At 41.8% G+C, this 144179-nt stretch overlaps 1 protein-coding gene across 1 annotated transcript; it reads left to right on the top strand.

Annotated features, from left to right (window-relative positions):
• Positions 1-75721: 75721 nt before the first annotated feature.
• On the top strand, positions 75722-134802 carry LOC126262404 (nuclear receptor 2C2-associated protein). The gene is made up of 3 exons (XM_049959026.1): positions 75722-75885; positions 103852-103942; positions 133331-134802. Exons 1-3 carry the CDS (start codon positions 75824-75826, stop codon positions 133619-133621), a joined length of 444 nt encoding a protein of 147 aa, XP_049814983.1. The 5' UTR covers positions 75722-75823; the 3' UTR covers positions 133622-134802.
• Positions 134803-144179: the final 9377 nt, after the last annotated feature.

Here is a 144179-nt window from a genome sequence, read left to right as displayed (position 1 = left end):
ACGACATGGAAAAGGACCTAGCAGCCCTGGGAATTGAAGGCACCTGGAGGAACTGGGCACAAAACAGGAAGGAATCGAGGCAGTTCGTGGAAGCAGCGCGTGGTCTGCAGGGCCTGTGATCGCGGAATATCTATATAACTACTGATGCACATTTTCCCTGATCTATTAACATAAGTTTCTGTGCTGTCAGTATAGAATTTGTTGAAATTAAGTTATAAGCTTTCTCAAAATCTTATGAAGCTGAGACCTAATGGAAATTCACACTTGTGGCTTCACTCTATTCATATCTTGCAAAACTGACTCTTTCTCCCTCATCGACAAATTGTTTCTTTACTAGGTCAAGACCCACTGTTTTGTTTCTGTGCAATTAGTAACGATTTTAGTAAACATCTTGTACATCTTGCCATGGAGTGTGACACGTCTATAGTATTCTTATGTCCTGTCCATCTGCTTTCTTGTGCAGCAGAGCAAGAACAACCTTGCTCCAGTTTTGGCGAACTATTTTCATCGATATACACTCCTGGAAATGGAAAAAAGAACACATTGACACCGGTGTGTCAGACCCACCATACTTGCTCCGGACACTGCGAGAGGGCTGTACAAGCAATGATCACACGCACGGCACAGCGGACACACCAGGAACCGCGGTGTTGGCCGTCGAATGGCGCTAGCTGCGCAGCATTTGTGCACCGCCGCCGTCAGTGTCAGCCAGTTTGCCGTGGCATATGGAGCTCCATCGCAGTCTTTAACACTGGTAGCATGCCGCGACAGCGTGGACGTGAACCGTATGTGCAGTTGACGGACTTTGGGCGAGGGCGTATAGTGGGCATGCGGGAGGCCGGGTGGACGTACCGCCGAATTGCTCAACACGTGGGGCGTGAGGTCTCCACAGTACATCGATGTTGTCGCCAGTGGTCGGCGGAAGGTGCACGTGCCCGTCGACCTGGGACCGGACCGCAGCGACGCACGGATGCACGCCAAGACCGTAGGATCCTACGCAGTGCCGTAGGGGACCGCACCGCCACTTCCCAGCAAATTAGGGACACTGTTGCTCCTGGGGTATCGGCGAGGACAATTCGCAACCGTCTCCATGAAGCTGGGCTACGGTCCCGCACACCGTTAGGCCGTCTTCCGCTCACGCCCCAACATCGTGCAGCCCGCCTCCAGTGGTGTCGCGACAGGCGTGAATGGAGGGACGAATGGAGACGTGTCGTCTTCAGCGATGAGATTCGCTTCTGCCTTGGTGCCAATGATGGTCGTATGCGTGTTTGGCGCCGTGCAGGTGAGCGCCACAATCAGGACTGCATACGACCGAGGCACACAGGGCCAACACCCGGCATCATGGTGTGGGGAGCGATCTCCTACACTGGCCGTACACCACTGGTGATCGTCGAGGGGACACTGAATAGTGCACGGTACATCCAAACCGTCATCGAACCCATCGTTCTACCATTCCTAGACCGGCAAGGGAACTTGCTGTTCCAACAGGACAATGCACGTCCGCATGTATCCCGTGCCACGCAACGTGCTCTAGAAGGTGTAAGTCAACTACCCTGGCCAGCAAGATCTCCGGATCTGTCCCCCATTGAGCATGTTTGGGACTGGATGAAGCGTCGTCTCACGCGGTCTGCACGTCCAGCACGAACGCTGGTCCAACTGAGGCGCCAGGTGGAAATGGCATGGCAAGCCGTTCCACAGGACTACATCCAGCATCTCTACGATCGTCTCCATGGGAGAATAGCAGCCTGCATTGCTGCGAAAGGTGGATATACACTGTACTAGTGCCGACATTGTGCATGCTCTGTTGCCTGTGTCTATGTGCCTGTGGTTCTGTCAGTGTGATCATGTGATGTATCTGACCCCAGGAATGTGTCAATAAAGTTTCCCCTTCCTGGGACAATGAATTCACGGTGTTCTTATTTCAATTTCCAGGAGTGTACGTTCTGTAAGCAAGCTTCTAATTCTCTTTTTATGTTATTTTTCTTCTATTTCTACAGAAGTTCCGCAGTTTTCATATTCCTTTTCTTCATACTTCAAACGTCTATATACAACATGTTTGTTGTTACTTTCGGAATGTTTCCATTTTCATAATAATCAACTGACCATGTCTCTAAATCAGCTCTTCAACAATACTAAAATTTAAAGAATTTTTTCGACTGAATTTACAATTTCCTTTCGATCTTAACTGATTACATAAGATATCTACCTACCATAATTTAGCTACTTTATTTCGTGATACCCTGACTGTTTACAACTACTTCACTTATATCGTTTTCATTCTAATGTATGACATCCTCTCTAAAACAATTCAAAATAGTTTTGTTAACCTTCGCATTCTATGTCGTCTTTTTTAAGTTTCCAGCAACTAAACATCACTAGGTAATACCAAGCGTAAATTTTAAATTAAAATTTGTTGAGCTTACTTATTCTGGAACTGTACCAGAATCCTTCCATGTTTGACCTAATCTAATTACTCTCATATAATGTACAACAAGGCCTACGAAACGTAGCAGCTATTGACAAATTTTTTCTAATTATATAAAGTCTGTGAGATCATGATTAGTGCCTTTAGTTAATCGTCTCGCAAATCGTAACGCTCTACTGCTGAGTTCCAATTGGTCCACTCACTTTTAATAAATTAAAAATAGTTCCGATCCTCCAGAACCTAACCAAGGTTTTCAGAGGTTTTGCTTTGTTACTATGCAAATGGCATAATAAGAAATCCCCTCACATATATTCACGAACAGCCCCGAACTCAGCTGCTATGAACTGTATGGAGATAGTGTAATTATGAAGCAGGTCGCCCTGCTCTCACGAGTAGGTAATGAAAGACGAAAAAGATACACCTCTGTACTTGGGTTCAGCGCAAAACGCTGACAGTTGATGAGACAGGTACAATTACTCACATACTGAGTAAATCATCGACTTTACACTTTTAGGCATACAGACAGCTGCAAACACAGAAACATATTTCTGAGTGGAATAGTGTTATCCTAGTAGTAAATTAAAAATAGTTACAAGTCTCCTGTTCCACTCAAGCTTATCAGAAGGCATCTCTTGCTTGTAAGATATGTGCCAGAACTGTAAATATCCTGCCAAATGTTCCCAATTGGAAACCCCTTATCCCAGTGCAAGTTGGCCTACATCTGGCTGAAGAGGTCGTACTCTAAAATGTTGTACGAGATCTCAAACAGCTAATCGTCTCTGTTAGAGCAAGGAATGGAAATCGTACAGTGTACAGATGTCCAAAGAGTTGTCCTGAACACCGTATTGCCCTATTAGGCCTGATGTATTGAGGTGTGCTGTGCCCGCACTTTTCTCAATCTTTGAAATGAGTTAAATGGCCAGTTATTTTGAAATCTGAAGTTGAAAATGGATTCTGAATCAGGTTGCTACTTGGTGAGTGGTGCATCTCACCCTAACGATAGAAGTTCTCCCTTTATCCTATCTTTTACTTCGCCACCTAGCAACGTGTGCCTGGATGACCTTCGTCGACGACCATGGTGGACACGTGGGAAGAGATCCTATCCTTCCAAAGTTTTGGCGATGTACAACGGTGTTTCCCCTGACGTCATGGCGTGAGAAAACGTCAAGTATGACTTCAGGTGGCGGCTGATAGTGACTGAGGGGACTCTGACGGCACGAACCACTTGTCGAACATCCCGCGTCCTCGTGTGTTGCCTCTTGTACGTCAGTACATCAGGAAAATGCTCGTCCACCCGAGGCACGTGTTTCTATGAACTGTCTGCATGATGTTGAGGTACTATGGCCAGCAAGTTCTGTAGGCCTGCACCCGACAGAATATGTGAGGGACAAGCTAGGACATCAACTTCGTACCATTACCAGCATCCATTACATCAAGAACCAGTTCCAACCCGTCTGGGCCAGCTTACCTCAAGGCAGGATACAAAGGCGTTATAGCACCCTTCCCTAGCGAACCATCAGGTATATCAAGGCCAGAAGGGATGCAGCGTCGTACTGCTAAGTGGGCTCACACTGCCAAGTTGTTTGTAGATTTCGCTGGATTTTGTGATCACTGAAATAACGTCGCATATCCTCTCAACCACTGAAGTTCCATGTCTTTTCCTCCTCGCATTTTTTGTCTCAGTTTATACACTACTGGCTATTAAAATTGCTACACCACGAAGATGACGTGCTACAGACGCGAAATTTAACCGACAGGAAGAAGATGCTGTGATATGCAAATGATTAGCTTTTCAGAGCATTCACACAAGGTTGGCGCCGGTGGCGACACCTACAACATGCTAACATGTGGAAAGTTTCCAACCGAAAACAGCAGTTGACCGGCGTTGCCTGGTGTAAGGGGGAGAAATGCGTACCATCACGTTTCCGACTTCGACAAAGGCCGGATTGCAGCCTATCGCGATTGCAGTTTATCGCATCGCGACATTGCTGTTCGCAATGGTTGAGATCGAATGACTGTTAGCGGAATATGGAATCGGTGGGTTCAGGAGGGTAATACGGAACGCCGTGCTGAATCCCAACGGCCTCGTATCACCAGCAGTCGAGATGACAGGCATCTTATCCGCATGGCTGTAACGGATTCTGCAGCCACGTCTCGATCCCAGAGTCAACAGACGGGGACGTTTGCAAGACAACAACCATCTGCACGAACAGTTCGACGACGTTTGCAGCAGCATGGACTATCAGCTCGGAGACCATGGCTGCGGTTACCCTTGACGCTGCATCACAGACAAGAGCGCCTGCGATGGTGTACTCGACGACGAACGTGGGTGCACGAATGGCAAAACGTCATTTTTTCGGATGAATCCAGGTTTTGTTTACAGCATCATGATGGTCGCATCCGTGTTCGGCGACATCGCGGTGAACGCACATTGGAAGCGTGTATTCGTCATCGCCATACTGACGTATCACCCAGCGAGATGGTATGGGGTGACACTGGTTACACGTCTCGGCCACCTCTTGTTCGCATTGACGGTTCTTTGAACGGTGGACGTTACATTTGAGATGTGTTACGCCCCGTGGCTCTACCCTTCATTCGATCCCTGCGAAACCCAACATTTCAGCAGGATAATGCACGACCGCATGTTGCAGGTCCTGCAGGACATTTCTGGATACATAAAATGTTCGGCTGCTGCCCTGGCCAGCACGTTCTCCAGATCTGTCATCAATTGAAAACATCTGGTCAATGGTGGCCGGGCAACTTGCTCGTCACAATACGCGAGGCAGTACTCTTGATGAACTGTGGTATCGTGTTGAAGCTGAATTGGCAGCTGTACCTGTACACGCCATCCAAGCTCTGTTTGACTCAATGTCCAGGCGTATCAAGGCCGTTATTACTGCCAGAGGTGGTTGTTCTGGGTACTGATTTCTCAGGATCTATGCACCCAAATTGCGTGAAGATGTAATCACATGTCAGTTCTAGTATAATATATTTGTCCAATGAATACCCGTTTATCATGTGCATTTCTTCTTGGTGTTGCAATTTTAATGGCCAGTAGTGTAGACAGATAGAGAGTGTGAAAGCTGAAGGAGTGGAGTGTAACCGTCTGTAGTAGCCCCTGCCACTTTGATGATTTGATGATGGTGGTGATTCTTCAGGAAATAGATATTTCAGGACACTCCATATATTTGGTCACCCTGTGAACTCAGCAACTATTCACGTCTCACGGGAGAGAGGGAAAGGGAGATCTGAGGCGTTATACTCCTGTAGTTATCATCCCAGTTATGATGAATTAAGATGAGTGTGAGAGCTATAGATGTATGCGTAAGTTCACGACTGTTCATTGAGGCATTTTGTGCAATTTGGCAATGACGGAGAGGTGTGCAGTCTTGTTGAACGTACAAATACACACTGCTGCTCTCTAAGTGGATGTGTTCTAACAAATGACAAGCAGGCTGGTCCATATGTCATCTGCCGTTAAGGTGTGATCACAGACGTACAATAGCAACACTTAATCCCCTGTGGATATTCTTCATACAAGATTAGCTAACGGCGCCCCTCTCTGCTATTCGAGAGGAATAGTCAGTGTACCGCCAGCGGCCGCCATCCTCTCTTTCCCCTCATCGTCATGCTGCTACACAAACGTAACACCGCAGTAATCACGTACTTACTACACTCCCCTACACTCTACAAATAAGCACGCGACGCAACACTCACATATCGTCAAGGAAAGGAGCCATCGTGCATGGAGGCAGAACACGCTTTCGGACAGGCAGCAGAAACCACCCCTTCAGATTTCCCAGCTAACTATGACGTACGACATTTACATTAACGTTAGTAAACACAAAAGTGTACGGAAAGTTTACGGCACCCTTCAACAGTCACTCTTTATTAATGATCAGCTGTAATTTTCACTCTCCAAAAACTTGATAATTACAGAGTCACTGACTCACCAATTTACGTTTACGATTCATGTCAAGAAACAGTGGAGACAAATAAAGCCTAGAAGCCGCGCGAGGTAGCCGCGTGGTCTGGGGGGGGGGGGGAGTTTGTCACGGTTCGTGCGGTTCCCTCGGTCGGAGGTTCGAGTCCTCCCACGGGCTTGGGTGTGTGTTTTCCTTAGCATAAGTAAGTTAGTTTAACTTAGACTGAGAAGTGTGTAAACCTATGGACTAATGACCTCAACAGTTTGGTCCCATAGGAACTTACCACAAATAACCAATTTCCAAAAGCCAAGAAGGAACTTTCGGATTAGTCAGACTGTGCAGTAAATGCTGGTCATTCTAAACAAAAACATTTTACTATATTTCTTACGGTGCAACAACTATTTTCTCATACTCTTAGCAAATAACATCGCTTCCAGCCGCTTGGTTGGCTCCTTCTTTCATCTGCTACACGTCTGCTTCAGATGTTACATTTGTCCTACAGAAGAGCTCCGTAAGAGACCTGGGGAAGTGTCAGCAGCTGCTGGCCACGTATTATGCGAGCTGTTTCGTTTCCTTATACTGACTTCCTCTGTGCGTGGCTGATTGTCACAACTAAAATCAAAACATGAACAGTTATGGTACACCACTGACTCTACGGCGTTAGCTAGAATCGAATAGAGGCAGTATCATTGTACAGCAACAGTGATGATGGTTAAAAAATAGAAATATTTAGTCTTGTGCCTGTAAAAGTTTTATTCTTTTTGTTGATTCCAGTAACTTTGTCTTTTATCACTGGCTTCACGACTCTGGATATTCGACATGCAGGTTTGACATAATTAGAACTGAATCGTTTGTATGTATCTTCCTTGAGAGGTAGTCACAGATACATTTCACGAGACTATCACAGCTACGGAGATTCGATAGACGAATTCCACGAAATTACAGAACTACCTCAGTTTAATTAGACTGAAAAAATTAAGAGGTGGTACGTATTCTCATATTCACATTTCTGGACACGGATAGGCAGTAGCTGAATTGAACTCCTGCCATTTTAATGAAATAATGTCCGCCCCTGGTAGCTGAGTGGTCAGCGCCACAGGATGTCATACCTGGCGGCCCGGGTTCGATTCCCGGCGGGGTCGGAGATTATCTCCGCTCAAGGACAGGGTGTTGTGTTGTCCTTATCATCATCATTTCATCACAATCGACACGCAAGTCGCCGAAGAGGCGTCAACTCGAAAGAATTGCACCAGGCGACCGGTCTACCCGACGGGAGGCCCTAGCCACACGGTATTTCCATTTAATGAAATAATTACACGTAGGCCGTATGTACTACAGATATTTTGGCGATATCGGGAGGAAAGTAGACACGACCCACAACGGGAGATGTCCACTTGCTATTAAAAGTCGCAGTGCAGACAGTAAAAAATTCAAAAAAAATTGACGGGGCGAAAAAGAATGTGTAACAGTAGATCCCAGACGCTTTCAGAGTCGATGTTTATTCCCTTCTTTCAATAGACATATCGCTTTTCCGCAACGAAGAGCAAACGCTCTCAAAGATAAGACTGCCGGCAAACTTTTGAGAGCGGCACTGTCAGACTGCCAAAGTCCGACGGCGGACTGCAGTTATGGACTTCGTGGAGTTTTGTTTATCGTTTTCCCGGTGACAAACAGTTCTGGAGTTTTGCAGTTCCAGACGATCACGCATAAGAGCTTTGTGGAAGCGCTCTTCGGAGATGCAACAGAATTTCACTCTCAGTTCAGGCGCTCTAAATGTAAAGAAACTATGTTGCTACTCACCAGACAATAACCCTCGCGTCCTTAGGAACAAATGTGATTCTACAAAAAATTGTGTCATAGTGAAGTTGAAGAAAGGCCTACAATTTTTAAATCTTCACACATAATCAAGTTGAAATTGCGGAAACCATCGAAGCGGTGCATACACGCAGAAGATATATGCGACTGGGCAGAAACTACTTCCATTTGTAAAACATTGATCGTTTCTGATAACAATAAGGAAACATTATAAAGTCTCAAAGTGAGTACGTGTCTGTGAGGTGAGTGCTATTATCATTTTATTGACGCAATAAGTTAATTGATTCTCATTTGTCATCCTGTTTCTGACCATGTCGTTACATTTGCACACATATCTTTTAAGCTCTTACTGCAGTGTACTTCTCCACGCCTGCTCTGCGCTGTTATTCTTACCTTTTTATATAGAACATTATTGTAGTGGTCCGTGGGGGAGTCGAAACCACGACCTTCGCATAATTAGCACGACGCTCTATTGACCTACTGTAGTAACGGCCCTCGGCAGACGCTTCGTTTCTACGCTACGGTAGAATTACGTTGCATATTACCATAGAGCATTTCTGTGGTAGCAGTCCAAAGGAGGAACAGCTTTTCTTATCTCTTTGTTCCAGTCCTGACACTAATTTCACCGTGCGCCTGTTCGTCTCGACTATATTCCGTTAACGTTTGGATACTAGAGAGGAGAACGAGAAAAGTAGTTCGAATAATGGGCAAAACTGGGCGCGGTATGCCTGGAAAGAATTCCATTCCCGTACCGGTAATAGAAACCGGACGTCCTGGGTAGAAATCAGGTTTCCTAGTCACGAGGCCACAATTGTTACGCCCACTTATCTCAAGGTTTAGAAGCCGTCTATGCACATTAAGTGCCACATCTGGAATCTGCACCATTCTCTGCTTGCGAACATATTTACACACACTGAATGCCAAGTCACAGAGCTCAACAATTCTCAGACAGTCGCTTTGGCATCAAGTGCCATTAGGGGAGGTGTTGAAACCTTGTGGACGTTAAGCTCTTTCCCTAGAAATAGCTAAGCCTGAATTCAGCCACCATCGAGAGCAAATTAAATTCATGGGATGAGGATTGTAAGACATACGCTCTGCCTACTGTGCTTCTTTCATTACGATCTGTTTCTTCGTCGTTACGCCGTCAATGGTTCTCTGGAGATGTCGCATGACACCTTTAAAATTCTATCGATGAGAACTTGACTCAATTATACACTACTGGCCATTAAAATTGCTACACCAAGAAGAAATGCAGATGATAAACAGGTATTCATTGGACAAATATATTATACTACGACTGACATGTGATTACATTTTCACGCAATTTGGGTGCATTGATCCTGAGAAATCAGTACCCAGAACAACCACCTCTGGCCGTAATAACGGCCTTGATAAGCCTGGGCATTGAGTCAAACAGAGCTTGGATGGCGTGTACAGGTACAGCTGCCCATTCAGCTTCAACACGATACCACAGTTCATCAAGAGTAGTGACTGGCGTATTGTGACGCGCCAGTTGTTCGGCCACCATTGACCAGACGTTTTCAATTGGTGAGAGATCTGGAGAATGTGCTGGCGAGGGCAGCAGTCTAACATTTTCTGTGTCCAGAAAGGCCCGTACAGGACTTGCAACATGCGGTCGTGCACTATCCTGCTGAAATGTAGGGTTTCGCTGGGATCGAATGACGGGTAGAGCCTCGGGTCGTAACACACCTGATATGTAACGTCCACCGTTCAAAGAACCGTCAATGCGAACAAGAGGTGACCGAGACGTGTAACCAGTGGCACCCCATAGCATCACGCCGGGTGATACGCCAGTATGGCGATGACGAATACACGCTACACCACGAAGATGACGTGCTACAGACGCGAAATTTAACCGACAGGAAGAAGATGCTGTGATATGCAAATGATTAGCTTTTCAGAGCATTCACACAAGGTTGGCGCCGGTGGCGACACCTCCAACGTGCTGACATGAGGTAACTTTCCAGCCGATTTCTCATACACAAGCAGCAGTTGACCAACGTTGCCTGGTGAAACGTTGTTGTGATTCCTCGTGTAAGGAGGAGAAATGCGTACTATCACGTTTCCAACTTCGATAAAGGTCGGATTGCAGCCTATCGCGATTGCGGTTTATCGTATCGCGACACTGCTGCTCGCGTTGGCCGAGATCCAATGACTTTTAGCAGAATATGGAATCGGTGGATTCAGGAGGGTAATACGGAACGCCGGGCTGGATCCCAACGGCTTCGTATCACTATCAGTTGAGATGACAGGCATCTTATCCGCATCGCTGAAACGGATCGTGCAGCCACGTCTCGATCCCTGAGTCAACAGATGGGGACGTTTGCATCACAACAACCATTTGCACGAACAGTTCGACGACGTTTGCAGCAGCATGGACTATCAGCTCGGAGACTATGGCTGCCGTTACCCTTGACGCTGCATCACAGACAGGAGTGCCTGCGATGGAGTACTCAACGACGAACCTGGGTGCACGAATGGCAAAACGTCATTTTTTGGATGAATCTTCTGTTTACAACATCATGATGATCGCATCCGTGTGTGGCGACATCGCGGTGAACGCACATTGGAAGCGTGTATTCGTCATCGCCATACTGGCGTATCACCCTGCGTGATGGTATGGGGTGCCATTGGTTACACGTCTCGGTCACCTCTTGTTCGCATTGACGGTACTTTGAACAGTGAACGTTACATTTCAGATGTGTTACGACCCGTGACTCTACCCTTCATTCGATCCCTGCGAAACCCAACATTTCAGCAGGATAATGCACGACCGCATGTTGCAGGTCCTGTACGGGCCTTTCTGGATAGAGAAAATGTTCGACTGCTGTCCTGGCCAGCACATTCTCCAGATCTCTCACCAACTGAAAACGTCTGCTCAATGGTGGCCGAGCAACTGGCGCGTCACAATACGCCAGTCACTACTCTTGATGAACTGTGGTATCGTGTTGAAGCTGCATGGGCAGCTGTACCTGTACACGCCATCCAAGCTCTGTTTGACTCAATGCCCAGGCGTATCAAGGCCGTTATTACGGCCGGAGGTGGTTGTTCTGGGTACTGATTTCTCAGGATCTATACACCGAACTTGCGTGAAAATATAATCACATGTGAGTTCTAGTATAATATATTTGTCCAATGAATACCTGTTTATCATCTTCATTCTTCTTGGTGTAGCAATTTTAATGGCCAGTAGTGTATAATCAAATTCTTACTGACTTGATAATAAATTCAGTTGGGAGCAACATACTAACGAACTGCTAAAGCGCCTGATCAAGTTTGTGTTGCAATGCGAATGATGTCAGACATAGGAGATATAAATATAAAAAAACTGGCATATTTTGCTTATTTTCACTCCATTATGTCATATGGTATCATATTTTGGGGTAACTCCACAAACAGAGAAAGAACTTTTAGAGTTCAGAAGCGTATAATAAGACTAATGAGTAGTGTACATCCAAGAACATCATGTCGAAACCTATTCAAAGAATTGGGCATATTAACCACAGCTTCTCAGTATATTTATTCCTTAATGAAGTTTGTTGTAAATAATACATCTCTTTTTCCAACTAACTGCTTAGCACACAGTATTAATGCTAGGAATAATAACAATATACATAAAGATTTAAAATCACTTACTCTTGCCCAGAAAGGAGTCCAGTATTCAGCAACGCATATCTTCAATAAGTTACCAGCAACCATTAAGAGTTTAGTTTCAGACAAGGCACAATTTAAACATAATTTAAAAGAATTTTTGGTGGTCAACTCCTTCTATTCCATCCATGAGTTTCTCAACAGGTGCAGTAGACCATTTTAATGAGAATTAATTATATTTAATTTTTGACAATACTTGGATGTAACAGCCAAGTAACTACCTACTGTGTGAATGATGGATGTATGGAAAGCAGATTTAAGTCTTAAGTCTGTAAATTGTGGAAGTTTAATTTTAAATCTTGTGCATAATCGGACTGTTCTTAACTGAGGATCACTGAAATGAATAATTTACTTTAATTTTTGACAATACTTGGTTGTAATAGCCAAGAAACTAGCAAACGCCTGAATGATGGATTTCATGAAAGCAGATGTAAGTATTAAACCTGTAAATATTAGAAGTTTAAATTTAATTCATGTACATAATTTTACTGTTTATTGACTGAGGATCATTAAAATTAATGAAACTCAAGTTTTTCTAATTACCGTTTTGTAATGTGTTTATCTGACATGTTCCACACCCAGGAGGATTCCCTCTTTTATGTGTCTATGGAATGAATAATTAATCTAATCTAATCTAATCTAATCTAATAGATCGCCAGCATCAAAGCGAGATCTCGTGTGAGTGTGGCATGTTTGCTGCTTCTCACAAAGAATCCCGCTATCCATGCTTGTAGCTCTTTGAGGTCAAACACGTAATCCGCAGGGCAGCATTATCGCGAAAACTGCTAAACGATGCATCGGCTGGGAATCGAACCTAGGCCGCCCTGGTGGCAGGCGACCATTTCAGCAACGAACCACCTAAGCTCGGCTTCAACAGCGCTTCTCCATCCTTCCGGAGCAGCCGTCTGCAGGGAGAGTGGAACCGGCGTCCAGCACCGCCGGATAGTCTCGAAAAAAGTGCCACAGACGCGGAGTCCTGCGCCGCTATGCATACTCTCTTCGCCATCCCCGGATACCCTTGCGGCGCCGGCGACGACCCACGCCGAAAGACTCAGACGCTTCCCGAGTACGTTTGGAAGCGCTCGCCTACCTCGCAGTGAGCCTGCAGCTACCGCTGCCGGCGGGCAGAAAGTCGAGATAGCGCTGCGTGAACATCTGTGCTTTGACGGTGTACTGATCAGCATATTCAGTTGCCTTGCAAGCAGTCTATTCGGGTTCGATTCCCAGCCATCACAACATGCCACAACTTTTCCATATGAATATCTCTGCTACATTAATGTTCTTCACCTCCTTATCTCTTGCACACCAGCCTGTAGTGCATTCCTCTGCCTCACCTTTAAACTTTGCTCCTCTGACGCTTGTATTGGGTTGTCTCGTAAGTATGTTCTCTTTTCGTTACAGTGCAATCACAAAGAACGCCTTGTAATATGCTTCCCCGTAGCACAGTTACAACAGACTGGTTACCGGCCTGTCTGCTTACACACTCAACACAAAGTCGTGCAGAATACACAGTAACTAACTGAGGCAGATCAGTTTTGTAAACAAACTATTTATTTCCTGAAGTATACAACATTAACGTCGAAAATACACTCCTGGAAATTGAAATAAGAACACCGTGAATTCATTGTCCCAGGAAGGGGAAAGTTTATTGACACATTCCTGGGGTCAGATGCATCACATGATCACACTGACAGAACCACAGGCACATAGACACAGGCAACAGAGCATGCACAATGTCGGCACTAGTACAGTGTATATCCACCTTTCGCAGCAATGCAAGCTGCTATTCTCCCATGGAGACGATCGTAGAGATGCTGGATGTAGTCCTGTGGAACGGCTTGCCATGCCATTTCCACCTGGCGCCTCAGTTGGACCAGCGTTCGTGCTGGACGTGCAGACCGCGTGAGACGACGCTTCATCCAGTCCCAAACATGCTCAATGGGGGACAGATCCGGAGATCTTGCTGGCCAGGGTAGTTGACTTACACCTTCTAGAGCACGTTGGGTGGCACGGGATACATGCGGACGTGCATTGTCCTGTTGGAACAGCAAGTTCCCTTGCCGGTCTAGGAATGGTAGAACGATGGGTTCGATGACGGTTTGGATGTACCGTGCACTATTCAGTGTCCCCTCGACGATCACCAGTGTTGTACGGCCAGTGTAGGAGATCGCTCCCCACACCATGATGCCGGGTGTTGGCCCTGTGTGCCTCGGTCGTATGCAGTCCTGATTGTGGCGCTCACCTGCACGGCGCCAAACACGCATACGACCATCATTGGCACCAAGGCAGAAGCGACTCTCATCGATGAAGACGACACGTCTCCATTCGTCCCTCCATTCACGCCTGTCGCGACACCACTGGAGGCGGGCTGCACGATGTTGGGGCGTGAGCGGAAGACGGCCTAACGGTGTGCGGGACCGTAGCCCAGCTTCATGGAGACGGTTGCGAATGGTCCTCGCCGATACCCCAGGAGCAACAGTGTCCCTAATTTGCTGGGAAGTGGCGGTGCGGTCCCCTACGGCACTGCGTAGGATCCTACGGTCTTGGCGTGCATCCGTGCGTCGCTGCGGTCCGGTCCCAGGTCGACGGGCACGTGCACCTTCCGCCGACCACTGGCGACAACATCGATGTACTGTGGAGACCTCACGCCCCACGTGTTGAGCAATTCGGCGGTACGTCCACCCGGCCTCCCGCATGCCCACTATACGCCCTCGCTCAAAGTCCGTCAACTGCACATACGGTTCACGTCCACGCTGTCGCGGCATGCTACCAGTGTTAAAGACTGCGATGGAGCTCCGTATGCCACGGCAAACTGGCTGACACTGACGGCGGCGGTGCACAAATGCTGCGCAGCTAGCGCCATTTGACGGCCAACACCGCGGTTCCTGGTGTGTCCGCTGTGCCGTGCGTGTGATCATTGCTTGTACAGCCCTCTCGCAGTGTCCGGAGCAAGTATGGTGGGTCTGACACACCGGTGTCAATGTGTTCTTTTTTCCATTTCCAGGAGTGTATATTGCCATTTCTCTGGAAGGTTATAAATGCCATTCTTCCACAATGTGGTGGTTTTCAGGTTGATGAAACCTTCGAGGCTCAGTCTTCAGTCCTCCAAGGAGGTGTGGCTTTTGACGTTCAGGAAATTCCACAGGGAACGGAATATATTAAAGTCGGAAGGCGCAATGTCTGGCGAATACGGTTAGGGTAACACATCCCATTCAGCACAGCTTTTTCCGGGTCACCACAGAGATATGTGGTCTGGTTTTGTCGTGTTGAAAGACGACATCGTGTCCCAAAGCCAGTCGTTTCTCATCAATGGCTGCCTTGAGACGATCCAACTGCGAACAGTATGTCTCGGAAGTGATAGTCTCATAGTTCGTAATACAGGATCCCTTTGCAGTCCCGCCAGATGCATAGCAGATCCTTTCTTGGATGGAGCCCTGGTTTAGGAACCAATAGTGGTGGCTACCCTTTCTTGCACCACGATTTACTCCTCCGGGCGTTGTTGTACACGATCCACTTCTCTTATCCAGTTACCAGCCGTTCCCGAAAAGGAGCATTCTGACTGCGTATTAATAAGAAGTCACACTTGGACACGGGCTGAATAAAATTCGCTACACTCAGTTCATTTATGTAAGCTAGCTTCTTCAAGTTCCTGGCTACAGTAGTACGAGCGGCATGGAATTCCAACGCCAATGCCCGTCTTCTCATTCGTGAACCGTTGACTATCAAGCAATTAAGCCGTTCCACGTCCGTAACCGATTTCCGTCCAGATCGAGGTTAGTTTGTTATGGCGAAATTCCCAGTTCGAAATCGAGTAAAGCACTTTTGACATGCTCGAGCGGCCATTGCATCGTCCCCGTATACAGCACAAATCTTCTGCCAGCATTATGAGGCGGTTTTCCAGTTACGATACTAAAACGGCATGAGATGTCTGAATCTTTCTTCTTGCTATCCATAGCTTGTAAACACACGTTCACGCCGTTGCAGCCACCGCCAGGCACAAACACACAGTATCATATCCAATGACACGTCAGATTGTCGACCTCTACACCGTAGGGGCGGTTAGGCAACCGTCTTACACTGGTGGGCACGGCGGGTGCAAGGTTTGCAGGAGCTATAGACATAGCGCGCCTGCAAAACGAACGAACTTACGAGACAACTCCAATAGTTCGACCTATGTCAGAGGCCAAGCACCAGAAACGACTGAGAGAGGTAAGGAGCGGCGAACACACACGACGCACTCCAACATTTCACTACGCTCCCACTGTGAGACTTAACGTACTGAGAGGCAAACGTGGCTTTAGGGCCCACGACTGAACCACGAAGCAGCGTCGAAAACGAATGACAAAAAATACTAAAATTAATGCTGACAGCAGTACTCTGAGCTCCCACATGGTTTATTTAAAAAGAGGTCCTCCTGCCTCCCTTCAGAGCCCTTCCATTCCGCCCGCCATAAATTCCCCTTATGGCCTGGCTTCTATTCGCTATTATTGCGCTCTGTTTTTCCTGAAAGGGTGCTAACATCTTCAATATCAAACAAAAAAATTCTCGCAGAAATAAAAATAATCCTTGCTTTGCAAGTACCGTCCAAAGTAAATTAAAAGTTCATAGTACATCTTTGTGACAAGCAAAATGTGGCTTAATGAGACTGCAACTTCGCAGTTTCAAGTAAATTGTCGCAGGGATGGACGCATTTGCAATCAGTGAACGGACTCCCAAAGAAACTAAGAGTGTTAATAAAATTAGTAGATGTAAAGAAACGTTCCTCTTCATTCGTGGGTGTGGTGTCACCGCCAGACACCACACTTGCTAGGTGGTAGCCTTTAAATCGGCCGCGGTCCATTAGTATACGCCGGACCCGCGTGTCGCCACTGTCAGCAATTGCAGACCGAGCGCCTCCACACGGCAGGTCTAGAGAGACGTCCTGGCACTCGCCCCAGTTGTACAGCCGACTTTGCTAGCGAAGCCACACTGAAAAATACGCTCTCATTTGCCGAGACGATAGTTAGCATAGCCTTCAGCTAAGTCATTGGCTACGACCTAGCAAGGCGCCATAGCTTTGGTAATTAATATTGTGAAGCATGTATCATCAAGAGCGATGTTCTACAAATGTGGATTAAAGTTAAGTATTACAGCAACTGCGTCCATTTTCTAAGTTGTCATTTCCTTTTAACTGTTCCAGACCTCACGCCAATCTGCGTGAGCTTAACGCGTGCCTTTCGGCTTCCTCTCGTTGTGACTTGGCTGTCTTGCTAAGTCACAACAGTGGGCATGACGTTAATATCCCTGTCACTAACCTAAATTCACTGAAGAAGAGATCTCCTTCTTCGTAATGGCAAAAACAAATCATACATAAGTTTGCAGTGAAAATAAATATCTTCGTAAATGACATGGAGAAAACTTAAAAATGTAAATGTTTTGTCTCTTGAACCAAAAGCAGATTCCTTCTAAAGAGAACTCCTCTCTAGAAATAGACCCACCAGGGAAAAAGATACTGTTCTTTATAACAGTTAAAATCAGCATAATGAAAATAGTTATCTTCTTGTAGGAAATCATATCTCTCTCCAAGAAAATTTCTTCTGCAACCTTGTGAACTTTGCAGGGGCCTTGAATCAGGATTTTGAGATGCGAATTGTCAAGGATCAAAAGTTTTCTGTTTCTCTTGTACCTTTCCCCACACTTTTCAGTTGTAATTGACAGTTCTGCTGAAAACTGTTTAAAAACTGTTATTAAAAGCTTTTGCAAGGTCCCCTGTTATCGGATGTGCCCTATAGGATCCGGTGCTCCTCCCACTGGGCTATAACTGTTATTTCCAGACCAAAAATTGTGTGCGTTGAGTTAACCACCTTATACTAAGTGGCCTTCATATGTGGTGAGGGGTAACGGTTGGAAATGTTCAGCCACTCTTCCTTCCATTGACGTTGCGAGGTCTGGACTTCGTGATTGCTCCTCTTAGACCTGCCGCTAATAGTCTTATAGCGCCTCATTGCCGTTTCGGTGCGTGGCTCTATATATTCCTCGAGCGTGTAGCTCTTTTGCATGAAGAAATGTGGTACGAATTCGAATAGGGTAGGGGTCATCAACGGGTCAATTGCAGCTGCCTGTGAAGCCAATTGGTACTTCCTGAAAAGTGCGGCTGTGGGACTGTTTGGCTGCATTTCACACAAAGCCATTGTTCTGTCCACCAAGAGAACAGCGCATTTGGTCGACAGGTCGGTGAGTGCTAAATTTCGCCTTTCCTGTGACAGTATCCATGCAGCGCGGGACGTTTTAATTATCTCCAGCCTCCAAAACTATCCAATAAACACCTTGCACTAGGGCCCTGCTTAACTTCCTCGACACGTTCAAAATTTTTCTTGGAAACCACCCCTCTGACAGGACGTTGATCAGTGTTGCCAGAGCTCTGAGTTCAGAAGCAAACGCCAAATGCAGGCTGCCGTTTTCTACAAGTTTGCCTGAGAAGAGACACCTCAGGTTTTGTTTTGATCATTGATCTGGAACCACGGTCGTTCAGCGTGGCGGCTAGAGATTCGCAAGGGGATCATAACCGTCTTACGCCAATCGATGTACGACTCTGACGCTTGACTGTACTACTACGATATGGAGTATATCGCTTTGATATCCTCCCTGTTACTAACAAATGAGCCGAGGCCATCTGCTTACACAGTACTTACCTCCAGGGTGGTGCCAACCTGTACTCCCCGACACAGGGAACTGAGTTGGCGCAGCAGAGGATCGGAAGAAGCGCCTTGTAAATTGGACAACCCTTCTTTACTCAACTTTGGACCTTCACAAATTCCGACACTTTTCTGTTAATCATAATTCTTGACTCTGAGTTGGATAAAGGTTCATGACTGCCTTTGTAAACTTGGTACCAAAACTAAATTTCTACACAATCTTCTTCAAGTATTTTTTTCTTTTTTCAAAATGGTGGAGCACAGAAATCAGTCACCCTTTCCTTTCAGGTTCTATTAAAGCAAACCTAGACTTCAGATATCGCCTGGCTATTATCAGTGCACTATTTCATAGTTTCAGTACATGTCCTAGTACGTCAGTTCCGTGTCGTTCAGGCTTCTGTCACAGTTCATTCAATACTTCAGTCTTAAATGAACTGGAACGAAATCCGAACAACAGCGGACTGACGTACTAGGACATGTACTGAAACAATGAAATAGTGCACTGATAATGGCTATGCACTAGCCGAAATCTACATTTGCTTTAATGAAACCTGAAAGAATAGAACGACTGACGGCTGTGCTCCATCATTTTGAAAGTCGTATCACAGTCGCTGAGTGCATGCACATTGCTAATGGAAGTTAACTTGGCTTTCTTTTTTCGTTTTCATTCCCAATCTTTATTGGGTTGGGCAGGCCGCCACAGAGCATCTTGCTCTATTAGGCCTTATGCTACATAATTCTGTTTTGGCACTGTTTATTTTGGTTTGAGGGTAAGGGGGGGGCCTTATATCTCCCAATTGGGAATTTATTTGCAGGAAATTTGGGGACAGCTCCAGTACTCATCTTACGGCGTAATGAGAACCCGCAAAAGCCGGCCTGAGCTGCTGGTTGTTTACCATCCTTTTGGTTGTTCCCGACTTTTTTGCATTATCGTTGTCCGAAAAAGTTGTTTATCTGCGTCTTGTACATATTCTGCTCTTCTTGGATCGCCATGGAGACCCATTGGGTGGCCTCCTTAGGTAATCTTTTCGCTTCCAATACAGTTCCAAGAAGACAGCATGAGGCTGAAACTGCCCTGCCGCCTTTTCGTCTTCAAATTTTTTTCATCCTCCAGATTTAGTCTTCCAGCGTCAGAAGTCTACTGGAGAAGTCAAGGACGTCTTCAGTCATGCTGGTTTGGTCGGCCACTACCGGCTGCGATCGTCGTTTTTCGTCTTCTTTGGTCGTCTGGAGAGCTCGGTTGGTGACCATCCTTGGACGGAGTCTTGTTTCTGCCGTCTGGGTCACCTGCATTTTCTGTTGGTATGGCGTAGGTTCCTCTGGGAGGACCTCGCCGTGCTGGTGTGCACGTTGGTGGCTGCTCGCGATTCAAATTGAGGTTGCTGATGATAGGTCTCTCGCAGCAGGAAGTATGCAGCCTCCACTCCTGCGTGGAGCACCTCCCGGAAGCACGCTCCTCTTCCTCCAGTGCCATGTTGATCCGCCTGAGTTCTGTAGTTCTGCCACTGTGGTGTCTCGGTCTGCACTGCTGTGCGGTGCGGGCTGCCTACTGTTCAGCACCGTGCGGGCAGCCTCCCCTCCTACCACTCTAATTGGTGGCGGGGACGGGGAGCGGGCCGCACAGGAGTGGAGGCCGCTGCCGGCTCGCCTCAGGTCTGCTCAGGATGAGAAACCACGGACGAACCGCGCCTTCGTCTTCTTCGACGTCTCTTCTTTCCTTGATGAGTGTTCGTTGACTTCTTCCGGTTCAGCTCGTTGGTGGTGCCGCGGCCTGTAAAGGCTCTGCAATCGCGCAACCTTGCGACGTGGGCCCACCGTAGCTGGCGCACGTCGGTTGTACTTGGCAGCGCACTTGGCGCACTTCTATTTGTTGCAGTATTTAGCCATGTGTCCCTCCTCTTGACGCTTGAAGCATTGGGGCTTAGTGTTCAGCTCCGCTGGGAAAGACTGCAGCATAACATCAAACCCCATGAGTTTGGTAAGCTCACAGACTTCGTGAACTTAGCTGATTTTCGACTGTCTCTACTACCAAGATAAAGAGCAACAGTCTTTTCTTGTTTGTTCTGTTATGCAGGCTTACGACCAAATTGCCCAATCGAGCTCGTGATAGCCCTCTGCGGACTGTGTCTTCACTGCAGATCCACGGCAACCCTTCAAGGATTGCTTTGTTTTAGGCTCCTGCTTCTTTTGTGTCTTCCACTCCGGTGCTGGAACGATGTTGCATGTCAGTAGAGACTTTATGGCCTCGTAGTCAGCATTCCACCCTCACCTTCAGGAAACCGCCATTTTGTCGACGCGTTTCACGCTGATTTCTCTCGTTGTAGCGTCCTCGAGTGCGACCAGATAATCCAGTCATCTCCATCCGTGTACTGGAAGAAGACTGGTGCTATCGGCTTTCCAGCTCGCTCTCCTAATCCCGACGGGTCACAGTCGACGGATCGACGATCGTTTCTTCTGCCTCACTTTCACGTGGCTCAGAAGGCACAACCGCCGCTGAGCGTGTCACCGATTGCATCTCCTTTCCTTTTCCACCTCCGCACGCAGTGGTGTGGGCAGCGAATTGTGAGTTAACGAGCATTTCGCTTTCATTCAATTATATGGCCGGAAGAGTCAGCCTTCAGGAATTGTGAAACGAATGCTGTCATCCAGGACCGGATGCTATTAAAGGCGCAGATTCACCACGAGGTGGGGAAACTCCCAGGCGTCTATTGTCTACTGAGGCCTAAGCGCTGTAGTGTGCATGTGAGACAGACGAGAACCTCTGTTATAGGGAAACCCAGTAGAAGGCTTTTGTAGCCAAGGAGATGTAGCAGTGTTAAATATGGCGGACCTAAGATTTGTGATAAAGGGAAACATTTATGAAAACTGTTTAATTCTGTAGTAATGCAGGGAATCAAGCCACAGTAATTTTACTCTCCCATCCTCCATAAATTTTCATGGTGATCCCAATAAATCTTGAATATTGGTCATATCTACACTCCTGGAAATGGAAAAAAGAACACATTGACACCGGTGTGTCAGACCCACCATACTTGCTCCGGACACTGCGAGAGGGCTGTACAAGCAATGATCACACGCACGGCACAGCGGACACACCAGGAACCACGGTGTTGGCCGTCGAATGGCGCTAGCTGCGCAGCATTTGTGCACCGCCGCCGTCAGTGTCAGCCAGTTTGCCGTGGCATACGGAGCTCCATCGCAGTCTTTAACACTGGTAGCATGCCGCGACAGCGTGGACGTGAACCGTATGTGCAGTTGACGGACTTTGAGCGAGGGCGTATAGTGGGCATGCGGGAGGCCGGGTGGACGTACCGCCGAATTGCTCAACACGTGGGGCGTGAGGTCTCCACAGTACATCGATGTTGTCGCCAGTGGTCGGCGGAAGGTGCACGTGCCCGTCGACCTGGGACCAGACCGCAGCGACGCACGGATGCACGCCAAGACCGTAGGATCCTATGCAGTGCCGTAGGGGACCGCACCACCACTTCCCAGCAAATTAGGGACACTGTTGCTCCTGGGGTATCGGCGAGGACCATTCGCAACCGTCTCCATGAAGCTGGGCTACGGTCCCGCACACCGTTAGGCCGTCTTCCGCTCACGCCCCAACATCGTGCAGCCCGCCTCCAGTGGTGTCGCGACAGGCGTGAATGGAGGGACGAATGGAGACGTGTCGTCTTCAGCGATGAGAGTCGCTTCTGCCTTGGTGCCAATGATGGTCGTATGCGTGTTTGGCGCCGTGCAGGTGAGCGCCACAATCAGGACTGCATACGACCGAGGCACACAGGGCCAACACCCGGCATCATGGTGTGGGGAGCGATCTCCTACACTGGCCGTACACCACTGGTGATCGTCGAGGGGACACTGAATAGTGCACGGTACATCCAAACCGTCATCGAACCCATCGTTCTACCATTCCTAGACCGGCAAGGGAACTTGCTGTTCCAACAGGACAATGCACGTCCGCATGTATCCCGTGCCACCCAACGTGCTCTAGAAGGTGTAAGTCAACTACCCTGGCCAGCAAGATCTCCGGATCTGTCCCCCATTGAGCATGTTTGGGACTGGATGAAGCGTCGTCTCACGCGGTCTGCACGTCCAGCACGAACGCTGGTCCAACTGAGGCGCCAGGTGGAAATGGCATGGCAAGCCGTTCCACAGGACTACATCCAGCATCTCTACGATCGTCTCCATGGGAGAATAGCAGCCTGCATTGCTGCGAAAGGTGGATATACACTGTACTAGTGCCGACATTGTACATGCTCTGTTGCCTGTGTCTATGTGCCTGTGGTTCTGTCAGTGTGATCATGTGATGCATCTGACCCCAGGAATGTGTCAATAAAGTTTCCCCTTCCTGGGACAATGAATTCACGGTGTTCTTATTTCAATTTCCAGGAGTGTATATTAGTTTAGGATTTATTGTTAAAGTAAAATTAACAAGTTTTGTAACAAAGACCTGAATGCTAAAATGTGACAGCTTTAGTCGACCATAACGATCGGCATTTTATATACAAGCGCATCATTAAAATGACAAACGTTGTAAATATCAACTCTGCAACTCTATTTCTTTACAAGATATAGTGAATTTAAATGATCAGTGTTTTCAGTTAAGCATCAGATCATTTCCTCCACACAAAACACTTTGAACGACGCCAGCGTGACACCTCATTGAATCATTAGGTAATAGAATATTTCTTGTAAAGTTTAGTGCATAATAGTTACTTTCGTTCTTTGTTTATTTATCAGAAAGCACATTGGTGGAAGGCTAGTGGCCGTGGCATCCAAAGTTAAGAAGGAAACTGTATTGGTTTTATGTAAAAGAATTTAGCATTTATAGTGTAATGGATATTATTGTTATTTTATTTAGAACGTGAAAGTAGTCAAGCTGTGATTATTTAAATACGTTAAAATATAAAATAAACGGAGAATAAGCTGTAGCCAAACAGATGGACGGCTTCAGGAAAGGGAATTGCCCGAGTCAGTTGAGTGACCATGTTCGGCGCGCGGGAAAACGTGGCTGGAGACGGGCAGAGGGACAGTTCGGATTGAGACACCAAAGGGTACAGTTCGGATGGAGACACGAAAACGGACAGTCGACTGGAGACACCAAAGGGTACAGTTCGGATAGAGATGCGAAAGCGGACAGTCGGTCTTTAGGAAGCTAGGAAGTGAAAAGACTTAGAACATTTCGCATTGTGTGGTATAGCTGGACTTGGTCTCTGAGCGGTGAGCAGCTGCGCGCCTGGTGTGAACTCTAGGTTTTCGTGTAAATGTCGAGGTGGAGTATTGGACTTGTTTCGCAATGAGATTGTGAATGATCGAATTGTGTCAAAAGGATATGCGTTCGAGTGTAATAGTAATTCTAAATATGACCACTTTCGCTATTAGTTTCCTTTCTGAATAAACATTATTCTAACCAAATCGCAACTGTGTGGCCTACATCATTTATGGGTCGTTAATTCAGTTCCCGATATTATTATTATTACAAAATTGTTAAGGCTTTCGTGGCCACTTGTTGACAAACTGCCTATTGGCTTCTGTCTCGGGTTCTTCGGCCGACGTTCATCTAATGATTTTTCTGACGTTTCGCCAGCACGAGTGGCTGGCATTGTCAAAGCTTCACCCTCCATTGCCGGTGGTGAACTGGAGCCGAGCTCGCGGCCGCAGACTATATGTACCTGGCGCACCAACGTCCGAGGGCTTCTCCTCCGTCATTTCCGGTGCGGTTCTCCTCTTGCTACCTGCGACGGTCGTTCGCTGCAGTACGGGAAGCCAGAATCCGTTTACCTTAAGGCTTTCCTCTTTCTTGTTGAAACTGTTCGCGTGTTTTTGTATTTCTACAGCTTCTCTGAACAAGCGCGTCTGATAGTGCTTCTCTACAGCCAGAACTTCCGTGTCGGCGAATTTTATTACGTGGTCGGTCTCATTCAGTGCGTGCTCTGCCACGGCCGATTTCTCCACCTGCCCCAACCTGCAATGTCGCTTATGCTCTTTGATCCTGGTGTTAATTGATCGTCCAGTGATTGCGACATAAACTTTTCCGCATGTGCATGGTATACGGTATATTCCCGACATTGCAAGTGGGTCTCTTTTCTCCTTCGCCGATCTAAGACACTCTTTGATCTTCCTTGTCGGTTTGAAAATCGTCTTTAAGCAATGTTTGCGCAATATACGGCCGATTCTGTCCGTCACTCTGGGAATGTATGGCAGAAAGGCCGTACCCGACATTTCTTTTTCTGGTTCCTTACTTCGCCGAGTGTTTGGCTCTGTTACACTTCTAATGTAATTTGTGGAGTACCCATTGCTCCTCAGAACAGTTTCCAGGTGTTGCATTTCTCGTTTGAGGTGTTGCGGCTCACATATTCGTCCTGCTCTCGTTACGAGCGTACTAATCATGCATCTTTTCTGGCTCGGGTGGTGTTTTGACAGTTTGTGCAGGTATCGGTCCGTGTGTGTCGGTTTTCGATACACGCTGTGTCCCAGGTTTTCGCTCTTCCCTTGTGACCAGCACATCTAGAAATGGCAGTTTCTTGTCCTTTTCTACTTCCATGGTAAATGTTATGTTGGCATGGAGGCTGTTCAAGTGTCTTAGGAAGTCACCGAGCTGTTCTTCACCATGGCTCCACACCACGAAAGTATCATCGACGTACCTGTACCACACCTTAGGTTTGCAAGTCGCCGAGTCCAGTGCCTGTGCTTCGAATTGTTCCATGAAGGAGTTGGCCACCACTGGACTGAGAGGACTACCCATGGCGACGCCTTCCAGCTGTTCGTAGAAATCGCCATTCCACGTGAAATAGCTCGTGGTGAGACATGCATGGAAGAGCTTTTTGATGTCTTGCGGGAACATGGAACCGATGTGCTCCAGAGCGTCACTGAGTGGCACTTTCGTAAATAACGGAACAACATCAAAGCTGACCAGAATGTCGTTTGGTGCAAGTTTCAGTTTCTTCAGCTTCTCAATGAAATGTCCTGAGTCCTTAATGTATGTGTCGGTCTTCCCCACGTGTGGCTGGAGCAGAGAGGCCAAGTGTTTTGCCAATTTTTTTCCATTTCCGACCAATTACCATTAACATACGTGAGTATGTTGACCCTCAATCTTAAAGAATATAACACCAGATATAATTTTGTGCTTAGTTTTGTGTATGTAATTGATTTCCTTATGTATTTTGACTATTCCTAGTTAATATCTTTCATTATAGGGTGAAATCCTAAATTATTTCGTAACTTAAATTCTATTGTTGACTTATAAACAAATATAAAGTCCATAATAATTATAAACATTTGGAGGAACAATGAATAGTATTCATAAAGGCTCTATTTGGCTCTATTCGAAAATATGTTAGCAAAGCCAGCCCTTAATTAATTCCAAAGTAATTACCAGTTTTGTCAAAAGCATTGTTTGCTTAACTATATCTGTTAATTTCATCATTTAAACAAATAATCTGGCTTAACACTCGTGGTAGAAGGGACTGTTAATAAGAACCAGTTTTTCGAAGAATGCAGTTAGTTTAATGAGTTATATTTTAATTGTAATTTCTGTAACAACAATGTATAGTTTCAGTACCTATTATTGTGATGAAATATACAGGTCCGATTTTTGGGCTCGAGACAGTCAGTCCACGGCCGAGTTTCAGAAGAGATACTGGTATTGGTTACATCAACAACAATGCATAAACTTAATTGTGAAATAAGTGTAACACAAATAGACCGTGACTTGAAACAATGACAGTGTCTGTTCAGTACGTACCATATTTATTATTCGGCAAGAGTTGTGAACTGTGTGGTTAGGTTTTTACTGCTCATAGATGCTCAATGGTAAACTATTGTAGCAGTCGCTGACGTATGCCTGCAAACTATTAACGAGGCTTATCGAAAGTTAAATAATAGTGTACTGGCTATATTAGCTGTGTATATGGGAGGCTTGTGAACAGTAAAAGTAAAGAACTGTGTAACGCAACTGTGCATCTGTGCAACTGTCGGCTACATCATTTACAGCAGTCAGTGTTGAACTTCCACCCCCCCCCCCCATTTTTCAGTCAGTATAGTAACGCAGTACGTCGACACCGAGGACAATCAACGAGGAAATAAAGCAGGTGAACGTCACAAATATGCTTGAATTTCCAGATTCCGTAATTTTCCGATACTAGCCTTTCACGAATACTGTGGGTTGCTAACTTGAGAAGACACGAATACAAGGACGAATCTAGCAGCGTGCCTACTAATTCGTCTTTTGGCAGACTCAGAGTATCACGTACCCGTGTGTGGATTTTGAATCATTTAACCCACCGCGTGTTTGTATAAAAAGTGTGTTGCACCGTAAAATTTCAATATGCGTTTGCAGCCACTTCAGTCATCTAACTTCTGAAGAGTCACCAAATACTAACGAACGCAGCTGATGGTAGCGAAGTCGCCTCCATGAAGCCACAGCACTGCGGGCAGCGCAGACGTAAACACTGTCGTGCGGCCAGACTGCCAGACCTCGTAGCGCGGCCATGTAAGCAGGCGACTTTAGCCGGCCGGAGTGGCCGAGCGGTTCTAGGCGCTACAGTCTGGAACCGCGAGAACGCTACGATCGCAGGTTCGAATCCTGCCTCGGGCATGGATGTGTGTGATGTCCTTAGGTTAGTTAGGTTTAAGTAGTTCTAAGTTTTAGGGGACTGATGACCTCAGTAGTTAAGTCCCATAGTGCTCAGAGCCATTTGAACCAGGCGACTTTTTTTCTCCATTAAATCAGAAGGGTGATCACCCGGTCGGTTTGGTTCACCACAACCATCCGCCTTGTAACATACCCAACCTAGGTCTACTCGCACTCGGGAGGACGACGGTTCAATCCCGCGTCTGGCCGTCCTGATTTAGGTTTTCCGTGATTTCCCTAAATCGCTCCAGGCAGATGCCAGGATGGTTCCTTTGAAAGGGCACGGCCGACTTCCTTCCCCATCCTTCCCTAATCAGATGAGACCGATGACCTCGCTGTCTGGTCTCCTTCCCCAAACAACCCAACCCAACCCCCTAGGTCTACTGGTCTCTTAGCCATCGTGTGTAGTCGCAAGTTTGGTAGCTTCTGGCGGCCCCCGATGTTGCCCTTCCATGTACTTGTGGAGGCGGGCCAGTTTTGTTTGGATCTTGTCTTTTTTGCGGGGTGTTATTACGTCGTTTTGTCGAAACTGAATACATTTTGACTACGATTTGGTTACGATTAAATTACACAAGTTAAAATACCGAATAATGAAATTCAAGTTACATAATTATACATTAGAAGGTGTAAAAATAGATGATAGGAAAGGCAGAGAGCGAGAGAGATGGATACAGAGAGAGACTGCAGCTCTGAATCGCTACGATTTTTGTGTTAACTATCATACCATTGATACGGAGCTACCTAGTCTAGATTACTGCTACCTTGGTAAAATCCGATGTTTGAGTGTCTGCATTGTAATGAGGTTTAAGAAGTAATTAAACTCTACAACATATGTCTATAAGTACACTACTGGCCATTAAAATTGCTACACCACGAAGATGACGTGTTACAGACGCGAAATTTAACCGACAGGAAGAAGATCTACTACATCTACATCCATACTCCGCAAGCCACCTGACGGTGTGTGGCGGAGGGTAAGATGCTGTGATATGCAAATGATTAGCTTTTCAGAGCATTCACACAAGATTGGTGCCGGTGGCGACACCTACAACGTGCTGACATGAGGAAAGTTTCCAAGCGATTTCTCATACACAAACAGCAGTTGACCGGCGTTGTCTGGTGAAACGTTCTTGTGATGTCTTGTGTAAGGAGGAGAAATGAGTACCATCACATTTCCGACTTTGATAAAGGTCGGATTGTAGCCCATCGCGATTGCGGTTTATCGTATCGTGACATTGCTGCTCGCGTTGGTCGAGATCCAATGACTGTTAAAAGAATATGGAATCGGTGGGTTCAGGAGGGTAATACGGAACGCCGTGCTGGATCCCAACGGCCTCGTATCACTAGCAGTCGAGATGACAGGCATCTTATCCGCATGGCTGTAACGGATCGTGCAGCCACGTCTCGATCCCTGAGTCAACAGATGGGGGCGTTTGCAAGACAACAACCATCTGCACGAACAGTTCGACGACGTTTGCAGCAGCATGGACTATCAGCTCGGAGACCATGGCTGCGATTACCCTTGACGCTGCATCACAGACAGGAGCGCCTGCGATGGTGTACTCAACGGCGAACCTGGGTGCACGAATGGTAAAACGTCATTTTTTAGAATGAATCCAGGTTCTATTTACAGCATCATGATGGTCGCATCCGTGTTTGGCGACATCGCGGTGAACGCACATTGGAAGCGTGTATTAGTCATCGCCATACTGGCGTATCACCCAGCGTGATGGTATGGGGTGTCATTGGTTACAAGTCTCGGTCACCTCTTGTTCGTATTGACGGCACTTTGAACAGTGGACGTTACATTTCAGATGTGTTATGACCCGTGACTCTACCCTTCATTCGATCCCTGCGAGACCTTACATTTCAGCAGGATAATGCACGACCGCATGTTGTAGGTCTTGTACGGGCCTTTCTGCATACAAGGGGACTTACGACCACAGCAGTTGAGTCCCATAGTGCTCGGAGCCATTTGAACCATTTTCTGCATACAGAAAATGTTCGACTGATGCCCTGGTCAGCACGTTCTCCAGATCTCTCACCAATTGAAAACGTCTGGTCAATGGTGGCCGAGTAACTGGCTCTTCACAATACGCCAGTCACTACTCTTGAAGAACTGTGGTATAGTACAGAAGCTGCTTGGGCAGCTGTAGCTGTACACGCCATCCAAGCTCTGTCTGACTCAATGCCCAGGCGTATCAAGGCCGTTATTATGGCAAGAGGTGGTTGTTCTGGGTACTGATGTCTCAGGATTTATGCACCCAAATTGCGTTAAAATGTAATCACATGTCAGTTCTAGTATAATATATTTGTCCAATGAATGCCCGTTTATCTGCTGCATTTCTTCTTGGTGTAGCAATTTTAATGGCCATTAGTGTAGATATGCTCTACTACAGTGTGCAGTGTCCTTGTGGTATTTTAACTCGAGAATATTTTTGAGTATTATTTCTTCTTTTGTGTGACTGAATACGTTGGGGTTACTGGTAACAATATTGTTACAAATATAGTTTGTTAATAAATACTAATGTGCGAAATAAAATGCATGTGACACAATATTAAAAATTTGACAACGTATAAAATATATGAGAGGAAATTTTCAACAATGTATAAGAATATATGACAGGAAATACATAGAAAGGGAGAAATTTGAACTACTTTGAGGCTAGGTTATAGATGTAAAAAATGGTTAACATTGTCCTCCAAAGGTTCGTTCTCCTTTGTGTTATGTGGCTGCTGTTGTAAAGTGTAGTATGGTCGTGTCTTTTTGTATATGTTGTAGACTGTCTGTAAAACATCATCTGCGGCTCTGTTAAACGCCTCCCACTTGTCTTTGCCCTTGATCGCTAAAGTTAGGACTTTGTGTGACTGTAGCTGCACTGGTGTAGCTGTTCAGTTTTTGTGATGACAGAAAACTGTGTTCTCGGGAGCTATGTTCCCCACATGTACAAGTGGCATTTTGGCAAAATGTGACGCTCTTTTAAGTGGATCAGGTGAGAGTCGTGTTCTATCACGTATCCCATAACCCGCATGGGTTTAATATGCCTCATATTCAGTGTTCCCTGATGTCTGGGGAAAAAATTGGAGAATACGACAGCTTCATCACTTCCCTCTCACTCCTTTTGTCACATATACAACTACCATTTGATGAGTTGGCACTTCTCGGTGATGAACATTCCCCAAATGTCACTGAACAACGACTATTTCTATCCACATACCTACCAGTCTCTATTATATTGCTTTGTGTTTAATGTTATCCACTCATGTATTTTTTAATGAAACTTGTGTTACATTTCTTAGAAATTTAAGTCTTCCACTTTCATGATTCACCACCAGTTCCTTTTTTTAAATTACTGATTCCAGTATAATGTCAATTCACAAGGATATGGCAAGGTTCTGAACTTCTTAGCGAGAGTGTTATCGTAGAACTGAATTTATGCTAGTTAGTCATCAATCTACTGGAAGTATTATGAGTAATGATGTCTATTGGTTTCCCATTCTCACTTCTGACACCTCAACTGCGCAAAAGCATATGCAAGAGGTGACCGCTAGTCTGTTTGCTGGCCATGAACTCTTAATGGAGGGTTTCTGGAGTGTGGCTTTTAGTGCTCCACAAAATTTAAATTAAAAGTTTGGGAAACAGAGCAAAATTTGTTGGGACTCAGATGAAAGGCTCCCAATTAAGATTAGCAATTTAACTAGCCAATGTATCGTTAAACAGAAATCAGAAATTCTGTATCATACAGGATGACACGAGTTGGTGTTTATGATGGTGTCTGTTCATGTTGGTTTGCGGTTAATACTAAATATGTGTTTATGATCTTTCCTAACAGTGTTAATAGTCAATACTATTATTTTGCACCATTTCTAAAGTGAACTGTATCTTTTGATGCCCATTATTATAGGAATCAGTAAACTGTGGTAATTCTCTCTCACTACATTCAAACAGTACGAGCCATTCATCAGCGTATCTTTTGTAGCAAACAGTTTTTTGTTGCAGAATGCTGCATTTCTGGAAAAATTTGCTTTCTAAATCATTGATGAAAATGTTAGCTAGTGTTCCAGCAGAGCTATTACCCATAGCAAGGCCTTCTTCCTCATGACATATTTTTCTGCTGAATTCAGAGTGGTTGTGGTAACGGAAGTTCAAGAAGTTCAATTAACTCTCTAATTCCCCTGAACAGAGCTTTCTTGTTTTTATGAAATTTTGAGTAATTGTTTGCTGGCATTCAGGTATTGGAGTATTCATGTCTAAATTAGTTATGTCATGATGGCATTATCTATCTATATTCTGAAGTTGATTTGGTAATTCAGTTTTTTATGTTAAATGTAATGTTAAAGGAAAACACTTTTTTTAATTTTCTATTTAATTCATGACTGTATGATATGTTGTTCACTATAGGATGTACTCCTTTATTTTTCTCTGGACCTGAGATATGGCAAGGTACATTACATAATTTTTGCTGCCTATTTCTCTCTCTTGGTAAACAGAAAACGCATTTGATCTATCTTCTGTTTAAAAGAGTAGGTATGGAATTTCTTGATGAGATACTTATTTACTTTCATCATACCATTTTTCAAAAATAAACCTATCATTATATCTATAAATTCTTTATTGCATATGGTCATTACAGAGCTGCCCTTATCTGCCTTAGTGACAACTTCTTGATTGTCATCTAGTTTTTTATTTAATGTATGAAGTATTTTATTACATGTGGGTGGAGGTTTTTCCCAGCATATGTGTTGTTTCCAGGGCTCTCGGATGTCCAGCTGGATGCGATCGTTGAAGTCCCACAATATTTCCGCCATCATCAGGTGGTTCTGATGGAATGGTCTGTCTGCTGTGATTTCAACGATCGCATCCAGCTGGACACCTGAGAGCCCTGGAAACTATCTTATTAGTCATTGTGAGAGAACTATCTTTTGGAATTTTTGGTAAGTTGTTTTTTAGTATTTATGCTGTATTAAAAGTCTGATATTTATTGAGTTTAGTGAGTCCAATAGCTATTTTAGTTTCATCTATAATTTCTCTAAGTTCAATTTATGTTGAGGTTGAAAATTATAATTCCTTTTGTAGTAAAGTCAATTTATCTTTCGTGAAAGTGATGTTGGCGAGATTAACAACTCTTTAATAAAGTGGATAATTTATAATGGAATGATTATTTTTCAACGCCATAAATTCTTGAAGTATACTCATGATTTTACTATCCTTCCTAGCTCGAAATGGCATGACATGATTATTAACGTGATTTTCTAAGACACATTTCAATCTATCATACAAGTCTTGGGATAACATTGTCTTCAAGTTTGATTCAGTTTTCACTGTTCATCGTTAACAAATCCTTATTTTTATAAGCATCACGAATTTGGAGTTTTATCCACAATTTTTGGTTTACACTGTTTGTTCTAATTTTTATATATTGCCTATTTGTATTCTCGCATATTTCAGAGTCACTTTCAGGTCTAAAACGTTGTTGTTAAAATCTATCTGAAGCTTTCTGTTTCTTTCTGTATTACCTTAAATAGTTGTGTAAGGTCTCCAGTCGCCTGAGTTGGAAGATTTATCATGTTTGTTGACATTGTCATCGTTTGAGACAAGAGATCTGCCGTTATTTTTATATTAAGAGTTTATAATCCTTGCAGCCAAGATCGTAAATAAAGTATTAGTTTGATTACTAGTGTCAGCTATACACATGCCATCTTCAGGTCTAAGATAGAAAATTGCACATAAGGATGTAGTAAGGTATCACAGCTTATATGGATCAAAATTACAGATCCAAAGAAGAAAACTGCACACAAAATTATAGCAAGGTTCAAAAGCATATATAAAAAGTAATTACACAGTACATACCATAAAACACTCTTGATTGGCATGATTGTCACAATGGCTCAACACATCATTAAAATCTTTTCAAAAAATGACCATATACAGACAAAATGATAGGTAAAACAGGTTTACATCATAAATAACCAACCCAGTAACAGGTTTACATCATACATAACCAACCCAGTAGAACTAAGGTTATAAAACGAAAAATATGTATTATGATAAGGAAGACGCACAGAAAATGAGAAAACTTATTTACACAAGTCAAAACTATCCACTAGAATGAATATATATGTAAAAGGTATCGTCTTGTCCAAGACCTTAAATCATGTTATAATCAGCTAGAGTCCTCTTTCTTCAGTTATAAGATGAACTTTACTGATGCTAATAATTTAGTTATAAATAAACTTATGTTCTGTATTGGTTTTGGATTTTATTAGAATATTAGAATTTCATGTACATTACATAGTCAACTGCTAGCGCCATTTAGCGATAATTGTGTCCAACAGCTTATCGAACTAAGCGACCGTGAATCCTCTCTTCAGTAGAGTAATGGCTACATGTGTTGGCCTGACATGTATACACGATTTCAAATACTTTGTTTCTTGGTCGTTGTAATGGTCATCAATTGCGAAACTCTTCTCAGATACAACGTTGTAATATAATACCTATTATACACATACATTCATTCTAGTATATATTTTCTCATATTCACTTCCTTTTCCTTATCTTAATATACATTTTTCAGTTTTATGACCTTAGTTCTATTTGATTGGTTATGAACGATCTAAAGCTAATTTTCCTTTACATTCTGTATGGATGTTGTTATTTTCGAAAAAAAAAGATTTTAACGATATGTTGAGCCGTTACAGCATTTACGCTAATCAAGAAATTTTTTTGATATGCATCCGATATTTACATTTTATTATATAATTTTGAGCCTTGGTATAATTTTTGTGTTTAGGATGGGTAGTTTTGACCCGTATAAGCTGTTGTACTGTGCTACATTTTAATGTGGAATTTTATATCGTAGATCTGAATATGGCTTGCATGTCGCTTAAACTACTGATCAAAATAAATATTTATTTACGATCTTGTCTTCTAGGAGTTTTCATCCTTAATATAAGAATTGTTGAATTAGTTGTTTCTGTGTTTAGAAACCGTTTTATTGCTTTTGATTTTATTATCACGTCTTCAGCTCCATTTGTGGTACTTCAGTTGGTTGTTTGGTACGTTAAATAATGTTAGTACTGGATTCCTTGCAAGTTTCCCACGTTTCACATTCACTGATTAGACTGAAAGCGTGATGAGAAAAACTTCACGTTGTGAGTAGATATGCGACATTTTTCTGCAAGAGGTCAGGTGTTCTGATGTTTGTTTGCCGTTTTATGTTCATAAAAGAAAACGACGTTCTTCATTAATTGCCAGGTTGTAGGTTACAGAAAAATCGTAAATAAAGTCCGCTGTAATGTACCGTTTTATGCGTCTCAGTCTCCTCAGAAAGAAAGACAAATGTGGTGTAATTCTTTAGTTATTACCGATTTTGATTGCACTTCATACGCTCCCTACCGAAGAAAGTATCTTGCAAATCAGTGTAAACGATAATATTTACACTCATCCTATGTCGCATTCAGAAGTGTAGCTTTCTGTCCGCTTGGAGTGCTACTGTAGCAGTTCATAACAAGAACGAGTAAGAGTGTCGGTGCTGTGATTTCACAGTCAGTTGGCCTTTGATCTTTCCGACTGACGTAACTGTTAGATTGAGCCTGCGGCGTCTGTGCGCTGTCGTCAGGAACTGCAGCAGCTGCTGCCGGTTTTCCACTATTTCCGCTGTTTCCCTGGGCATCTATTTATGCGGAGGTGGAGATAGAGAACCCTAACGTACTCGTCCCAGATACTTCCCAGCGTGACATAGTCAGTGCCAACACCGGACCATGCTTTCTAATCTACAGTTGCTTCGTGATTTGTACGAGGGTGAGTCAAATGAAAACCTTAAATTTGTAATAACAAATCGAAATTTCGCGCCGTTATCCTGTAAGTTGATAAGCGTGCTACAAACAGCGTGCAGAATGGCCTGTAGTTGGCAGCATAGTACAGATGCACACACACCGTCGCAGTATCAATATAAAGATGGCCGCCCCACTCGCGGCTTGCACCAGAGAAGAACAGAGTTTTGTTATTCGGTTTTTGCGTAGTGAAGGCGTGAAACCTATTGAAATTCATCGACGAATGAAGGTTCAGTACGGTGATGCATGTTTGTCACAGCAGAAAGTCTACGAATGGAGTAAGAAGTTCGCAAGTGGTTGACTTCAGTGGAAGATGCTCCTCGTCCAGGTCAGGCACGAGTTGTGACTTCACAGAACATTGCCGTAGTTGAAGCCATAGTGAAGGAAAACCGCCGAGTGACACTGAATGACATTGCAGCATGTTTTCAGATTAGTCATGGGTCAGCACACCACATTGTGCATGATGTGCTCCAGTTTCACAAAGTGTCTGCGAGACGGGTGCCACGGCAGCTGACTCCTAAAATGAGAGAACGACGTGTTGATGCTTGTGAAGAACTTGGTTCAAAAAATGGTTCAAATGGCTCTGAGCACTATGGGACTTAACATCTATGCTCATCAGTCCCCTAGAACTTAGAACTACTTAAACCTAACTAACATAAGGACAGCACACAACACCCAGTCATCACGAGGCAGAGAAAATCCCTGACCCCGCCGGGAATCGAAGCCGGGAACCCGGGCGTGGGAAGCGAGAACGCTACCGCACGACCACGAGCTGCGGACTGTGAAGAACTTCTTGGGCGCTTTGAACGAGGAGGTGATGGCTTCCTTGCAAGAATTGTTACTGAGGACGAAACCTGGGTTCACTTCCACCAACCGGAAACGAAGAGAGAGAGCGAGGAAAGGCCTCGTTCCTCATCACCAAAACCAAAGAAGTTTCGAACAGAATCATCGGCAGGGAATGTTATGACGACTCTCGTTTGGGACGAAAAAGGCGTCATTTTGGAGCATTACATGCCTAGAGGGACCACTGTCACCAGTGCATCGTACACAGATCTCTTAAAAAAATCATCTGCGGCCTGCGATCAAATCAAAGCGACGTGGATTGCTGTCAGCAGGTGTCCTTTTGCAATATGACAATGCAAGGCCCCACACTGACCGTACAACAGTTGCAACAATCACAGACCTGCATTTTGAGTGTCTTCCTCATCCACCATACGCACCAGACCTTGCCCCAAGTGTTTTCCGTATGTTTGGACCACTCAAAGGCACAATGGAAGGAAAGGAGTTCCGTTCTGATGAACAGGTACGCCACGCGGTGCATGAGTGTTTGCTCGTACAGCTTTTGTACATGAATGCACTCCCTAAACAGTACAAAACTGACCCATCGACAATGTTTATCCCGCAGGCTAATCGTACAAACATAATGTCGTTTGACCATCGTACGGGCTCCCTTATGGAGGACATAGTAATAGGCACTCCTGGCGTAGAAAAATAAACGGAAAGAGTGCAGATGGAATGCTAGATGTGTTTTACAAAGAGAACTCTACAACAATTTCCCCTTATTAAATTTCCATTTATCGTGAACGTAGGATATAAGATGAACATCAACAAAAGCAAAACGAGGATAATGGAATGTAGTCAAATTAAATCGGGTGATGCTGAGGGGATTAGATTAGGAAATGAGACACTTAAAGTAGCAAAGGAGTTTTGCTATTTAGGGAGTAAAATAACTGATGATGGTCGAAGTAGAGAGGATATAAAATGTAGACTGGCAATGGCAAGGAAGAAGAGAAATTTGTTAACATCGACTATAGATTTAAGTGTCAGGAAGTCGTTTCTGAAAGTATTTGTATGGAGTGTAGCCATGTATGGAAGTGAAACATGGACGATAACCAGTTTGGACAAGAAGAGAATAGAAGCTTTCGAAATGTGGTGCTACAGAAGAATGCTGAAGATAAGGTGGGTAGATCACGTAACTAATGAGGAGGTATTGAATAGGATTGGGGAGAAGATAAGTTTGTGGCACAACTTGACTAGAAGAAGGGATCGGTTGGTAGGACATGTTTTGAGGCATCAAGGGATCACAAATTTAGCATTGGAGAGCAGCGTGGAGGGTAAAAATCGTAGAGGGAGACCAAGAGATCAATACACTAAGCAGATTCAGAAGGATGTAGGTTGCAGTAGGTACTGGGAGATGAAGAAGCTTGCACAGGATAGAGTAGCATGGAGAGCTGCATCAAACCAGTCTCAGGACTGAAGACCACAACAACAACAACGTGAACGTATCACCCAGCGCAAATTCCCAAGCGACTGGAAAGAAGCACATATGGCGCCACCAAACAGGTATAAGAAAGAATAAAAGAACGGACCCGCAAAATTACAGGCGACTACCCTTTGCTGCAGAATCATTCAACATATTCTCAGTAAGCTTCTGTGCATGAATCAGCATGGATCGCTCTTGCGAAACTCATCTTGCCCTTTCCTCGCATGATACTCTGCGAACTACGCATGAAGGGAAACAGGCAGATATTTCTACAGTTCCGAAAAGCATTTGACACGGTGCCCCATTGCAGACAGTTAACGAAGGAGCGAGGATATGGAATGGGTTTCTAGTTATGGGATTGGCTCAAAGACTTGTTAAATAATAGAGCCCAATACGTTTCGTCTACGGCGAGTATTCATCAAAGACAATGGCATCTTGAGGAGTGCCCCAGGGAAATGTGACAAGACCGTTGTTGTTCTCTCTGTATATAAATGATGTGACGGACAGGGTGGGGAGCAATCTGCAGTTGTATGCTGATGATGCTGTGGTTTACGGTAAGACACACAGTCACGTCGATTATATACCTAGTAACGCAGCAAAGCAGTATGAAATGGAATGAGCATGTAAGGATTGTAGTAGAGAAGGCATATAGTCGAATTTGGTTTATTGGGAGAATTTTAGGAAAGTCAAGTACATCTTTAAGGGACGCCGCGTTTTGGACACCAGTATCACCCATTCTTGAGTACTGCTCGTGTGTTTGGGATCTGTACCAGGTCGGAATAAAGGAAAACATCGAAGCAGTTCAGAGGCGGGCTGCTAAAGTTGTTACCGGTAGGTTCGAACAGCACGCAAGTGTTATAGAGACGGTTAGGGAACTCATATGGGAATCACTGGATGGAAAGCGACGTTTTCGAGGTACACTACTGAGAAAATTTGGGGAACCGACATCTGAAGCTGACTTTGAGAACGATTCTACTGCCGCCAACGTACACTCCGCATAAGGACCACGAGCTTATGATGATGCGACTCGTAGGAAGAAATACAGGCAGTCGTTTTATCCTCGCTCTATCTGCGACTAGAACAGAAAAGGAAATGGCAGGTAGTGGTACAGAGTACCCTCCGCCACACACAGTACAGTGGATCCGAAATATGTGAGTAAATGTAGTCACCTCATGCGGCGGTTAAAGCAATCGCTGTCGGTTCAGCGCTCGTCTGCAGGCGGTACACCGACTTCCCGCTTGGCAGCAGTGCCGCTGCGCCTGATTTGTGCTGTGCCCTGCGGCCAAAACCAGAACTACGACGTACGGTGCATGTTGGCGTTAGCTGTTCAGCCTCCCATGACTAGATGTCAGTATCGCTTTGCTTCATTGCTACGGCCACCATCTGCCTGTAGAGCGACTACCATACTCTCGCGAGAGCATGACAGTTTTCACAATCTACCAACTTCATTAACATTTAAACTCCCTGGCAGATTTAAACTGTGTGCCGGACCGAGACTCAAACTCGGGACCTTTGTCTTTCGTGGACAAGTGGTCGCAGACCTTCTGTGAGGTTTGGAAGGTAGGAGAGGAGGTACTGGCCGAATTAAGGCTATGCGGACGGATCGTGAGTCGTGCTTGGGTAGCTCAGATGGCGCAGCTGGGTTAACCATAGCTACAAACCTCAGGAAGAATACTCCGGTAGTTGCTTTTGACAAAGAATCCCATCCTGTTCAGCCGACATCCTTGGAAATAGGTGACTGGATTACACAGGTAACTGGTCTCAATTCTGAAACCATCCATATCTGGCAACTGGATCGGGAAAAATACTCTGTTTTTGTCAAGTTACTGCGACTGTTGCTAAAGTGTTATGGAAGTGGGACTATGAAGTAGATTTTGTGCATAGATATGATTATAAAAGTAAGGTTTCCATCTTTAGAGCTGACATTGATTACAAAACCGTTAGTGTCTTGAATCTTCCCATTGAAATTGAAAATGATAATATTAAGGAAGCTCTTTGAAACCACAGGGACTTTAAATTAATTGCAAATGAAAGATGGTAGTCTCATTTGAAACTGCAATGTTTCAATGGGGTCCGCTGTGTAGAGACGGACGTTAAGACAAATATTCCGTCTCACATAACTGTTTGTGGCTATAAGGCACAAATTGTTTATACAGGCCAGGAAGCTACATGACATGTGTAATAAAACCGGCCACTTCAGACAGGGATGTCCGCAGCGAACTGTTGTTCTTAGAAGTAATTTGATACAGCATCAAAAACTTACCTTAAATGATCTGTTACCAAAGAATAGCTCAGATCAACTGGTTGAGGATGTTAAAGCAGCGGACCAAGCTGATGTTCACCTTCACGATAACAGTCAATTTCCCCTGTTAACAACAAAGGGAAACCCTGTTACCACTTCTCATGAAACTGAAATGCGACCGAAAAACAACCTCTGGAGACAACTGATAGTTGTTCAGAGGACGATTTGTCCTGTACAACTCCCTCAGTTTGCAAGCTAAAACAGTACAATGAGGAGCAGAGGAACCGGAAGACAGAATGCGAGTGGAAACTGATGAACAGAAAGATAGTAAACATACTGTACCAGAAAATGAAGGTGGTGTAGTCAGTATCAACTTGAAAGAAACAACAGGTGAAGTAACTGATTGCAAAGATCAGCAGATATCTGTTAGTAAAAAAATTCAGGGAGAGGTTGCAAAACTGCGGTCTCTATTTATTTCCCTTAAGAAATTTTTGTACGAATACACAACTGCTGTTGCAAGAAGTTCTAATGTCGGATTTAGTAATTCCCAGTTACGTCAGTACATAAATGTGTCTAACGAAACAAGGGTTGGAATAGTTGTTTTGGTGAGGGAAGAGATTCCAGTAAGTGAGGTGGAACAACTGGAATCCGGAAGAGGAATAGGACTAAATATCTGTGATGTGATTATCATCAACTTGTATGCCTCTTCAGGAAGTTATCACCAAGCTGACAGGGCACGTTTCTTCAAAGATGAACTGATATACTTGTTAAGGAAATATCCAAGACAGTTATTACTTGGGGGTGACTTTAATTGTGTTTTAAATCAGAAAGATCAGTTACCTAATTTTAATTTCTCAAGTGAACTAAATCAACTAGTTACTGGTTCAGAATTAAAGGATGTATGGGAAATCAAATACCCCTCCATCGTTGAGTTCACTTATGTAACGGCAACATCTCGTAGCAGGATTGATAGATTATATATTTCTAAAAATCTTGAAACTTCCGTGACAAAAGTGGAAACCATTCCTATGTACTTTTCAGACCATTCAAGTGTTTTAGCTTGAACAAATCTAACAAGACAGCCAGTTCGCCTATACAAAAAAATAAAAAAAAATGTAATGTGACTAGGGCCTCCCATCGGGTAGACCATTCGCCGGGTGCAAATCTTTCGCTTTGACGTGACTACGGCGACTTGCGCTTCGATAGGGATGAAATAATGATGATTAGGACAACACAACACCCAGTCCCTGAGCGGAGAAAATCTCCGGCCCACCTGGGAATCGAACCCGGGCCCTTACGATTGACATTCTGTCACACTGACCATTCAGCTACTGGGGACGGACAGCCTACACAACAATCAGTGGAATTTGAACATTTCCTTGTTGGTAAATTATGATTTAGAAGACCTGATTAAAGAAGCATGGGCAATATGCCTGTGTGCTCGTAGTATGTATGCCACTGCCATCGACTGGTGGGTTAAAATGGAGAAGCCAAAGTGGAGGAAGGTTGTTATTCAATACAGTGCCCAGAGTGTAGGAGAAATGAAATGCACTATAGAATATTACTATTCCTTTTTGAGAGTTCAGTATGATCAAGTCTCAGCAGGTTCCTCACTTCGGATAGCAGATATCAAAAAAGTCAAAGCCAAGTTACTTAATATCAAGAGAAATCAAATGGAAGGGTTGAAAATAAAATCGAAGGCAAATTTGGTGTCAGAAGACGTAACGCAAAAAAGTTACGATTCTCAAAACCCAGCAAGATACCATGGACGAGTTTTATCCTAAATTCTGTAAATCAAAGTAGTGATGCATCCTTGAAAGAATTCCTTGACATCCAAGCTCCACAGCTGACAGAAGATGACAACAAAAATTTTCTCGAGGTAGTGAAGAGGATGTGTGTGAGACTGTGTGCCTCACCACCAAACAAATCCCCAGGACCAGATGGTCTGTCAGCAGAGTTTTACGTCTGTTACTGGCCAATAGTGGGTGCAAAAATCACAGACATTGTAAATGAGGTTATTCAAGATACATTGATTCCGGCTGAGTTTAAGGAGAGTAAAATTGTTCTTGTGCCAAAATATAATGGAAACAAATATTTAAATAATGTTGGTCCAATTTCACTGCTGAATTCTGATTCTAAATTAATAGCTAGAATGGCAAATAAGAGAATTTCATGCCTTACAGATAAAATTATTAGTAAACATCAGAACTACATGCAAGGTAGAACCATTTTTCGAAATCTAACAGAATTCAGGGGTATCATTGAAATAACTTTTGTAACAAACATAAAGTGTGCTTTATTTTCTTTAGATTTTTATAAAGCCTTTGATGTAGTAAATCATGAACATCTTCTACAGGCGTTGAAGAAAATAGGTTTCAATGATAGGGTCATACAGTTGCTAAAGAACATAGCAAATGGAATAAATGCAAAAATAACTGTGAATTGTCAACAATTCAGGCTGATAGAAATAAAACGAGGTGTTCCTCAAGGAAGTCCTCTGTCCATATCGCCATTTCACTGGAACCTTTCCTCTGACATGTCCATGCTAGATTAAATGGCTTGACATTATCAGGAAATAAAACAGTTGTCAGAGCCTATGCTTACGATATAGGTGTCATTATAAGGAATAATGAAGAGGTAGCCACACTAGCAACAGTGATTGATACATAGTGTAGAGCAGGGCTTAACAACTGGCCGGTTTTGAGCGCGAGTACTCGTGTCTGCTCAGGCACGTGCTCGCGAGCAGGTGCAAGGTCGCGGAGTAGGGAGGTTCAAATGGTTAAAATGGCTCTGAGCACTATGGAACTCAACTGTTGTGGTCATCAGTCCCCTAGAACTTAGAACTACTTAAACCTAACTAACCTAAGGACATCACACACATCCATGCCCGAGGCAGGATTCGAACCTGCGACCTTAGCAGTCGCACGGTTCCGGACTGCGCGCCTAGAACCGCGAGACCACCGCGGCCGGCGAGTAGGGAGGGAGGGGAAATGTGCGCGCACGTTTGAATAGGGCCGCAGCGTGCCTATTGAATTCGCGCCGACTGTGTAACGTTTAAAGGGCAGCTCTAACAGTCACTTCGCTGGTTAAGAATCATGTCAAGTCGCCGTTGTTGTAACCCCAGCCATGCTTTCGCAGTTCAACCCCCATTGGGAGGAATTGTATCTGTTTACAGAAAAAGATGGTCTTGCAAAATATTTAGTATGTCACAAAACGCTGAATTCTTTTAGGAAATTTAATTTGCAGCTACATTATATGTCGTACCACGCGAAAGACTACGGAAGTGGAAAATGTGATGGACCAGATCGTGCACAGGAAGTTATTAAACTTAAAAGGAAGCTATCCGAAGAAGATCTGGACGACGAAGAAAAATCAACTGAGGCAGCTCTCAGAGTGAGTTACAAAATTGCTTTGCTTTTAGCAAATTCCCTGCGTCCCTTCACTGATGGCAGTTTAATAAAAGAATGTTTGGTGGTTGCAGCAGAACATTTGTGTCCATCTCAAGTTGAGTAGTTTCGGATTGTGCCATTATCTAACATGACCATTATGCGTCGCATACAGGACATGGCAGACGACGTGCAGAGGCAGCTTGCAAATATCTGTAAAGATTTTATGGCGTATTCTCTAGCTCTGGACGAAAATGTTGATATCACTGGAACAGCGCAGCTTGCTATATTTATTAGAGGTGTTAAAAGAGATCTTCAGGTGAGGGAGGAGCTCCTCGATGTAGTAGCCATGAAGAACACTACGATCGGAGGTGATATTTTAAGTAGTGTTGAAGAAAGTGTTGAAAATATAGGATTGTCGTGGAATTCTTTAGTTTCAGCGTCTACAGACGGTGCACCAGCGATGACAGTGAAAAAATCAGGTTTCGTTGCGCTGTTGAAGGAGAAAATGCAAAAACTGACCGTGCCGAATGAAATATGGGACGTTCACTGTGTGATCCACCAGAAAAAAACTTACGTGCAAAGAGTATCACTCTAAAAAATGTGATGAGTGTTGTTGTTCGTACAACCAATCATGTAAGGAAGCATGGGCTACAACACAGACAATTTAAAAGCTTTGTTGAGGATGTAGAATGCCAGTATGGTAGCCTGCCTTATTACAGCGAGGTCCGCTGGGTTAGTCGTGGCAAATTATTAAATCGATTTTTTGCCTATTAGATGAGATAAATATGTTCATGGAAATAAATAACATGTGTTTTCCTGAATTGAAAGAGCCTTCATGGAAATGTGATCTCGCGTTCTTAGCAGATTTAACTAGCCATCTGAATGCTTTGAACATTTCACTACAAGGTAAAGATCTGCTAATTACTCATTTCATAGATCGAATACGAGCTTTTAAAATGAAATTGACACTTTGGGTGAGTCAGCTGGAAACAGGAAATCTAGCTCATTTTCCTAAATTATCATCCATGCAAGATGTTCACAAAGACTGAACGTTATTCACATAGTTTAGTTGCCCTTAAGGAAGAATTTGATCAATGCTTTCAAGATCTGACAGCACTAGACAGTGATTTTGATCTGTTCTCCTCTCCATATTCAGCGAATATTGAAGAGATTCGTCCTGAGCTGCAACTAGAAATTATTGACCTGCAGTGTGACAGAGAATACGGAGACAAATTTCAGAACAAGAAATCATTTTGGAATTCTACAGACACTTCCCTCAGGATAGATTTCCTCGTTTACACAAACTGGCGGCTACAATAACATCAATGTTCGGTTCCACGTATGTTTGTGAACAACTGTTCTCTGCAATGAAATGTAACAAGACGAGCCTGAGAAACGCATTGTCTGATCGAAATTTAAACAGCACGCTGGGCCTACAATGCACAAGAACAAATACTCCGAACATAGACGCAATTTTAAAGGGCAAAAAATACAAGATAACCGAGACTCCCACACTTGAGTCACACCTTTTATTGTGTAACAGTTCACAAATTAATACAAATAGAGGCATACACTAAGCTAATAAAATTATGTGGCATGTGTACATTCTCCATTATATGTTTCATTTGTCACAGTAATAATTCGTGAGTGATATCCCTGCAGGTGGCCGCAGATTTACATTGACTGGCGGCAGCTGTTGTGTGCCCCACATGACTCTCCCCACGCTCCACTCTGGTCCGGTAGTGGGGGTGGTAGTGGGGGTAGCGTGCTCGTGCTGCTCCGTGCTCACGCCTTGCTGCTCACAGCTTGCTCCGCGAGCACGTATGTTGTGAAGCCCTGGTGTAGAGCATCACAGAGTTCAAGGTACACATGCTGTGTGAAAACCACAAAATTAGAAGGTAGGTATTCGAATCAAAAGAAAAAGTTCGGTAATAAGTTAAAAACTACATTTGAAAGAATGGTCATTGATTAGTATAAAAAAATAAGACTGTATTGACAGTGATGTACTGTAATTACCTTAAGGATACTAATTAAATTTTTACTGTAAATTTTTGGTGTGTGCTTTCTCTACTTCAGAAAGTAGTTTTTGACATTTTATAAGCTACTGTACAGAACTTATGTGACAGTCAGATTGTGTCTGATAGTGTCAAAACATAAAACATTAAAGCTGCATTATTGGTTTATAGTATAAATATGAAAATTTACAGTTTTTATGGAAATGTCTTTATCGATTTGTTAAAACCATAAGATTGTATCTGTTATAATGTAATATTCAATGGCTGGCTAATTTCCCTGTTAATTTTTGCACTGTGATGTGTAAGTCAGATTTCCAGTGAAAGATCTATTATATAGGTCTCATCACTTCAGATGATTAACATTCCATTAATGTCCAGACAGTGTAGTTGGAAGGCTAGTCAACTTCATAACATCTCTTTTCCGCCATTCTCAGGTATTTAAGAGATTGTCTACTATGGTTATTAAATTGTTTTTATGTACAATGGGCATAAATCTTCCATATTCTGTATAATGTTTGGTGACTTCCATACAATTGTGTGAAATGCTCATAGCTAGTCTGACTGAGCTGAGAAGGTTAAAGATCGGTTTCTTCCCTTAACCTGTCTCTCATGGAGACGATTTCCTTGTGTACATCAATATATTACAAATTATCTCAAAAATTTGCTGATATCCTTCATAAAGTGCTATTTATACTTGTGTTAATACAAATTGCAGTTATTTATTTATTCATGTTTGAAGAAGCTTTAATGTCTTTAAGAAACTTTTCTTGATGTTTAAATTAATTCTTTCTGGTAATTTATTCACTAACACAGTTTTCTGTTGTATTTCCATAGTATCACCATAATTGTAATGATCAAACTATTTTTGTTTAAATCATTTCATGTATAACATGTGTGTATGGTTAATACATGTACTTGTTGTATATTTGGAATATGTAACATTGTTCCTTAAACAAATTTTTTTAATAAAAGATGGTGGGGCACTTGTCTACGAAAGGCTAAGATCCTGAGATCACGTCTCGCTCCGGCACACAGTTTAAACCTGCCAAGAAGTTTCATATCAGTGCACACTCCACTGCAGAGTGAAAATCTCATCCTTTATTAACATTGTTGGTTATAGATGATCACAGTGAGGGCCATTTGTGAGTTTTTCCCCGATTAAAATATATCAGCATATCTGAATATCTCCCTTGGACTAAAACCTTTTCCACATAATTGTTTTCAGTTGCATGGTATATTTGGTAATTTATGTATGTCATGTGCCCTCTGTAAAAAATGTACATTTGGGATATAGTGAAAGTCCACATGTTGTTCTGTAATCTTTATTTTTTTTGATTTTAAATCTTTTGCTACGTGAAAACCTTCAAGATAACACAGTCACATCAGTTAACAGCACACCATGTGGTGAAACACTCACATTTGTATCTAACACTGTCACGTCTTCCAACAGTAAGAGTTCACTTATACAGGATGATTCTTTCCTCTGTGCACAAACTCGAGGGATTTGTCAGTGATACGACATGGAACAAAAAAAGGCCTAATGAACTTATGTCCTAAAATGCGTGGTTTCCATCTAATACGTGCAGTTCCACACAGCCACAGTCAGCATGTGTTGAAAATGGTATCCATGTGGCTCAGCACATGCGTGTATGCACTGTAGCATGTTCTGTCTTTCATGTTCACAGCAGCCAGGCTGAATGGCAGCATGAATACACTGTTCCATTGTCTTCACAGCTGGAACTGGTGCTGCATACTTGATACTTTTGAGATGGCCCCATAATCAGAAATTGCATGGACAGATCCAGTGAACGAGCAGGCCATGCAACTGGACCTCCTTGTCTGATCCATCAACCAGGGAAGACTTGATCTAAAAGTGTCTGAACATTAACGACAAAGTGGGCTGGAGCACCATCATGTAGCAGCCACATAACCCTTCGTATCATCAGTGCCACTTCTTCCAGGCACTTCTTCCAGAAGGGGAGGCAAAATCACCTGCAAGAAACGCCGATAGTTTCAGCCTGTTAGGCGACCTGAAAGGAAGACTGGTCCCAAAATACAGTCGCCAATTATCCCGGCCCATACATCCTGACAGCACTGATGCTGATGGTTCACTGTCACCATACCATGGGCGCTATGCATACTATCCCACAGGTGACTGTTATGAAAGCTGAAGATACCACTCCACATAAAGGTAGTGTGGAGACACAAATCCTGGAATCATGGTTTCCTGGTGAAAAAACAAAGGACAAAACTGCTCCCGATGTGGAAACTCTGTCATTAGTAAGCCCTACACACGCTGTAAATGATAAGGGTTGTAACAATTGTCATGGAGAATGCTCCACACAGACGTCTGGCTTACCCTGTACTGATGGGCTAACTGCCTGGTACTGACACGATGGTGGCTTTCCACAGTGTAATCACTTTTTCCTCCAAGCCTGGTGTTTGAACTTTTTGGATACATCTTTTATTATTTCCTGCTTCGTGAAATGACCTTGTCTCAGACAAATGGCGATACACTGTTGAAAATATTGAATGCTGTAGTTTTTGTCAGTGGGGATAGGTCTCCTGATACACCCTTGCCTTTCGATAAGTAAACATCACGTTGGTAAGCTTTCCGTTCAAATATGGAACCACTGCGCACAATGCTGTATCACAACCACTACAAGGTGAGTCAGCAAGAGAAGTAAATCGGACACGTCACAAATTACTATGCCAGGAGAGGACACTAGGGCATGATGTATGAGGAACAGTACCACCTTCTAGGAGGAAACCACGCATGATGTAACTGTAGCTGTATGGTATAGCGTGTATTACATCACAGTCTCCGTAACATTGTATGATTGGATAAATGGCCTCTCGCATGGAAACCACGCGTTTCCGGACGTACGTTCATTAGGCTTTTTATATTCCGTATAGTCTCATCGATCAATCCCTAGAGTTTGTACATGATGGAAAAATCACTCTGTATATTCAACTGTAGTGGTACCAGCTACGTTTTGGATGATCTTACGTAGTTTGTGTACCAGGACAAACTACACTACACAACAGGGTGAAATCAACAGTTCTACGAAATGCTAGTTTCCATGGAGACTAGAATAAACGACAGGGCTCCCAACATGTAAGCGCATTAGCAAGCAGGGCCACTAACGTCACAGTGAACCCAACCAGCGGCCAGAAGCCCGCATTTGTCATAAAGTACTGTGTTTTAATTGCATTTTCGAGCGAAAACAGGGTGGTTAACGACAGTGTGAATTTTTATCAGTAATTAGCGATTGAGTACAGAGCTACGCCGTAATCATCAATGAATTGAGCGATTTTCAAAGAACATTTTTAAGTGGAAAATAAGTTTGTTACGCGATCGCCAGTTTTACTGACCACAACAGACAGGTACCGGTAACTATATTAGGAATTGCCTAAAAACAATTAGACTTAACGAAAATGATTCAATGCTTGTAAACGTGCAGATTCGTTTTCAGTTGAAAATGCTCTGTCTGCTCAATACTTTTTACTGATTCTAATTATGGAAGGGATTTGAAAACTGAACTGTTGATATTCCTTCGAAACACAAGTTGGAGACTAATGAAGAAATTGCTACTATACAAAATGGTAACCACAAAAAGAAACACTGCAGTGAATACAATATGTACTTACACCAACAGTTTAAATTAAACAGAAATAAAAGACATAAGGCAAAAGAATGCAGATTTACAGGATTGCTTCTCTTGATGTAGCGCTGAGCTACTGAAATTAAAATCTGTTCAAAACATGATTCAGGGCTCTTTCTGTAAACAATAAGTGGTTATGAAAGGACTGTGTACTTAATGTTCCCTATCTCGTAAAGCGTTGTGTTTTACTAGGAATTTGCTATAAAGTATTTCATGAGGACGCTCACTTTCATCAGAATGAAAGTTAACAACAAGGCAAAAAAATGCAAAGGTAGTTAGCGAACTGAGAGTGACCAAAGACAAAACAGAAAAAAAGTTTGTAGCACAGCTTTCCAGAATACAAAAGGAAAACCAGTTAATACAGTTAAAGAGTTTAAAATGACATTATAAGGGATTTCTCGGTACTACAGGTCTATGTGGTCTAAGCCTGTGTGAGTTGTGAGTGTCTTCTCCTAATAAAAAAAGGCAGTGCCATCTGAGAAAGTGAAAGAGGCTGATGTCATTTGGAGGCTTTGCAGTAGCATTAACCTATTGCAGAAAAAGTAAAGATTGATAATAATAACTGTATTTGCACTAAGACATCGGAATCTCGATTACGTTTATACCCACATAAGAGTTAATTACGTGTGCCAATAAGCTCCAATGCATTGCGGCGTGGCGAGAAGGTTCACTGTGACGTCACAGCTCACAGCAACACTGCGTGTGGCCCCTAACGCGTATTCTAGAATCCGTGATGGTTCCTGCAATTTATCAAGTAACGGGGCCGGATCGAGAACATTTTCCTGAACAAGCTACTTCCATTTTGAACCCCTCTTCCCTCTCCCCCCCCCTCAACACTTCCACCTCCCAACGCGTCTGACTCCCCCCTCCTCCCACTTCTTGACCTTCGTACAGACTTTCCCGCTCCAGTTTTCGTTGCTCACTGAGGGCCGATAAACAAACAAAACGCTCTGGTGCCACGGTTCCCCTCCCAGTTTGGTGGCGCAGGTGGCGGCGCGTGTCGCTTGAGCATTTATTTAACCGGCCCTGCTTTTTAATCTCTGTCAGTACAGCTTTCAGTGCTATAAAGCGTTAATAACTTGAAAAAAGGGGCACCATGTGGCGACGTACTTAACAAGTGTCACTGTGATACTAATTAACTTTGTGTACAGACAACGAGGCTGAGTGAAATTAAAGTCTACCTTTGTTGAGGACCAGCAAGTTCTGTGGCAATAGCGAGTATCATCATGTATGTATTCCGAGTGCGGGGCATGCTGCACAGTGCTCACACGCCATTTACTGGTACACCAATTTTATTAGCAGCACGATTACACTGTTTTTACATCTGTACAACATGGAAGTCTGTGCACAATAAAACAAAGACAAAGAGAAAAACACTTCCTCAAAGAAAAAAGATGTTTTGATCTCATGAATTTAACAATGATAAAAAGTCGGTAGTCAACTGCACAAGAATAACCTTTAGTTGGTTTATATTAGCGGTTTCGACAGTTTAACCTGTCATCCACAGAACTGAAATAGACTCAAATTGTTGGTAAGGCAACGTCAAAGTTAGAATCGGACGGTAATGTCCTACAAAGGATTGGCAAAAAATACGTATGTAAATCAAGTATGTTAAAACAAACGTGCAAAGATCTAACAACAGAAATAAAATAGGTTTGTTAAAAGAAATGTAAAGTGGTTAAGCTTAAGATCCACAGCATGCATTTGCTAAAGAATCAGTTAAACAGAGTGACATCACTAAAAATATATACGTGAAACGAGAAGCAAACAATTGAATATCAGATCTCACATCGTACATAGTATGCGGGATGAAATTCAACCAACAAACTGATGACATGAGGAGCATTGGACAAGCTCGTATACAAAGTGCTAGTGTACAGATAAACTGTAATAAATTCTGCAAAAGTTGAAGCACAAGTATGTATTAAACTTTATAAAACCATGTGAAATAATTAGCAAAAGAAAATGAACCAAGAGCCAAGCAAAAAAAAAATAATAATATAACATCATTCCTACGCAAAGGAAGACAAAAGTGTTCAGATTTAATCATCAGTTTATGGAGGCGCTGCGAGCTACTGGAACAGCGGCAATACGTGGACCTGTTCAGTATACTGGAGGCGAGACGGGCGTTAGCAGCAAACATCAGTTCTGTGAAGTGAGCTACAGTCGGACTTCGGTAGCAGGCAGCGGGCGCCACCGAGTCGAAGATGCGCGGTGGTCACTAGCAAGTGTCCTGCGGGATGTGTCTTACAAAATGTTACGAAAATGTGACCTCAGTGTGGCGTTTTCCATTAATAATCCCTCACTAAGTTGCTTTTTATGCATAACGAAAGATCTACAACCAACAGATATCTCAAATCAGGAGCACATAAAATTCAATGCAATGTGTGCCCGAGCTTTCATATAGGACAAACTGAGACGGTTTTTAAGACTTAAACTTTTGCAGAACATCTTAAAACTGAAACACACATATCGCCGCCATCTTCACTCGATATGAAAATTTTGCAGTTTTACAAGAAGCTGAAATTTAGAAACATTCTCGCCATACATCTAAGCATTTTCTGAATGATCAACTTGCACTGACAGAATAGCTTTTTTAATAATGTAAGTTCCTTTGTTCTACTTTCTGACGATATTTTCTTGGTGTAAACACGAACTACTATTTATTTTTAATGTGTAACTGTCACGTGCTAACTTTTTTAAAATGCCTACCAAGGTTTATTAGCTTCCACACTCTAAGTAGCACTTCGCACGTGTCCACCCCCAGGTGTCTAAGACCGACTGCGGCTCACTTCACAGAACTCGCGTGTCCTGCTGCTAACACGTGGCCAGCGGTCGGCCTTGTCTCCAGGATACTGAACAGGTCCACGTATCGCCGCTGTTCCAGTGGCTCATGTCGCCACCATAAACTGATGACAAGATCTTAAGAGTTTACCTTCCTTTTGCTCATCTCCATTTACATAGCAATGGCGTTATTTTTGTTTGTTTGTTTGCGTAACACTTGGTCCATGATTTATTGCCTTTTGCTAATCATTTCATCTGGTTTAATTAGTTTTAATGCATATTTGCCCGTCAACTGCCGCAGAATTTATTACGGTTTATCAGTACACTAGCACTTCCACTTTGTACATAAGCGTGTTCATTGCACTTCATGTCATCAGTATGTTGGTGACTTTCGTTACACATACTGTGTAGGATGTGAGATTTGATAGTTAATTGTTTGCTATATTTTTAGCGATGTACTCTGTTTTACTGATTGTGTAGCGTGTAGCAAAGGTATATTGTGGCTCTTGAGCTTAGCTATTTTACATTTCATTTACAAAATCTGTTTTCCTTCTCATGTTCATTCTTTATTCATTTGTTTTTAACGTAGTTGCTTTATACATGTATGTTTTGCCTATTCTTTGTAGGACACTACCGTCCCATTCTTATTTTGACGTTGGCTTACCAACGATTTGAGCCTATTTCACTGCTGTAGATGTCAGGTTAAACTGAAGGAACTGTTAAAGTGAACCAAATAAAGGTTTCTCTTGTGCAGTTTACGACTGACTTTTTATATTTGGTGAAACATGCTCCAGCTGCTGAACAACAGCTATGAACAAAATCATAATCTCAAGAATTGAAGTGTCTGATACATTCCGCGTCTGCGATGGGAAACGTGCACCACACAGCCACCCCACATAGTGCGGAACAGTGGGAGAGGAGGCGTCGCTGCTCCAACTGTACTCTGATTAAAATCACTTCTGATTGACAGACTGCAGTGGTGGAGGCCTCGTTTGTCAAGACGATGCACCTACCTATGAAACAGGCAACACAGCGAGCTCTTGGTGCTAGAGGAAGAGCTACGATTGTGTGGTGGCTGGTACCAAACGGTGCCCATACTACAATTTGTAAGGGGGACCAAATAGGAGTATTAACTATTTTTAATATTTTGGAAGACAAATGGCGACTTGTAAGTATCCATAACGAAGTTACATTTCCAATCCTGTTAAAAACCTGCATAATATCCACTTTTAAATTATTTTCTTGCTGACTACATTATATTTTTTCCTTGCCGTGAGAGCTGGGAGAGGGTGTGGGAATGTGCGTCCCTTGTCCCTGGGTACAGGCACCCTTCCTCTAGCCCCTTCCATTCGACTTGCTGAAATGTCAGTCACAAAGTGATATTTTAATTGGAGTGTAGTCAGCAATAGTGGGACAGTGGGAGAGCTAGACAGGCCCAACGAGAGGAGGTAGGGGCAGGAGGGGGGGGGGGGGGTCAAAATCCCCAGCGCCCAATCCTCATTGGGGGCCCAAGTCTCTCGTGGGTTCAGATATCCCAGGGTGGTAAGTTAGCAAATACCAAACTGCTGTTGTAAAATAAATTCTGCATCATACAAAAAATAAGAGAACATTACTCCGCACCAGCATAACTATCTAGCTTTTCCTTTACACTTCAGTTCGTTCAGTTTTATGAGCCATACCGGCCACTTGCATTCACTTATACTTCGTGTTTAATCCTGAATGCATAACATTTTCTTTAGACATAGTGCACAAAAACCATCTCCTGGTGGAGTCAAGAATACGCTTTCTTTCATTGTTGTTGGAAATCCTACTAAAACATTTCTCTTCTAAATGTGCGCGGTGATAGCTGTGAAACATCATTATACTTTGGTAGGTTTGCCACCAACAGTCAAAGATAAGGCACTTCTGGTTCCACCATAAGGTGGTTTTACAAGCAGAATGAGTATACAGAAAACATTTTGCATCCAACAGTAAACTCTACATAAAATATTGCCATTTCTATATAGCTGTCCTGGAAGAATGATAAAAGTGAAGAAATGAAATGACGTGAAGGAGGTGCATTAACCATCCTGGTGCTCGGAAGTATAAAGCGGAAATATAGAGGTAATGTTCATCTTTTGTTCGGTTGTAGAATAGCCAACTTACATCCATATTGTTACATGCCTTGATGCTGACGTTATTTCTTGGCCAAACAGGCTTTGCCTTTAGGGGTTCAGCTCAGAAAACTGGAGATCTAAATAATTGAAATTTCCTTGGCATATTAGGACTCTTGAGTCACTATGATCCAGATTTTGCAAAATACATTAGAAAGTTCAGAATTCGACAAGGAGCTGCAATGCGTTTACAAGTGCATTATTGGTCAAGTGACATTCAATATGAATTTATTTCTAGTTGTGTCCGTCGTGTCAAGGGTGACGTCTTGGGACTGAGAGAAAATCAGAAGCATTATTCAATTATTGTTGGTGCAACTTCTAATTTAAATCATATCGAACAAACAACATTCATCATCCATTTTATTTACTTCAAGAAGGAAGCTGATAAATATTAAATAAATGAATGGTTTTTGGAATTCGTAGATTTTAGTAAGAAAACAAAGAGTTACTATCGCAAATTTAATTTGATCAACTCTTGTGAAACACTCACTTGCTATCAGTAAACGCTGTGAACAAGGTTATGGTAATGGAAAAAATATTAGAGGATCTTATAAAGGAGCTCAGACACATTTTCTTCGGTGATGTGCTCTTGAACAATTTGTCTACGTGCTTTTCGTAGCTTACTGTGGAGTACATGGAGATGAGTGTTTTCATAAGTAGATACTTTTTTTGCGGTGATTCAACTTCTCTACAACATGTTCAGTAGCAGTCCACAACGACGGGCAAGTCTGAAACATTGTGTTGGAAATTCTTCATATTCTGTGTCTGAAATCCGTTGGTGTGCTCGAGTTGATGCTGAAAAACCAATTGGAAGTCATCTGAATAAGATAACCATTTCTGTTTAAACTCTGTGAGTTAATTTTTTCAGCTGACATACTTTCTGTGGTATGGGGTGTTCTTGATTATCTGAGCTCATTCAAGTGTTTAATTATGGCATCAGTTTGGCAAATATTGTTGGTACTAATTAACAACAGAAATAAATTACTATAATCTCGAAATACTACCATTGATGTTGAGATGAGATACTTTGAGAACTTACTACATGTCTTAAAATATCTTCACGAAAATTGGGCGCCTTTCTCCCTAATCTGAAGTTGTTGCCACTGAAATTAATATACACTGATTAGCCAAAACATTATAACCACGTGCTTAATAGCTTGTTTGTACGTCTTTGGAACGAAATACGAGGCTAAGTCAATCATTATCCTCAATTTAGTTATATTTTTGTTTATTTTGGTAGCACTGTCGTTTTACATTGCTGACACATGCTTTGTTTAATTGTTGTTATATCTTTGCAATTTTCAAGTTGCTAGGTTCGTAACGAAGGGGACAACTTCTTACAGAGGATCATTACTGGTGACGAAACATGGATCCATCTTTACGAGCCAGAGAGTAAACGGCAGAGTATAGAATGGAAACATCCTAATTCGGTGTGCAAGAAAAAGTTAAAGACCCAACCGTCCGCAGGAAAACAGATGCTTACGGTTTTTTGGGATGCACAAGGTCCAGTACTGGAGCATTATGGGGAAAAGGGCACAACAATAAAGGGTGTACGTTACAGTGAGATGCTTACTGCCAGTCTAAAGCCTGCAATTCGAAGCAAACACCGAGGATTGCTGTCAAAATGTGCTGTGTTGTTGTACTACAATGCCCGTCCGCATACTGCTGCTCACACAGCTGAAACACTCCAGAAACTCAAATTTGAAGTACTGGGTCATCCTCCACATAGTCCCGAACTTGCCCCTTCTGACTATCACTTGTTTGGCCCACTCAAACGGGCATTAATGGCCGTCGATTTGCCTCGGACGAAGCAGTGAAAGAAGCGGTGCATTCCTGGCTCGCAGCTCAACCGAGAACCTTCTTTTATGAGGGCATCAGGAAGCTTGTACAACGATGGACCAAGTGCGTTGAAATGCAAGGAGACTATGTCGAAAAATTATGTTCTTGTAAGTTTCCTATTTGATCACAATAAAATTTTATAACTACTTTGCGGATAATAACTGACTTATCCTCGTTCATCACTGTTTCTGCGTAACAGAGATCCGATAGCTTGTCGGTAGGTTTGTGGAGGTATGTGGCACTAGATATCTACGTAGACGTCATGTAATTCGCGTAAATAATGAGCTGCTGATTTGCGTACACGATCATGGCGCCCCATAGCAACCCAGATGGGTTCCACAGGATTCACACCAGGCGACGAGACATCAATGTTGAGTTCACTACAACGATCCTCAAAACACTGTAACACGGTTTTGGATCTGTAGTGGCGTAGCAAGACAGCCAAGCCACACGGAGGTAGCCGAAAGGCACGCGTTAAGCTCACGCAGATTGGCGTGAGGTCTGGAACAAGGTAAAGTAATTATCCTATAAAGAAAAAAACGTAGTTCTTGGAATACTTAACTTTAATCCACAATTGGAGAACATCGCTCTTGTTTAGACATTATTACACTGAATATAAACTGGTAATGGCGCCTTGCTAGGTCGTAGCAAATGACGTAGCTGAAGGCTATGCTAACTATCATCTCGGCAAATGAGAGCGTAATTGTCAGTGAACCTTTCCTAGCAAAGTCGGCTGTACAACTGGGGCGAGTGCTAGAACGTCTCTCTAGACCTGCCGTGTGGTGGCGCTCGGTCTGCAATCACTGACAGTGGCGACACGCGGGTCCGTCGTATACTAATGGACCGCGGCCGATTTAAAGGCTACCACCTAGCAAGTGTGGTGTCTGGCGGTGACACCACAGGACCCAAGACACGGACAATAATATTGCTGAAAGATGACATCGCCTTTGAGGAACGCATCAGGCTTCAAGGGATGCAGCTGGCTCGAAGCCGTCAGCGTGTCTTCGATTACTACCACAGGTATCATGCAAGTGCAGGAAAACGTCTCCCATAGCATAAGACTGCTCTCACCAGCCTCCGTGCGTGGCGCGCTGCACGTTTCGAGACGCCGTTCACCTCGATGACATTTGTGGAGACGACCATCGATTTAGTGTACCAAAAATATGATTCTCCCGAAGAGCCGAAACGTATCCATTGATCGACTGTCAAATCCTGATGGTCCCGTGCACACAGCAATCGTAACTGACGGTGTCATTGGGTCAACATGTGAACACATAAAGGTGGTCTGCTGCGGAGCTCTGTGTTCAACAATGTACGATTAACGGTGTATTCTGAAACACATGTGCCTGCACCAGCACCGTGCACTTTCGACAGAGATGCCACAGGTCACCATCTGTCCTACTGTACAGGGCAGACAAGCCTCCGAAACCCACGTTCTGTGAAGAGTCGTGTACGTCCAACCGTTTAGCGCCTAGTAGTAGTTTCACTGTCCTATCTCTATCCATAGATGCTCACGATGATAGCACGTGAACATTCGACCAGCTTCGCTGTTTTTCGAGGTACTCGTTCACAGGCTCTGCGTAATAATTATCTGTCATTTGTCAGAGTCGTTTATCTCAATGGATTTCCCCATTTGCAGCCCATATCTTCGCTAGGGTGATCAACCGTCGGTGTCTGCTCCGCTTACACACTTGTGTTACCGCGCCACTTGTCCGCAACGGCACCAAGCGGCATGTAACATAGCGGTGGGCAGTGGTAATAATGTTTTCGCTGATCAGTGTAGAGCCTGAATTTCCGGAGGTGCGCACTGAGAAGAGGAAAGCATTTCATGATGAAACCAAGAATGGAGTAAATGATTTGAACACAGAAGTTTTTTTGTCATCGTTTTCAATCTAGTATCTACGTGGAAAATCCAAAATGGAACAGTGAAGATTTTAGATGAAACATTTAGGTTTTATAGAAACACTCAAAGATCAGGTCGCTGAGGCGCATTCGCGTTATGTATCAGTGAATACCATAATGATGGCACAAGAGTTTAGAAGAAGAAATTAAATATTTGAAATCTATTCATACTTCAGAATTCGGATACATTAATTCGGACTATTGGACTATTGACTATTGGACTACTGAATAAGAAACACGAGCTTAAAATTTTGAGTGTGTTTCTGAATGTGCATCTTTTAGACTGTTCCATCGACTGTAGCTGACACGAAAAGATTATTCAGCACTCTGACCCATGTTAAAACTTGTCTTAGATTAGCTAAGCACCAACAATGTCTCACTGATTTGGGAACCTAGGCAACTAAATATAGTTTCGCAAGGTAACTAGAATTTGCTGCTGTAATCTAAACATTTCCTGAACAAAAGGCTCGCAAAGCGTCACTGACAGTTTAACATGCATGTAGGTTATAATACACTACCAGCTGCATGACTCATGGCAGTTTACGTTCGAGGACGCTGATGTCTGCTCATCAGGGGTAGAGCGGGGCAGAACACTCCATAATGCAGCGTTACAAGCACCATACATTTTGTCAATGTACAAAGCAGTATAACACTTAGCCTTTTGTTTTAAAGTGAAGCAAAAGAAAGTTAAACCGATTTAAATAAATAAAATTAAATGGAGCTTAAATACATTTTACAGTAATTAATTATCGAGTAGCATCTGAAGTTGAACTTGTAAATTTGTCAGTTGTATCAGTTTTCTCCCTTGCCATGTAGGTCATGGCTGAGCTGTCGTCCAGTTCCCTAGCTGTGGTGGTTTGGACTCCTGATCACTGTGTGATATCCACACCCACATTGTATTCAAAATAATATTCATGACAACATTGTATGTTGAATGTGACTGGACGTTGATCCTATTTTGGTAATACTAATAAAAAGGACTTCATCATTAATAACATAATAAATAATTATTGTCAATGACATAATTTAATATTTTGTGAAAAATTATATCTCAGACAATACCCATGTAAAAATATAATGAAACTCTCAGTCTTTTGTTATCTATGATTTTGTAGAAAAATGCTTCTTCTTGTTCGAACTGTAGTACTCACAGGATGTGATTGATGTCTCGTCGTAACACAGAGGTCTGTAAAAAGCTGTATTATGTTCTTAACCGATATTTGAAAACAGTGTTGATGTGTTACTGAGACGAATTCTCTTTGTTTGGAGTTTTATTTCATTGTAATTCTCGTCCTGTATAAACGTTAAGTTTTCTGCTCAGCTACCAAAGAGTGGGGCAATTAGCGCTATTGATCTACAGCGCAGTTTATTGGTAAATGGTGAATATTAATGTGCCCTGTAACATTGAGAAATATTTTCAATGTTAATGCATATAGTGAAGGTGATAAAAGATTTAATATATATTATTTATCATAAGTAAAACACAGTCTAAAGAGGAATCGGTAAGTTATTGTCTTAATGTAGCAGCTATCTTAGTGAAATGTTGCAGTGGCAGTTTTAAATTGATGTTCTGAACAGAAATAAATGTTGTTGGTTATTGTGTATTGGTGTTCGAGGATCCACTCTGAGGTAATAAATTCCAGTTAGACTGTGAATACACTGAACTTCTATGAATACAAACAGCATGTTATGTATAAATTCTTATCTGATGATGTATGATGCCCGGTAATTTCTTAACAACTTTTATGAAATATATTGACAGCAAAATACATTAGTGTTGTGTATGTGTGGTATTGTGTGACAGAACTATTCATTTTGTTTAAAGAAAAGTGTTACCACCTCGAATAACAGCAGTGTTAAATCTGATAAATGCTCTGCAACTAGCAAAGAGTCTTTTAAACAACACCATTGAAATTACTAAGAATCATTAATCTTGTTGGGTTCAGGTTACTTATCATACATTTAGCTTGTTTGGTGGTTATAAATGATTACTTTTCTGAATGAACGTAGTGACATTTACACTGCTTGACAGAAATCATTGCTACACATTCCCAGGTGGATATTTCTTTTAAAAAATTACGTTCATTAGATGGGCAAAGCAGTGATGAAATAAAACCTCATGTTACATTGATAATAAGTAACTAATTTTAATGTAATGTTGTTCAACTTGTACGACACAATGTACACACAACTGCACAACATGTCACAAATTTCTTCATCACTACATTTCAAACCAATTTATTGTCATTCTTTCACTCTGCTACTCCATAAAACATTATGGCACTAGCATTCTTTCTCGACATAATGAACCTTTACACACTCTTTCATCTGATTCATGTCTTAGTTTGACAAAGTGGTAAACTAGAAAGAGGGTTTAGGTCTACTTTTGTTTCATTACATTCCAGATTTCATTGTAATACAAGGTGTATCGTAATAGTTTCCTGGAATAACAGAGGGCACGAAATTAAACATTTTTCTTAATAAAACAGTGTCCAGAAATGAGTCGTTTTGAACTTGGACTGTGATGAAGGAAACTATGTATTGTAATAAAAGTGCTGGTAGGTCTTCATTGGAAAACGAGTGTGGAATTTAGAACATGACATTGGCAAGGGCACATCACACAGTTGTGCTATTAGTAGTTTTCTTTCTGTGGAGTTATTATAGTTAGATACAATGCAAACTGGAAACATATTTATGTTATCTAAAATTGTAACTGCCACAATGTACTCTAACCCTAATAGAAAATGTGTATGGAAATAAAAAATATGAAGTAGAAAATGTGATCGGAAAAAAATCACATACTGGCAGCAGCAAATTTAACTGTCACCGTCAGTTCTGTAATTAGAAAGCCTGTCTATGTTCACTTCCATAGAAAAACAATATTATGAAAGTGTGTATGGAAATCATAAGTGTGAATGTAGAAAATGTTGTCAGAAAAAATCACATATTGGTGGCAACAAATTCAACTGTCAGTGTCAGTTCTGTAATTAGGAAGCCTGTCTTTGCTCACTTCCATAGAGAACCAATGTTATGTATTTTAATACCTGAAACTAAGTAAACAAATTATGCAGAAGATACCCTGTGACCAATAGTAACAAACTAACTTTAGTAGTTCATCGTTTCTATGGTAAGAATAACAACTGAAGCAAAAGCAAATAACTCTGACTTATGAGCGTTTGCATAGCGTTTGTAAACGCTGTATTATTGATAAGTAATGTTTACATTCTTGTTCTCCACATTATTAGAAAATTAAAAACAGTTAATCTTATGCATCTGTATAGAAACCGTCCTCTCTGCATCAGAACTGTTCATGCTATTTCTTCAGGGCCTTCCCACTTTCTAAATACAATGCAATGAAGTGCCACAGTCCATATAATACTATGGAATGTTCACACGTTCTGTAATCAGGATGACCCTGCATCCGAAATGAAACCAAAATTAGTACTGTTAATAGTGGCTTTATGATACTAGTATACATACTACTATACACTCTAATTCAGCCTATTGAACCATGAACAACTGTTAAGCGTATCGAATTCTGCTGGTAATACCTTGTGCAATGTATAGTACCAAAGTATAATTTCAGCAGAAATTTGCTCCTGTCGGAGTGCAAAAAGGCGACTATGTTCTTCAAAAGACTCTGACAGAAAAGTGGGGAACACCACCCCAAGTCTAATTCTGCCTTCATCACCAAAAATTTTGTTATGCAAACACACTTGCGCTCCTTCGACACAGAACGTTTTTAAATCCTCTTACTCAGTCTCTCATTGTAGTGAGGCCTTCAGACAACAGCATCTCCCTCTCACTTCCACTGTCTGAGTCTCTCTCCCACTTTCTCTTTTTTCTCCCACTGCTTTGCAATATGTTCCAGAGCCACTGTCTCCTCTTCATTGTCTCCTTTTGTCTTTCTTTGGCACTACTATTGTCTCCTCCATACTTCAGCATGACAAAATTTCAGAGAGGGGGGATGGTCCAAACTACACCCTCCCTATATGTTAAAGTTCGTCAAACTGGGAGTCTCCAAACCCTTCTCAGTCCCAAACCTATATACAGCGTACACTCATCTCTTTTTCATTTCTGCTGTCTCCCCTCTCTTTTCCTCCACTGCTTCTACCTCCATGCACCTCTCTTTCTCTTCTAGTGCCATAGTCTCTCAGTGACAATAAATATCTCCTCTGTCGTTGGCTGCCATTTGTATTATCTTCGTCTATCTCTCATTCTCTTTCTCTGACACTTTCTCTCCCCCACAATCACTGCTTCCTCTCTCTTTCTTTCCCACTGGCTCTGTCTCTTCACTCTTCCACCTCCGCTGTCCCTCTGCTATTCTCCCTCAGCCCAAAGAAGTGTGGGAATGTTCATATGCCAAAATTTTTGGTGAAGAAGGCGGAATGGTGATTGTGGCAGCTGGTTACCCACTTTTCTGTCAAGAGTCTTTCCTAGAGCCACATATTTGCCTTTTTGCGCTCCGAAACGAGCTTTTTTCCTTCAGTTCCCTTCTTTTCCCTGCCACTGCAGCATATACAGCTTATATAAAACAAGTTTTCAAAGTTTATTCATGTACTTCGACACATTTCTATACTTTGATGCGTATATAAAAAAATAAACATTATGATATAAGGTTAAAAAGGAATCGTTTGTTTTACATGTTTTTCTTGATTCATTGCTCATTGATAACTAGTGAGTTAACAGCTATGTATGTAATTTTACCTATAGGTTTCAGCATGATTTAGGTTGGATTCAATGCATATAGAAAACAATAATTTGGACAATATTGTAAGAAAATGAATGATTATTTGGTGACATATATATATATATATATATATATATATATATATATGGTGATATAGGTATATGCCAAACAATCATTCACTGTCTTATAATATTGTCCAAATTATTGTTTTCTATATATATATGCCACTTGTGAGAGCCTGTGAGGCTGCTCAATGCACAAACCTAGTCCACCTTTGGGTGGTACCTGCATCAATAAGGTAAGCATACAGTAAGCATTAATTTTGGATCTGAGCTCCACAAACTCTGCACTCTGTGAACCATTTGCCTCATATTTCATCAGCCCAATAACCTTGTTCTGAGGTGTTATGCAGTAAGGAATATCAGCTGCATATCCAAACCTATCGAATTCCTTGGGACTGTACCTAATTACTTTATATATATTGCAGCCTTTCACCAAGTAGCTGAAAGTGTCTGTATATTTATAAAAAACTTAGGCTTACTTAAATTTCGCATGTGCAGTCTCAGAGTGTAATCACTACATGTGCAGTTTGGAGAGATTCAGAACACATACTGATACAGACAAGCTTTGTGAACTCCACTGGAAACTTAGTCATCTCCACAGAGACTAATCTTTTATGGAAAATAGTAGCCCACATAAAATTTGGGCTGGGAACACAATCTCTTGCATCCCTTCGATAAACTAAATTAATTCATCTGTGGTTTTTAACATTATCCGTGGTTTTGCCAAAAACGGAATTATTTGTTTATTTAAAAATATTTTTTTCAAAATCATACATCACAAGAGCCTTCTGATAAGTATTAACATAACTGGACTCCTTCAAACAGGGATGCTGCTTGGAGGAGATGCTGTTCCTAGTAAGTCTGATCCCCAACCTGAGACATTGCCTGAGGTTTCAATAGTGTGGAATGTATCTCTCCATCTTCCCCAGCATTGACATCAGCTTGGTGACAGAACCATTTTGCGAGGCTAGGCCCTCCAAATGTAGTGACATGTCACTGTCTACATCATACAAAGAGGCAGGGTACTCAAGGTCTGCGTGCAGTACACATCCCCTAACAGCATCAACAGCTACATTTCGTATCTCATTCCTCTGTCTAATGAGTTCATCTTTGAGCAACCATCCGATCCCTCCAAATGGCAGAGACTGTTGCATGACATGGCTGTAGAGACTCCTTACATCCATCTAAAGCTTGGAACCAAATCATCAGATGATCTGCACTCCTCCTCCCTCAAACGCAGGTTATTTCCTTGGCATAACTGTGTACACACTGCCGAAGCCCCCATGAATCCCAAGCTCGAAAAAAAGCAAGATAACGACAACAGTCAACAGTTTGAGGCTTATCTGTGTCTTTTTCAACATTCTGCCTCATGTGAACCCCTGGTTTGGTGTAATAAAATCCAGAGTATACGTGCATCCAGAGTAAACTTGCTCAGGTATACACTCTTAGAATTTCTAAAAAATGTCTGTGATCATGTACAATTTAGTATATTCCTCTAAATTAGGGATGTTGAACTCGTCTGAAACATTCACTGCATGCCTCTACTCTTCATCCGTTATGATAGTGACTGTGAGTTTTCTGATGAATGTAGTTGTAACTGGAAATGTGGTTTCACGGAGTCACTCCATCAAATCCAGATATTCGCAAAGAAAGACACCTTCTTCTAACAAGCAGGAACTTTACATCATCGGGATATGCAACTCTAGTGAGATGCATATCTTCCCAACTTGTTATCTCAGTGAATTCCTGGAGATATGCATGCATAAATCTTCATGCATAACCTGGACGTAATTCATTTGGCGAATGAAATGTTGTTTTCTACATTGTCAGGTATGATTCTGACCTAATCATTCTCCAACCCAAATTATCCAAATACTCAACAAGAAAGTAAGCATCATACCTGTTCAAATTATGGAAGAAAACGGGTATATGTTATGGTAGTTTGTATTTCATCTTGCATGCTTTGTGATCTGCACCATGGAATATTCCCATAGGCAACAGTGGCCTCTACATCGAGTTAACAAATTTCTGTCAAATGGTAGTCCAAAAACATGACAGTCAACTGCGTGCTTGCATAAGGCATCATTCTCCTGTGCTCTGATCATTGGAATGTTGTTGCTAAACAGATCATCAATATCTTATACAAGCTGTTCGACCTCACCCATCTCACAGGATTATCCCCAATGTATTATTCAAATCTGTTGCAACTGGATCATACGAGCAAACACCTTAATAAATCACCATACACAGAAAGAGTTACTCTGTGAAACTGATGTCTGAGGCTCTGGGATCACCTTCACAGCACGCCACAGGAACTAGGAAGCAGTCAAAGTCAGCATGTACAATGATGGGTCAGTGTTTGTGTTGGTGAACGTTTTAAGAATGCGGGCTTTCAAAGAATAATGAAATGTAAGATGTGGGTGGCCCCCAACTACGTAACCTCCGACTCAGAGTTGCAATACTAAAAGTTTTGGGTGGTTTCATTGTCAAGGGGCTGGGATACGTAATTTCCGCATTACAGGCCAAATACTGCTGAGTCTACAGTATACAATAAGAATACATACATGAATCGAATGGTTGAAGGTTTCTATAACTCGGCAATTGCGAATTATGAATGTAACATATAAATTTATAAATGAAAGATTATAACTCAATAAAATCTGCAGGTACTACCTTAACGACTTTAAATGATGATTACTATACTGGAAGTACTTTTGAGATTCTTGTATATTTCTGCAAAACACTTATTAGTGTCGATGGTCCAGCAATTAAATAAAATATAAGTTGAATAACAGGGAAACAATAGATCCCTACTTCACTCAATTAGTTATGAACATCAACATAGCTCACGAGATATTCACTTCCAAATGCATACCACGTCTTCACTGCAGAAGCCACAGAAATCTCAAAAGTACACAAGTCAGCACTACGAAATGTTTCTATCTCCTGTGACCATGTGCAAACTGCTCCACTCCAAGTCTTTCCAGTGACTGTGCATCTGTCGCACTGTACTGTCCGCGTCCAACACTCACTCCCCGTGTCCTGTGCTGTACTGTCCCGCACTGCCGTACTGCCCCAAACTACCCCTGTGTCCTCTCTCGAAACGATCCACCTCCCCTACTTCCATATAGTCTCATCATTAACGAGCGCTGTGATTGGCTAGAGCGCTCCCGCCATGTCTCCAAGCCAATTTACACTCACAAACATATTTAAGCACATACGAAATACTGGATTTACATTTAAATACTAGAATTAAAAAAAATATTCCTACGGCTGGACCATAAACATGCTCTAACACACATTATTAAATACATAAACAAATTAAATAAACATATATCAAAGGAATAGCAACAAAAGGTAGGCCAGTAGACTAATGTCTCTGTGCTTTCTAAAACATAGTAAATATTTAACCAATTTCTTCATGAATAGTGTATATCGGATATAAACAAAGACATAGATGAATAAATATATTTATAAGCATGCAGCTACCGTTTTTTCGTGTAACTGTGGAGTACTTATGACCTGACGTGATCGATAGTAATCTGCCACTTTGACCTCCAATAACTCATGTACTATTTACGTTACATGCCTGTAATTCATACCAATTTAGGTTTACACTAATAACTTTCTAAAGACACATAGATCGATGAAATCGGATGAACCGTTTAGATTTTGGAAATTCGTTGCTGGGTGTTACTTGTATTATTTACTGACAGATACTAAACTTTAAACTAATAAAGATATTGGAAGTCTGATAACACCATCAGAATCATCGTGCAAATAATAGTAATGTTCATATTTCTTTCTGAGGTATCATGATTCATCTGGCTACTATTAATTTCTATACGAACTGTGAAATTTCTGCCATGATGGTTTCACAAAGTCCGCCATCTTTGGCCCTCCTGGCACACAGCGTCACTATGAATTCCCAGCCATATACTCGATGGACCACATGGTCTGGCCGTTGTGTGGCATCACGCGCTTGCTAACGAGCCTCACCCTGCCGAGCGGCCCGAGTGGTAGCTGCCAACTTTGAACTTAGGATATTTTCAGGGCGCCACAACTCGCCCATTACCTCACAAGAACTTTTTGTCCTGGTTGGTATTTTCACATGTACTAGCTCCTGGCTCAAGCAACCAGTCTCTAAATACTCATGCATAGCGGAAGAGTAGGAGCATCTGAGGCAAAAATGCCTTTCCCCATGATTTTTCGACATGTAGATGGAAGGCAATGCATTTGATCCAGATGTAGTGATGCTCATCACCCTCGAAGAATAGCAATAAATCCATATGTTTGGGACACTGACCAGCTACTTTGGAAAGGTATAGGAGTCAACTACTATGCACTTGGCATCTCCTGGCCTGCTTTTTTCTTATCTTCTTTCAAAACATAAATTTGAACTGAATAATTAGGGTTTGCGCCTCAAATTTTGGTAGGACAAGGTATGAGATGCCTTTGATCTTATTGTACCCATAGGCGTTAGCTGTTTTTTATGTATTCATAGCCATTGCATTTTTAGTTAATTTCTATCACAAGCTAGAAATGACATGCAATGCAATATTTATCATCTATTTTGAGAATCTGGACATAATACATTCTTTTTAGTGGCAATATTTGGCGGAACAGGAATGTATCTTGACTCCCTATACATTGGATCAACAGAATGCGTGTTGAGGCTGTCAGCATTCCATATGTCACTGGCAGCTATGAGTGTGGGCTCTGCTGAAGCACTACCCTGACCGATATCAGAGAAAGCGTGTGCTCATGATCGCTACACTGTGTATTTCAAGCACCTGAAGGCGAGATACCACTGCTTGTTGATGATTTCAGGGAGGTCCCTTTCCGACACTGGTCAACAATAATGAACGAAAGTAGGTGAAATTTGATGCCCCACATTGTCAATGCAGGACAGCAGAACCCTATCCCAAAAACACCAGGACTAAGGTGTAGTTCAGTGCAGCTGTGCGATTTACCTCGTTTTCGCTAACATGGTAGTCTGTTGGACTGCTGCTGCTGAGTCAGGTTACGTGAGGCAAGATTAGGCTAGATTAGGCTGGACTAGGCTAGGCTAAGTTGGGTCATGTAGGGTCAGGTTGGGGTTAGGTTAGGCTAGGTTAGATTAGTGTTAGGTCTAGGTTTAGGTCTGGGTCCAGTTGGGTCAGGTCAGGTTGGGTTGGGTCAGATCAGGCCAGTCTGGCCCAGGACAACAGAAAAGCAGTACATTGATGTCAGCACCAGCTCTGTGGTGGTTGGACTGGCTGGGTACTCAGTGAGTGTGTCCTTGAATAGCTGGCTAATGTTAGCTGTAAAAGGGGGTTTTACTTGCTAACTTTCTGTGTGGCATAAGTAAAAAGTCTGTGGGTCCCACGAAAATATGTCGCTTCAAAGAATATTAATAACCTGATAGTTAACACAACATAACAACAAAAAGCATTCACAGATCTCACTGTTCAGAGTTGACTGACGCACTCTCATGGAAGCACAGAATGGCACTTGATCTAGCTGTATTGCTCAACACAGTGAAGGCACAGAGACTGTGCACAAAACGTCTATACTCTTGTGAATATGGTGGCATTGTAACAAGTAGATCCTGGATCAGTGATTAACAAATGACACAAAGTGTGATGTAGGGAGTTCGATGGGAAAGTGAGCAAGGAAACTAATGTGAAAGTCAATGTATCCTCTTTGTCCAACATGGTAAAGGCACATTTGTGTGGAGTGGGTTGAGGAGCTGTGATGGACACAGTCAGTGATGTGGGAAGTAATGTCTGGGGCTCGACTGCAGATGATCAACTGATGATGCAGCCAGCAGGAGACAAAGTCTCCACAGCAGGCAGTGTCTGGGGCACCATATTCTAACTGCAGTGCATGCGGGCTGCTTAGGACTGTGGGATGCAGTTATGACACACCGCAAGTGTCTGAAGCAGATCCAGCAGTGGGCATATGTGACGTAGTGTTCTGGCTGCTCTGATGGAGGTGATCTGACTGCCTGTGGTGGGCACAACCTGGGCACCTGTGCGATAAAGCTGAAGTGTGTATAGCAGTGCAATGACAACTGGTAGCAGGCGTGTTGAGGCTGGCAGCATTCCATATGTCACTGGCAGCTATGAGTGTGGGCTCTGCTGAAGCACTACCCTGACCGATAGCGGAGAAAGCTTGTGCTCACAATCGCTACACTGTGTATTTCAAGCGAACCTGATTTCCATCCTCATAGTGGTGCTATTAGTGCCACTCTTATGTGAATGGCGCGAAATATGAATAGAAACCACCTTTCAGATGTAGGAACATGCCTACGAACTTTCGTTTATGTCACAATCTCCTTCTTGTTTGTGATTTATTTATTTATTTATTTATTTATTACCGTCAATGTATGCGGGCAGTATCAGTGGGGTGATGATTATGTCCCATATTTCAGCCATATAGTTTTTGTCTTGTTGACTCGCAACTTGGCCGAACTTGGTGAGGTTGCAGGTGACACTGCCTCAACTTGCCTGGACCATATCAGTTAGTCCTGAGGAAAATAGAGGAGCAGCCTAACCGACACCTATCCTGTGCTTGTCACCACTCCAGTAACAGTAGATGGTGTCAGAGTGGTGGTGCTTTGTCCACTGAAATTTTCTTCAGCAGGCTGCAGGTGGGGAGACTCCATGTGTTTGGGGCTTCTCTGTAGCTCACTCTCCAATCTCTGGTTGTGTGGCAGTAACTCATCTGTTGCCTTTTGCACTTCATCCATGGTTGCCATCTTGCTTTAGAACTAAGTTCTCGCATCTGGACTGGAAGGTGGGAGAGGAAGCATACATAAAAAGTAACACAGAACACAAAAAATTCCAAAGTTCCAAATAGTGTCCACATGCAACAATGGTCAACATTTAGAATTGTTTGTTCGTAAGACATAGTTTGCCAGATCTGATTTCACTGACTGTAGGGGACCCAAAAACAGCAGGAAAGTTTAAAAGCGAATAATAGAAGAGGAAAACTGTTCATACAGGAGACTTGATGATTTGTCCTCTTATAAGGCATTGTTCATACACAAGGATGTAAGTGCTAGTTGACTCACAATCCTGTATCACTTATATTGATGAAAGTTTGTTAAACCACATGTTTAATTAACATCATTTCAGGATCAGCAATGAAGGAGAAATAGAGCTTATATTAGATTAGATTCAGTTCCCGTTCCATAGACCCAAAAATGAGATGATTCTCATTTGTATGGAAGAAGTAAGAACATATTGCATAAATACATAAAACATTTTAACATAATATTCACTATCCTGATCATTTGTCAGGAGATTGTCAAACTATGTCAATACATTACAGTAAACTGGAATTGCTAATATTTACAGAATTAATACACTGTCAGAATGAAACATAGTTATGCACTTTTAAGAAATTTGTCACACACAAAATACCTAATCTTGACTATTGGGACCAATTGCTGTCAAAACTGAAATCCAACTGAAATTTTTACTTAAGGTGGTCTGACATTCCCTGTTAAGATATTCATCTAGATAGTAGAAGGAGCTGCCTATCAGAAAGTATTTCACACTCTGTTTAAACCATGTTTATCTGAAACCAAGTTTTCAATGGTTGCTGGCAATTTATTGAAAATGTGCATTCTTGAATAATGGGCCCCTTTTTGGGCCAATGTAGGTGATTTTAGGTCTTTGTGTAGATTGCTCTTATTTCTAGTATTAATAGTATCTATTGAGCTATTAGTTTGAAATAGAGACATATTACTTGCAATACATTTCATTAACGAATAAATATACTGAGAATCAGTGGTTAGAATACCAAGTTCCTTGGAGAGGTTTCCATGTGATTTTCTTGAATTTAGAGCGCAAATGAGTCTTATTACATGCTTATTTATGCTAAAAACTTTTGCTCAGTTTCGTGAGTTACCCCAGAATATGATCCCATATGACATTATAGAATGAAAGTAAGCAAACTATGCAAGTTTTTTATATCTATATCTCCTACATCAGACATGATACTCACTGCACATACTGACTTGTTTGGGCGCTTCAGCAGTTCTGTGGTATGCCCTTCCGACCAGAATTTACTGTAGAGTTGTAATCCCAGAAATTTAACACTGTCAGCCTCTTTGATCTGCATGTCTTTGCATGTTATGCCCATGCTCGAAGGAAATCTCTTGCAGGTTCTGAACTATGTATGGTGGGTCTTTTCAAAGTTTAATGACAGTGAATTAGCTTTAAATCATTTATTGATTTCAGTGAAAATTTCAGTAACAGCCTTTTCTAAATTAAATCTGTACCCGACTTGCTATTTATAGCAATGTTTGTATCATCTGCAAACAGAACAAATCTAGCATCTGGCAATGTAACAGGCGAGAGATCATTAATGTCACAAGAAAAAGCAATGGGCCCAAAATAGAACCTTGAGGAACACCACATGTGATTAATTCCTAATCAGATGACGACTGATTGCTTGCTCCACAGGTATTTCGCAGTGATATCCCTTGTTTCTGTTAGTTAGGCAAGACTCAAACCGTGACACCATCTAATTCTATTTGCAATGTATGGAGATCTCCACTTACAACTCATTTGTGTGATGAGCTGGATTTATTGGTGCACCTGTGCATTATGTTCAGGGAGGAGACTATAGTGGCAGTATGCTGATGAGGACTGAAGAATTGAGAAGGTGCCTTATTACCAAATGTATGCTTATTCATTCAAATTAATACACAAGCAACTGACAACTGAGTTCCATTTGTTAATGTCAGTACACTCGCGATTACATGACTGCTGAAAATGTTGTTATCACAAATAGTTCACTCGTTTCACCGATCACAGGGCTCAAATCCTGATCCCAGAAGGTGTAAACTGTCCACATTATGAGCACATTACCTGATGTCATGACTGCACTAAAACGATAGACTCATGTCCAAAACTAGCGCCAAATTAACTTTTTGTGTGCATTGGTGGGGAGCTCGTCGTATGCTCGATCCACATCGTCTACAGTGGCTGAAACAAATTAAGCCTCTGTTCTTGTTGACCTGCAATGCACCCTGTCTTTTGTGGACACAGATCAAACGACACAAACAGTGTCAAATTAATGTATTGTGCATGTGGGTTGGGAGCTAGCAGTAAGCTCCACCCATGTGTTCATGGCTTGATGAATACAAAACCAAGGAATCCACCATCTGCATGGGACAGTGGCTCAGTTCACGCTACATTGACAATGTCGCACTTGGACGCACCACACTGTTTCCAAGCCTTCATGTAATGGTAAAGCTCATGTTGAGCTGTAGGTGAACTGCAGTCCTGCTGTTCACATATTTCTGCATTATGGTTGCCACAATAATAACAATGACAAAGTTCATTCATGGTGAAACCATAGAACTGATGTTCTTAATCAATTTCTGAGATGTGAAACAACATTTCAAAATATTGACATTTATGTACTAGCAAAGATATATACCTACAAGCATATCAAGCAGTATTTATAAGATATTGCATAAACTCTGTTTAACTTATCTATAGTGGTTTTTTTTCTTATATAGCAAATAATCCAGAATGAGATTTTCACTCTGCAGCGGAGTGTGCACTGATATGAAACTTCCTGGCAGATTAAAACTGTGTGCCCGACCGAGACTCGAAGTCGGGACCTTTGCCTTCCGCGGGCAAGTGCTCTACCATCTGAGCTACCGAAGCACGACTCACGCCCGGTTCCACAGCTTTACTTCTGCCAGTATCTCGACTACTACTTTCCAAACCTTACAGAAGCTCTCCTGCGAACCTTGCAGAACTAGCACACCTGAAAGAAAGGATACTGCGGAGACATGGCTTAGCCACAGCCTGGGGGATGTTTCCAGAATGAGATTTTCACTCTGCAGCGGAGTGTGCGCTGATATGAAACTTCCTGGCAGATTAAAACTGTGTGCCCGACCGAGACTCGAACTCGGGACCTTTGCCTTTCGCGGGCAAGTGCTCTACCATCTGAGCTACCAAAGCACGACTCACGCCCGGTCCCACAGCTTTACTTCTGCTGCAGAGTGAAAATCTCATTCTGGAAACATCCCCCAGGCTGTGGCTAAGCCATGTCTCTGCAGTATCCTTTCTTTCAGGAATGCTAGTTCTGCAAGGTTCGCAGGAGAGCTTCTGTAAATTTTGGAAGGTAGGAGACGAGATACTGGCAGAAGTAAAGCTGTGGGACCGGGCGTGAGTCGTGCTTCGGTAGCTCAGATGGTAGAGCACTTGCCCGTGAAAGGCAAAGGTCCCAAGTTCAAGTAGTCTCGGTCGGGCACACAGTTTTAATCTGCCAGGAATTTTCATAGCACATAATGTCAGTAACAAATGTATTTTTGTCCTTCAATAGAACTTACTTTTTTAACTTAAAGAAATATTATTTAATGAACACTGCGTCAGCACTTTACTATCGTTTTTATACATGGTGTAGGCATTATTTCTATTGAGTCACTATAGAATGTAAATAATTTTTCGCTTCAGGTATTGAGCCTGTCTTGTGGAAGCAGTTCTTCATAGACAGTAATGCAGGGAAACGTTTAAAGTCAAATCTAAATATATTGTTCCAGAGACATTTTTAAGTCTCAAACATCTATGATATGGACAGACTGGAGCAATGAATGAAAATTTGTACCATAGCCAGTATTCAAGCCCTGGCCTCCTGTGCACTAGTCAGATGTGCTATCCACTATGCTGCCCTGGCACAATGGGAACACCAACTGGCTGAGATGTGAATGGGAATTCAGGTCCACAAAGCCATTGTACCAGGGTGGAGCAGTGGTCAGCACATCTGCATAGTGAGCAGGAGATATAAGTTCGGATCCCGGTCTTGATACAAATTTTCATTCTTTATATCAGTCTGTCTATATATACAACACAGATGTCTGAGACTTGGAAAGGTCTCTGGAAGCATATAGTTCATTTGATTAAAGCACCTGTGCCTTTATTTCAGTCAGTAATCTCCATTTCGCTCGATGCTGAGATTCTATTCCAATAAACTTGGCGGGTCTCTGCAATACTGTTGAGTTTGGGGGGAACACCAAGTGAGCTGGAGTGTGAATGATAATTTCGATTGAGAAGGGAGGTCCGCTAGGGTAGTCAGGGCAATTGTGCAGTACCAGTGTGCCACAGCGGTGAAGTGATTGGAACATCTGGCTAGTGAGTAGGACACCCGTGTTCGAATGCTAGCCTTGGTACAAAATTTCATTTATCACTTCAGTCTGCATATATACACACCTGGAAATGGAAAAAAGAACACATTGACACCGGTGTGTCAGACCCACCATACTTGCTCCGGACACTGCGAGAGGGCTGTACAAGCAATGATCACACGCACGGCACAGCGGACACACCAGGAACCGCGGTGTTGGCCGTCGAATGGCGCTAGCTGCGCAGCATTTGTGCACCGCCGCCGTCAGTGTCAGCCAGTTTGCCGTGGCATACGGAGCTCCATCGCAGTCTTTAACACTGGTAGCATGCCGCGACAGCGTGGACGTGAACTGTATGTGCAGTTGACGGACTTTGAGCGAGGGCGTATAGTGGGCATGCGGGAGGCCGGGTGGACGTACCGCCGAATTGCTCAACACGTGGGGCGTGAGGTCTCCACAGTACATCGATGTTGTCGCCAGTGGTCGGCGGAAGGTGCACGTGCCCATCGACCTGGGACCGGACCGCAGCGACGCATGGATGCACGCCAAGACCGTAGGATCCTACGCAGTGCCGTAGGGGACCGCACCGCCACTTCCCAGCAAATTAGGGACACTGTTGCTCCTGGGGTATCGGCGAGGACCATTCGCAACCGTCTCCATGAAGCTGGGCTACGGTCCCGCACACCGTTAGGCCGTCTTCCGCTCACGCCCCAACATCGTGCAGCCCGCCTCCAGTGGTGTCGCGACAGGCGTGAATGGAGGGACGAATGGAGACGTGTCGTCTTCAGCGATGAGAGTCGCTTCTGCCTTGGTGCCAATGATGGTCGTATGCGTGTTTGGCGCCGTGCAGGTGAGCGCCACAATCGAGACTGCATACGACCGAGGCACACAGGGCCAACACCCGGCATCATGGTGTGGGGAGCAATCTCCTACACTGGCCGTACACCACTGGTGATCGTCGAGGGGACACTGAATAGTGCACGGTACATCCAAACCGTCATCGAACCCATCGTTCTACCATTCCTAGACCGGCAAGGGAACTTGCTGTTCCAACAGGACAATGCACGTCCGCATGTATCCCGTGCCACCCAACGTGCTCTAGAAGGTGTAAGTCAACTACCCTGGCCAGCAAGATCTCCGGATCTGTCCCCCATTGAGCATGTTTGGGACTGGATGAAGCGTCGTCTCACGCGGTCTGCACGTCCAGCACGAACGCTGGTCCAACTGAGGTGCCAGGTGGAAATGGCATGGCAAACCGTTCCACAGGACTACATCCAGCATCTCTACGATCGTCTCCATGGGAGAATAGCAGCCTGCATTGCTGCGAAAGGTGGATATACACTGTACTAGTGCCGACATTGTGCATGCTCTGTTGCCTGTGTCTATGTGCCTGTGGTTCTGTCAGTGTGATCATGTGATGTATCTGACCCCAGGAATGTGTCAATAAAGTTTCCCCTTTCTGGGACAATGAATTCACGGTGTTCTTATTTCAATTTCCAGGAGTGTATATCATAAATATTTAAAGAATTTAAAATAATGACGCTTTCTAGTCTATGTGTTAATGAATTGTGTGCTTTCTGAAGACCCATCAGGAGTTTTCGGCATTGGACAATCACGTTCATAACTACAAAACAAGAAACAAAGATTTTTACACAGAGATACTCAGAAAACAGCCTTCACCAGAAAAGTGTACATTATCAACCTAAAATACGTTTTAGTGAATCGCCTGCTACAATAAAGAAAACAAAATAATTCCAGAAATTCAAAGTAGAGCTGAAGGAATTTTTAAAACATGTAGCTTTTATTTCGTTGTAAATGTCGGAATATGAAAAAGTAAAATTATTTACATTTTCTGATGTAAGATGATTGTATTTATATGTAAGATTGTAAACAATCTAAATGTAATAAGTCTAATGTATGCCTATGAATTGACTACATCACTAAGTTAAATGTTTAACAATGTAAAAAGTTTACAAGATGTCATGGTAAATTTAAAATGAGTTCTGAAAACATAACAAAATAATAAAACAAAGACTAAGGAGATGAAAAAGCACAAAATCCTCTACTATAACACGCGTGAATGCGAAGAAATTAGGTCTTCTGGTGTTAGCAGTCGACTCCTTTCCCCATCAACTCAACGTTAAAACTTTCTTTTCGAAACATGTAGCTCAGTCTAGCCATCCTGACGACTCGTTCCATTTTGCCAGTTCCACTACGTTGACGACTTGTGTGAATGCCGCCATTTAAAATGCATAGTAGACTGTTTTGACGTATCGTCATTCCGCCCCATTCTGTCAAATGTGGATCGACGTTAATACCGATTTTCATAGTACCAATACATTGCAAACTATATTTAATATATAGTACTTTGGACACTTACTAACGTGAAAAGAGTGCTGAATATGTGTTTAGATTTAAACTTAAGGAATAATAGTTGTTAGTTATTCGTATTCGTGTCAGATCCAAGTGCATGTGCTAGCTTTATTATACAAGAACATAAAGGTATAATTCTTTTTTTCGTGAGTCTATGGTGTAGCCACAGTCTATGGTGTCATACAGTCTTCGTGACTGAAATGCCTTGCCTAGTCAAGGTGTACAATCTTTGATAATACCTAGTAAACACATGTGGTAGATGTAAACAATTGGTTATCACGTGGTTGTAAGGGTTGGCTTCGTGATGTCAATTGTTTAAGATTTCGGTGAAACGAATGAAGACTAGATTGACATTAATTATGGCCATTTCACTGAACCCATCTCAGTTACAGTGCAGGTTGGTTAAAGAAATTAAGTACACATTTGTCTTGTTAATGACTTTTACACTCTAATGCAAACGGGTACAGGAAGAGCAATAGTATGCACGTTTTGATGGGGTTCCCAGTCGACTTCAAGAGATTTTTTCCCGTTGTAATAAGCCAGGTTTCATCCGAAATATGTAATGCTTCACCAATTGAAGAGATTTTTCCAGAGAGACTGAAGTATGGCGTTGTTAAACCTCTTTTTTTGCATCTTCATCTATATTCAGCAACCACTGCGAAGTGCTTGGCAGAGGATAAGCCCTATTCTACCAGTTGTCCTGCCGTTCCATTCAAGTATTGAGCGCAAGGAAGACTGAGTGTTTGAATGTCTCTGTGCGCGTGCTGTAATTATTATTATCTTATTCTGACGATCCTACATAAAATTAATTGTTGGTAAGGCGGGTACCAGGTTGAGATTCATTGGGAGAGTCCTTAGAAAATTTAGTCCATCAACAAAGTAGGTGGCTTACAAAACACTCGTTCGACCTATACTTGAGTATTGCTCATCAGTGTGGGATCCGTACCAGATCGGATTGACGGAGGAGATAGAGAGGATCCATAGAAGAGCGGCACGTTTCGTCACAGTGTTATTTGGTAACCGTGATAGCGTTACGGAGAAGTTTAGCAAACTCAAGTGGCAGACACTGAAGGAGAGGCGCTGTGCATAGCGGTGTAGCTTGCTCCCCAGGTTTCGAGAGGGTGCGTTTCTGGATGAGGTATCGAATGTATTGCTTCCCCCTACTTATACCTCCCGAGGAGATCACGAATGTAAAATTAGAGAGATTCGAGCGCGCACGGAGGCTTTGAGACAGTCGTTCTTCCCGCGAACTATACGCGACTGGAACAGAAAAGGGAGGTAATGACAGTGGCACGTAAAGTGCTCTCCGCCACACACCGTTGGCTGGCTTGCGGAGTATAAATGTCGTATGTAGAAAGTGATAAGGGAGATGTCAGTAACTACCGGCCTGTTTCATTGTTAACATCGTTTTCCATAATTTTTTAGAGGGTGATGGATTCTAGACTAGCATTTCACCTTAGCAAAAATAATATCCACAGCAAATCACCGTTTGGGTTTCAAACGTATTGCTCTACTGACAACACCATTTACATATTCACTAGCCAGGGTTTACAAACATTAAATAATGTAGCGCCTTTTATTATTATATCACGACCTGTCGAAGGCATTTGACCGTGTGAATCGCAGTAGTCTCCAAGATGAATTGGAGTCTTATGCTGTTCAGGGTACAGCCAACCAATGGCTGATGTCAGGTCGAACCAAGAGAGTGCACAAAGTTGTACTTATTAATTCAGCCAATAAGGTTCAGAGACATAATCCTAAATGGGGAGAAATCACATATGGGGTTCTCAAAGACTCAATCTTGGGTCTGTCATTGTACCTCATATATGTATACAATCTTCCATATTATATATAACAAGCAGAATTAGTCCTTTTTATAGATGACAGTAGTCTTGCAATCAGTTCAAGTATATGTACAGAAACAAAAGAAGTGGTAATCAATGTTGTTAAAAATATGATGACTGATTTTTATTGTTCTCGTCCTTAGATTTAAAAAGGCGCAATGTATTAAGTCCTGCGCATCTAGGCCAATGATACATGTAACACATGGTGAAGAAATAGTAAATAGGGTGGAAATTTCAAAGTTCTTAATGATGAGAATTTAAATTGGAGAAAACATTGGCTCATCCCATCTCGTATCAACACAGAAAAAAAGAATTTTCTACTCATTGTCTCAGATTTTCTTGAAATTTGGCATAGGTATACTGTTGGTATAGACTTAGAAAAATATGGAAATTTTGTGAGATATGTCACTCATCTCTGTATTACAGAGCTGAAAAGTTATAAAGTTACTATAGAAGCTTTGCAAATAGCTACAGACTTGGGATGAATACAGTCCTACAGCATTTGACACTTTCTCACATGGTGTGGAATAATATTCAAGTTAATATTAGAAAATTCCTTTCAAAACAAAATTTAAAATTTTAATTTATTTAGTAAGTATAAATTTTAAAATTTCCTAATTTATTCCATGAACAGCTAGTATTGTTCTGAATCACAGGTGAAAATACAAATTTGGGATGATAATTTCTTCATTAGTAAAAAGGTGAAGACTGAAGCTCTACCTCAAATAATTCGAGTGTGTCCAGGTGTTAATTACTACATCAATATGAATATTGACATTTTCATGAAAATGAACATGAACACTGTTGTTATAAAGATCGAAGTAAATAGACCACAGTAAAACAAACTGTTAAGTAACAGGATCTATTAATCATTTTAAATTTGAAAATGCTAAATTTGTTTGACACACATCATTTTCAGGTAAAAAGTTCTTCCAGTAGGAGTCACAGGATTTACTTTCACCAGATCATCCATTACTGATACCCACAGAATATCAGCATTTCTTGGGTATGAGAGTGGCCCAGTTGGATGAAGAAAAGTTTTTTCACATCATCAAGTTGTTCATTTTTCTGTATACCACACCTGTACTACCAGTTTGCTTGGTAGGCAACAGTGACATAGCCTGATATGGGAAATACGGAAGCGTCCGATCCCGCCCTTCTGCTTTGACCCATGATGTCACAAATATGGCAGAAACAACCATAAACAACAATTCCAATATGGCGCATATAAAGTCGTTACGTACACATTATAAAGACGAAAATACATTGAAAAACAAACACACACGTTCCATAAATAGCCTAATGACTCTAACGGACAAGCCCGGGAAATTGGGGGTTTTTCGGTGGGGACAAACTAAATATATACAAATTTAGACACCCACCCCCATACAGAACCAAGCAAAACGACAAAAAAAAAACGACATCACAAAACTCCCCAAATACCTCTAAACACAATATCATATGGAATCCGACACTTCCCTTGACCTATATAGATCTACAGCAGCTCCCGATCCCATAAATTGGAATCGAACACTTCCCTTGACCTATATAGCTCAACAGCAGCTCCCAATGTCATCTCCCAATACAAATACCAACATACACCGCCAAACATTATGAATGGACACTTCCCTTGACCTACATAGATCTACAGCAGCTCCCGGTCCCATAAATTGGGATCGAACGCTTCCCTTGACCTATATAGCTCAACAGCAGCTCCCGATCCCATCTCCCAATGCAAATAGCAACATACACCGCCAAACATTACAAACGGACACTTCCCTTGACCTACATAGATCTACAGCAGCTTACTCGATCCCATAAATTGGGATCGAACACTTCCCTTGACCTATATAGCTCAACAGCAACTCCCGATCCCATATCCCATTACAAAAACCAACATACTCCGCCAAACATTGAGATCGAACACTTCCCTCCAACTATATAGCTCAACAGCAGCTCCCAATCCCATAAGTTAGGAGCGACCACTTCCCTTTACCTATGTAACTCAAAAACATCTCCCAATACCAATATCAACCTTTACAGCCACAAATTTCAATGAAACACTTCCCTAGACCCCAACACACAACACATACACCGAAAACAAAAAAATAAAAACTTACCACAAAAAAGTTCCAGCCCACAAACTAGATTGGCCACCACAATCACACACAAGTGCACATGCACGCGCGCGCGCGCGCGCGCGCACACACACACACACACACACACACACACACACACACACACACACAACCAACGAAAAAATAATAAACCAAAAGAATAACCCAACCCACCCACACCTCAACCCCCCCCCCAACCAACCCAACCTCCCCCCTCACCCCAAAATAAAAACCCACAAACAAAAACCAAATGCAACATAAAAAAATCTCAATCACACACTACAACTCAACAAAAACTTCAACAAAATAGATCCTCCACAACTAAAACACAAACAAACACCCCCCCCCCCCCCACCTTAACAAATACTCTAACACCAAATAAACCACCCACCCCACCCTGAGCCGCAGCCACCCACCCACCTACCCAGACCACCCTAACTAACCACTTTTGGCCTATACATTTTACCCACAGCCCTTAAGAAAACCCGAACAACACAATAGCCCTCTGGGACACTCTTCCGCCAACAGTACTCATCTAAATGAGACTGAAGGTTGGAAGAGTGCCTCTTTCCCCTCCCAAGAACTGACTTAACCGCCACCCACATCCTCTCTATTGTATTGGTACAAGCCCCTGTCTCATAATTCTTAAACTCTTAAGCTATGTTTCACTACTAAATGATGAAATCCCCTCTCACCCAACCCCCTATACAAAGAAAAAGCATCAGAAACTATTGTGTACCCCGGTTCTATATATTCCTCAGTTAGCCCCACTAATTCGGCCTTGGACCTCCCCTCCACAACCCTAAAAACACATTCGGAATCCCCACCCCCTGGAACAACAGCCCCCCACACCCAGAGACCAGCCACAGACTTCCCCCTCCCATACTTCCTTTTCCCAAACTTTGACTCGTCCACCTCCACAACCACCCCATGCCCCCCCCCCCCCAGCTTACCCCTGTACTTAATAAATTCTGAACACACTTCACGACAAAAAGAATACCAATCAAGCACGTAACAAATACAATCTCGCGCATGCCCAACCTAGACTTCTCGAACCAGGTACCACGCTGTATGGAACACCGTATGTCATCTTTCCGACTGTGCCACATATAACCGTCCCTGGTTCGAGAGGTCGGAACTTTAGCCAACTTAATTTCTTCACGGCAAACACTGCACTTGACCACCTCGGCAATTAAGCCAAAAAGCTGCAGGAACTTAATCAGCTCTAAAAGGGTGTCCCCCATCGTAGCCCTCAAACGGGAACTATTTATCTTATCTGTCATATCCATTCCTGAACAAAAAACAACAACCGATTAAATTTAATAACAATACCACATGACATACAGCGATCATCACTACATTAACTTTCACACAAAACCACAAAAACATTAACTCACTGAAACGAATTCCACTTCAAAAACGCACAAACAATACTCGACACTGAGCAACAGCAAACTGAGCCCAATACACCAAACAAACGAAAACCCTGAAGATACCACCAGAGGGCACAACAAACCACAACATGACGACATCTACAAACACGCCACACTCACAAACCAAACTCCGCGCCATCATGACGCACACACCACAACACCCTTACGTCACGGATCAAAGCTGACGCGTGAGATTGGACGCTTCTGTCGACCCCTGATATGTCTGCTAATTTTAGTTTATCAGGAGATTCTGGCACTTTCTTTTTGCAAAGTTGAGAATCCAAATAGAAGTGTATCACCAATATTTTAATCTAGTTTTTGGAATGAATGCTTGGTATTGATTTGTTCCTTTGATAGTCAATGTTGGCTCAAAATGATTTTTCAAGAAACATTCTGATTCACTATACTCTTCTTGAGCTTAATATGCAAAGTCTACATTGATAATGTTTTCTGCTGCCCATTCAAAAAGTTGCAGTGGGCTTTTCATTTGGTTTTCATTGTCTTTGGAAATTGGGTGTGCAAGCTGCCAGTCTTCTCTTTATAGATCCTCTAACACTGTCATAAGCCCCTGTGCCATGTGCTGTGGCAAAAAAGTGCCACTCTACTTTCACTTTAAAATCTTTCTCATGGAAACAGAGGTTTAAGAAGTTCTTTTTGTTTCTGTATTGGGCAGCAGACCCATCTGAAAAATAGAATAACTCTTTTGGAAGATTTTGAAATTTGGCTGTCAGAAAAGTTACAAGTTTTTTTTTTACGTATATACAGCAACTGTGTTGTGCTCTCATGAATCAGAAACAGTTGCCTAAGATGTTTAACTTTGTTTTCCTCTTTGAAATGTATAACAAAGGGATGGATTCTGGCCTGTTGGTTTGTCCAGTGCTAACTCTTAGCTGCTTCTTGTGGATCTATGCTGTAATTTTTAGAAAAATTTCACTTGACAGTGAATTCTGATCCTTTAAGATTTTCTGTTGTGATGTTAAGAAAATATCCCTACTGCTTGACTATGAAGTCGTGCTGAACCAAAACAGACAGCTTGCAGCAGAATAAATCAATAAGCTCTTCTGAATCTTTCTCCAAAGCCTCTAGATTACAGTGGTCAACTGAAAACCACTGGTGAAATTGTACTGGCTCTGAGCACCGTGGGACTTAACATCTGAGGTCATCAGTCACCTAGAACTTAGAACTACATAAACCTAACCAATGTAAGGACATCACACACATCCACGCCCGAGGCAGGATTTAAACCTGTGACCGTAGCGGCTGCGCGGTTCCAGACTGCAGCCCCTAGAACCACTCGGCCACAACAGCTGGCTGAAATTGTACTTTTCCAGCTGAATTGTCAGCAAAGGATTCTTCCACAATTTTACGTGTCAGTTCCACATGGACAGCAATCACATTTCCCCATGTTGCAATCGATACACAGTGGATTACAAAGTACTTTGCAAGGCTTTGTGTGTAATTTTGATTTTTATCTTTTGTAACAGTTTTCAATTTAGTATTTTTTATCATTGGTTTCACATTTTGGCGATTTGTACACATACAAACAGTGTGTGCCACTTTGACCAGCTAACATACATTGTTTAGGTCACTGTTCAGCAAATTTAGAGAAATCAGCATTAGGGAAGCATCTGATTCCACCCATCTGCTTTGACCCATGACATCATCAATATGGCAGAAACGCCTACTTCTAGCATTAACAAAATGGCGACGATAACATAACTACACCTATATGCCAACAAATGCAAACAAAAATAAAAATGACACAAGAACGTCTCACTCCAACACTAAAATGAAACTAGTAAGATAACTGCAGGAAATAGGGAGTTTAGGGTGGGGACAAGCTAAACTCAACTTAGAACATAATGCTACAACTTCAAAACCTCCCGGAATCGTATATTTCACTTGACCTGTATAGCTCAGACTAAGTATGTGATACAAAAAGACCAACATCAGCGATTCCGAAAAGCGGAATTGGACATTTCCCTTGACCTATATAGATCAAATGAAGCCCTCAGTACCATAAAACCAAAATCTGCAACTTCGAAAAATGCAATCGGACATTTCCCTTGACTTATACTGCTCAAATTCAGCTCTTTATATAGACCGGCAAACCACAAATATAAAATCCACAACCAAAAACTTCACAGTCCTACATAAGTCACAGACAGAATGCCACTCAAACTGAAATCTCAACGACTTGAAAACAAAAAAAATGCCATATTGTCTAGATCAATTAAAACACGACTGAAATACTATAAATATAAAACAGACAAAACATTAGAATTACTAAAGGATAAATCTAAAACAAAAATTACTTACCGACAAAAATCACCATGGTTGCCCCCTGCCACCCATGCACAAGGGTGGTAGGGGGGTTGAGGGGAGACAAAAAGAAAAAATACAACAGACACCAAACTAACCACACCTAATGAAAACGCCACACACATAAACAAAGTGGAAAAAAATAATAACAACTGACTGAAAACACAGCAAACACTTCCAAATCCACATTACAGCATTGACTATCGAGACTCAAATAAACCCACATTTACCACAGTGATAACCAAGACTCAATTAAACCCAATACCACACAATGAACTCAACACATCAACATCCAACACTAGAGGGTGCCATTAAATAGGAGAAGACGACATCTACAAACACGAACAAACTCAAAAACACTGTTTGATAGTGACATCAAACAAAATACCACCGTATGTCATGGGTCAAAGCAGACGGGTGGAATCAGACATTTTCAATGACACGACAAATCTGTTTTAATGATGTAAAACTTGTCTTTAAAATTTTTATATGCTGCTTTAATGTTAAACAATATGAGCCTTTTCAAAATCTTTGATTCAGTTTTGTCTAATTTAGTACCTGTTGCACAGTCTTTAAGACCTGGCATTGCCCTACTAGCCACATCATCTTCATAAAATGACTGTACAATCCCCATTGTCTCTATTGGCAAGCTTTTCACTTGTTTTAAATTTGGGCCTTCCAAAAAGCCTTTTTCTTTAAGACTTCTGTATTAACTGCTTGGCCATGTAGTTTGACACGTTATATTCATGCACTGTCTTTCTAAAGCTCCAGTTATCTGGTAAACGTGTTAGAAGCATTAGCCTTTTCCTCCTATTTGTACAACTGGAAATCTTGTTTTTCAGATTTTTTACAACTTCACGTTTCTCATCATTGCTATCTTTTTCTGATGACAAACTGTCAGCAAAGCAGAAAATGTTTACATTTCATAGAAAAAATTTTACTTACTTTCAGTGTACAATACTTCTTGTATTTCATTTTTCTGTTAGCAACAGGAGACTCGCCCAAGTAACTGAACAACCTCTGAAGTAGTTATAAATTCTGTATCACTGTGCAATAATGTTTCTGAGTGAGAATGATCAGTCAACATTTTTGTCACTTAAGGACTGTGCATTTTTTAACATAGTAATTTTCTTCCTACATATATCTCAGTTTTTTGAACCACTGACTGTTTGTAAATACAATACAGACATCCATGGTGTGACATTTCTGAGCGTTCTGCTTTCTCTAACAAAGTGATTTGTTTTCTGTAATGAATTGCAATACTGTATTCACATTAGGTCTGCTTCCATCTTTAGGGACTATGTGTCAGATTACATCTTGAGGAGGGGAGGGGGGGGGGGGGGGGGACCGACCACACAAACACACTTGTTAAAGTAGGAAATCACTTGTTAAAAATCAGCCAGTAACTTTTACATTTTAATGATTGACTTTAAGTCACTTTATAGCTTCCAATAACACCTTGTTTTACTGAAGCACTGTATATTTGACCTAAACAATAAGTAATCTTGATCTTCAATACAAGTTCACAAGCAACTAACTTATTAGACACAGACAACTTAGAATATATCCATTCTGGAAGGGCTGCTCTGACGTGAGAATGAGTATTTCAACATGAGTACACAGTCGAATTATACAAAATAGAGCTTCAGTCTTATTTTTTTTATACTAATAGAGGAATTATCATCCCTAATTTATATTTTCACCCGTGGTTTACAACAATTTTAGCTCCTCAAGGAATACATTTGGAAATTTTAAAATATGTACTTTATGAAAAAGGTTAAATTAAAATTTTGCTTTGGAAAGCATTTTCTTACATTAAATATTATTGTATGGCACACAAAATGGTGTGGAAAATGCTGTGAAATTGTATCTATCCCATGTCCGTAGTTCAATTAGGAAATCTTCTACAGCAATTCTAAAAACTGCCATTCCTTGTTTTTGGTCCCATTTATGATAACTTTATAGCTCTAATTCTGGAACGAGTTGACATTTTTAAGAAAAATTTCATATTTTCGTAAGTGTATACCAACGGTACACCTGTGCCAAATTTCAAGAAAGTCTGAGATAGTGAGGTTAGACCCTGTGTTGATTTGACATGGAAAAAAACCCATTATGGAACTTCCAAAACAACTTAGTTCAGCCACATTTGCACTTAGAATCGTTGCAGGACAGACAGTTCAGTAAATTGACATATTTTGCATATTTTCATTCAGTAATGCCGTGAGGAATAATGTTCTGGGGTAACTCACCTTTAAGAAAGAAAGTCTTTGTTGCACAAAAACATACTGTTAGAATAATATGTGGTGCTCACCCACAATTATGTTGTGGACATCTGTTTAAGGAGTTGGGTATTCTGACTGGCGCTTCGCAGTATATTTATTCCCTCATGAAGTTTGTTGTACATTATCCACTGCTGTTCAAAAAGGAACAGTTATATACATAATTATAATACCAGAAGCAAAAATGACGTTCATTTCCCCACATTAAAGGTGCACAATGCTGCAACAAAAATTTTTGATCAGTTACCCGGTGATATAAAATGTCTTGCAGACAGGAAAGTAAAATTTGAAAATAACCTGAGAAAGTTTTTCCTTGACAACTATTCCATAGAAGAATTTCTGTTACAGTTATGTGTAAAAGGTGGCGGGTAGGAATTACTAACTCACATCTGTATATCTTTTTTTCTTTTCTTTTTGTAATATTAAAAAAACTTTGAAATGTTCAAAATGTAAACATATGTACAGATTATTTTGCGATGTGATTGTAGAATGACTTGTTCCACATCATTATGATTGATCATACAAAATGATCCATGGAACATGTAACCAACTAACTGAATGTAACAATATTATGAAATGGATAGTTGCTGACCTCAGCAGCCAGAGACTGGTTATATGTTTGTGAGTTGCATTTGCTTGAGTTTGTGTGTGTATGTTCTATCTTCAACAAAGGCCTTGTTGGTCAAAAGTTACTTTTCTGACAGTCTTTTTGCTGCGCCTATCTGCGACTCATCATCACTGCTGTATGGTGAGTAGCAACTGTCCTTTTCAGAACATTTCTACACTCCATTCTGGATTTTCCATTGTTGAATTTTAAGTAACTAAATGGCCACCAGTCATAACAGAAATGGTACAAGGCTTGGTTATATCTATGGTGACTAATAAAATTAGCAAGCTTATATTTATGCATGAGGTGGAAGGCTCCTGTCCTCACCTGAATATCTTAATGTAGGTTTACTTGGGTTTACTTAAATGACTTGAAGTTTGCATTTGTGTTTTTCCTAATATAGTTTGTTTCCTTCCACAATCCTGCCCAAAAAAAGATTGTAGTTGTTGGGGGAAGTAGCCATGCACATAAAAAGCAGTATTACATTTGCATCCATAGATGTGTCAAAGCACTGCACTGAACAGGCATTGGAATGTTGTGCAGGGGCACCTGAAGTTAGTGAAACTAAACTTGCAATTGTTGTTATTTATATGTCTCGTAGCTCGGACTTTCTGCTCAGGGCATTTCTGCTCAGGGTAGAGAGGGTTCTTGGTTCACTTTATAGAAAGTACCAAAATTTAATTGTATGTTATAACTTCAGTATTAATTTTGTATGTGATTATGCAAGAAAAAGGATGTTGGAAGACCTCGTAAATTCATGTGATCTGATGCAGACAGTATTTTTTTTCCATCTGGGGTGCAGGGGAACATTTGCACGATCATAGACCATATTTTAATTAAGTCTTCATTACTAGATGAGCATTCTGTTACTGAAAGCCTGAATGGCATTTCAGACCCTTGTGCACAATTTTTAACATTAAAAGGTTTTTGTACTCAAACAAATGTTATCCATGATTACAAACTATGTAGAAACGATAATCCAACAGCAGTAGAGTGTTTTTTAAACCCCATTAAGGAGCAAGAGTGGCAGGATATTTATAGTGCTGATTCAATAGATGACAAATGTAATACTTCAAAACAATGGAAAATCCATGATGGAATGTAACAATATTATGAGAAGGGAAGTTGCTACTCACCATATAGCAGAGATGCTGAGTCACTGATAGGCACAACAAAAAGACTCTCACAATTATAGCTTTTGGCTGTCAAGGCCTTTGTCAACAACAACACACACACACACACACACACACACACACACACACACACACACACAAACAAACAAACTCATACATCACACGACTGCAGTCTCAGGCAACCGAAACCAGTGCGAGCAGCAGAACCAGTGCATGACAGGAGTGGTGACTGGGTGGGGGTAAGGAGGAGGCTGGAGTGGGGAGGTGGAGGGATAGTATGGTGGGCGTGGCGGACAGTGAAGTGCTGCAGGTTACTCTGAGGGTAGGGGGGGGGGGGAGCAGTGGGGCACAGTTAAATGGTGGTGTGCCCCAGGGATCAGTGCTGGGGCACTCCTGTTCCTTACTTATATAAATGGTATGCCTTGTAGAATTACAGGTTTCTGTTTGCAGACAACACTAACTTGGTAGCAAAGGAGCATGTGTGCAACATTGGCCTGTTTCAAATAGTACAGTTCAAGACATACGTTCATGGCTTGTAGAAGTTTCTAACACTACAATTCAACAAAACCTGATGTTTTAATTGTAGAGAATTGGCCTATGGTTAGTGAGCCTTAACAGTTCAAATTTATAGATACTCAGACAGGTAGTAAACAGTCGTGGAAAGCCTACGTTCAGGATCTTGTTGAAAGACTTTATGCTGCCATTTTTACTATTAGAACAGTGTCTAAAGTAAGTGATAGTTCAATGTGAAACATTGTTTACTTATTTTCATTCCCTTATGATGTATGGGATTATATTTTTGGGTAACTCTTCTCACTTTCATAGTGTATTTCTGGCTCAGAAATGGCCAGTTTGGGTAATAAATGGTGTATGTTTGTGAACCTCTTGTCGACCCCTGTTCATTAGTCCGGGTATTCGGAGATTGGCCTCTCAAAAAATATATATGCGAGGTAAAGTGACTTTATATTTTTATGAAAAAATATTTATTTCTTCATCAATATTCATGTTGTCCCCATCAAAGTAATCCCCCTCAGATACAATACACTTGCGCCAACACTTCTTCCAATCCTCGAAGCACTTCTCATAAGCACTTTTTGGTACAGCCTTGAAGTACTTCCAGCGATGCAGTTTTTATTTCTTCAATCATTGAAAATCTTTGTCCTTTCATACGTCTCATCAGTTTTGGGAGCAGGAAAAAGTCGCAGGGGGCCAAATCCAGTGAATATGGTGACTGAGGCATGATGGTCATGTTTTTTTTTTTTTTCCAAAATACCTCTCACAAGCAACGATGAATGAGCAGGTGCATTGTCATGATGCAAAAGTCATGAATTATTTTTCCACAATTGTGGATGTTTTTTGCACATTGCTTCTTGCAAACAGTGCATAACATCAACGTAATAATCCTTATTGACCATATGACCTTGAGACAAAAATTCATAATGCACTATGCCATGGTAATTGAAAGAAACAGTGAGCAAAACTTTGACATTTGATCAGACTTGACGTGCTTTTTTTCGGTTTTGGCTGTCCGGGATGCTCCCATTGGGATAATTGAGCTTTGGTTTCGAGATCATAACCCTAAAACGATGTTTTGTCACCAGTTATGACCCTGTTGAGCAAATCGGGATCATCATTGACGTCATTCAAGAGCTCCTGAGCAGTGCTCATGGGGCTGTTCTTCTGATCAAAATTGAGAAGTTTTGGAACAAACTTTGCTGACACATGTCTCATGCCCAGAACATCTGAAAAAAATGCATGACACTAGCATATCGATATGCCAACATCCTCATCAACTTCTCTTATGGTAATTCAACGATTTTCCAAAACAATTTTCTTCACAATTTCGATGTTATCATCTGTAGTTGATGTGCTGGTGCGTCCAGAGTGAGGTTCATCATTGGCATCTTCTCTGCCATCTTCCAGCTTGTACCACTTGTAAACATTTTTTTTTCTCTTAGAGTAGACTCACTGTGTGCCACTGTCAACATTTCAGGTGTTCTAGAGCACTTGATCCCATTTTTCACACAAAATTTGATGCAAATCCTTTGCTCCATTTTTTATAATAATCAAAAATCGCCGAGCACACTAAAACACTTCTAAACCTTTCTATCTGTTGGGTGGGGGAAAAAATGCCTTTCACCGAATAATGCCTCTGAAATAGACCACAAGATTGGTATTTCTGTCTTTGATTAACTGATGTGGCTAAACTGAACCCTCAAACAACATAACATTAATAAATGCAAAAAAACTGATTTCATTGTGAAATTGGGATCTTTTTCTTCATTTAATCTAATACTTAAATTGAACTCTGTGGATCCTACCAACCACAAAACAACAATATTCGCAATAAAACACAATAACAAGCCTATTCTGCTCTAAAATTTGTATTACTGCCATCAACTAACATTTAAATTAAACTGAACTCTATGGTAGCCACCTATCATGAAAATGTAAAATTTGTGTTGATATTTTCACTTAATCTGTATGGTTCAACGAAAATCTACACCTACATCTTTATCCATTCTCTGCAAACCACCGTGAAGTATATGGCAGACGGTATTTCACACTGTACCAGTTGTTAGGGCACCTATGCATTTCATTCATGTATGGAATGTGGGAAGATTGGCTGTTTAAATTACTTTGTGTGCACTATAATTAATCCAGTCTTGTCCTCATGATTCTCTACCTTCATATCCCCTCCTCATCCTATCTGGTTGCAGTCCCACACACTCAAACAATGTTCTAGGATGAGTTGCACAAGAGGTTTGTAATCAATCTCCTCTGTAGAATGTTCCATTTTCTTGGTGTTCTGTCAGTAAGCTGATGTATGCCTCTTGCTTTAGCTATGATGGAGCCCATTTAATTATGCCATTTCATGTCTCTACAAATTGTTACAGCCAAGTATTTGTGCAAGTTAACTGATTCCAATTGTGACCCATTGATGTTGCAGTCGTAGGATACCATATTTCTCCATTTTGTGAAGTGCAAAACTTTATACCTCTGAACATTTAAAGTAAATTGACAATCTTTACATTACTTAGAAATCTTATGAGGATCTGACTGAATATAAGTGCAGCTTTTCCAGATAACTGCATCATCTGTGAAAATTCTGAGGTTGCTATTAACATTGTCTGAAAGGTTGTTAATACACAACGTGAACAGCAAGAGTCCCAACACACTTCCAACGCACACCCAAAGGTACTTCTAAATGATACTGTGATACTGTGTTTTTTCTACAAACAGTATTCAGACCAATAACAAATTTATCTTGTTACCTCATACAACTATACTGATAAGAAGTGTAGTGTGGTACTGATGCAAGTGCTTTTCAGAAATTGAGAAATACTCCATCTACATGATTGCATTGATATATGGCTTTCAGGATGTCATTTGAGAAAAGTGAGAGTTGCATTTCACATGGTCAATGTTTTCGGAATCCACAGTGATTGGCAGGGGAAGGTCATTCTGTTTGAGATGCCTCCTTATTTTTGAGCTTGGAATATGTTCTTAGATATAAAACAAATGGATGTCAAGGTTATTGGATGGCTGTTTTGTGGATCCTGTAATGGGTAATGGGGTTCTATTGTTGTTGTGGTGGTGTGTACGTATTATTGTAAAATGTATGAAAATGTAGCAGCAAGAATAACAGTATTGTTTGAAAGATGTAAATAAACTCTGTTATTTCTTATTTATGTGCTGCTGAGCCTGACTATAATGAGTTTCAGTAATTCTGTACTTGACATTAAAATGTATGCACCAATTAACTAATATATTGCACCACAACCTCTACCCATAACACTGGTGTCGTAAATATTTTTATTTAAAGTCACTGATGAATTAGTTTGGGAAAAATTAATCTTACACACCAATCATAAAATTATTTCATTTACGTAAAGTCTAAGATTGTTCTACTGAATATTATTTTCACTTTTGCAATAGAAAAATAATGAATTCCTGCGGGTTCTTGTCCTCGGGGATCAAATATTGTAATAATGATCAAAAGAATTAGTGTCTGATTATTTCTGAAGTTTAAAATTGTCGCTTCGTACATTCACATAATGGGGCAAACAAAGCATAGTCTGAACTGCTGCGGACACAAAACTTAAAACATTCATAATTGGTTATTTAGTTACAAATAAATGGCCGAACACTAGAATTCCATTCAGTAAGTTTTACATTATATTTTTCCTTTGTTAACTTATGACTACCTTTTACAGTATTTAAAAGAACAGACCTCAGCTTATCTTTGATCTCATCTGCTTCATACATCATAGAGAAGAACAGAAGAAGGAAAAATTCCACAGACAATACAATGCCAGTACACTCTTTTTGGTATTATCTTCTGTAATATGATTATTCTTCATAGGAAAATGGTTACAAAATAGTAAAACATATTGTTGTTATTTCATAGTATAATAATAAGTCACAATATATATAATATATATTATATATATAATATAAATTTCTCAGTTAAAAGTCATTTCTGGAAAAATATTCATTAATTCATAGTCTCGAGCACTGTCCCATACACTGGCAACACAAAGTATTGGCATCGACATTACAATCCTTGTGGCTACCCTTTTTGTAGACATAGGTGACCTGTGTTTTTTTTTCCGATACGTACAGGTCACCTGGGTAGAAAGGCTCGCACACATCGTATTAGGTTTAGATGCTTCGTGGTAGACAGAGGAATTGTGACAGTGTAAACAAATTAGTGACACACAAACATACACATTATTGTCCTGCAATACAGAACTTAAGTTGTACAGCACCTCATTGGATGTGGTTGCGGACAGATACAACTAATCAGTGGCCTGTCAAGGTGTGCATTACTGAATACAGTGTCAACAACACTGTGTCCTTCCTGGGCACCGCATTGTCAGTCACTGTAGTCCCTATGTGAAGGCTATAGGTGACTCCACTTGTAGACAGTCACGCAGGCTGATCTCCACTAAGAACCGTAGCTACGGACTACAACCCTGGAACTCTGTACTAGAACTGTCATACACCAATGTTAAAAATGAACTGTCTGTTGCTGCCTATGGCCGCCACTTATCATAACATGGAAGTCCATTTCATTGATGATGGCATGGAGATTGCTGAATGGGCCACACTCATGGTTGGCGGCGAACGTCAAATCCCTGCCCGGGGGACTGATGACCTCGCAGTTTGATCACTTCCCCCCCCCCCCCCTTTTTAAACCAACCTGCCCGGGATGCCAGTTGGAAACTGTCTCAGCGTATCAGCTCCTGTTACATCCACTGGTGAGAATACAACACTTCCAACTACTGGGCATGGTTTTTTGTTCAAGCAGTCTGCAGCAGATTATTGTTAAAGAAGAGCTTACTCAATCTTTAATTTGGTCCAGTTTGTTAAATTTTAGCAGTTTCAGCTTTTCTCAACTCTACTAACTTCATTTATAAAGAAACATTTGAAATCTGAGCTTTGCTATTCTCAATTCCAGTTCCTGTCTCATGGATGAGGGACTGGACACTAACTTTTGTGCTACTAATAGCCCTTATATATGAGCAGAATTTCCTTGGGTTCTGTGAGGTATACTTCAACAAAATCAGCTTCAACTGTTATTGAAGGATTCGCACATTGCCCCTTTTGCAGCCAGATGTGTTCCATTCCATTCCATTCCATTCAGCATCTCCTTACCTCTAGTGATATTTTTTATTTTACACCTATTACGAGGTGTGGCTAGAAAAAAACCGGACTAGTACTGGTGAAACAATAAAACGAATGCAATAAGGCTGAAAGTCGCGTGGCCTGTCACGTGACTCTCGCTCCGCCTACTGCTCGAGTTTCATCTGCCTCCTGCACTCCGTCTGCCCGTGGCGTCTGTTTTAAGTAGTTGACGTTTTGTCTGTGCGTCAGAAAATGTTGAGTGTACAGAAAGAACAGCGTGTTAACATCAAATTTTGTTTCAAACTAGGAAAATCTGCAAGTGAAACGTTTGCAATGTTACAACAAGTGTACGGCGATGATTGTTTATCGCGAACACAAGTGTCTGAGTGGTTTAAACGATTTAAAGATGGCCGCGAAGACACCAGTGATGACACTCGCACTGGCAGACCATTGTCAGCAAAAACTGATGCAAACATTGAAAAAATCGGTAAACTTGTTCGACAAGATTGCCGTTTAACAATCAGAGCAGTGTCTGAGTTAGCAGGAGTTGACAAGGAAAGTGTCGAACAAGTTTACCGATTTTTTCAATGTTTGCATCAGTTTTTGCTGACAATGGTCTGCCAGTGCGAGTGTCATCACTGGTGTCTTCGCGGCCATCTTTAAATTGTTTAAACCACTCAAACACTTGTGTTCGCGATAAACAATCATCGCCGTACACTTGTTGTAACATTGCAAACGTTTCACTTGCAGATTTTCCTAGTTTGAAACAAAATTTGATGTTAACACGCTGTTCTTTCTGAACACTCAACATTTTCCTACGCACAGACAAAACGTCAACTACTTAAAACAGACGCCACGGGCAGACTGAGTGCAGGAGGCAGATGAAAGTCGAGCAGTAGGCGGAGCGAGAGTCACGTGACAGGCCACGCGACTTTCAGCCTTATTGCATTCGTTTTATTGTTTCACCAGTACTAGACCGGTTTTTTTCTAGCCACACCTCGTATGTAGCAGTCAGTGCTGCTTTAGAGTGCTTGTATACCATACACGCTACCTCTCATCATTAACTTTTCTACTAGGTACATATTTATCAATTGCATGGCCTACTATTATTCTAAACTTGAGTCATAATTCTTCTACTTTCTTCTCTCCAGAACCGTTTCTAATTCCGTATTGTGATATGACACTACTGCATCCTTATCTAGTTTGATGAAACTATATGTGGAATTTCCATGAGGAAATACTTCTAGTGCAATGCAGAGAGCAGATTGATGCTGTTATAATACACTTTATTAACCACAGGGAGATTCAACTCAAATCCGTACACACTAGACAGTTGTTCACAATGAACTAAAAATGTTAAAGATACTTGCAGTGCAGGAGCATAACCTTGTGTCCAAAAAGTCTTCACTGGCATTTGCATTATCAATTGTGAAGTCACCATAGAAGCTGCTGCCCCCCCCCCCTCCCCCTCACCCCCTTTCCAGGAGTGTGGGGCACTGTGGGGAGGCATCATCAGAGGGCACAGGTACCAACATTGTTTTTGCAAACGTGCACGTCACCAACCATAGCATGGCTGGCTACTTCGCAGGGCAAGAATGAGCCGTTTCTTGGTCAGAGGTAAGAGAAAGGACATAAAGTTGTGATCCTCAACCTGTCTCAGTGCAGGTGATCTTGACAGAGGTTGGGTGAAGATCAGATGGGGCAGCTATGCCGGGAATGTTGGTCTTCACAGACCTCAACGAGCTGTGGTGGGGTAGTGCTGGTCTGAGGTGTGATCAGGTAGTGGGTACAGTTACATCTGGCTCTGCATGAATTCTTGGAGACAAGTGTTGTTTCTTAGAAGCAGTGATGGTTAAGAGCCCATCCAGCCTATAATCTTGGTGTAATCATGGCTGGCTTGACATCAGTGGTAAGTTTGTAGCTGTGATTGAACTGTCGGAAAATAAAACAGTTATCTACTTGGCGTTCCGTGGGTTGTCTGTCGACCACAGTGAAGTCATCCACCAGCTTTACTTTTATGTTGTCTGACTGGAATTGCCCCACATCAAGTGTCACTATGAATGTGTTGTCCATGTTCAAAATGTCTGATGTTTCGTTGTGCTTCAACATGACACAGGTAGTGGTGTCACTCCCCGCATCCACTGTGCCAATTGTATCCTGGAAATTAATGCAAGTTTAAATCAGGTACCTGAAACAGTAGTGGACTTGCCATGTAGCAAAATATTGAAGGTATTGGTTCCTCATTTTAGCGTACTGTGAGGACCCAGATATGGTGACGGCAGCATAGGTCTGATAGTATCGTCTTACAACATGACATATTCATAATCTGCTAAATTGTTGGTGAGTTGTGTGCCGTTGGTGGAGGTATTCTAAGCCGTGCTCTGCGCTGTTTTACACAGTTGACAAGAGCAGTTAGTTCTTTAGTAGCTGGTGCTTGCGCTATTGTTGAGTAGTTGTAGATGGTTGTTGTGTGTGGAGCACAAGGAAGGTGCTTGTGGAGTTATGCTCTATGAAGCCAGCTGTGCATATAAAGGTGAACTACCAATGACACCTTTTATTGATTCTCTGCTGTTGGTTTGGTGAAGGGTACCTCATGCCAAACCTGAGGAGAGATCAGAGTGATGGAGGAAATCTGTGCCCAAGATTGGTTCGCAAACATCTGCACTCAAGAACTGGCATGAAAATTTTTCATGAGTCCAAGGCCTATGGTGTGTGTTACAGTCCCATAACATTTTATAGGCAAAATGTTTGTGGCTGTAGTTGGATGGCCAGTGTAGGAATCTCTGTTGCTCGATTCTCCCTTGGGATGCTGCATACTTGCGAGCCGGTGTCGGCCAGAAAGTGTTGATTTGTGAAGTGATGTAGCATGTAGAGTTCACCACTATCACTTAGAACGTATTTAAACTGTAGGTGACAAGCAACTGCGGCAATCCGTTGCGCCTATTGCAGACTGTATTTAGCGTTTGGGTGTTTGTGCAGTTGCACACTTTGCCAACACAGCTGAGGTTACGTTGACTCACCTGCCAGTGGAATGCTGTCACCAGCCCAGGGCATGTTTGTTATGGCTGGTCAGAGGTCACCACCCTCATGGTTGGGGTTAGTGATGGCACTCTTGTAAGTGCCTGGAAACATTCGGGTCATGTTGGCTGCCCATGGCTGCAGCCAGTGTTGTACTTCAGAAATGCACTGGTGATGACCATTTTGTCTGATATATTTGGGTGCTGTTTATGTTGACAAATAGCAAATACAAGTTTTTTTTTTTCCTCAGCCAAAAACAATGCTATGAATGTGAAACATTACGCATTTATTATTTGAAGTCTCCTGAGTAAGCATGCCAAGTTTCCGTCACTTATGTCAGATAGCGAGACAGTGTAGCTGCAGGGCAGTTTCAAAATGGGACATGTAGGTGATGTACGTTACAAGCAATGTGCCATCATTGAATTTCTCACTGCAGAGAAAGATATTGTGGGCAATTTCTGCAATGTCTATGGAGCATCAGCTATTGACAGAAGTACAGTTAGTCACTGGGTATGGAGGGTGATCAGAAGGTGGTTCGGCGGAGCTCCACAATTTGCAGCAGTCAGGAAGACCATCCACGGCTGTCCCATCTGACAATCCTGACCTTGCCCCCTCGAACTTCCACTTGTTTGGGCCATTAAAAGGTGCCATTCATGGAAGACATTTTGAGGGCAATGAGAAGGTGATTTCACACAGTAAAGTACTGGCTCCACCACCAGGACAAGGACTGATACTGACAGTGCATACATCCCCTTGTTTCATGCTGGAGGATTGCCATGGAATGGGATGGAGATTATGTGGAAAAATAGGGCGTGTAGACAAAACACCATTCTTTTGTGTGTGTAATTCTCATTATGTTCAATAAAGAATTGCTGAAGGTAAAATGCGGTGCATTATTTTCTGGAAAACCCTAGTTGTCTGTCAGCGAGAAGTAATTTACACTCCACTGGGCACTGGGTCACTCGATTTTTTTTTTTCTTCCTTCTTCCCCCCCCCCCCCCCCTCCCCGCGCGAGATCATTGCCAATTGTATCTTTGGTGGTTGTTTGATGGTCCAAGCATCCATAGTGCATTGAGTGGCATGTGATTTGAGTTGATTAATGTACAAAGGCATTGCCAGAGCTGAGATGGTGTCCTGTTGCCTAAACGGCAGCCAAACTTGCAGTCGGAACAGGCCTCAACGACGACATGAGCTGGGAGCAAGTGAAACACACACAAGTAGGTACAATGTGGACAGCCATGTAGCCACTCTGCCAAGCTGCAGCCTTCAATCAAGGTGGCCTTGTTTGTAACCCACGAAGGGCATTGAGGTCAAACAGCATTGAAATGGAAGGATGAATATTAACTTTTCAACTAACCATTTAAAAAGAAGAACAAATCAAGTAATTAAGGAGAATAATTACAATAACAAGATTTATTAGGAATGATTTTTTCCTTTGGCAGAAGTTCAGCTATTTCCACTCAGAATAGATGTTGGTATGGTACCTCTGTCTACCAGTAAATACACATACAAGGATAGGTCACAGGCTACACTGAAACAACTGACTGTTAATACATAACAAGAAACTAGAAATTCTTGGCATGGCCATACACTATAGCACATTTTGTATATGGTTAACAAGCAGACTACATATCAACCATGTGCTCTCCTACAAGGCTACAGTTACAAAATAACATCAAAATATGCATTAAATTCACAGACGATAAAGGTACTCATACAACTGCCCATCATGTGTAGTCTATAGCTGTACAAACCAGAGGAGAGAATGTATTGTCAGATAACACAGTTTAAATCACTATGTTGGCACACAATCTGTTAATATTAACTAGAAAATGGTTTATAACCACACCAGGACAGAGTACCTGTTTCAGACAGAAGCATACATGCATTTATTTCATACTTCAAACTTGAGTAAACACGCTTTAGTCACTGCCAGAAGCTCAGGCTGCAGCACCTCCAGACACCACACTAATGCAGGCCCGCAATTACTCAATGTGTATGGCCAGCCCATAAACCTTGTTGACAGCTTGCAGAACAGCTCTTCCTGATTCAGCAAGTGACTGCTTTTCCTCTCATGGCTCCAACCAGTGAATTCCGCATGCTACCTGCTGCCTTATAAACACTTTCGCCATCAGAGGGGAAGAGCACAAACCTGTAGGAAGTAGAGCCAACCTGTGTGTGCTAATACCAAATTGGGCAATAGCGACTCAAATGGCCCATCATTTAGAGTGGTAGAGACCATGTGCCTTGTTGAGGAGTGGGTATGTTCACGACGCTGCATTCAAGGGAATTTGGATATATGTCTCTGTGAGGTCAGTTGTACTAAATAAATTGGCATGGCTTAGTTTTGCAAAGAATTTATTTGAGATTGGCAAGGGGTAAGTTTCCACTGTAGTTTTTCTTAATGTTACTTTAAAATCCCCACAGAGTCTTAACGTGCTGTCGGCTTTGTGTACTGTTACCACTGGAGTGGCCCACTAACTAGGAGGAATTTATATTAACACTTCTTCATTAGTTAGTTGATCCATTTCTCCTTTAAGAGCCAGGGACACCAGATGAGCTCAGAAAAAGTGCAGGATAGGTGTCACCTTAAGAGTGACATGAACCTTGAAATCAGCTGCCCTCCCTAATCCAGAAGAGAAAAGTCACAGAGTAAGTTGACAAGCAAGACATGTGTACACATTAGCATTCGAATGAGCACTGAGTCCCAGTCTAGCGGCCGCTGCTCGGCTGGCCGCTTAGGTGGCGCAGCTGCTACATGGCTGGCAGACAGCGCCGCAAATAGAGGACGCGCGTAATTGCGCGGCGGCGCTTTGAATGATCGGCGAGTCACAACACTTTTCCCCCCTTTGAAATTGTTGCACTGGTCTTGATGGAGGTGTCCTGGAGATGGCTAACGTCCATAGGTGTTGTTTGAATCGCCGTAAAGTCTCGAGGAGGAGGCTTCCCGTACGGACGGAAGTGTCCCCGATGATAACGGGTCGAGACGACAGGAGACGTAGGGGTCGAATCTGCTGGGGCCCCATGCACCAATTTGCCCATTGCGGCAAGTCCAGTTGATATGACAGGAGACATGGGCGATGTGTCGGCGTCCGTTGGAGGAGGAGGCGAGTAGATTTGCTCTGACAGAGGATGGTCATCCGGTTCCTGCATGGGCACGTCTCCTGGTGGCGTCCGTTCTTGTGCTGGCATCGCGATGACGGTGAGAGGGCTGCGTTGTGAGTATTGAGAGATGCCAAGGTCCCGAGCGTCAGGTAGAGCCAAAGGTGGTGTAGCGGCATTCGGAACAGGCGTTGCTGGCACACAAGGCCGAAGCTGGTCCGAATGACGCACTGCAACACCCGTGTCCATCTGGATTTCATACAGGCGTCTGCCACGGTATCTTAAGATGCGGCCCGGGCTCCATTTTGGCCGCCTGCCGTACCCCTGTACCCAGACAAGGTCATCGGTGGTGAACCAGCCAAGTGAAGGCACTCGCGGCCGTGAGGTGGAAGGCCGCAGAAGATGAAGTAGCATGCGGGGCTGTCAGCCATGTAAGAGCTCAGCCGGGCTGTGGTCGCCCATGGGGGTGAAACGGTAAGACGCCAGAAACTGGAGAAGCGCATCATCAGCAGCAGAAGAAGTCAGAAGTTTCCGCATCTGGGCCTTAAATGTGCGGACCAGTCGTTCAGCCTCACCGTTGGATTGTGGATGGAACGGCAGGGCCGTGACATGCATAACGCCGTGACGAGCACAAAAATCCGCAAATTCGGAAGAGGCAAATTGTGGACCATTATCAGCAACAAGAGTAGAGGGGAGGCCTTCCAAAGAAAAAATGCGGGCAAGAGCACTGGTGGTTGCCACGGTGGTAGGCGACGTGCAACGGACAATGAAAGGAAAGTTAGAGTAGGCGTCAATTACGAGGAGCCAATAAGTACCTAAAAAGGGTCCCGCAAAGTCAGCATGAATGTGCTCCCAGGGCTTCTCAGGCGAAGGCCACGGTGACAAAGATGACTTCGGGGCAGCGGCCTGTGACGCACAAGAGCCGCAGGCAGCGACCATGTGTGCTATTTCAGAGTCGATGCCAGGCCAGTACACATGACGGCGCGCCAGAGTTTTTGTGCGAGACACACCCCAGTGCCCTTGGTGAAGGAGGCACAAGAGCGAAGCATGCGAAGACGCAGGTACCACAACACGCGGCGAAGCATTGTCAGTGGAGAGGAGGATAACACCATCCCTAGCCATGAGGCGGTAGCGCAAAGCGTAGTAGTTCCACAATGGATCAGAAGTCTTAGCGGACGGGCGATCTGGCCAACCCTTCTGAATACAGCATAAAACCCGGGAGAGGGTAGGGTCAGAACCCGTAGCAGCCGCCAGCCTGTCCCCAGTGATGGGGAACCCATCCACAACCCGCTGCTCGGCAACATCCAGGTAGAAACACAAAAGTTTGTCCCTATCGAATGCCTGATCAGGACCCATGGGAAGGCGAGACAGAGCATCAGCATTTGCATGTTGAGCTGTTGGCCAGAAATGAATCTCATAATTGAAATGAGACAAGTAAAGAGCCCAACGCTGGAGGCGGTGTGCAGCGTTGTCGGAAAGTGACGTTGATGGATGAAACAAGGAAACAAGTGGTTTGTGATCCGTAACAAGATGAAATTTTGAGCCATAGAGAAAAACACCAAACTTATGAAGAGCATAAATCATTGCCAAAGCTTCTTTCTCAATTTGAGAATACTTTTGTTGGGCATCCGTGAGCGTTTTGGAGGCATAAGCAATGGGTTGTTCTGAACCATCAGAAAAACAGTGCGCAAGGACTGCACCAACCCCGTATTGAGAGGCGTCTGTGGCAAGAACAAGATGTTGGCTAGGTCGATAAGTAGCCAGGCACAGGGCCTGTTTCAGCATAGTCTTCAATTTCTGGAAAGCCGCTTCGCATGACGCGGACCAGTGAAAAGGCATGTTTTTATGCAACAGGCGATGAAACGGCTGAGCCACCGAAGCCGCAGACGGTAAAAACTTGTGATAGTATGCTATTTTCCCCAAGAAGGCCTGCAGTTCCTTAACAGATGTAGGGTGAGGAAGGGCATTGATCGCAGCGACAGTTTGCTGAAGCGGACGAATACCATCCCGAGACGGCAGTCTGTAAGACATGAAAAAGTGTGCGGAGATTTTGAAGATGTTCTTCAGTGGTGGAGCCAGTGACAACAATGTCGTCCATGTAATTGATACACCCAGGGACAGGGAGCAATAATTGTTCCAAGAATCCTTGAAAGAGAGCAGGGGCGCTAGCAACCCCGAATGGCAAGCGTTGGTATTGACAGTGGCCGAAAGGTGTGTTAAGGACCAGAAACTGCCGGGAAGCAGCGTCGAGAGGAAGTTGATGATTAGCTTCTGACAGGTCAATTTTAGAAAAATACTGGCCTCCAGCAAGTTTAATGAACAGTTCTTCACGACGGGGCATAGGGTAAGTGTCGATGAGGCATTGAGCATTTACAGTGGCTTTGAAATCGCCACAGAGATGAATATCACCATTTGGCTTAGCAACGACAACGACAGGAGAGGACCACTCACTGGAAGTGACAGGAAGCAAGACCCCTGAAGTAGTGAGACGATCCAACTCCCGTTTTACCCGATCACGAAGGGCCACAGGAATGGGCCGAGCCCGAAAAAACTTAGGCCGAGCAGTGGGTTTGAGCGTGATATGAGCTTCAAAGTCGTTTGCACGGCCTAACCCAGGAGAAAAAAAGGACGAAAATGTCATCGACAAGGAATCCAGTTGAGCATAAGGAATAGCATCAGAGACAATATTGACAGTCATCTATGGAGAACCCAAAAACGCGAAAGGCATCGAAACCGAAAAGATTTTCTGCGTTGCTCTGGTCGACCACAAATATGGGGACAGTGCAAACGATGGATTTGTAAGATACCTCAGCATTAAACTGTCCCAAGAGAGAAATCTTCTGTTTATTGTACGTCCGTAATTGCCGAGTGACAGGTGACAGGAGTGGAGAACCCAACTGAAGATACGTCTGAGTATTAATTATAGTGGCAGCAGAACCGGTATCCACTTGCATCGAACATCTCGACCAAGGATTTGGACAGTGAGGAATAACTTCCCTGAAAGGGAAGAAGTGCAATTGACAGGCAACACAGAATCAGATACATTTGAGGTGAAATCCAGGAAAGGAACAGAGACTTACATGGTTGTTCGTCCGTGACGTGAAATGCCAAGAAGTGCTGTTGAAGACGTTTTTCATAATCAGACCAGTCTTCAGCCGTCTCGTAGTAAGGAGGAAAAGGAGGTATAGCCAACGACGAGAAATGCCTCGCATTTGACGCCGCAACGAAATCACGAATCGCCGCTGTTAGAAGCGTTTGCTGTTCAAGGAGATTTTGCAATAGTTGCTCGACAGTAGCCATGGAACCCTGTGGGTCAACGGTGAAAAGGAAAAATCCACTACCTCGTCGCCAATTGTTATAACGTCAAGTTTAACACATATATTTCAGAATGACGCAACACTTATAAGTCACAGAGTAAGTTGACAAGCAAGACATGTGTACACATTAGCATTCGAATGAGCACCGAGTCCCAGTCTAGCGGCCGCTGCTCGGCTGGCTGCTTAGGTGGCGCAGCTGCTGCATGGCTGGCAGACAGCGCCGCACGTAGAGGACGCGCGTAATTGCGCGGCCGCACTTTGAATGATCGGTGAGTCACAGCGTTTTGCTATTTGGGGAGCAAAATGACTGATGATGGTCAAAGTAGAGAGGATATAAAATGTAGACTGGTAATGGCAAGGAAAGTGTTTCTGAAGAAGAGAAATTTGTTAACATCGAGTATAGTTTTAAGTGTCAGGAAGTTGTTTCTGAAAGTATTTGTATGGAGTGTAGCCATGTATCGAAGTGAAAGATGGACGATAAATAGTTTGGACAAAAAGAGAATAGAAGCTTTTGAAATGTGGTGCTACAGAAGAATGCTGAAGATTAGATGGGTAGATCACATAACTAATGAGGAGGTATTGAATAGAATTGGGGAGGAGAGGAGTTTGTGGCACAACTTGACAAGAAGAAGGGACCGGTTGGTAGGGTTGGTAGGACATGTTCTGAGGCATCAAGGGATCACAAATTTAGCATTGGAGGGCAGCGTGGAGGGTGAAAATCGTAGAGGGAGACCAAGAGATGAACACACTAGGCAGATTCAGAAGGATGTAGGTTGCAGTAAGTACTGGGAGATGAAGAAGCTTGCACAGGATAGAGTAGCATGAAGAGCTGCATCAAACCAGTCTCAGGACTGAAGACCATAGCAACAACAACTGATCTTAACATTTGTGATTTGTTAGACATGGGGCAGGGATATTGAGATATCAGTCATAGTGTAGTTGATGGTAAGAAATTTGTGGTCTTCACACAAACTAACTTCACCCAAGGTTTTTTTTTTTTTTTAAAAATAGACCTGTAGACCTACTACAAACAGCACTGACATTCTAATTTACCCTACTTCTAGACTGTTAATGTCAATAGGCATTGTTCCACTTTAATACGTATGTTTGTACGAAATTTCTAAATAATACCCACAAACAAGCTAGTATGAATACACTATGCAGTCTGTTGAAAGAAACTTATTACAGACTCTGAATCAGTAAAATTATTAAGAAGGAACACAATCAGCAATTGTAATCAGACATTGTTGTTTGTATGATATTAACGCTCCACAAATTACATCAATATGCAGAGCTATAGTACATAAATAAAACTAGTTAAGTCATTTGTAACTAACCTGTATACTACCCACTCCTAATAACTTGTTAACACTGTCCAAATTGAGTTAAAAGTCAACTAATCTGTGAGTTTTAATGTTGTTCCCTCCACTCCATAATCATTATTTGTGTGTGTCTTCTATCTGGAATCCATGACGTTTATCACTATTGTAAAGTTTCCTTGTTCTTTCTGTAGTTATTTATGAAGTACTAGGAATTACAATGCAAATATACTGATTTCAGGGTAAGCTCTGTGCTAAATCGAGATGTTAAACTGTATGGGAAGAAACACATTTTTGATGGTAATGATGAAACATGTTGGAACTCTGACCAGGTAATAAATTTCATTTTAATATTTGGTTAATTGTGACCACAAAGTTCTTTAATACCAAGAGTAGTTTCCTTTAGATTAGCAAATATGACTGATTGATTGATAATACAAACAGATCTTAAGTGATAGAATCACTATTGGGGTTCCAGTATATCTAACCAGACAAAAGGTTAGTTTCCATTGTCTTAATAGGCTGTTGCCTTGACAGCAACTTTGGTATTACCTGTTGAATATTCTGGTTGTACCAGACATCAGTGTCCAAATATTCATTCCATTGCCGTTTGCATAGGTTGACAAGATATATGGGTACCATCTCATATTCTTTGCACTTTTATGAGGTGATCTCCTAACAGATTTGCTCTTAGTTTCAAGTCCAGAATCTTCTCCTCTTGGAAGCATATGCATCCCCCCACCCCACTCCCACCTTTCGTGGGAGGTCTGCATTTGGACATACCATGGCACATCATTCATATACATGCAGACACATTGTGTCCCTGAATAGATAATGCATAATAAACTCTAAGTGGTCACTTTAGTTGGCAGGTGTGTATGTGATTATCTTGCATTCAACTCAGCTCCAAGTGTCGTAGTTTAATGTGTGTATGATAACCAACAGAGGGTTGCTCTTCTGTAGTCATTCTGTTAGGTCTGTCTTATGCAAAACTAATTAACAGCTGTTTAGTTTCTTAAGGGGACATGCTCCTGAAAATGACCAAAAATTTGAAAGAAGTTTTCTTGCTCTATAGAAAAGAGCATTTCATGCTGATTTCAAGAATGTGTAGTGTATGGGCATTATCATTTTCTGTTCATTCTAAAATTGAGGTTGAATGTAATGTTGCACAGGGGCCACACCCATCTTTCAGTTTGAAGTGCATCCGAATATGTGATGTATTATTTTGTTCCTTCATTTTTTTTTCCATCATTAGTTACGGATCATTAACACAGGTGTATTCTAGAAGGCACTGACTCCCAGAACCAAAGTACAGGCATGTCTAGAAGGCTATGGTTTGAATATAAACAAAAATCTGATAATATGTGATTTCGGAATTTCATACGCGTGTGGTTTTGTAGTTGTTCTGTGTTGTTTTGTTTCTGTGTGTGTGTTTCCTGTGCTACAAATGCCGAGTAAAGATATTTATCCCGAAACGAAAGTTTCGTGGCAACCAGTTCCAAACACAACCAAATAATACACATCAATTGCTTCAAAAGTTGCCTGCAGACACTGTGTCTACAGGCAGTGCTTCTAGACGTAAACTTTCACTTTCTGAATGTAATAAGAACAAACCTAGTAGTATTGTGAGCAGCAATAGTGACAGAAATGTTATTGTGAACCTAAATATGCTGTCAAGACTTTTGAAGAGTGCTGTTAAATGTGAGTACTGCAATTGTGAAGATAGTATTGACATTTCTGAGGACACTTCAGCAAGGAAGGGTCTTTCAAGTCGGTTAGTGATTGCTTGTAACTTGTGTAAGATGCTTAGTGATACTGTGACATCGCCAGTAACTGATAGTCAACATTATAGTGTAGATATTCATCTTACCTATGCAGTGCAATGTATTGGAAGAGGAAGGAGAGCCCTTTTTGTGCAGCGATGGATTTGCCTCCACCTCCACTGAGGTTTGACAAGTACAATAAATTAATGCTTTATGTGGTGCAAGTGAACATTCAATTAAAAGAGCAGCAGAAGAAGCAGTAGCCTTGTCTAAGAATAGACATTGTAGCAGCATTTGATGGATCTTGGCAGAAAAGAGGTCATACTTCTCAGAATGGGGTTGTAACTGCCACATTTTTTGAAACTGGTAAGATACTAGATTATGAATGTCAAACAAAGAACTGTCAGAGTTGTTCAAGTAAATTTATTGGCATACATGTTTGTGTAAAGAACTTTGATGGGCCAAGTGGAAACATGGAAACGAAAGGAGTTCTAAACATTTTTAGAAGCTCAGAGATCAGTCGTGGTGTGAGGCATGTAGGCTATGTTGGGGATGGAGACTGTAAAGGACACACTACTGTTGTTAATGACAGACCATATGGGGACACACTGATAAAAAAGCTTGAATGTGGTGGGCATGTACTAAAAAGAATGGGAGCTCAGCTGAGAAAATTATGTAAAGACTTCAGTGGAAAAAAAACTGTCTGATGGAAAACACATAGGTGTTACAGGTCATCTTACAAAAAGTGAAATTGATTCTTTGATTAAATATTATGGACTAGCAATAAGGAGAAATGTAGGAGATTTGGAGAACATGAGACGAGCTGTTTGGGCAACATGGTTCACACGGAGTGTCAACAGATGAACCCTCACAACATGTTTTGTGTCCAAAAGTGGAAGTTTCATGGTGCAAGTACTGGTTGAGCAATGTTACAGGCATACAATATGCCCACAAACATTCCTTACCACTTGCTGTAATGGAGGCAATTAGGCCTGTATATAGGGATCCGGCAAATAAAAATCTACTTAGGGAATGTATGCATGGTCTCTCTCAGAATGCAAATGAAAACTTCAACAGCTTTATGTGGGAGAGAATACCCAGAACAGTATTTGTTGGGCTGACAGTGCTGAAGATTGTTGTAATGATTGCAGTAATGATTGCAGTAATAACATCCAGTGATGGTGCAATTTCAAGAATCAATATTATGAAGAAATTGAACATCCAGACGGCGAGGAATATGGCTTCAGCTCTAACTGCTGTTGATAAGTGGCGGAATACTGAAGCAGAGACAGCTGCCGAAGCTGCTACCAAGGAGTCAAAGATAAAGAAAAGAATGAGGAGAAAAAGTATGGAGGATAAGGAGACAGGATGACAACTGAAGTTTGCAGCTGGAATGTTATAAAGAGCATAGTGGTAAGTTAATAAATCTGTAAATCTCCTTTCACAATTTACCGAAAACTTGAGTTTCCCTCACTCAGGTACACTTTCTCCTAAATGACTGAAGTTAAACTCACAAAAATTGGTACAGATATTTAGAATGACCACCTCTACCTCCCATGCCTACTATTTCCTGAAAAATTTTTAACGTGTTGATGATGTCACTGATATTTGAGCTACATTTTTAAATATTTTTGTTGTAGTAAAATAAATTACTTGCCTTTTTCACAGATCAGCATCAGGGAAGGAAACTGGAGGCATAAAACACTTATGTGAATGTTGTTTGTACTCTGACTCTTTTTCCAAGCTGTGCAGTCAGTGGTTCCAAAGAAAACAATACCACAGTGAAATAGTGTTCCATTTTCTTATACTATTATAAATATTGTTGTCAGTGCCAAAATATAGTAAATATCTTAATGATTTTTTGGGAAATTCTTTGACTAATGACCCTGATTGTGTGTAAGAATTTTGAGCTACCTCTCATTTATAGATCAGTTGCACTATGAGGGTGAAGATAATGTTAAAAATGCAGGCCATTCAGGGGTGTGTCCTCTTAATTTTTGGATGGTATATGTAGTGACTCAGTTGCTGATGGGTCTGTTTGTAAGAGCTAATAAATGTGTTAACAATTGTTATCAGGATTCTTCCCATTGCTGTTGACTGCAAGAGCAGTTGATCGATAAATACATTTCTTGAGATCATAACTGTGTGGTGGGCTTTGCACATTTTCATCCTGATAGACTCTCAATAAAAATTTATGACATTGTTGGTCTCCTCAAAACTGTTAAGGCCAAAGAAGACTATAATTTTGGAGCAGGATACTTGAAATCAGATAAATATTTATTGCTCGTGCTCTCTTACAATTTTGTTCACACACACACACACACACACACACACACACACACACACACACGAGACTGCAGCCTCAGACAGCTGAAACTGCAGTGCAGAGAGAGAGAGAGAGAGAGAGAGAGAGAGAGTCTTTCTATTTTTGTCAAATGAGCGAAAGCTTTATTTATTTCTGACAGTCTTTTTGTTGTGCCTATCTGCAACTCAGAATCTCCACTGTATGGTGAGTGGCAACTTTCCTTATCATAATGTTGCTCTAATCAATTCAGGGAAACTACAAAAACCTAAATTTGATGGTTGTGTGTGGACTTTTTCTTTAAATGTAACAACTGCATTCTCCTTTAATAAAAAGTTTGGATACCCATAACATAAAACAGATACTCAAAAATTCAGCAGCAATGAGGTGTTTGAAGAATCATACCACAGTTGTCCTGAGTACTATGTAGCAAAAACAAGCATAAATTTCAAAACTCACTTCTGGGAATACACAAGTGCTTTCAGTCTAAACCACTTGGAAAAATCAACTATTGCTCAGCACATGCTGGAAACCAAACTCATTATTCACCAGATAGAAAGTAATTTAGTAATACTACACAGTGAAGCCAATTGTTAAGACCGTAATCTGTTAGAACAACTGGAAATATAGGTCCGTAAAATCAAAAAGCTTGAATCTATGTTGAGTGAACAGACAGATTTTGCTAGCCATAGTTATTTTAGCAGTTGTTAAGTCTTGTTTTAAATTCATTCCACACATATGTCAATCTGCTAATACTCAGCTCTCTGACACTGCATGATAAACTTCATATTTGATCATATCATGTTAAACTATATCTGAGAAATGTTTCTACAATATACAAACAGATGTGCACCTTGAGTGACAAGATTTGTGATGATAGAAAGAATAAACCAATATCTACTGGCGTTAAAAGGTCAAAAAAGTTTGGCAAGTTTTTCAGTGGCGTTTTTTCCCCCCTGCTGTTTCTCGCAATATTTTCTGCAAGTTGATTCACAAAATACAGAACCAAACATTTAACCTTCTCTTAATAGGAACATACATTTCACATCACTTGAGCAGAATTAAATTATGTATCAAGGTGATTTGCACCTGACGAAGGACCCACAGGGTCGGAAATGCATTGTGTGATTCAATAAAACATGAAAAAATTGTGACTGAAGGCATTTTTATTAATACTTCCTTTATATTGAATACATCATATTCACAACTGGAAAGTACTGATAATATTAAAAACAGGTATTCACTGTGGTCTTCCCATTGACCATCGCCTGACTGCCCACTGAATGCATAGGTACTTGCTGAAATATAGCTGACGCTGCATGATAAACTTCATTTTTGATCATATCATGTTAAACTATATCTGAGAAATGTTTTTAAAATGTACAAACAAATGTGCAAGTGACTGCAACCGCAGCTGCTGACTTGGATCCGAGCAGTCTCATAAGTGCAGGCTGAGTGGTAGGTTACGTCCCTCTCTCTTTTTCGGACACATGATCAGTGTAGGGAACCAGTCTGGGGACTTTGGTTCCACCTGTGGTGACTTTGGCACCACCTGTGGTGACTTTGGCACCACCTGTGGTGACTTTGGTGCCATCAGCCCGAGTGGAGCCTTCCGTAAGCCAGACTATAAATATGTTGTTATTTTGATCTTTTATGTCTACTGGGTAGGCAACGTGTCTGTATTATGGAAGAGCATACACCTCAAGATACAGCACTTCTGTGCCCCCCCCCCCCCCATCACCCGCCCACCCACCCTCCCTAGACAAGAGGTGGTATAGCCAGCACAAATGTCATGAAGGACTGCAATGATGGGTGTATCAGTGGGGTGAGATGTCTCTCACAGTCAGAAATGTCAATGTCCATTGTAATGGAGGTGAAATGAACAGCCACATTCTCATCCCTACAGAAGTTGTCATGAGGTTGGGAAGAGAGTTCGGCTGTGGTCACTATGGCAGACCCAGATGCAGTGAATCTGAAAAAGAAAAAATTGCAGCATTTTCATCATACAAGACTGAGGTGCTTCCAGGCACGAATCTGAGTTTCCATGTGAACTTCAGACGTGAAGTGACCCAACAGACGTGAAGTGACCCAAGTGCTCGGTAATTTGTGCCTATGCCAATCATCGCATACCCCACTGAAAGATGAAGGCACAACATCTCATTGTTGAGCGTAAATTTAAGCAGACACACAACAGGCAATGGATGCCTATGGTCAGCTGGCTTGACAAGCAACACTGGTGTCCTGTGGTGTCACTGTGCAGGCTTTTGTGCAGGACACTGACCATCCTTGTGGCATGTTGATACTTCTGCCTAGAAGCATGATAATTCAGACTGATGTCTATCCGTCACAACTACTTAAGAAGGCTTCAATGTAATATGCTCTCGAAAGTCCACGATAAAACATATTATGCTACCAAAGATAGGTGCATATTCCCGTAATAGGTTTGTAAGGTGCGTGGGGTGTGGTGACCCCTGCAGCTGAGTGGTTTGGTTGTGAACTTCCAGATGCAACTTGGAGAATAGGTTGAGACTCAGAATATTACTAGCATCCTGGAATTTGACGACTAACAACTAACAACTTTACCGTGACTGTGATATTATTATACCGTACAGTAATACGTAATTGGCTGCAGACTACTATGCAGTCATTACTGTAGCTAATCAGTTTACTGAGGAACATTTGGAGCTGTGATGAGCCTAACTGTTGGTAAGTTTCCAAATTGAGAATTGTTGACAACAAACCTATCTCAATATGAAAAGTGCCTGGGTTTGCATTGATTGATACTTCTAAAATTAAAAGTTTACACGGATAATTTGCATCGACCTGTAAGTCACATGAAACGAGCCTGACATTTCTTGTATGCTGCTAGTAAGACATGTAACATTAACTTTCATCTGATGGACAGAATTAGCACTTTGGCCTTGTGGCCTCTCTTGTGACAGGAACTACGCTCGGTCTTTCGAAAATAACGATTGTCATGTTGTTGAGTTATAAAACACTTTAAGGATCGAGCGAGATGGCACAGCGGTTAGCATACTGGACTCGCATTCAGGAGGACGATAGTTCAATCCTGCGTCTGGCCATCCTGGTTTAGATTTTCCGTGATTTTCCTAAATTGCTCCAGGCAAATGCCGGGATGGTTCCTTCGAAAGGGCACGGCCAACTTCCTTCCCTGCCCTTCCCTAATCCGATGAAACCGATGACCTCGCTGTCTGGTCTCTTCCCCCAAACAACCCAACCCCAAAACACTTAAGGCACGAGTGTGACGTATCAGGGAACCTGTTTTCCTGCTATTCTCCACGGGCAGACAGCAATGTTCAGCCTACCGTGTGCACCAGGGCAGCGAGATCCCTCCGGGCTTCAGTGATGTTTACTAGCCTGAAATTTGATGGGGGTAAGAGGTTTCTGTAATATTGCACACTATGTCATTGTTTGTTCAAAAGCACAGATGAGTGATAAATAAATAGCTAATGAGTTTTTTCAACTTGAATCTGTCATTTTTCATACATTTGTGCAGTGAATGTTCTAAAATCATGTTGTGCACTGATGAATTTCCATATGATTGTTCACACTTTCATTGAAACACAGGAATTCACAGTCCTGTGTTAATCCCTGTAATGGGGCTGGATATACACACATGGTAACTTTGCCCACTTCTCTTACTACAGCCAAAAAAATCTATGTCTATCAGCTGCTACATGTATCTGCAAATCAAAGTAATAATCTTGCTTGTCTTTCAGCTGAATGTATGTTTGGTCACTAGCATCTATCTTTGTGGTAAGTTGTTTAAGAACTCCACGTAAATCAACAGCAGAGAAAGCAAGTAGAAATGCTTTCTGTTGTGGCAACTAAATGTTGCTCCAACCTAGCAATGTAGTTCAGTCATGGTGCCATCTTCTTATCAAAACTTGGAAACAGCTGAGGTGGCTGTCACCTGACTTGGGCTGGACTAACATCCAGGTGGGACTATGTTTTCAAAATAATCTCTTGTGTCATTTGCATGTTTTGCAACAAAAGCAGTAACTGTGCTGAGATATCCAGGTCCAGAGTTGCCACATTGAAACATATAAGTGTCCAGTTAGGACAGAGGCAAAGAAGTGGCAGGAACACCCAAATTAATGGAGAATAGTTAGGAAAGGTGCACTACATTAAGTATCCATCATTGGAAACAAAATTATCACACATATTCAGACACCCTTGTTGCCATTTTCTTGCGATGGTATTCATGGTCAAACATACTTGTTGCCATTTTGATGTGACATCAGTCACCATGTCAGTTTCTCAAAATGTGGCCACATAACTACTGATGATGGTGTGAATAAAATCAGTACATTTATTCAAGTCACAGTGCTTTAACTCTAGTGAAGAGATGTGAATTACACAAGTCCATTAATTATCACATTGGTGCAAGGTACATACATACAATCAAATGATCATTCTATACATAATGTAAGACCTATGAGAGTTAAATGATCACCTAATTTCAGTGTCCAAAACAAATACTCACGGATGGTGAGAATTGGATGGTCGGATGAAGGCTTCCTGATGACCACAACTTGGCTCCTCACTGATCTCAGGTGTGGAGTGCAGACAGCACTCAACAGGGTGAATGTTGGAGTGATGGGCTGGTGGGCCCACTGACACATTGCTGGTCAAGCAAAATGCTTTATTCAATTCTAAATACACATCTTGTCACAAGTAATGTGAAGCAGACACACCTCACTTCAGTGACCCAGGCAACAGGCTACTTCCACTCTGTCAAGAGACGCACACATAGGTGCCCTGTGATGCTGACGTTAGACTGAGCAATGGCCAGCAGCCTGTACAGCAATTCAGGCCCCACTTGCATTCGCCGTGGAGGTGGGTGGAGAGTGCTGTATGCAGGACACGACCCGCTGCCTGCTGGCAGGAGTCTGGCGATGGCAGGTGTGGATGGCTGCTCTGGCACCAAGTCCCACAAGGAGACTCAGTGCAGTTGGTGGCTGGCCTGACCTGGTCTCAAACCCATATCTGCAGTAGGCAGTGCTGAGGTGTATCATCTAGTGTGGATCTGACATTGTGGTGGTGGTGCTGGACTTTGAATGAAACTACCCTAAAATTCACACATATTTATATGACTCTTAGGTGCACTTTTTGCACTACTACCCAACCCCTGGTCAAGCAGCTCACAGCATGGGTCTAGTCCAAGTGTGGTGACATCGTCCTGCTCACTTTGGCTGTTATCGCTGTGCAGTGCAGGTTTCACCAAGCACGGGTGGCCCGTCTCGCAATCCTTTTGCATATGCGTTATTCTAAACCATGTCACCACACAGTGCTTACCAGACTGGGATTGCTACTGCAACCCTTCATTGTGGCTTTCTCACTAAATTCACTAAAAACTTGGTAGTAACACTATAGAGATGTCTCACTGAAGTGAAGCCATAGCCAGAACTGGCTATGCAACTGGAACTGATGGATTGGACCTGCATGCCCTCCTAAGTACTGGCTGAGCAGCAGGTTATGTGTCCTACTCTCTTTTTCAGACACGTGATTGGCGTAGGAAAATATTCACATCAGTACAGGAATATGTTGAGGAGGTATTAACCGGAGAGTATAAACCAGAGTGCAAGTGGAGGAAATGACCATTTTGCCTTCTTCTCCTCTCTAATATCAGATTGATTGGCTGAAACAAGTAAAGCAGTTATCGTGTGGTTCCCAACCTGATACAAATCTTTTACAGCTTTTGTACCAATTTTGCTGCTTGTTTTTTCAAGCAGCTTCTCGTTTGCCCTCATGAGACCAGATCATTCTATTACAGAAAAGCTGATGTAGACATTGGAATCAAATCTGGGATCTCCGCTTTATAATTAAATGACAATAACCTCCAGACCACAGAGGTGGTTTCTGATACAGTGCCAAGCAGCAGCAGTTCTTGCCCTCTGCAAATGTCCTGCAAGCATTTCCTCTAGTGCTGATTGTTTCTGAACACATACCTGTCTCATATTGAACAGAATTCTTTTCATGTTTGAAGTCATTGGATCAGAAAAAAATCACGGACATAGAAAGAGAACAGTTATTAAACACTCAATGTGTTCACTCAGGACACTGATCCATACTGAAAATCACTTTGACATTTAAAATATTCATTGTACAGAAATGTTTGCATTTCAACACCCTATGGCTGATAGATGAAGGATGCAACATAGTGTGTGATGATTCAAGTACTTCTCCTGTTTTCAGTAGTGACACACTGTTGAAACTTACAAAGATAGTTGTCAGGTGTGCTATCATGTCTCAGAGACCTACAGACAATTTAGCTCTCTCTCTCTCTCTCTCTCTCTCTCTCTCTCTCTCTCTCTCCACCCCCTACATCTCCCACTGCCACTCCCACAAATGCACACCGTGTGTGTGTGTGTGTGTGTGTGTGTGTGTGTGTGTGTGAGAGAGAGAGAGAGAGAGAGAGAGAGAGAGAGAGAAATTCCTTTGTTCATTCCATTGTTTGGAACTTAAAAAAGCAGCATACAAAAAAGTAAATGAGAAAGAAACAAAGTGAAATATTTGAGTGTGATAATCGGCTAAGAATAAAGATGAAGAGCAGATAAGTGGAGAATAATAAAGAAGGAAGTAACTGTTCTCAGGGAAGCTAGGATAAGTGCAACAAATCAGCACGAGACAAAGTCTCTTAAGTTTGTTGATTCATTGTTTGTATCATAGGTAAGATTTTTCAGGAACTTCTTAGGAGTGTAGATTACTCACATATCGGGTGAGACACCAATGACCGCATCTGGTTTATTGGTTTTTAGTATTTCTTATGATATCATATACCACTGAGAAATATTTTACTTAGTGTCTTGCTGCCTTTCTCATAAATTAATTTACAAAACACTTGATTTCTTTAACTGGGTAATATGGTTGATACAAGTTGACGTATTGTTTAAAAACTTATTATAAGCTCAGTAAATGTATAAATAGTTGTTTCTCAGAAACCCAAATATTTATTGAAAAAATATCCTCAAATTACACTGGTTGTTTATGAACTTTAAATTTATCGTGTACTGAAACACTAGAAAACTGTGACATTAGGGAGTCTCGCTAGTGGTATGTGAGATGTGGGGAACCCCCTTCATATACAGAGAGATACAGCAGGATCTTTCAGTTTCTGGGATGTTGCTTTGAACTAATAATGACAACTCCTAAAACTAAACTAAATTGTACTGTGTTTGTGACAAAGAAGATTAAAATCATTGGGCCACATGTTTGATATTCTAAACGTAATTGACTGTTCTTGTATCAACTTTAGTTTTTAGTGTCGGGTATTTTCCTTGTTTCGAAAGTGGACACAAGAGAAATTTTTGTTTCAATACAATTTTTTTATTTTTTATTTTTTTTTCCATTTAATTTTTGGTATTGGAAGGCACAGCAGTTGAACTTGCGCCAGAAGGTATGGACCTAGATACTCACTAGGGGTCTCCGTGCTCCAGCACGTGCCTGCGCCACAAGACTTACCATGTGAGTGCGCCACTCTCTGTACCACATGAAGTCTGCGGCCAATCGCATTTCCTGCGATTGTGTATTTAAGCAGCCGGGTGACACTACCCCGACAATCTGATACTCGCCATAGTTTGCGTGTGCATCTCGGCTGTACTGCATTCCAGTTCTGTATGTTGAGATACATACTATTGTTGTTTGGAGTGCTCCTGCAGTGTTGTTGTCTCGCTGTGTTTATGATCTCAGTTCTTGCTTACTTGCCTCGTGTTGTATCGTGGTCGGTCGTAGTGTCTACCATCCCCTACTTGTTCATCTGCCCTGTCTGTTATTTGTTAGCGATACCTTCAGTGGCTTCCCTGCCTGGCAGCTTCACATCTCTATTTTCTACCGTGCACCGCTCGCTGGTCGCTTGGGGCTATAACATAATTCTCATGCTTTCTCTTCTTATCTTATGTGAATTGAAATCCTCATCCTCTTTAAAAAAATATTCTGAAATTATAAAAGATAGGTCACACTTTGACAATAATGTGCCCCTTCACCTTACTAGAGGTGCTGTCATCATCTAGGGGTTCTTACCCTGGCTGTCCTTGAATAGTATTTCATACCAGCAGGAAAATGGTCCTATTGAGCAAAAAAATGGGACTATGTTCCTCTTTATTTAAAAGACTCTGACTGAAAAGTAGATACCAGCTGCCTTATTCTACCCTTCTCTACAAAATATTTCCCAAAATCCTTGCCGTGCAGACATATTTGCTTTTTTTTAACATGCAAATGGCTTCAAACTCTAAGTTTCCATAACTGTAACTCACTCACACCCACTAGTCCATCACAGTAAGTCACTCATACCCATACACTCTTAGTTGTCCTTTCTCACTCACTCATTCAGCCCAACTCATTGTCAGAATCACTTTGTGTCTATCTGTCATTGTCTCCTATGTAACGGTCACAATCACCTTACTTCTGTCGTACTGTTACTGTCTCCTTTCATTGTCACTCTCTCCCTCTTGCTCTCTCATACTGCTAATATCTCATTCCTTCCTTCCTATTACTGCTGTCTCTTCTCACTGTTGCTAACTCTTTCTTCCTCATTCTCATTGTCTTATACTCTTTCTCTTGTTGTCACTGGCTCTCATCCACTTCCACTTTCTCCCCCTCCCCCCTCTCCCCAATCACTGTCTCCTTCATTTTTTTTCCTAGTACTGTTCTGTCACTATCAATTACGTCCCACTACCACTGTGTCCCTCTCTTTTTCTCATACTGTCATTGTCTCTTTCACTCTTTCTATAACAAACCACTGTCTATTATCTTCTGGTATTTATCTGTCTCTTTGCCACTGCCATTGTCTTCTTCTCTCACAGCATAAAAAAGTGCAAATATGTTCGCATGCCAAAATTACTAGTAATTTTTTTGAAGGTGCTGAGGAGGGTAGAATGAGGCAGCTAATACCCCACTCTTCAATCAGTCTTTTAAATAAACAAGAACACTTTTTTTATGCTCTTGATAGGAGCATTTTTCCACAGGTTCCGTTTTTATCTCCCTTGCAACAGGGCATGTAACTTGTTGTTGTTATTGTTGTGGTCTTCAGTCCTGGGACTGGTTTGATGCAGCTCTCCATGCTACTCTATCCTGTGCAAGTTTCTTCATCTCCCAGTACCTACTGCAACCTATTTCCTTTTGTATCTGCTTAGTGTATTCATCTCTTGGTCTCCCTCTACGATTTTTACCCTCCACGCTGCCCTCCAATACTAAATTGGTGATCCCTTGATGCCTCAGAACATGTCCTACCAACCGATCCCTTCTTCTAGGCAAGTTGTGCCACAAACTCCTCTTCTCCCCAATCCTATTCAATACCTCCTCAATAGTTACGTGATCTACCCATCTAATCTTCAGCATTCTTCTTTGGCACCACATCTCGAAAGCTTCTATTCTCTTCTTGTCCAAACTATTTATCGTCCATGTTTCACTTCCAGACATGGCCACACTCGATACAAATACTTTCAGAAATGGCTTCCTGACACTTAAATCTATATTCGATGTTAACAAATTTCTCTTCTTCAGAAACGCTTTCCTTGCCATTGCCAGTCTACACTTTATATCCTCTCTACATCAACAATCATCAGTTATTTTGCTCCCCAAATAGAAAAACTCCTTTACTACTGCAAAATACTAACGTGAATTCTTTATAGACGAATGGAAAAACTGGTAGAAGCGGACCTCGGGGGAGATCAGTTTGGATTCCGTAGAAATGTTGGAACACGTGAGGCAATACTAACCTTACGACTTATCTTAGAAGAAAGATTAAGAAAAGGCAAACCTACGTTTCTAGCATTTGTAGACTTAGATAAAGCTTTTGACAATGTTAACTGGAATACTCTTTCAAATTCTGAAGGTGGCAGGGGTAAAATACAGGGAGCGAAAGGCTATTTACAATTTGTACAGAAACCAGATGGCAGTTATAAGAGTCAAGGGGCATGAAAGGGAAGCAGTGGTTGGGAAAGGAGTGAGACAGGGTTGTAGCCTATCCCCGATGTTATTCAATCTTTATATTGAGCAAGCAGTTAATGAAACAAAAGAAAAATTCGAAGTAGGTATTAAAATCCATGGAGAAGAAGTAAAAACTTTGAGGTTTGCCGATGACATTGTAATTCTGTCAGAGACAGCAAAGGACTTGGAAGAGCAGTTGAACGGAATGGACAGTGTCTTGAAAGGAGGATATAAGATGAACATCAACAAAAGCAAAACGAGGATAATGGAATGTAGTCAAATTAAATCGGGTGATGCTGAGGGAATTAGATTAGGAAATGAGACACTTAAAGTAGTAAAGGAGTTTTGCTATTTAGGGAGTAAAATAACTGATGATGGTCGAAGTAGAGAGGATATAAAATGTAGACTGGCAATGGCAAGGAAATCGTTTCTGAAGAAGAGAAATTTGTTAACATCGGGTATAGATTTAAGTGTCAGGAAGTCGTTTCTGAAAGTATTTGTATGGAGTGTAGCCATGTATGGAAGTGAAACATGGACGATAACTAGTTTGGACAAGAAGAGAATAGAAGCTTTCGAAATGTGGTGCTACAGAAGAATGCTGAAGATAAGGTGGGTAGATCACGTAACTAATGAGGAGGTATTGAATAGGATTGGGGAGAAGAGAAGTTTGTGGCACAACTTGACTAGAAGAAGGGGGGATCGGTTGGTAGGACATGTTTTGAGGCATCAAGGGATCACAAATTTAGCATTGGAGGGCAGTGTGGAGGGTAAAAATCGTAGAGGGAGACCAAGAGATGGATACACTAAGCAGATTCAGAAGGATGTAGGCTGCAGTAGGTACTGGGAGATGAAGAAGATTGCACAGGATAGAGTAGCATGGAGAGCTGCATCAAACCAGTCTCAGGACTGAAGACCACAACAACAACACTACTTTAAGTTATTATTGATTGGCGACTCCATAGTGTCCTGTGCAGTACGACCAGATAATGGGTATACTTGAAAGGAGAGACAGCATTGGTCGTATATTTTTGTTTATTATCGCAAAATCGATTTTTGGTCACTTAGTGACCATCTTCAGTGCTGTAATATATAACTTAAATTAGTAAGCACTGGTGTCAATAAGCTTACGGCGATCACATAGACTGATCGCCGTAAGCTTATTGACACCAGTGCTTACTAATTTAAGTTATATATTACAGCACTGAAGATGGTCACTAAGTGACCGAAAATCGATTTTGCGATAATAAACAAAAATATACGACCAATGCTGTCTCTCCTTTCAAGTATACTACTTTAAGTGTCTCATTTCCTAATGTAATTCCCTCAGCATCACCCGACTTAATTTGACTACATTCCATTATCCTCGTTTTTGCTTCTGTTTATGTTCATCTTATATCCTCCTTTCAAGACACTATCCATTCCGTTTAACTGCTATTCCAAGTCCTTTGCTGTCTCTGACAGAATTACAATGTCATCGGCAAACCTCAAAGTTTTTATTTCTTCTCCATGGATTTTAATACCTACTTCGAATTTTTCTTTTGTTTCATTAACTGCTTGCTCAATGTAAAGATTGAATAACATCGGGGATAGGCTACAACCCTGTCTCACTCCTTTCCCAATCACTTCTTCCCTTTCATGCCCCTCGACTCTTACAACTGCCATCTGGTTTCTGTACGAATTGTAAATAGCCTTTCGCTCCCTGTATTTTATCCCTGCCACCTTCAGAATTTGAAAGAGAGTATTCCAGTCAACATTGTCAAACGCTTTCTCTAAGTCTACAAATGCTAGAAACGTAGGTTTGCCTTTCCTTCATCTAGCTTCTAAGATAAGTCGTAGGGTCAATATTGCCTCACGTGTTCCAGTATTTCTACGGAATCCAAACTGGTCTTCCCCGAGGTCGGCTTCTACTAGTTTTTCCATTCGTTTGTAAAGCATTTGCATTAGTATTTTGCAGCTATGCCTTATTAAACTGATTGTTCTGTAATTTTCACATCTGTCAACACCTGCTTTCTTTGGGATTGGAATTATTATATTCTTTTTGAAGTCTGAGGGTATTTCCCCCGTCTCATACATCTTGCTCACCAGCTGATAGAGCTTCGTCAGGCCTGGCTCTCCCAAGGCCGTCAGTAGTTCTAATGGAATGTTGTCTACTCCCGTGGCCTTGTTTCGACTCAGATCTTTCAGTGCTCTGTCAAACTCTTCACGCAGTATCATATCTCCCATTTCATCTTCCTCTACATCCTCTTCCATTTCCATAACATTGTCCTCAAGTACATCGCCCTTGTATAGACCCTCTCTATACTCCTTCCACCTTTCTGCTTTCCCTTCTTTGCTTAGAACTGGGTTTCCATCTGAGCTCTTGATATTCATACAAGTGGTTCTCTTCTCTCGAAAGGTCTCTTTAATTTTCCTGTAGGCAGTATCTATCTTACCCCTCGTGAGATAAGCCTCTACATCCTTACATTTGTCCTCTAGCCATCCCTGCTTAGCCATTTTGCACTTGCTGTCAATCTCATTTTTGAGACATTTGTATTCCTTTTTGCCTGCTTCATTTACTGCATTTTTATATTTTCTCCTTTCATCAATTAAATTCAATATTTCTTCTGTTACCCAAGGAGTTCTACTAGCCCTTGTCTTTTTACGTACTTGATCCTCTGCTGCCTTCACTACTTCATCCCTCAAAGCTACCCATTCTTCTTCTACTGTATTTCTTTCCCCCATTCCTGTCAATTGTTCCCTTATGCTCTGCCTGAAACTCTGTATAACCTCTGGTTTAGTCAGTTTATCCAGGTTCCATCTCCTTAAATTCCCACCTTTTTGCAGTTTCTTCAGTTTTAATCTATAGTTCATAACCAATGGATTGTGGTCAGAGTCCACATCTGCCCCTGGAAATGTCTTACAATTTAAAACCTGCTTCCTAAATCTCTGTCTTACCATTACATAATCTATCTGAAACCTATCAGGATCTCCAGGCTTCTTCCATGTACACAGCCTTCTTTTAAGATTCTTGAACCAAGTGTTAGCTGTGATTAAGTTGTGTTCTGTGCAAAATTCTACCAGACGGCTTCCTCTTTCAATTCTTAGCCCCAATCCATATTCACCTACTACATTTCCTTCTCTCCCTTTTCCTACTACCAGATTCCAGTCACCCATGACTATCAAATTTTCGTCTCCCTTCACTATTTGAATAATTTCTTTGATTTCATCATACATTTCTTCAATTTCTTCGTCGTCTGCAGAGCTAGTTGGCATATAAACTTGTACTACTGTAGTAGGCGTGGGCTTCATGTCTGTCTTGGCCACAATAATGTGTTCACTATGCTGTTTGTAGTAGCTTATCCCCACTCCTATTTTCCTGTTCATTATTAAACCTACTCCTGCATTACCCCTATTTGATTTTGTATTTAGGATCCTGTATTCGTCTGACCAAAAGTCTTGTTCCTTCTGCCAACGAACTTCACTAATTCCCACTATATGTAACTTTAACCCATCCATTTCCCTATTTAAATTTTCTAACCTACCTGACATTCCACGCTCCGATCTGTAGAACACCAGTTTTCTTTCTCCTGATAACGACATCCTCCTGAGTAGTCCCCGCCTGGAGATCCGAATGGGGGACTATTTTACCTCCGGAATATTTTACCCAAGAGGACGCCATTATCATTTAACCATACAGTAAAGCTGCATGCCCTCGGGAAAAATTACAGCTGTAGTTTCCCCTTGCTTTCAGCCGTTCGCAGTACCAGCACAGCAAGGCTGTTTTGGTTAGTGTTACAAGGCCAGATCAGTCAATCATCCAGACTGTTGCCCCTGCAACTACTGAAAAGGCTGCTGCCCCTCTTCAAGAACCACGCATTTGTCTGGCCTCTCAACAGATACCCCTCCGTTGTGGTTGCACCTATGGTACGGCTATCTTTATCGCTGAGGCACGCAAGCCTCCCCACCAACGGCAAGGTCCATGGTTCACAGGGGGGGGATGTAACTCATATGAAAAGAAATGTGTTGGTCAGTAAAATTTAGGTAGTTGACTTATGTGAAACTGAAATAACACAGAACTAATTTTACACCTCAGACCAGATTTTTAGTGCAAAAAAGAAGGTTGCACGTTTCTTCATTGTGCAACATGGGTTTCCCAGATGATAATGGAGGTGCTTTACAGAATATTTCTCCATAGTACATCACTTTATAAACTACAGTTTCACCCCACACTGGATTTTGTGTATGTATTTTATATGTACAAGCAGGGTAACTTTGAACCTCTTTATGCTGGAAATCAATAAAGATATGAAAACATTTTCAAGTTTGAGATTGGGCTTCTAGGAATAAATGATAAAAATTACAGCTATTTGCTGTGCACAGCCATCTTGGAATATGCAACCGAGTTTTGGCACCCAAAAAACAAGTTTTTGGGCTAATTGTCAATAGCACACAAACATTTTTGAAAATGAGGGACAAATGCCGAGAGAGTATACTGTTAAAATTTGAGCAATCTGCTGCAGCTATTATTTAGATTTTGCCTCCTAAGGATTTTAGAGGGTGACAATTATTGAACTATGTGAAATAAAATCATCATAACTTCTGAACAGTTTGTGTTATAATGTTCAAACTGCACAGTCAGCTGCGGAGCATTATGGGAATTAGTATGCGTATGTGCATGGTTTGATTTAGTGACAAAGCCTACTTTCATTTGGATGGGTTCATTGATAAGCAAAATTGGTGCATCTATGGGACTGAGAATCTGCATTTCGCGATCGAGAAGTCTCTTCACTCTCGACGGGTGACTCTGTGGTGTGCAGTGTTCAGTCACAGAATAATCGGTGCGATATTCCTTGATGGCATGGTGACTGTTGAATGGTATGTGAAGATTCGGAAGATGATTTCATTGCCATTATCCAAAGGGACCCTGATTTCGACAAGATGTTGTTCATGCAAGACAGAGCTCAACCCCATCCCAGCAGGAGAGTATGTGATGTCCTGGACGAGCACTTTGGGGACCACATTCTGGCTCTGGGGTATCCAGAGGCCACTGGCATGGGCCTCGATTGGCCATCATATTCTCCAGATCTGAACACATGCAACTCCTTTTTGTGGTACAAGGTGTACAGCAATAACTCCAAAACGTTGCTGACCTGAAAACAACCATTCAGGAGGTTATCGACAGCATCGATATTCCAACACTTCAGCGGGTCACGCAGAATTTCACTATTCATCTTTGCCACATCATCGCCAACGATGCCAAGCATATCGAACATGTCATAATCTAAATCTGACATTCACATGTTGAATAAAGTGTGTGCACGCCATAGTTTGTAACTAATTTACGTTTTTTTTCCATATAGTTGAATATTTGTCACCCTTTACATGTAGAAGTAGGGTTACTTTGAACATCTGTATCTTGGAAGTGGATAAAGCTGTCAAGAAGATTTTAGGAAGATATCATAAGAATTGCAACCATTTGCAGTGCATAACCGTCTTGGTGTACATGGCTGGGTTTTGATCTGCTGGTGACAGTGAAAATACAGTAAATAAAACCTTTTTTGGGGGGTTTTCTGAGGAAACACTGATGAACTAATAGACATCAAATGCAAGAAGAACTAATTGATTTGTTCCATTTGACGAAGCAGAAGGAAGTGTGTAACATTCGTTCCTTGGTCGTTTACTGTAGGATAGTGACACTAAGACAATCCTTCTGTTGGGTATACAAATGGTCCTTCTCATAAGAGCTAGCAAAAACATTTATATCTACCTTTTTATCAACCTGTGATATAAGCACCAGAAAATCCTGTCTCTGTGTGCACCATTCTGGAATGTAATAGGTACATATGCTGTCGCAGGCATACCGACTGATTTTGATTTTGTGTGTGTGTGTGTGTGTGTGTGTGTGTGTGTGTGTGTGTGTGTGTGTGCGTGTGTGTAAAAGTACGTGAACTAACCTAGCTCCTCAGGAAGGGGAGAGATATATTGGGGAAGGTTGTGGAGGAAGGGCATATGATTCAGACCCCAGAATGAAAAGGACCCAACCTTCCCTTATCTTTCCCTTTCTGTTCCCTGTTGTGCTGATCCCCCTCTCCCCCCTCCCATACACTCACAGTGTCGTTTGTTTTGTGAAGAAGGAGATTAAGTGTAGTATATATTCAGAGATGAAAAAATTGGCAAAACACAGAAAAGATGGAAAACAAATAAGACCATTTTAATAACTGATGACTTCTTGAGGAAAGAAAGACATGAATGGGAGAGTTCCTTATTTTGTTGATTTCTGTCACTGATTCTCTTTTCTCCTTTTGTAATGAAATTTGTGGCAATCTTTTTCCATAACTCTAGTCTTTCCTCTTTTTCAGAGTTCAGACTCTGTAATGAAATATGATCATATGCAGTAATTGTAAATATCTCAATAAAAAGATTACAATTCTTAGAGCTCTCCCTTAACAGACAGGTGATTATTGTGAATCATTCTTTCATATTGAAAAAATGAAAACATTTCCTGTTTTGTCACTAAACTGGTAACCTGTTATGTAATTAAAATTTAATACAAAATGAACATTGTCTCACCGAACTATGAACTACTAAGCCTTCTGCAAATTGTAATGGTTTTTCTCTACTCTTCCACTAATAGATTTTTATTTGTGGAATAAAAAGTCGATACCTATGTTGCGTCATTTATTCATTTTTTTATTGTTGTTGTTATCTGATTCATGTAATCACTTTAAAACACAAGTGAATAGTTTAGTATGTCTTCTTTCTTCATAATATTGATTCATTCTCTCACTCTTCCTGATACTCTTGGCTTTTGTGACCTTCATTTTGATCCTGCGATCAGTCCAAATATGATTTTCCCCTGTTTTTTAAACTGGAGCTACCCTGCACTGCTGCATATGGATATTTTTCACTTATTCCAGTAGTGTTCTAGTACTACCTGATTCTTTCCTTTCAGTGTTTCCTGTCAAGCACATTGCATTCCATATCTTTTTGTTCAACATGTTGTCAGTTATTGTAATGATGTGCTTGGCAAATATCAATTACCTCTTCCATCTCATGCATTAAATTGCTTTTCCACTTTCATACAGTTTCTGTCTTGATCTGGGTATCCAGACTTCACCTTTCCTTCATATCACATATGTCTCTCAAAATCTATTGTTCAACTTCCTTCAGTTGTTTCTTTATTTTACAGGTCCATCTTGATCGCATAAATTTTTACATTTCACTTTGACCGGTTTCGGCCACTGCCATCTTCAGATCTGTTACAAAAACAAAAAGTGTGTAACCAACTGACCTAGTTTGCTGACACTAAATCTATAAAAGTCCTGGTTCTACATAAGAAAAATAAAATGTTTTCATGTATACCAGCTATAAATACCATAAAATATTCTGATGTAGTATCATCGTCAAACTAAATGTGTAGATATATAGTAAGTGCTGGTGATGATCAGAATGCATCTGGTATTTATGCAATGAAACTGAGCCAGCTGAGGGCACTGTAGCTAGGCTACATGATTAACCAGTATCACAATTGTAATGGTTAAAATGTGGTATGCATAGTCATTAATTAAAAATTACTTCACATGGCAAAATGAGCATCTGATAATAAACCATGCACTCACATACTCCACGTGGAATTGGATGAATGTAGATGTAGATGTAGATCCATAGTTAAAATCCACATAAAAAGTGTAAATATTAATAATGTGAAGCTTCTAGCCTGGCAAGGTAAAACATACAGTTGTATAAAATCCAGTATAAAAAGTATAAGATTAAAAACACCCATAAAATAAAATCTTCCAGCTTGACAGATCAGTTACCATCAACATAATTGTAAGGTAATTAATGAAGCTTCATGGTAAATGATAACAGTCAAACAGTTGCAGGATGAAGATTTATTGAAATCCTTGACCACGGTTTCAGTATATCTAAATATACCTTCATCAGAAGCAAACATACACTAAAATCACATTCTGCAGGATTTCAATAAATCTTTGTCCTGCAGCTCTTTGGCTGTTATCATTTACCGTGAAGATTTTCAATAGTTACTGCTTCAGCCATGTTTAAAATTTTGAAATTAATGAAACCGTGACTATTAATTAAAAATTAAATAGTCGATAATACATCTAGAATGTTGTCTCAATGGTGGCAAGTCGAGGCTTCTCTGTATGACGTTCTTGTTTTCCTGCGGTGGAACTTGCAGAGGGAGGCCCAGTCTACTCGTCACCGGCAGTTGGCACACACGACCACATGCCAATCCACTGGGGCGCTCGATGCTGCTCAAGACGGACCTGTAAAATAAAAGTGCCAAAAAAATGATCATGGAATCATTTTCAGACTTTATGTGTTCAATTAATTTCTTCAGTTGGATACAGACCGTCTTGTCTCAGAGGCTCATTACTGTTGCATACAACTTGGTATCACTGATTGCTGACATACATTGGGGGAGGGGTTAAAGGTAACAATCCACCATACCTGATGTGTTGAGAGCTCTGTTAATAAATAAATAAACCTGGGAATATTTCTAAGGATTTGGTCAATATCTTTCTTGAGAGCTAACTACAGGATACACTATACGAACATAGTACATTTTACCTGCACTGTAGTTCATCTGAGGTGATGGATTATACTAGCTATAATGGGTGAGGGGAGAAAGAGTGTGAGGTGGGGGAGGGAGGGTTGGAAGAAAAGGAGACTGACAGCTGGGAGGGAGAGGCAGGAAGTGCAGCACCATGTTCCTGTCTCATGCACTTACAAAAGAGAGGAAAAGATTGAGATTTCAGCCTAATGGAAAGCAGGTAGGGAGCATTAGAAAACATGCTGAAACACCATGAATGCATATTACTGAAGACTGTAACACAGAGAAAAGTCTAGAGGAGGTACTTGATAGAAATAGTTGCTGATGGTAATGATGTAACACAAAATTAATCATTAGACCATCACCTCTCAACAAATGTGCCAGTGTCAGACATGCTGATACCTTCAATTTGAAAAGCTTTTAGTTTATCATAAGCACTCCAGGCCACTTTCACTCTTCCATTTTTGTCCTCCAGACAGTCCAGATGCCTTCAGTTGTTCTGTATACAAAAACTCAGCTGGTCAAATGTTTCATTGTTAGTATGTACGAATTCCTTTTTTGTAGAAACAAAGATGATGTGACTTACCAAATGAAAGTGCTGGCAGGTCGACAGACACACAAACATACACACAAAATTCAAGCTTTCGCAACAAACTGTTGCCTCATCAGGAAAGAGGGAAGGAGAGGGAAAGACGAAAGGATGTAGGTTTTAAGGGAGAGGGTAAGGAGTCATTCCAATCTCGGGAGCGGAAAGACTTACCTTAGGGGGAAAGGACGGGTATACACTCGCGCGCACACACACACACATCCATCCACACATATACAGACACAAGCCCCCTAAGGTAAGTCTTTCCACTCCCGAGATTGGAATGACTCCTTACCCTCTCCCTTAAAACCCACATCCTTTCGTCTTTCCCTCTCCTTCCCTCTTTCCTGATGAGGCAACAGTTTGTTGCGAAAGCTTGAATTTTGTGTGTATGTTTGTGTTTGTTTGTGTGTCTGTCGACCTGCCAGCACTTTCATTTGGTAAGTCACATCATCTTTGTTTTTAGATATATTTTTCCTACGTGGAATGTTTCCCTCTATTATAACCATATCATTCCTTTTTTGTAGTATTTATTTGCTTGATTTGTCTTATTACAATTAATTTGAGGCTATATTTCAAACTTGTTCTGTTAAGCTCTTTCATTTGTATATACTGGCGGCAAACAGTACGATATCAACAGCAAGGTGAAGGTGGTTCAGATACTTTTCAGTAATGCACGTGCCTTCAATAGGGGTAAAGGACAGCCAACCAATTGCAAAAAATGATGGTTTTCGAATAACCTTGACCATGGTTTCAAAAGATCTAAACCCATCTTCTTCAGAAGGATGGACTTGTTTTTACTATTTTCAATTTGAGTTCATATATTTGAAAAAAGCCTTAGATATCTTGGCTGGCAGGAACTTCAAAATTTTGAACATGGCTGCACTACAGCAATGTTATAGAATAGCAGGACTAACACATGCCTTCTTTATTTTCTCAGCTTAAGAATCTGCAAACTTCCTGTAGGCTGCTGAAAATAATTTTAATTCTATAACATCACACTTCCTAATGCCCATTCCCTTCCTGAACTATTCACTGCTATGAAAACAGTAGAACTGACATTTACATTATTCAGTCCACTGTGATAGAGGCAGTCAGTGCCTTGTATCTGAAGCAACCTTAGAATAAAATTAGTCAAGAAGCTTACACAAAACCTATGTATCTCATGCAAGATAATAATTATAGTGTCATTCATTGGCAAGTTGTTTCTCATGTTGTATCTGCTTCTGAAGTAAGCTTGCTCCATTATTTGAATAAAGTACAAGGTATGAAGTTCCAGCATAATATAGGAGCAAGGACTAGCAACTTGGATTAATAAATTTTATTATTTCTTCAGTTTCTGTCCTTTGTCACAGTTGAATTTTTATTTATTTATTTATTTATTTGCTAGTTTTGGGCTACATTGTCCATTCTCAAACCATAGCCAACATACAACACAAATTTGTTAAGGCTTTTGTGGCCACTTGTTGACAAACTGCCTATTGGCTCCTGTCTCGGGTTCTTCGGCCGACGTTCATCTAATGATTTTACTGACGTTTCACCAGCACGAGTGGCTGGCATTGTCAAAGCTTCACTCTCCATTTCCAGTGGTGAACTGGAGCCGAGCTCGTGACCGCAGACTATATGTACCTGACGCGTCAAAGTCCAAGGGCTTCTCCATGGTCATTTCCGGTGCGGTTCTCCTCTTGCTACGTGTGATGGTCATTCGCTGCAGTACAGGAAGCCAGGATCCAATTACCTTAAGGCTTTCCTCTTTCTTGTTGAAACTGTTCGCGTGTTTTTGTATTTCTACAGCTTCTCTGAACAAGCGTGTATGATAGTGCTTCTCTACAGCCAGAACTTTCGTGTCGGCGAATTTTATTTTATTACGTGGTCGGCCTCACTCGGTGCTTGCTCTGCCACGACCGATTTCTCCACCTGCCCCAACCTGCAATGTTGGAATGACTGGACGATCAATTAACACCAGGATCAAAGAGCATAAGCGACATTGCAGGTTGGGTTAGGTGGAGAAATCGACCGTGGCAGAGCATGCACTGAGTGAGACCGACCATCTAACAAAATTCACCGACACGGAAGTTCTGGCAGTAGAGAAGCAATATCACACACGAACAGTTTCAACAAGAAAGAGGAAAGCCTTAAGGTAAACGGATCCTGGCTTCCCATATTGCAGCGAACAACCATCACAGGTAGCAAGAGGAGAACCACACCGGAAATGACCGTGGAGAAGCCCTCAGACGTTGGCGCGCCAGGTACATATAGTCTGCGTCCGCGAGCCCGGCTCCAGTTCACCACCGGAAATGGAGCGTGAAGCTTTGACAATGCCAGCCACTCGTGCTGGTGAAACGTCAGTAAAATCATTAGATGAACATCGGCCGAATAACCCGAGACAGGAGCCAATAGGCAGTTTGTCAAACAACACAAAATTAGACAACTCCCATTAGTATAATTAACATTACATACCTTCATTGTAAATGCTAACATACTCGTACAAACGGTGATCAAAAAGTTTCCATTCAAAGGCCTTACAGTCTAGGATCAGTGTGACAGACATGCAAAATCGCCATTAGATTGACGATACCTGTTCGGTAAAATACTATGTCTTGCTGTATGAAGTAGTCTGAACTGCCTACTGCACATCCTCATCTGACAGGATTCGTGGACGTTTCGAGGCCTTTTTAAGGGAGTGAAGGTGTGACAACAGCATGGAGAGAGATCATGACTTTAGATCGAGTGCTCGAGTGTCTCCCGCTTGAGTTGCATAACTTCTGCATTACAACATTTGGGATATAGGAACATGCATTGCCATGAAGCAGCAGCACCCCTTGGCAAATCATTTCACAATAGTGGTTTTCAAAAGACGTGCTGCCCCATACACATTCATCATTCTCCAACGTAAGGCTAATGGTGTTTGTTCTTAAGCAGCCAAGAAAAGAATAACAGCATGTTGGTCATGTTTGGAAACATTTGGTAATAAGTTTTCTATAGTTTACGCTTCTGCATTTACTGCAGGCATATTGGAAAGACAAGAATGCCACACTGATCTGTTCCGTTGTCTGCTTGTTGATGCTTGTATACTCACCTTAGAGTCACACTATGATGCATATACACTGAAGCAGCACCCTCAAATGGAGACATTTTTATCGCTCCTTATACATTTATACCAGTGCACACATATGCAGTAACCATAACTGCTATTTTCAAATATGTATTAAATAGTATTGCTTATTCAGGGTCTAGTAACTTCAGTAAGACAAATAGTTTACACTCCCTCCAAAAGTACATGATGTACTGAATGTCCATGTTATGACTCCGTATTGAAGTGAACTCGATAGAGTTCAGTTGTGGTTACTTGTGATATTGTTATGCACTGTGAAGCCTTACATGCTTCTACAGTGGTGACCATCCACTGTTCATTAAATAGTATTAATCCAGTTGCAGATTCATGACATTCAATACAATCTACTAAACAATTATAATTTAAAATTAAAACTGTCAGAAGTCAGGAAGCATTAAAAATACAATGCCATAATGAGGTGTAATCAAATGTCTGAAGTGGCTGTAAGCTGTTGTCAAAACATAACTTAAAAGTATAAAAGTGGCAAATAGTAATAAGTAGGCCAATGAAAATCTGCATTTTTATATCTTAATTATTTTCATATAACACAGTGGAAAGTCCTTGTTGGAATATCAACAATATTCTGAAAAGGATATATTGCTACTCACTGTAAAGGTGACACTTTGAGTTGCAGACAGGCATAACGAAAAGACTGTTACATTGATCTTTTGGCCAAAGCCTTCCTCAGAAAAGCAAGCACACCTCATGCACACATGACCAGTACCACCAGCAGCTCTGACCATAATCTCCCAGCAGTAGCAGTCATGTGTGAATGAGGTGTGTTTGCTTGGGTGAATGTGTGTTTTTCGTTGTGCCTGCCTGCAACTGGACGGTTCATCTTCATGGTGAGTGGCAATCTTTCCTTTTCCAAAGATTGTCAGTGAAAGTTGTGAATGGCTTGAAATTTCACCATTTTAGGTTACCATAACAACACAAGGTAGGTGCACTGAATCTAAGTCTCGACCCTTTGCATTAAAATTCCAGCAAACGGTGTCAGAAATGCTACAGGTTCAAGTGGAAAATGTTTCTGAGGAAATGGCATTGCTAAATGGCCAGACTGTAATAGTTTAACAAAAAAAAATGCTGCCTGATTTTGACAGTTTTAATTAGTTCATGAAAATTGTTTAGTAGATTGTATTAGAGGTTATGAAATTTGTACATGGACTAGTACTATTTAATGGGCAGTGGATTATTACCACTATAACAGCATGAAGTGAAGTGTGTAAAGCTTTGCAGCATGTAAGAAATCACATTTAGCCACTAGTGACCTCTGTCGAACTCACTTTGATACGGTCATAACATGGACCTTCAGTATACCACATACATTTGGAGGGAGCTTACACTGCTTGTCTTAGTGAAGTTGCTGAATTCTGAATAAGAATTACTGTTCTGTGCATATACCAAAATATTAGTAATGGCTACTGTATATGTATGCACTGTTGGAAATGTAAATTAACATTTACAATAATAGTATGTGATGTTAATTGTGTGAATCCTAATGGGAGTTGTCAAAGTATTCTGGAATGCGAAGAAATTTAAAGATTCCCCTAACAGTTACATATTGTTTGTTGGCTATGGTTTGAGAAGGGACAATGTAGTCAGAAATTAGTCACCACAAACAAAAAAATAAAAAAAGTTGAATGTAACTGTATCAGGAAAAAAGTATAACGTTCTTCTATGCAGCTGAAAGCACTGAACATTATTTGTTGGAGCCTTATATGCCTACAGTTTTTTATGTATTTTTTTTATTTCTTTCACCTGAAGTTGTATCATTCCAACATTTTTCCAGTTTTGATGAATTATCTTCTTTCACAAACATTCTGTAAACAATTTTGCTTGTATAATTTTCCTTCAGCTTCAATAAGCTCATCTGAAACACTGTTGTCTGCAAGTTTTTCCTTTCTTCTTACCTCAAAATGGCTTTATATACCTCATCTTGCATTATTTCTGTGCCATCTTAAGTAATGAAATGTGATGCCTGTAAGTTGTTTTTTTTTTCCTTAATATTTTTGTTGTTCTCAGTGTTTCCTCTTTGCAGATTTTCAATGTATCTTCTCAAAGACATCTTCAAACAGTTTTGGTTAATTTAGCATATTCTTGTTTTTGGTTTGTTGAAATTTTTGTCATTTATTTAATAGCTCCCTCTTTCCATTTGAGATTCTCATTCATTCATTCATTCCTTCTTTCTTCCTTTCTTTGTCCCTGCAAAATTTCTTGCTCTTTGCATGAGTTCCTTTTTAAAATAATCTTCCATTTTGTCTGTATCTATATGATATTGTTTTTTGAAGATGCAGAACTTGTTGGTTTATTTAACTTGGTAGTGCTCTCTCCTTAAATAAATTCTCGTAATCTCTATATGTTATTTTCTATCTCTATATGTTATTTTCACTCCAGGTCTTATATCACTTACAATTCAAAAGTGGTTTACTACTGATACATCCTGTACAATTTCTTTGTTAGTTGATGCATAATAATCAGTTTCATTGTTAGGGCTATTTGGTCCTTTTTTATACTTTTTTGTGTCCAGAACAACATATTAAGGCCAAACATGTTGTTCTCAGCAACTCCTGTCACTCATAAAATTGTACCCACAATTTCCAACTAAAGAACTGTTCATTATTTTTGTCCATCTTTGACATTAAAAGCCCCCAGTTTAATCTTGTAGGCGGATTTATTAGTTTCTGTAACTTTTCACAGGGGTGTGTTAACTCATCGTAATCAGTGCAAATTGGTTCATAGGCTTGAAGGAAGTGTGTGTGAGACTCCTATTTCTTGTTTTTAATACAAGTCCTGATGCACTGTGAGGTTCCCTAACTATTTATAATATTGTTTTTAATCCTCTGGTTCACAAGATACATTACATCTGAACCTCCTACCTACTTTGTTCCCCGGAGTATAATAAATGTCCTGATTTAATTTCTGTTTCATCCTAATTTTGTTACTGCACTTTTGATAATCCTTTTATATCCCATATGAAGTAATTTAGCTCCTTTTCAAACTCCACTTCAGTTCTCTATTCTGCAATTTATTTTCTTTATATCTTAAATAAAATAACTTGTGATGGACAGGCATCAGGGGCAGGTGATGGCCTGGGGTGGGGAGGGGGGGCAGAGGAGGGGAGGGGGAAATGGTATTTGCAACTGCTCCACTCCTCCCCTTACACTAGGTTACATGATTCATCTGGCAAGGTTCAGAAGGTACCTACAAAACAAGCAACACAATGAGCATGTGGAGTAAGAGGAAGAGTTTGGGTTGACTGACACATAGTGCCAACTACTCAACTTGCTTAAAGCCAGTCACAAAGTTATTTTAATCAAGATATAAATGAAAAGTAGTAGAAGCAGCTGGAGATTTAAAATTTCTTTAGTGTATCATGTTTAAAGCATCGTACACTGTACCTACAATTTATTGATTTTGTTTACAAACTAACATATTTGAAATGTTAACAGGGATCACCACAATGGATTGAAATTGAGTTTCCAGATGTAAAAAATCTTTCAGCATTTGAAATACAGTTTCAAGGAGGATTTGTTGGAAAAGACTGCCAAATAGAGATAGTGCCTGGGCCTGAAAGTGAGAAGTATGTGGAGCCATTTTATCCAGAGGATATAAATTCTTTACAGAAATTTTCACTAAAACGTGTGACATCTGCAAAAGTTGTCAAATTTGTGTTCAACTCAAGCACAGACTTCTTTGGACGAATTGTAGTGTACAGTCTAACACTGTATGGATCCAGCTGATATGAAAGTAACATTTGCATTTTTTTATTTTTGTCTTAAACATTTTATGTTCCAAATACATTTTCTGGCAGTATTGAACTGTTAGTTCTTGTTTGCTTATTTACCATACCAGAAATTGATTACCATCCTGATTAATTAAGCAAGCATAACTATTCTTGTATCAGTGAAATGTAAAGTTCATAATTTAAATATCCGTGTGAACAACTGAATGCAAAAATTGTTTGTGTAGGACAAATGATAAATTCAATTTTCCTTTTATACAGATGAGTGATAGCGCATTATTTTTATGTTCATTCTAGAACTGGGCTTTATGTGCAATATTTCCTAATTTTCATTGTCACAAGATGTTTACTGACATATTACTGTGTAATATATGATCACATGTCTTATTGTCAAAGTACTGTTACACACCCCTACCATATTCATTTCTTTTATGTCTTCTTAGCTCACACTTGTTGTGGTTTTCTAAAAGAACTTTAAGTGAATGCTTTTGAATGAAGGAAAGAAGAGTGATATTTTTCAGAAAAGACATTTTGAACTGACTGATGTCATTGTGACAGATGACAACAAGACTAATGAAAGAGGTAATAACAGTGTGATATGCACTAATGGCACATCTCTGACTGTATAGACCATGCATCCAGGTTGGACATCCATTCTTTCAAAATTTTACAGTAGTCCAGGCAAGGTCACCCAGTGTAGTAAATGTTTCACACACTGTGCAAACCTGTTTAGAGGGAATGGATGATACACGGATGTTGTGGAATTAAAATTATGTGAAAATCTTAACAGAAAAGAAAGAATATGATACTGTTTTTACTCTTTAGATATCACTCGTTCTGCTGGATGTCCTTTTAAATACCAAGACAATGCAATTTACATTGGGACTTGTATTCTCAGTCATAGTCAATAAATCACAGGGACAGAGTACTTAGAATTGTGGAATGGGTGTGAGATTACCATGTTTCTCCCACGGACAGCTCAATGCATCTAGCGAGTTGTGTTATATAAGAATTTATTTATTCTTGAATCTGGAGGTGAAATTAAAAATATCATGTGTAATCAGGTTTTGTTGTAAATTAATATTACAAAGAATTTATGAAAGATTTTGCTTTATAATTTGTATAATGCATATGTACTTTGAAAAACATGTAAATAAATGAAATTTGTTTTTATGCTAAGATATAGAAAGATTTAATTCCTTTTCTATCCAATATAAGATTCGGTTAAATAATTAATCAGGCAGTTTTGCATAATCACGTATTACATTCTTAGGTCTGCCTACAGTGTACAGCTGTAAACTGGTCATGCCATTCTTAAATCATTCCTGAGTCATAATACCACCAGCTGATATTCAGAGTAATTTTCATTTTTTGCAAAACGCATTAACTACATGAGCTGGAAATGACTCGGGCAGGTGGTGATGGTATCTATAGGTGTTACACCTGGTTTTATCTATAATTATCATGCCTGGATACTGTACAACTGAGACTCTTACTTCTGTGAATGATTCTCCCCCTAATATCAATGGAGTCTGAGCACATAGCACTATGCTTCCAGGGTCTGTAAATGTAAGAAAAATTACCTTTCCTTGTTGTGTTGTCATCTTTTCCCCCCTTTCAGACTTTTTCTTCCATCGCTGGCAGTGGGGCTGACATCTCTTTGGAGGCCAGCATGCTGGCCTGTCTTCACCACTCCAGGCACAGACTGTGTCGGGAGTGTGTTTCTGTGGATGGCTGTGGAAAGTCAGCTCACCTGCTTGTGCTGCCTACATCATGGCCTCAGAGACCTGGTGCAGGACAGCAAGGTGTGAAAGTTTGTCAAGAGCTGCAGTCTGCCAGGTGACTAATGAAGCCAAGTTGCCACTGTTTGCAAACAGCTGCTATGTAGCATGGCAGGACACTGCTTCAGCATGGATGGTAGTTATACTGCCTGCCATGATGTTCATGTCATCTCTATTTGTTGGGTGGCAGGTATTCTCCCTGGAAGGATCATCTCACTACTCCTAATCCCCAGCAATCTTCTTGTCACAAATGTGCCGTCTTCTGTTGCCTCCAGGAGTGAAGACAGTTGTAGCCTCTTTGAGTACAGACATCAGTGTGATGCTGGCAGTTTTGGTCGGTCTCCCTGCTGTCGGTGCACCTGAGTGAAGATATAGAATGGAGAGATCGGTTTTCAGCTTGTATGGTGTGCCACAGTGGCGAGTTACCACCAGCTTGAACTTCTCACAGCCACAGTAGCTCACAGTGTGCTCACTGCCTCACTTCTTGCAGTTTGGGAAATGAGTCATCAGATGCGAGGATTGTGCTCCCATGGTAGCCTACACCCCTCACGAATGCCTCAGGTGTGAGCAGTGATGTGCCATGTCTCCCAGCCTGTGGCAGCAGAAACACTTAGATGCCCCCCTACCGTGCCTCAGGTGCTCAACAGTGATGACTGTAAGTCACCTGCATCACCTGAAAGAGTTTCCTGTTCCCCAGGTTATCAGTTATGATAACTAGGAGGGACTGGGGACACACTGTATGTTTAGGATGACTTTATGCACACTACTGAATGCACCTCAGATCCAATGTCCTCAAACCCTTCTTTGAGGTGCTCAGGGTTAGCACAGTGCAAGTAACATTTAAACACTGCTTTGATGAGCTTCTCTGAGGCAGCACTGTGCTTACAGAAAGGCAGTAAGTGTGCTACCTCACTCGTCACATTCTAGTATTCTTCAGTGTTGCCAACCACTTCTTAACGCTTCCACACTTCCTCCAACACCTGTCAACAGTGCTGCCCTGCATTCACAAGCCCCTCTTCATCACTTGTGTCCATTCCAAGTCCATATATGTAGTAGGCTATGCTGGAATACATGGGGGGGCCTATGAGGCTGCTAATAGATGAAGTTCCACTGGCAGATAATCTACCACAGCCTTTGCTCCACACACTTGTCTCTTTGCTTCTCCATCTCAGCTTGAATACTTGTATACTGTGCAATTTGACCAGTTGACCACATACTGACACATAATGATGCTCCTTTCAGTGCTTGATACACCTATTGGAAGGTACAACGCAGATGATCTAAATTGTTGATACCACAATAGAGGTACTCTGATGAATGTTCACAGGGCCATTGCTAGGTGTTTGACCACCATAACTGAGAATTGAAAAATGTGATATCCCTCTGTTTTACTACCATCAGTCTCCGCAATAAACCTACCCCACCACCAACAACATCCAATAGCAGAACAATGCAAATCTTGTATTATACTTTTAATCATTAAACTAAGGTGACAGGCTTCCTCATTTTCTGGGGAACTTCTCAGTTTTCATGTTTTATCCTCAGTTCCTCGAAAACTGTTTGAGGACAACAAATGTCCTCAATTTCTCATCTTTTATCCCCAATTTTCGAAATTTCCCAAAATAATTGGGACCACACATTGTGGAAAATGCTTTGGTATTGCTAAAGTTAATAACTGTTCAGTACATTTTTTAAAACAATTCGGTGTTTTAATTATTTCTCTTTTTCATTTTTTATCCTCATTTGCTCAGTTTTTCACTGTTTGATTTGAAATTAATTTTTTCTCCCCACTGCCGCCTCTAAAGTTTTGCTGCCCTAAATGGCCATAAGTGTTCAACTAAGCTATTAGGTATGTTGCAACCAGGCAAGTTCTTAAGTTTTGATATTGATCTTCCAGATACTTGCGGAAACATCAAGCCATTTGCCACAGTGGCTTTCCTTTCTTATATGTCCCATTATCGCCAAGGAATGCAAGGTGGCTTTCATCATATACAACTAACAGTAGCAGCTATACATGCAAGTAGGTCTTAATTAAAATATGAAGTGGCATCTTGACAATATGGGAGAGCATCACGGAGACACAACACAGTTGTACTGGCAGATGTGAACTACCCCCATTAAAATCTGCTTATAAGTTTCAAGAAGCAGCTTTAAGTGAGGAATATACTACAATCCTCTACTCACACCATTTGTCCATAGACTGCATGTGTATGGGCAAGTTCAGGTTAGAGAGATTGGTCACTGGTTCCATGTAACCTGATGAGCAGCGTATGACAGACTGTTCACATACCACAGTACAGCTGTGACTCACTTGTCTAGCTATTAAGTATAGCTGTGGAGTTTTATTTGATTTCATTATGCCCATATGGCAGTAAGGGCTCCATTCATTCTGGTGGACAGTGTGTTGTTGTCACACCAATAAAAAGCTGTAAAGTAATTGCAGCATAGTTGGTATATGACATGCTTGCACTCATAGATGGCCTAGTCACTAATGGGATAGGATTAGCCTGTGACAGGACTGGAGTGGGAAGTGCTGGGTGGGAGGATTGGGCAGGTTTTGCACCTGGGTGCTCCACAGGGATATGACCCCCTTGGCAAGGGGTTGGGATTGAGACTAGGGTAGGGATAGGGAGAACCCTGGATCTCATATAGAGTGGGTGGGTGATGAAATACCACTTTAGGAGGAGTGGGAAGGATCTTGGGTAGGATGTCCCTCATAATCAAAGCCCAGGCAAAGAATATGGCTCAATTGTTACAGTCAGGGGTGGTACTGGGTAATGAGGGGATTTCCTCTTCTTCATTGATTCTTGTGGGTGGTGGGAGGATTAGTGGTGAGGGAAGGTATGACACAAAAAACTGTTTGCAGACTAGATTTTGGGGTTGTACCTTCAACATACAGGGTGAGGACATCCTTGTCACTGTACACCATCCATGAATGGCCAGCCTGTACTGAGCAATTTTTTGGTGTTGAAGAGATGACAGCTGCTGAAATGCAGGTACTGTTTGTGATTAGTGGGCTTAGTATGGACAGTAGTGTGGATGGAGCTGTCAGAGAGGTGGAGGTCAACTTCCAGGCAAATGGCACGTTGGGTTGAGAAGGAGCACGTGAAGCAGATGGGGGAGAAGGTATCGAGGTTGTGGAGGAATGAGGGCTTGGTGCCATGGCCCTGAGTCCAGATCATGAAGATATCATCAATGGACCTGAACTAGACAAGCCATTTGGGGTTTGAGGAGGAGAAGAAGGTTTTCTCTAAATGGTCAAACAAAAAACTTGATGTAGCAGGGTGCCTTGAAAGAGGCCGTGGCTGTGCACAGATTTGTTTATATACTTTCTCCTCTAAGGATAAGTAGTCATGTGTAAGGATCTAGTTGATAAGGCATCTGAGAAACGAGGTAGTGGATTTGAAGTCTGAATGGTGTTGAGAGGGGTAGTCTTCAACGGTGGCAAAACTATGGCATGAGGGTATGTTGTACAGGATAGGTGGTGGCATCAAAAGTGCGGAGTAGGTGCCAAGTTTCTGCCATTCACTTAAAAGGGATCGGCAGCCCCTCAGATACTGGAGCATCACAGGGTTGCATATGTACAAGTCGCCTCCCCATCATGCATCAACCATAAGAAGATGACAGATGGGAGGACAAGCAGCACCACCAGAGGTCCTCCATGCCAAGGACCTGTTTCCTCATCCATGTCATGTGTACAGAAGTGGAGCAGCACAAATTCCTCTGTGGTCCGGCTGTATAGGGTGACACAAGCTAACATGTCAGCAGTTAGCTCCAAATCATGTGCTGGGTTGTAGCAGCCCATCTGTCAGATCCCGGTCAGAAGCCACCGCATTGGGACCTAGGACTTTCCAGTGATATCTTGTGATATCCAGTGATAACCTGTCAACCGATTACACCAAATGCTCAAGCTCTGTACTTAAATGATTATCAGTGGCACAGTCTTCCTGTCTCACTATGTTTATTCACTGTGTGTTCCAGATGTGTGCCTGTTAGTGCCTGAGAAGTTGAATTATTTTTATTGAAGACTTTTCCTTTGTTATTAAATCTCTCCTCTATGGTCGTAATAATCCATCATTTTAGTTTACCTGTACCTTCTTATTTCTTATCAAGCATCTCCCAATGGGAGTCAGTGAAGGAAATAGTATCATTGATGTGAGAGGCTAAGCTTTGGGCAATTGGCTGGAGATTTTGGTCAACAGGAGTGGAAATTTTTTCAGAAGGAACACAATAACTACTGTAGCTACAATTTGGTGTCCAGGATTTTTTGAGAGCATGTAGAAGATGGGTTTGTGAGATCAGATGTTGGGGTGATGAGAGATATGGACTAGGGATGTGTTTATGGGATTGGTCTACGGATTTCAGTAAAGATGGGGGTTATGTTGGACTTCTGGGATGGGATCACTATGGCAATATTCATAGTTGGAGGAGTCACACAATTGGCAGACACCTTATGTCAGGTAGTCATAATGTTTTATCACGACAGTGGTGGAGCCTTTGTCTGCAGGGAAGGTAATTAGGTCCGGGTCGGTTTTAAGGTTGTGGATGGCTGTCTTTTCAGTTGGGAGGTTGGTGTTTATAAGAAAGGATCTAGCGAAGGATGGTGAGGTCAAGTTGGAGCTAAGGAATTCCTGGAAGATGACAAGAGGGTGGTTAGACGGGAGGGGGTGAAGGCCATGGTTGGATGGTGGTATGAACTGGAAGAGGCAAGGTTCTGTGTTGGGCTTATATTGGCTTTGGTTGGAGGCACTTGTGGCAAAGAAGTATTGTGTTTCTGCTGTAGGGATTGGAAGAAGGAGAGCAAGTCTTTGACAAGCCCAACATGGTTACACTTGGGTGTAGGGCTGAAGTTGAGGTGGTTGGATAGGACTGCAAGTCCTGGGGAATTGAGGTTTTTGGCAGAAAGATTAAAAACAGTGAGTCGGGGTTGTTTGGGTTCTGGAATTTGGCAAGAGTTTTGGAGGATATGGTAAACTGAAAGTCAACTAGGCAGCTGGTTGTTGTGCTCCTACTGAAAGAATTTCTCAATTTACTCAAGGTACCCTCCGCCACACACCGTCAGGTGGCTTGCAGAGTATGGATGTAGATGTTCTTGACCAATGCTGTCAACCAATTGCCTGGAAAGTAGTCTCTCATGTCAAAGACAAAATCCGTTTCCTTCACCGACTCTCCAACGTTCCCATTCCTGTACCACCTGAATCCTTGCTCATCACCATTGATGCCACCTTCTGTACATCAAAATCCCTCATTTCCATGGTGCAGATCTCTCTGTGTACTTCAGAATTCAAATCTACAAGCTCATTCCTCATACAACTTACTAGCTAAATCTTTACAGAGAACTAGTATTGTTTTAAAGGGACTGTATACAAAAAAACCTTTGGCAAAGCCATGGGCCCCTGCTTGAGACCCTCCTATGCCAAGTTTTTTATGAGCCATCTAGAGAAGCCCCACCTATCCCCATAAAATCCCAAACCTTTTGTCTGGTTCAGGTTCATTGATGATATCTTCATGATCTGGACACAGGGCCAAGATACCCTATCCTCATTCCTCCACAACCTCAACGCCATCTCCCCCATCTGCTGCACCTGGTCCTCCTCAACCCAACAGGCCACTTTCATTGACGTTGGCTTCCACCTCTCTGATGGCTCCATCCACACTGCTGTCCATATAAGCCCACCAACCACAAACAGTATTTGCATTTCAACAGCTGTCATCCCTTCCACACCAAAAAATTGCTCCAGTATAGCCTGGCCATTCATGGATGGTGTACCTCCAGTGATGAGAATGCCCTTGCCCAGTATACTGAAGGTCTCATAAGACATTTACAGATAGTCACTAACCCCCTCCCCTCTCCCCAAAGTCTAGTACGAAAACAATTTCTTGACCATATCCTCCCACATTGCTAATCCTCCCACCGCTACCAAGAATGAGCTATAAAAAAGCAACCACCTGTCACATGGCTGTTAACAACTGAATCATATTCTTTGCCAAGGCTTTGTTTATCTATCATCCTGCCCAGAAATGAAGGACATCCTACCCAAGATCTCTTCCCACTCATCCTAAAGTTGTATTCCATCATCCACCTAACCTATACAACAACCAGGTCTATCCCTATCCCTCTCCCAACCCCTTGCCAAGAGTGTCGTAACCCTGTGGAAGACCCAGGTGCAAGGCCTGCTCAATACACCCTACCAGAACTTCTCACTCAAGTCCTGTCACAGGCTTATCGAGTCCCATTAGTGGCAAGGCCACCTGTAAGTACAAGCATGTCATATACCAACTCTGTTGCAATCACTGGACAGCTTTTTATATTGGTCTGACAACGAACCAGCTGTCCCCTATAATGAATAGCCACCGCCAAACAGCGGCCAAGAGCAGAGTTGACCACCCATTGGCACAACATGCAGCTGAACACAGTATGCTTGAACTCACATGCTTCCACAACATGTGCCATATGGATCTTTCCCTCACACAAGCCTCTCTGAATTACGCAGATGGGAGTTACCCTTGCAACGTATCCTTTGCTCCCACATCCCTGCTGGCTTCAATTTCTACTAACCCACTGTCTCCACACCCTCATCTTACAGTTTCCCCTGCCTCTGCCCTGTCAACTCCCAGTCGAAGTCTCACATCGTCATCATTGTGTGCTTCACCTCACTGATGCCATTACGTGTACATCACATGCCAAGCTTGAGCATCTGCCATCACTCCCTCCTGCATTTCTAGTCATTAAACCTGCTGCCTCTCTATGACTGCTATCTATCAATCCCCAATGCTTTTGCTTCCTGCATCTCTGTCATTGTCCAACCCCCCCCCCCCCCCCCCGACACAACGTCCACCCCACCCTAGCCCACCTGCAGAAATGCAGTCCCATTGTTTGGCCAGCTGGCACATGGAGGGGTCGTGTGTGTGTGTGTGTGTGTGTGTGTGTGTGTGTGTGTGTGTGTGTTGGAGGGGTAGGAGTGGCATGCTGTGCTGAGAACAGCATTTCAAAACAAATTCGGTAAATTTTAAATTTTTTTGCATGTACAATAATATTCAAAATGGAAATCAACTACCACTGTTTCTAAACATTGCACTTCATTTTCCATAGCAGAGCTCCATGACACAGTGGCTTTCAAAGTATTGGATGAAATTGCTTGGTAAATCACTCGTGTGGCAAAATTAAAGCAAGCAACCAATTGCAAGGCTATGTACCTGGCAGTACTGCCTGCAACCTTTTGCTTGTGTGTGGGGCTCTTACCTGTTGGCACACCCCCCCACAAGTGAGTAACTTGCTCAGAAGTAGCCCTTTTAGTCTACAGTAACTTCATTATGCTAAATTGCTAAATCCAGGATTTTGCTCTTCACTGAGGGCTCGAGGAGTCACTCAACAATGTGATAAACTAATCCTCTACATATATTGGAGACTTCAAGAACATTCCATCTTGCAATTAGGTATGTTTTTTTCTGTACTTCAGCTGACTCCTTTTTATGGTTGCTATTATTTTAGTAGTAGTAGTAGTAGCAGCTTTATTCGTCCGCAGATCTCTTTTTACAAGGATATAGGACATGTCAAAGTATTTACAAATATCTAAAAACAAAGATGATGTGACTTACCAAACGAAAGCGCTAGCAGGTCAATAGACACAAAAACAAACACAAACATACACACAAAATTCAAGCTTTCGCAACAAACTGTTGCCTCATAAGGAAAGAGGGAAGGAGAGGGAAAGACGAAAGGATGTGGGTTTTAAGGGAGAGGGTAAGGAGTCATTCCAATCCCGGGAGCGGAAAGAGTTACCTTAGGGGGAAAAAAGGACAGGTATACACTCGCACACACACACATAGCCATCCACACATATACAGACACAAGCAGACATATTTAGAGACCAAATTTACAAATTTAGATCAATTTAAAATAAGCTAATTCGTATACACATATATTTACAGACTTATAGTTAGAGACAATCATTAGATTTACTCCTGGTATACAATACTTTTTTTATTTACAAATAACTTATTAAATAATGTAATGTCACATTGTTCACTCATATCTCACTATCAGTCACTGCACACACTATACACATATTGTTTCATATCACTTCACTCACTACACACACACACACACACACACACAAAGACTGAAATCATAAAGAACTTGATTTTTACAATGGGACAACATCATAGGATATTCGGGGTTGCAAATCTGATGTAATTAGTCAAATATTAATTAATAAAAGAGAATGTTATAGATTTTATTTCTTTTCATCCTTCTGGACACTGCCAATACTGATATAAGTGTTGCATAAACATATTAAATGGAAGTAGATTATACTTGTTTGTGAAACTACACTTAAAACTGTCGATGAAGACATATGGATGTCATTGCTGTGATGTCACATCATGTCAAAACATTCCAGAATTTATTTTAAGTGGCAGCTTTCACACAGACTGTTACATCAAGCTTTCTTGGAAAGAATGTTTTGACAGTGTTGTCATCTAACATCAGAATTCAACCTTTTTTGCCATTCTCAATCTTTATATAGTAGTAGATTTTGTGCTTTAATGTTTTATTAATCAGTATTTTATAATTGTGCTTTGCTTATGTGGCAAATTGCAAATGTTCAGTGACAACTTGGATATTTTTCCGTAGCACTCTTCCACAAGCGAGGTAATGTATCTGAAAGTGAAAAATTAATTAGGTGTTACAATAACAGATCAGAGCTGACATCACTACTGTATATAAATAAGAACATAACTTGACGAAGCAATTTTCATCAAATAACGTTTTAA

The sequence above is a fragment of the Schistocerca nitens genome, chromosome 6 (assembly GCF_023898315.1).
Source record: "Schistocerca nitens isolate TAMUIC-IGC-003100 chromosome 6, iqSchNite1.1, whole genome shotgun sequence".
Lineage (NCBI taxonomy): Eukaryota > Metazoa > Arthropoda > Insecta > Orthoptera > Acrididae > Schistocerca > Schistocerca nitens.
The sequence above is the reverse complement of the archived record's forward strand: the minus strand, read 5'-3'. Positions and strand labels throughout refer to the sequence as shown.

Coding starts and splice junctions, on each gene's coding strand:
- LOC126262404 (XM_049959026.1), top strand. CDS start 75,824: ATGAAGACTAGATTGACATTAATTATGGCCATTTCACTGAACCCATCT. Junction 75,886..103,851: donor CCATCTCAGTTACAGTGCAG/GTTGGTTAAAGA, acceptor TACTGATTTCAG/GGTAAGCTCTGTGCTAAATC. Junction 103,943..133,330: donor CATGTTGGAACTCTGACCAG/GTAATAAATTTC, acceptor AAATGTTAACAG/GGATCACCACAATGGATTGA.